This window comes from Pinus tabuliformis, chromosome 2_2, assembly GCF_031772625.1.
Source record: "Pinus tabuliformis cultivar Carrire ecotype Pingquan chromosome 2_2, CPIR1, whole genome shotgun sequence".
Classification (NCBI taxonomy): Eukaryota; Viridiplantae; Streptophyta; class Pinopsida; order Pinales; family Pinaceae; genus Pinus; species Pinus tabuliformis.
The window spans coordinates 247455115-247599293 of record NC_142300.1 but is presented as its reverse complement, the minus strand read 5'-3'; the positions used below and the strand labels follow the sequence as shown (position 1 = coordinate 247599293).

The following is a 144179-nucleotide window of genomic DNA, read 5'->3' as shown; positions in this document are numbered from 1 at the left end:
AGTACCAACTCCACCTGTTACACACAATACAGCTAAGATCTGATCTCCAAATCTATTCCACTGCTTGCCTGCCTCCACTGCTCAATACCTGCTCAAGAATGAATGAGAATGGTCTACCAAACTCATATTTTACCTCCAAAGAATCACTCACAATGTGTAAGACGTGAGCAGAAGCTACAAACTGGGCAAATACATGAGCAAACTCATTGGCATACTCAATCCCTTGATTGTGCAAGATCTGATGCACAACTATAGTCACAACTGATAGCAATCTGATTCTCTAACACCTGTCCCTGCTGAACTGAACATGCACTGACATGCAACTGAGTTAACTGATGTATTCTATAGTTGTATTATGAGTTAATAATTAGTTTAACAACTCATCATTAGTCTATTTGCAGTTAGACTAACTACAACTAGTTTAACCAAGTCAAACTGAACACAACTCCATCAACTCCACAATCAACTCCACCAAACTCAACTGATTGAGTTCTAACTGAAGTCATGCATGCAACAACTCAACTGAATCATAAGAAAAGCATACTTCCTTCTGACAGCTGCATGGGCCACATCTGTAGCTCAAACTGAAGTGCTCCAAGAGAATAAGATCAAGTTTATAGTCCAAATATTATTATGAGACAATAATATTTGACTTTTCTATTTTTGACAGCCAGTCTAAAAATAGACTTTGATCACCCACACTGTGATCACTCACACTGTGGTCACCCACACTGTGGTCACCCACACTTTGGTCACCCACACTGTGATCACGCACACTGTGATCATCCACACTGTGATCAAAAATAGAACTTGTGCCATAATTTGCCTGCGGGCCCACTTAGTGAAGGCGACTCTTTTCACTAAGCTCCATCATCTTGTTGCAATCTCAACACTTATGGAATACATGAATATATCTCTGGTATGAAAGAATGAATAAAATACAAAGTAAAGCCTTGAAGGCATTAAAAAGGGTCCATAAGGATATGAACCAAACCATGACAGTGTTCAACACAAGAATCTCTTTTATTTATGAATAATGGTTACAATGGAGACCCTTGGTTGACAAGGTCTGTATACATATGTTGGTTATAAGCCTTTTATAGTTTTCATGGCATGGTGTTAAGGTTGAGGATCATTTCCTCTCTTAACCATAATAACCCTTGATTTGGCAACAAACCCTACTCCAGCCTCCCATTTTTAGCAACCATGGAGGTCTTCGGCAAGCTCCATAGGGTAGCTGGTGAAAGAGCTGCAAGCTATAGGGTCGATGGGAACCATTGGGGGTTCCTTGATGTGTGGAAGGAGAGGTGGAAGCCCTTCAATAATTCACTGCCCCTCCATATCAAAGGGTGGCCAAATATTTTCCAACGCTGACATGCGTGGAATTCCTTGTCCAAGAACGGGGAATACCAAGGGGCCAAAGACTCGTTGAAGTGGCTCTATCGCATGCTCAGGAGGATAACAACAGTGGGTGATTAGCAGGCCATGGTGGAACATTGGCTTAGGTCCAGTTGGTTGCAAAACCATCGCATCTAAGTCATGGATGAATCCATGTTCGAAGGCTTAATATTGCTCAGAGCGCGTTGTGGCAAGATCAAACAAACCTTAGTTTATAAGTTTATTTGGATAAGTCTATAAGAAAAATCAGATTGGAAAAACTGCCTTGGCACCATAGATTAGCTTTCGAGACTCTCACCTTATCGCTATTGACCGAAGGGAAGGTGACCTAGCCAGAGTCTCTATCCCAAAGTTTTAATTTGTATAACAAAGGGGGTTGGCAGGGATAACATCAGCCATGATGCGCTGGAAACCGTGCCATCTTGATGGTTACTACATTGGATTAGAGGTGGGACACTAATAAGCTGGCCCAGTGGGCTAATTCTCAGTCATTCAAGAGGATACACGAGGAAAGGGTGTTAGGATGACAAGGCATTGGGCCAGCTAGGCCTCCAACTTGGAAGTGGAGGTACATCCCATTGGTTAGGAGTGGGGCTCTCAGAACAGTCTCCATGTATCCCGAGGGTCCCTAATTGGAGGTATAATGGAGTGCAACGAAGGAAAGTGCCAGTACCAAGGCATCAGGGTGATGTACCTTGGAGGGTCCTGTTTGGGTGGTTAAAGGGTGGAGCTTAATGAGAGCATCAAGATAAAATCAATAGGATGATGTGGCCCAGTGGTCCCCGCCTAGAGGTATGAGGAAGTGTAATGGAGGAAAGTACTAAGACCAAGGTGTCGAGGTGATGTGTCCCAAAGGCTCTCGCCCGACTGGTTAAAGGGTGGAGCTTAACAAGAGCGATGGGATAAAAGCATCGAGATGATGTGGAGACATGAGACTGGAGAGGCTTGAACAAGGGTTAGAGATCTGATGCCCCACCTCAAATGGATGGATGATATCCCATCCAATGATTGGACAATGGAGGTGGTGTTGCGACACCCTTTCCTAGTGACATCATAGTGGAGGCAAAGGGGGTGGCGCAAATAATGTCAACCATTAGATGAGTAGGGCCATCATGGACCATCCGATGGAGGCCCTGGAACCCAAGGTCTTAACCATTATTGTGCCAGGGTACCTGCCCATTAACTGTCGATTATGTTAACCCAGTGCAATCCAACCTCATCCATAGATCTCCTTGCTCAACTTATGGCTATTGGAAGGAACCTACTAGAGTATTTGTGGTGGGATATATATATATATATATATATATATATATATATATATATATATAAGAATGCTTGATAATAATAATAATAATAATAAAAGTAAAAGATCTAATCCCATTTCTCTAACAACAAAAGAGGAGTTGGATTATCAGTAGCAACCAACCACATGGGGTAAGTTGGGTGTGGTGGTTACAATGAGGATCTATGCAAAGGTTCAGGTTTGGTATGGTTTTCAAGTTAAAAATTATGACAGGGCACCAAGGTTGATGAGGAATTTCTTCTAGATTGAGTTCCCAGTGGGCTTCTTTGATGGTGCATCTCAGGCTGGCAAATGTGTATGTGGGGCAAAATTATTATTTAGTCCACATACTCGCTACATTTATACTGGTTTTGTGGGGAGGACTCAAACTCTAGAGCCAAGACTCTGGCACTACAGAGTTTGTTATACATGGCTAGTAGGGAAAAGTTGGATCGAGTTTTAGTTTATGGAGACTCAAAGTCCATCATCGATGGGCTCATAGGAAAATCAAATTTCTCGCCTCCCTCCTTGTTAAATTGGTTGGTGCATATAAAGAGGTTGGTTAAACTCTTTTCTGGCATCTTCTTCTCACATATTTACAGGGATCTCAACAGTGTAGCCAGTGGTATAACCAAGGATGGTTTGGGGGCGTCCCCTGATGTTTTTCATTTCAGACTCAGATTGGATGTTGCGGTTCTGGAAGAGGGAGAGATCGCCCTGTTTTGACTCTTGCCATGATATTTTGATCCAATAGTTTGACTCATGTTTTGTTTATTTGGTTTTTGTACTTTTGGACATTACTATTCTATGAATATGACAACCCTATTATGTTTTTGGTTGGACGTGGCTGGTTTATGGAGTACAAATATATTTTTGTTTTGAATTTTTATGAAGCCATTAGTATTATATGTATTTTTTATGGAGCTCATGGTGGACTTTTGAACGATATATGCACTGGTATTTTCAATTAATAAAATATCCAATGTTTTTTTTCCTTTGAATATATATATATATATATATATATATATATATGAGACAACCCTATTATGTTTTTGGTTGGACGTGGCTAGTTTGTGGAGTACAAATATATTTTTGTTTTGAATTTTTATGAAGCCATTAGTATTATATGTATTTTTTATGGAGCTCATGGTGGACTTTTGAACGATATATGTATTTTCAATTAATAAAATATCCAATGTTTTTTTTCCTTTGAATATATATATATATCATGGATTTAGCAAATGCCAAATGGGATCAAATCTTTGAAAGTGTAAACCTTTTTTCAAGGTTTTCACTTTAAAAGAGCTTTGCAGATCAAGAAATTTGATCCCTAAAGATAAATAAATCAGGGAGTATGATGACTACCGTCTAGCCAAAGATGAGTTTTGACTATGGGAGAATTGGCTATATGGGCCAGACCCAGGGATTTGAGATTAAGATGAATCTATATTAATAGTATGAGAATTTAATCATTTTAAAGTTTATTTTAAATTTATTTAATTATTTTGAAAAATAAATTAAATTTAAAAAATATAAACAATATGTTGTATTGACTTGGAAATCAAATTAATCATTATCCTTCTCTGTGCTTGGCAGATCTGTAACCGAAATTGGTTTAATTTTCCGTAGCTAATATGAATTTAAGTTGGTTTAATTTTCCGTAGTTAATATGAACCTAGGTTGATTTAATTATTAATTATAATTATAATTATTAGTTTTATGTAATTTTACCAACTCAAAATGCTTAACATTTTTTACCTAAATTAATTTAATTATTAATTATAATTATAATTATTAATTTTTTCTCGAAGGAAATATAAGAGATCCACCCGAAGAGATCACATCCGCCAACTTATTAGCAAAGCCTAACCCTGAAGGCATCAAAGAAAATTAACCCTATAACCTCCCACTAACTAGACGACCTCCCATTAACAAAATGCTTTAAAAACAAAAACTTAACCGCTTAAAATAACCCTCAAACCTATCAACATGTTTAACATCACAACATTATTAACTAATATAAATTCAATTTCCTTAAACTTTATTTAACAAAAATTAATAATACATTAATATATAATATTTAAAAAATTAAAAAATATCACTAATAAATATTATTTCTGCTTCAACGTGAACCCAGTTAAAAACTGAAACGCATAAATAAATATTTCCACTTCAACGTGAACCAGGTAAAACACAAGACACACATAAATATTTGCACTTTAACGTGAACAAGGTAGAAAACTGAAATAGATATATAAAAATTGAAAATCTATAATTCAAATTAATTATTAATCATTTCGTGATGAAAAAAAGATTAGAATGAAAATTTGAAAAAGCTTTGCCGCGAAGAAATTTGAATTTTTTAACAGAATTAATGGAGTTTACTTACAAACTTTGCAGCGCCGGGCATGTCCTTTCAAAAAAAAATTAAGGCATATTATCTTTACGTGGATTCGCAGTTTCTAAGAAAGGTTACAAACGTGTAAATCATTAAAAATGCATACAATAGGGTGATTGAAAATATGGGGATGTAGCTCACATGGTAGAGCGCTCGCTTTGCATGCGAGAGGTACGGGGTTCGATACCCCGCATCTCCACCCTCCTTTTCGCTTAATGTACACACAGGTTGTTAAGACATAAGAATCACGAACAACAGCAAGGAATCCGTGGCCCGGCGATTTTCCCTTATACATGATGTCATATGGCATATTTATTGCGAATTATGCCAGCGGAACATATTTAACACATTGAGTTATTATATAATCTAGTTTTTTATTTTTAAATTTATTATTATATAATCTTGTTTTTTCTTTTTAAATTGAGTTATTTATACCTAGATCTATTTTAATTTTGAATATACTTATTAAATATAAAAGGAATCAAATCTATTAAGAATTCAAAGAAATTTATTTTTTTTCGAAAAATATGTACTAGATTTTATTTTTCCTGACAATGATAGAGAAAATTGATTCCTCTAAATCTAAAATCTACACTTTGAAGTTGATATTATGTTTTATTATTATTTATTAATATAATATATCATTTTACAACAAGTGCCACGTGGTGACAATGTCATTGCTTTTGCTCTTTTGGAATTGTGGTAATGTGGTTTTTGATTATTATTTATTAATATAATATATCATTTTACAACAAGTGCCACGTGGTGACAATGTTATTGCCTTTGCTCTTTTGGAATTGTGGTAATGTGGTTTTTGTTTTCAAAAATCTATTGGGAAAAGCTAAAAGTATTTATTCAAACTTCGAACTAGAGAGACCATAAATTATCTTAAGATGTTATTAAGTTTCATCTACATTATTGCAATGTCACATGTAATTGTTAAAAGCACATTGTTATGTTTCAGTTCTTAAACCAAAATAGTTTTCAAGTGTACTTAATATTTTAATAATGTTTCATATCTTTTCATATATTTAAGCATCACTTACATATATTTTTGGTAACATAAAATTGAAGAAACAATTAATAATTATTCTATTTTATTACAAGTTAAATTAAAAAAAAAAAAAAAAACACTAAATTTTATTATTCCATTTTTAATATTTATATTTAAATTTAAAATTTATATATTATATTTTAAAATTTATTTTCTTAAGTTATAGTGATTTGAAATATTGTATATACAATTATTCATATCTCTGAGATATGGTATGTACATCTACTCCTATATTTAAGATGTAGTATATATTTAAGCTATTTAAGATGTGATGTGTGTATATATATATATATATATATATATATATATATATTTAAGATGTGGTATATATTTAAGTTATTTAAGATGTATGTGTGCCTATATATATATATATATATATATACTCATTCACATATATATACATACGTCTCAAGGTTATATATATACACATCTATCTTGATCAACTAATACCACAAGCTGAAATGACATCCTTCTCATCTATGTAATTGGTTTAGCTTTCACTACTTTTGTTTTTTAGCACATTATCACCATGTGACTTTTATTTATTATTGTTCTTGTTTATTGTGAAATAAACAAACATTCACAAGAAGCAAATATTCATGAGAAGCAATGGAATTAAATTAAATGATACACTACTTCCATGCAAATTAAATCATGATGTACTTGCCCATACAAGATGCCAATTACATAACAAGTACTAAAGAGATTGCATGATGGGTGGCTGGTGATTTTCATGGTTTAACTTAATGATCATCATGAGTTTGATTATGTTAATTTAGATAGACATATTTCATTCACAAATCTCTCCATCTCATATCTTTTTAACCTTTGAAACTTGTAAATAATAATAAAACTTAATCACATTTGAGATAATTTGTCGATGCTTTTGAACCACACTGGATGGTAACCATCCAGTGTGGTTCAATGCCAAGACAAGGTGAACCACACTGGATGGTAACCATCCAGTGTGGTTCAATGCCAAGACAAGGTGAACCACACTGGATTATTCGAAACACGTCAGGGAATTATCTCTCATGTGATTATCACCAAATTTTTTTTTTAAATACAAAATATAGATCAAAAATCAAAATTCAAATATTAAAACTTATTTTTATTAAAATCTATGTGTATTAATAATGTTGGACACCTAATCCTAAATGGGTTAGTGTGGAAGCTGAATAGACTAAGTAGTCCAAGAGACCTTGGGATGTGAAACCCAACGGTCACATAATGTACTATAAATGTATATCATTTGTCAATAAAAATTGTACTGCATGTTTTATCTTTCATATTTTCTCTTGCTGCCCATGTGTGTTTAACATGGTATCAGAGCAGGCGAATTCTGGCCCTGCTCATATTTGAGTCACTGTTTGCTTGTGGCCTTTTGTTGTGTTTCTCTCACCAAACCTATGCATTGATCATTAATGTTATGTGGTTCGTGAACTCTCGGTGATATTGTTGGTTGATTAATTCATGTGCTGGTGTTGAATTCGTTGTATATATTTGTGCTAGCATATGTATAATTTTCGATGCATTGAATGAATACCACAATGTGTGTGTTAAAAGTCCGGCGCGTTGGCTCTGCCATCCCTGACATTCCTGACCTTTGAAATCCACAGGTCTCTATTTTTGGTCTCTGGCTGACCCGTCTATCCATAAACGTTTGCTGTTCATAACCGTCTGCGAGAAGGGGAATGTTTGTTGCTCCTCTCTGCCATATGGTATTTTTAATCATTGTTTGCACTCAACACTCACTGTAGTAACTGTGCGCTCAAATCAGCTCTATCTTTCATTGTTATTATCTGCATTGGATATCTGGTTGGCCCACATTGGAATTTCTCTGCTCAGAGCTATTCGTTGCATTCCGACCTGACCCTCCACAGTCGCTGCTCACCTCTGCCATATGCTGCCATTGTCCTCATTTATTGCTGTCGCACTCCCCTCAGCGGATTTTGTTCCGCCGTTCTCGCTCACGCAACTCTGCAACTCCGGAAACCGCCGAGACTACTATCCTCTTTTCATGCTTCTATAATGTAAGTCAAAAGGGTTCCAATACTACAAGGTCATGTAAATTCCGGAGAGCTCTTTTCCCAACCTCTGCCGAATCTTACAGGGTTATTTAAGGGTTTTGTCGACACAATCTCGGGGTTTGGAACATATTTTGCCTTCGTTGATTTCTTCATCCAAACGACCGACAACTTGTTTCCACAACTAAATGGTTGTTCCATTAAGAATGTCCATCTGCTTAGAGTCTGCACACAGGTTTATGTTTTCGGTTTTGTAAATACTTCGTTGAACAGTTTGAGAATACCTCCGGAACTGGTCGCACAAATAATAGCTGCAGACCCACAGTATTCAATATGATTTAAATATGGAATAAGCACCTCTTCGCTCGTGTTTTGGTTCCTCCGCGCCCTGAATTTAACCGCATCGCATTCCAAATCAGGCTTTCGTCCTTCTCTTAATCGGATTATTCAGGATAAAGAAATCGGATTATTCTCTTAATCTCTTATTCAGGAGTTCGATCAACGACAACAATAAAATGCAAGCAAAACAGATGCCCATTTGAACAGCGCACCATATTTTCTAATTGAAATTCCCAATAACAGCATTCACACTCCATTTTTGGTGCCCTTACTCCATCAGTTTCAAATTCTTGTACGGCGTTCAGATTATTGGTGCCTGCCATATGAGCGCTTTCTGCTTTAAAAGTCTTTGGAATTACAAACCTTCCACTTTTTGTTTCATGGAAACTATTTAATGTCAGGCCGCAAATGGTTCTGCCACCGTTCTCGGCATTGTTTTCCACGGCGCCCCCTCAAACAAGTGGCTATCTTCGACCACTGCTGCTGGAGCTGGTGCGCTAGTCCCTGTTAAATACCGTGAATTGCGTTAGATACTAGTATGTGTTGAATATTCCTGACATGGTATGCATTGATTTGAGTGGTGGTATTGTGCAAATTTAAGCTCTCTGTTGAAGCTTTTATGGACAACCATTTGAAGGTTGTCTTGCCGTGAATATTTGACTGGCACGTTGAATTTTTTAGAGCTATTTTCCTTATTAAGGCCGCGTTCCATTGAAAACAATCTACAGAGTTTGTTGGAAATAGTTCGTTGGCAAGTGTGCTCTCCTTATATGTATAATTATGGTATGTAAAGTGCCATGAAGACCATAAGTATAATTGCATTAGTCATTTTGGTACGATTCAAAAAATTGTCGTCGTAAGTCCCAGGACAGAATAAACTGAGACTAAGTTCGGTTTGAAGGCTTGTGGGAGTTTGTCTTTGGGGGTTCCTTGTGGAATTCAGGAGCTCGTATTGGCATAAAATTGCAGAAGACTGAGCTTGTCATACTCAGGTGGTTGAAACCACTATTGTACAATGTCAGAGGAAAAGGTTGCTCTTGGGTACAATTTCTGGGTATTGCAAAAGTGGGAAATCTTCATCTTATACAATTGAAACTTCTACCGAGGTTCTATATTTCAGTACCGTTTTCTCTTATGTTTCCAGATATCGCTATTTTTAGTTATATCTCTGTGTGAAGCAAATAAATAAGTACTAAACATTATTGATAAGGGTGGACTGATATCTAAAGGCCGAGTGCATACTTTGGTGGCTGATAAATTACTATTGGAAGGTCGAATGCATCGAACAATGAGTTGTATTTTCCACAAGTCCATATTATCTTTGTTGTAGCAGACTCTTTTAGAGATGCCAAGTTGAATTGGTTAAATGATTTTTGGTGATTGAAGTTGAGGAGTTCTTGCCTGTTCATTTTCAGAAACTTTGTTTCAGTCCTGTGGCTTTAATTTGAGAAGACAGTTGGTTCAAGGCTTGAAGCAATCTTTCTAGAGTTGGTTCGTGACCTGCATAGGCCAACTTTGTATTTTCTACAACGACTCATCCCTGCCCGCTGAAAATATTTGTTGTTTATAAGGGGAGAGAAGTAACAACTTGCAGAGTCCACAATGAAGTTTGAATCTGCCATGGCGCATTGAATTTTTATGTGGTGCATTGGATATCAAAGTTTTTTTGATTTTTGGTAGCATTTCTCATCTTATACTGAAGGCAAGCGACCAAGAGCTTTTAATATCATTACCACAAGACGGGTTTGTTTTCTGGTATGTGCGTTGAGTAGTGAGTCAAGTGTCTTTAGTCGGTAGTTATATCAGCTGGTGGAGAAATTATACTATGAAACCCTTGAAATTGCAATGTTGACTTGGTTTATATATCTGCATTGTTCCACATAAGATTATGAGATTATGTACAATTCTTTCTCTGGGAATTTGTAATCCCACAATTGTAGTTGTTCCACATGTTATCATGAATGGTTACAGTCGCTATTGAACTTGACTATTCTTTTCCACTGGCCGAGAAAGTGAAGGAGTATTTGAAGGATTCAAGCAAGTTTGCAGTTGCTGCTGCCCCAATTGTGGCATTGTATTTAAAACCCATTATAGTTTATGTCTACATATATATGCATTGATTCCCTGATTCATTTGCTACACATTTATACAATATATTGCTGTGTACTGTAAGTGGATATTACTTTTCTGCATTAAGTAATAATTGTGATCAGTTTTTAAGGTGTAAATCTGACATTGAAGAAAAATTGCCAGAATCAGTGAAGTGTTAGAGTTCATGAAAACTCTTATAGAATCTACTGTTGATGACACATTACAAATCAGCATAGGATCTCTCTCAGAAATTCAGACATGTCTACAAAATGCACAGGAACAGATTGATTTTTTGCAGATTGAATCACAGCTACAGCAAGAAGAGCTACATCAAAATAGACATCATTCTGAACCTGTTTTTGTTCAAAACATTGAGACAACCACCCATCAGCAACAAGTCAATAATGTTACAGTTCATTCAAATAAAGCAGCAGTTGTAAATGCAGATGCAGAAACTCAGTCTGCACTTCCCAAGCCCATCATCAGACCTTGGGAACAGCTTGTCCACAACAAGCACAGAACTGGTCTTGGATATGACAAGGACTTGTCCTTTCATATTCCAGACTACTCAAAGCCCATTCAGTTTCAGAGTGTTGGATTTATTCATGACAGTTCACCTGCTCCTCATGACAGTTCACCTCCAGCTGTTCCAGATTCTACTCCTCTTCCACCGCAACAACAACAACAACAGATCGTAAAATGCCAACACTATGACCGAGTTGGCCATTTGAAAGATCACTGTTTTGATCTTCATCCATGTAAGCACTGTCATAAAACCAGTCATTCTTCACACAGATGCTTCAGAAACAAACGTCCTGCAAGAACAAAGATTCATCTTGGATGGATCGCTTCTTGGCAATGGGCATCAACAACCAAGAAGATATTCCAAACACATGTCAGAACTTGTTCCAGAATATTGAACAGTCTTGCAGTTGAGTTTTCTCCATCCTCTCACCTTGTATCTGACAGGGGGGGAAATGATGGTCATCTACAAGCTTCAAAGCCACATCAAGCGAGCCTGAGCCACAACCTGCCATACCAGATTCAGAGTTGTAGCCAGAAGAAAAGATGCCCCTGAACATGCCTTCAGTTGGCAATCTGGGACACTTCCTCTAGCAGAAGACTTCAGCTTCTTGCCAGTTTTGGAAGAATTCCAGGAACACAATTGAGAACACTTCCTCTAGCAGAAGACTCCAGCTTCTTGCCAGTTTTGGAAGAGTTCCAGGAATTGCATTAAGCATTCCAGAGTTGTTGGTCATCCTTAAACCATCACAGGTTGAGACTTCCCTTTTCAGGTTGAAGTTCTCCCTTTTATGCGGGGTGAGACCTCCCTTTCATGGTTGAAGGTTTCCCTCTTTAAAACAATAGGATCACTTCCTCTAGCAGAAGACTCCAGCTTCTTGCCAGTTTTGGAAGAGTTCCGGGAACTGCACTAAGCGTTCCAGTGTTGGTGGTCATCCTTAAACCACTGCCCTTTATACCAACATTTCATAGAGCACATTCAGCCTAGTGCTGCCATGCATTTTTTGCACATTTTGTATTACAGCTCTCTTCTTGGACTCATACATAACCCTTCGGATTAAGGGGGGGAATGTTGGACACCTAATCCTAAATGGGTTAGTGTGGAAGCTGAATAGACTAAGTAGTCCAAGAGACCTTGGGATGTGAAACCCAACGGTCACATAATGTACTATAAATGTATATCATTTGTCAATAAAAATTGTACTGCATGTTTTATCTTTCATATTTTCTCTTGTTGCCCATGTGTGTTTAACAAATAATATGATTAGCAATAACTTATATTAATTACATAGTTCCATAAATAAAATCTTTTTTTAATTTACTGTAATTTTTTATTTTTTTACCTTAAATATTTTAAATAATTAATTAAATTTAATGTAATATATGTAAAACTTTTTTATTTGAAATGCCATTTAAAATATTTTTAATTAAAATAATAAATTTCCTTGTTAAAATATTCGGGATCTTTCACCAAGCTTATGCATACATTTTGAGAAAACTTATTTTATAATTGAAAGAACTATATATTTGGTTTTTTAAACTTTTCATAAAAAAATTCGGTTCGATAACTTGATTTTTTTATAATTTTTTATTTTTTATTTTTTAAATTTATTTTTAATATGTAATGGATGCATGTGAAACAATCAGATTACATATGGACTCCATAATTGCAATTTTAAATTTGTCTTAAAATATATCTAAAAAAGGCTAGTTTTTTATAATTGTTATTTAAAAGTGTAAATTTAGATAATTAACAAGTTTACGTTAAGTATCAATTATGGAGACCTGAAGTCTCTAATTCAACCAGCATAATCATTATTCCTATACATTAAACTCTTACATATTATTTACAAACATCAGTTTTTTGGATATGACAAAATAGAAGTGTGTTCCACCTATGTAGAGTTCTTAATCGGCAGATAAGAGCGCATAATGCTCCATAATTCCACTAGAACATCAATGGTCTACATGATCAATACCACCAATGAGACATCTACATGGAAGAATCGTCACATTAATTCAAATAGAGCAAAGGTTAGTGATGAGCCCCAATTTTGGTACAATTTGGGCTCATTTTGGCCTATTCTACTTGCTCAAACCATTCATTTTTATTGCTTATGCATGCATTTCTTAGTTTATTCATGTTGTTTGTAGGAAGAAGGGTAGGCACTCTCTCTACGTGACTAATGCATTTTGATTCCAGGTTTTGGCATTAAAAGGGAGCAAAAGACAACGAAAAAGGAGTTAAGGAGACAACGAGGTGGCACTGCGGGTTTTGGGAGAGGATGTCCACGGTTCTAGGGACATCCCTCGTGATTCCCATCAAGAACTCTGAGCTCTAATCCATCTCCCCTCCGAGCTTAAAGAACGGCCAGCTGTTCTACAAGAACAACAGTTATAAACTGCTCTACAGGAACAGCAATTATGACCATCCTACAGGATCAGCAGTTAAACTCTAGTTGGATAGCCGAGCTCCTAAAATGTAGGACACTTGTTGGATCATCGTTTTTGTATAAGTATGAAGGCCTTAGCCTTAGATAGGTTGTTGAAACTCTCGTATTGCTATTGTAATTTTGGAGCACAGTTCAGTTTTCGTTCCTTTTTGTAAGCCAATTTGGCATGATATCAGTTATGAATAAAGAAGGCAGTTTGTGATCTAGTTCTGAGTTTTTCTTAAGGAGACTATAGCTCTCAGGTTAGGGCCCAACCTGAGAGCCATAGGTCCCCTCTGCTGTAGTGTTGTTTCCATTTCATTTCAGCACTTTGAGCTTTTCATTTACACATGCAATTCGAATTACAGGTTGTTAAGTTGGTCTTTTTCATGAGTTAGATAGGAGTTGCTTATGTTGAATTTGTTTCCACTTGCTTAGTGTAGCAGAGGATAGATATAATCGATTGGAGCTCCAACAAAAAGGTTGTTAAGGCTCACTGCCGTCTCATCTGGGATTGGAGTGAAGTCCATGACTAACCACCAAAAACACGCATTTCTTTACTTGATGATTGCTGCAATATAGTCACAGTCATGTTAGATGCTTCCTTGCCATTCACACCTGCACCACACACCTTCATCACAACTTCATGCACATTCTCCTTCGCGTTTAGATTGTTGTTCATTGAATTCACAAGCATAGGTAGTTTAGGTTGATGCATTTTTGGTTGAGTGACAGTCATAAGCATTTGTTTCACTTACGCTGCTCTCCCTCGTTCCATCACTTCGTCCTCCATCTTGATCACGCATGCAACCATATCTTTGACCCCTGCTCCGCTCTGTTATCTCCCAAAGTCTTTCACTCCTCACGTACTCCCATTCTCTAGCCCTTTCATTGACCTAGCCCTCTATCTTCCAACCTACTCCCTACATTCACTCCCTATCCTATTCCTCCACTTCTACAGCCATCACCAGCCTCATTCCTACCTTACACATCTCCCCCTACCATTCCATCACTCCTCCATCACTCCAAACACTCACGTTAGGTCATCCTGTAGCCATTTGTAGACATCCTGTAGAAAACAGAGTATCCTGTAGGATCCTCCACAGCCATCCTGTAGAAGGCCACTCTCTCGGTTGCTGAGCATCTGAATGCGAGGAACCTCTGTGGATGGATGCTAAGGATCCCTAGGGACCTCTCCTAGCCTTCCCAACCTGTCCCACGCTTTCCTTCCTTCTTCATCCCATCTGCACAACCAAACCCTAGTTAGCACAAGATCACCATCATTCCACACACTTAAAGGAAAAATACAAAAACATATCTTTCATGATGCAAGTAGTTTAGATCCATGCATTTGCACCTATTAGAGGTAACAGCAGCATTGGTAGAAGTTTCATTCACATTTCTTGCATTGTAGAGGTTAGACTAGTTAAAATTAGGGTTTCCTAGGTTTACACGCTTTGATTTGCTTTCAGTTCATTTTTGTCAAGTAGAGTAGCTTTCCTTTGAGATTAGCTTTCGTCCATCAATTAGCAAGCTTCTTCTGAGAGCCTATAGAAGTTGGCTTGAGCCCTAGCGGACTTGTGCCAGCTGACCAAGTGACAGCTGCGACAAGAGCTAGTACTTGTGCATATAGCACCGTCGCTTCCAAGTTTGTACGAACTACCGAGTTGATAAAATGAGAGACAGGAAGCCCCAGGAGTTGTAGCATTATTGCTACAATACTGGAGCTCACCATCTTTTTGGCGCCGTTGCCGGGGAAGCGTCAAAGTATTAGTAATTGTTGCTTTTCTTCTACTTCCATACTCTTACTTCTGCTCAGTAGTTTACTTCATTTCCCTTTTTGCAAAAGTAGCTTAGCATTTCTTGCTTTCCTAGATTAGCATTTCCTGCTTTCCTAGATTAATATTTCTTGCTTTCCTAGATTAGCTTTCCAATTTTGCAATTTCATTTGAGCAATATAGTTAGTTGTAGATCACTTTGTTTCAGTTTTGCAGGTACCAAAGAAAAAACAAAAGCACTCAAAACAAAAGAAAGAAAAGTCCTTTCCATTTCATGCCTCGTAGGAACCGTGATAGATCAGGAAAATTCCTACCAAACACCCCCACCACATCACTGAGTCACCCTTCACTCTTCTTTGGTGACCGTGACCCAGAGGAACCTATAGGTGAACATCCGAAGATATACCAAGACCCAATAGAAGAAGAAGAGTTAGAGACCACTCCATCTGTAGCCATGGCTGATAATAGGAGAGAAGATGAGAGAATAGAAGGAGCTTTCCCCATCCGAGAGACCAATGGAGAGATGAAAATGAAAAACATTAGCCCCTCTGCTTTGCCTCACTTCCATGGACTGACCACTGAGGATCCTGATACCTTCTTGTTTGGGTTTGCTGTCCTTTGTAGAACCTATGACTATACTGAAGATGAGCAAAAGCTGAAGCTTTTCCCTTCCACCCTTAAGGATGCAGCCCTACGCTGGTTCATGGGATTACCTGGGAATAGCATAGCTACTTGGGCTCAGATGCAGCAAGCCTTCATTACCAAGTATAGGGATTATTGTAGGTCCAAGGAAACTAAGGGAGAGATCTTTCGAATGACCATGGGGAATGATGAGTCTTTAGAGGATTATGAGGAGAGGTTCCAACTTAGCTATAAACGGGCCAGGTGCACACTTGACCCTGAATCCCTCAAGTTGGTTCTACTCCGAGGAGTCCCTGAAGATCTCTTAGACACCTTTCACATGTTAGCTGGGGGGGACATTTACCAACTGCCTTATGAGGACATCAAGGCTGTGTTCCGAAATCATTCTAGGGCAGCTAGGAAAAGAGATAGAGGAAATCTCCTCTCCACTGGTGTCCCTTTCTCCAAACATGAGTTTACAAACCAATTAGAAGATCTTAAGAGTGAGGTGAGACAGACCATTGCCATGCAGCTGGACACATTCAGGATCCAGCAGAAGAAAGAAGAAGCTGAGAGAGCCTTGGCTATCTTCTGTCCTAGGTGCACCAGAAGACACCCTAAGAACGAATGTCCATTGCATTCGGTTGAAGTGTGTTTCGTTTGTGAGGAGGACCACCCAACAAATCAGTGTCCAACCTTACCTGGATTTAAAGCCATGTACCAAGGGACTGAAGCCCCCACTGAACCTCTCTACTTCATCAACCAACGGAGGCCTCAAGGATCTAGACCTTATCAGCAGGGGATGCAAGGGGCATCTCAAGCTTATTACAACCCCAACCAATCGACTCCTATGCCTTCCTGGGGTCCCCCTGCTCATCCTTCTTGGTCCATGCCTCCTCCATGGTCTTATCCACCTCAGTATCCTACTCAAACTCCCTCTCATCCATATCACTCACATACCCAGTCGCAGCCTCAATGGAGTGCTCCTCAGTCGGGGTGGAGGCCCCAATACAACACTCCTCCTGCCATTTTGCCTCCACCACCAGTTCAACCTCAGCCTTTACCTCCTGCTCCTCCTAGGCAACCTCAGATGCCTGCTCAACCGAACCCGAACCCCAACAATAGACAGGCTCAACAGGTATATACTGGGGAGACCTCATGCCCTACCTATGTTGTGGAGATCCAGGAGATCAATCTTAGATCTGGAAAGACTCTTCCAGATCGCCAACCTCCTCCCCCAGAGGATGAGGAAAACCATCAGGAGAGTGAACCAAAGCCTATTCCACCCTTTCCTGAGAGACTAACAGCCTCCACACAACCTAACCCCGAAGAAGATGAGCTTGTGGGTGAGCTCAAGCAATTGTGTGTAAAAATCCCACTTCTCCAAGCCATCAAGGATGTGCCTATATATAACAAGCTGGTTAAGGAGAAGTGTTTCAAACACCCAGGCAGACGGAAGAAAGATGCCTCAACTATCAATGTCATAGGACAACTGTCTGACCTTATGCTAGGACAAGTCATCTGCCCAAAGTACCTAGATCCTGGAAGCCCTGTAGTAGATGTTCACATCAATGGCACCATTATCCCCCACACCTTGATTGATCTGGGGGCAGCCATCAATGTGATGACCAGAGATACCATGCTTAAACTCAATCTTCAGGGTTCCTTGAGGAAGACCTCGACAGTACTGCAATTAGCAGATCGCTCCACCGTGACTCCCGAAGGGATTGTGGAGGATGTCTTGGTCTCTATTGATTCTTGGGAATACCCTACAGACTTCCTGGTTCTGCAACCAAAGGCCAAGCTTACTGGATATCCTCTCATCTTGGAAAGGCCTTGGTTAGCTACTGCAGATGCTTACATAAGTTGTCGGGCAGGAAACATGACCATCAAGAATGGTCCCATGTCCAAGCAGCTAGTCCTATACCCTCCTGCCCAACCTTCTTTAGAGCATGATTTACCACTCTGGTTGGAGGAAGGAGAGGAAGACGAGGTGTACTCTGCACCTCTGTGCACCCTAGATACCAATAGAAGAGACCCTCCTACCGAGGATGATCTGATTGAGACCCTGATCCAGAATCCACCTTCCAGTGCACTATATTTAGAGAAGTTGGTGGAGGATGCCCAAGCTAGCACCTCAGTGGACCTTTGTACAACCGGCCCTGTCACTCCCAGAGTCAAAAGTGTGGAGTTTGGCCCTGAGAGAGCATTAAAGATCAGCTCCTCCCTATCTCCTTCCCAGGAGAAGGAGTTGTGTAGCCTATTGGCCAGCCACTTAGATGCCTTTGATTGGAGCTATAAGGAGATGAAAGGAGTCCATCCCTCGGTCTGTACCCATCATATATACATCAAAGAGGATTGTAAACCAGTTAGGCAACCCCAGAGGAGAATGAATCCAGCCCTTAAAGACATTGTCAAGGAAGAATTGCAAAAACTGTTGGATGCTGGATTCATCTACCCCATCTCAGATAGTGAATGGGTGTCCCCTCTAGTGTTGGTTCCCAAGAAGAATGGGAAGTGGAGGATCTGTGTAGATTATCGTGAGCTGAACAAAGCTACCAAGAAAGACCATTTCCCCCTACCTTTCATAGATCAAGTGTTGGATGGACTGGCAGGAAAGAAGTTCTTCTCTTTCCTGGATGGGTTTAGCGGGTACAATCAAATCCAAATCAGCCTGGAAGACCAAGATAAGACCACCTTCACCTGTCCTTGGGGTACCTTTGCCTACAGAGTCCTTCCCTTTGGGCTATGCAATGCTCTTGCTACTTTTCAGAGAGCTGTCTTGAGCATCTTCTCGGAGTTGGTCCATGATGCAGTGGAAATATACATGGATGACTTTACCCCTTATGGGGCCAACTTCCAGGAAGCATTGTCCAACTTGGGAAAGGTCCTAACCAAGTGCACTGAGATGAACTTGTCCCTTAGTCCTGAAAAATGTGAATTCCTAATGACTGAGGGGACCGTGCTAGGCCATACTATTTCTTCCCAAGGATTGCAGGTGGATCCCAACAAAATTGCTCTCATCAAGAGGGTTCCACCTCCTCAAAAAGTAAGGGATGTCCGAAGTTTCTTGGGATTAGCAGGATACTACCGGAGATTCATTAAGGACTTCAGCAAGTTAGCCTCACCATTGTTTGGTCTGTTGGCAAAAGATGTGGAGTTTAAGTGGACTGACGATTGTCAGAGGAGTTTGAATGAGATAAAGGACAAGTTGGTGTCAGCACCAATCTTGAGAGGTCCAAACTGGGCCCTACCTTTCCACATCCACACTGATGCCTCAAACAAAGCCATAGGTGCAGCCTTAGGACAAGTTGAGGAAAAAATTCCATATGCCATTTACTTCGTTAGCAAAAACTTGTCCAAAGCCGAGCTGAACTACACTGTAACCGAGAAGGAATTCTTAGCTGTGGTCCACGCACTGAACAAGTTCCGACATTATATTACCGGTTACCAGACTTTTGTACATACTGACCATGCTGCTATTAGATATTTGATGAATAAACCAGATGTGAACGCTCGTATTATTAGATGGTTACTTTTATTGCAGCAGTTTGATCTAACCATTGTTGATAAACCAGGGAGAGAAAATGTTGTTGCTGACTTCTTGTCTAGATTGGATTTGCCTGCAGGTGAAGATGGGACGGTGGATGACCAGATGCCTGATGAGCATCTGTTTGCTATCTCAGTACTCTCTCCATGGTTTGCTGATATAGCAAACTACCTTGTCTCAGCTCAGTTTCCTCCGCACCTCTCTTCAAAAGAGAAGAGCAAAATCATCAGAAAGAGTGCCTCATTTACTTGGATCGGGGGTAACCTGTTCAAGCTTGGCCCCGATCAGATCTTAAGGCGTTGTGTAAGGGAAGAGGAAGTCTTTGACATCCTCCTCACCTGTCACAATGGGCCTTGTGGAGGACATTTTGCAGCAAAGAGAACTGCCTTCAAGATTCTGCAGGCAGGCTACTATTGGCCCACACTGCATCAAGATGTCAGAAGATATGTCAGCCAGTGCGACCAATGCCAAAGAATGGGGAAACCGACCCAAAGGGATGAGATGCCTCTCCAACCTCAAGTGACTCTTGAGCCATTTGAGAAGTGGGGCATGGACTTTGTGGGTCCAATCAATCCCTCTTCGAGGCAAAGATCCTACATCATTGTGTGCACTGACTACCTGACGAAGTGGGCAGAGACCAAAGCCATCAAAGCAGCAACAGAAGAAAAAGTGGCCGAGTTCTTGAGAGAGAACATCTTCTATAAGTTTGGCTATCCAAGAGAGTTGGTCACCGATCAAGGGAGCCAGTTCACCTCCCACTTGGTTGAAGACCTCCTAGCTCATCACAAGACCAAGCATAGAACCTCCACTCCCTATCATCCTCAAGCAAATGGGCAGGTGGAGGTCACCAATAGAGCATTAGAGGGGATCTTGACCAAAGTGGTGAGCAGCAGCAGAAAGGACTGGGCAGATTGCCTGGTTGAGGCCACATGGGCTTACAACACCACTTGGAAGACCACCACCGGCTTCACACCTTATGAGCTGGTCTATGGGAAGAAAGCTTTGCTGTCCATTGAGTTTGAGTATAACACTTTGAGGATGGCAGCTCAGCTGGACCTAGATCTCAGCCATGCACAGCAGGAAAGGTTGTTGCAGCTGAATGGGCTGGATGAGCACCGCATGCAGGCCCTCCTTCACTCAGAAGTGGTTCAACTTCAGAGGAAGGTGTGGCATGACCAACATCTCCATGACAAGCAATTTCAGCCAGGAGATTGGGCTTTGTTGTATGACTCCAGATTCAAAGATTTCAAGGGGAAGTTGAGAACCAGATGGCTAGGACCATATGTAGTGGAGCAGTGCCATGACAATGGATCTGTCCTCATTCGAACCATTGATGAGGAAGCCATTCCCATGCTTGTCAATGGGCACCGATTGAAGATCTACAGGAAGCCTCCCTCAAGACAAGAGTTTATCAGCACTATGGAGAAATCTTTTTTGGTCATAGAGAAGGGTTCTGCCTCCACTTTGGGCATACCCTGAAGAGAAAAAAAAAAAAAAAAGAGAAAAAAGAGAGAAAAATAAAGATCCTTGGGTGAAAACCTCTTTGAGGCGCCCAAGGCAGGCAGTAGGGGTGAAAACCTCATTGAGGCGCTCCTATTGTCTTTCAAAAAAGAAAAAAAAAAAAAGTTTAAAAAAGATCCTTGAGTGAAAACCTCTTTGAGGCGCTCAGGGCAGGTAGCAAGGGTGAAAACCTCTTTGGGGCACCCCTGCTATCTTTTCAAAAAAAAGAAAAAAAGAAAAAACAATAAGCACAATAAAAGTTTTGCATGCAGATGTTCTATGGAGGAGAAGAAGCCTCTCCACTCCAAGCCAGGGGCCTTCATCATGCTATCAAAGGATGTCATCAACACCTCCTCCAAGAATAACAATGTTTTTCAGATGTGCAATTTTTATCATGATTTGGATCTTCTACAAGAAGATACAGTTTTCTACAGGAACAGACAGTCTTCCTACAGGAAGACGCGGATCTTCTACAGGAAAGTGCAAAATTTCTACAGGAAGCTCTGTGTTCTACAGGAAACTTCCTGTAGAAGGTTGCGACGGCCGAAATGTGTTTCAAATGAAGATCTAGCGACTGAGGAGTGGATTGAATGCATGCATGCCACTGATGGCACCCCTGAACATTGCTATTATCTTGCTCCACCATCCTCGTCGCCATGCAACCAAGATCCCTGCAGCAGCATAACAAAGCAATGAGTTCTCGTGAAAAAACATCTGTCAAAGAAAAACCAAGCACCGAGAACCATACCACATCCACGTTATGCATCAGAAGCGCTGGGATCGTGATCGAGAAGCCAGAACCTCCAGCATGCAGCATGCACCCAAGGAGGTGAGACTGTTGCAAGGCTCCCGCGGGAATCCTGTAGCAGTCAAACCTGCAGGAGTGGATGCCATTCATCGGCCAGCCATCTGCAAGCAAAACGCGGGCGCAGGCAACCAGAACATCCACCACAGCGCCAGCATCCCGTAACCACGAGCCTCCGGACTGTGTAAGCCACATGCAGCAGGTAGATCCGTCGTCCAAAAACCTGAAAATCATATGCAGACGCGCGTAGGTAAGTGTTCTAATCCTTCTCTCCATCAAATCGCATGGATATTACTTTGATTTGTTTTGCATGGCATAAAGGTGAATGGTTGAGCAGCCGTAAGGCCAGTTGACTGGCCACATCGGCTAGTGAAGGGATAGTAGGATGATGAGGTGGCAGCCACAACAAAGGACACACGCAGCACGCACGTGAAGATCAGTCCCGTCAACCGTGAAATGAGTTTAACCGAAAAGGGCGGCGGCAGATCTGTGGGAATGAATGCGGCAGCAAGCGAATGTGCAGGCGGATGATGGGTGACGTCACCCAACGGTCCGGCGGGGACAACTCACCCCCCGCGCCACGAGCTGCGCCGATTCAAAATCTAATCGGCTCGATTAAGCGTGTATATCCATCAACCTCACTTCAAGACTCGAGTAGCTCCTTTGATTACCTCTGCATGTTGATACGCCAAGCTCTTGGCTACCTGAACGCTGGTAAGGCACCTCTCGACCGCTGTCCAACTATAGCTCCCCCCGAAGTCTGCGCACTGCTCCTACAGGAACAGTTTCTACAGGATCGCAGTCCTACAGGAAAGCAGTATCTACAGGAAGGTGAAGTCTTCACGTAAAAAAGGTGGCGGAAAAGAGGTAACCCTGAAACTCCTTCCGCAATTGGTTTTCAAAGGTGGCAAGGTCATTATTCACAGTCTGGTCATAAAAGATATTGGATTGCCGTGCCTATACTATCGCTTCTACAGGATAGCAGTATAATTAGACTGTGGTCTGTGAATTCATTGCATGCTCTGTCTCTAAGACCGAATTTCCTTTGTATCTACCGCCTTTGGTCAAAACCACTGTGTTCGTCATGCCTGGTGGTTTTATCAGGCGAGATCCCACTGATTCAAATACATTAAGGAGAAACCCGGCAGTGGTTGAGCTCTTCACTAGAGCACAATGGATGCCTTTTTGTGATAAGCTACAGGGCTACGATGATGAAGTAGCCGAGGAATTCTTACAGGCCTTGAAGCCTAAATCCCTGACACTGGCCACGGTAAGCTTCAGAGGTCTCAGCCTCCAACTCACCCCAGAGCATATAAGTCGAATCACAGAACTGCCCATGGGTCTGCCGTGGGATAAAGAAGAGCGGAAGCAGAGCCAGCAAGCAAAGAAGGAATTCTTCCCGCCTGAAGAATCATTCACAGAGGACAAAAATGGGGTGAAAAGGACAAGTCTGTTGCCACCGTGGAACGAAGTCAGTGTGCAGATTATGAAATATATCACCTGTGAGGGTCGTTACAGCATCATATATGCGTATCACTTCAGGCTGCTCAATGAACTAAGACACCAGATTGACCTCCCTGCAGCACAGAGGCTGAGCATTCCTTACTTTTTACTGCAGTCCTTGATGGAGTGCTCTACAAAGCTCAAGGACGGAATCCCTGATCAGATAGCCCATCATGGGTTGATAAAATTGCTTGTGGAGGATGCTCGCCACTCATATAAAGTCCCCCTCGCATGGGAATCATTTAGGAACTTAACAAGAGAAGGGGACATAAAGATGTTGCTTGAAGAAACGGGGTCCTCTAGCGGTGAAGAAGAAGAGCCCGTAGCCAAGAGTAAGAAAGGGAAAATAAAAAAGGTCCCGACTCCAACACAGAAGAAAGAACGAAAGGAGAAGGAGGAGGGAAATGATGACAGAGCAAAAGAGGACACCCCCATCCTGTCAGCAAGGGAACAGAGGTTGAAAAGCAGGGCAGTCAAGACTGAGGTGGTCCCTGCCAGCCCAAGCACCTCGTCAGCTCCTGCAGTCAAAGCCAAAAGCAAAATCCATGCAGCCAAGCAAGAAAAGGTGGCGAGAGTTGCATCTGCAGGAACGCAAGCACAGGCTTCTACAGGAAGCCCGAAAACACAAAAACAGGCTTCTACAGGAAGCCCGGAAACAAAGACAAAGGCTTCTACAGGAAGCCCGAATATCAGTAAGGAGCAGGCTTCTACAGGAAGCCCAAGAGCAACAACCAAGGCTTCTATAGGAAGCCCGAAAATCATTGGAGGACAAGCTTCTACAGGAGGCCCAAAAACGGAGAAAGAGGCTTCTACAGGAAGCCCGAAAGTGCAACCACAGGCTTCTACAGGAAGCCCGAAGACAGAGACAGGGGCTTCTACAAGAAGCCCGAGATTGGAAAGAGGGGCTTCTACAAGAGGCACGAAGGTCATTGAGAAACAGCCTCCTATAGAGAGTCCGAAGACAAAGAAAGAATCTTCTACAGGAAGCCCGAAATCTAAAAAGGAGAGGCCCTCTACAAGGAGCTCCGAGAGAGCAAAACGCAAGAAAGAGAAGGCTGGCATTCTTGAGAAGGAGGCAGCAGTGGCACTGGCTGCCCTCAGCACACCTCCAAAACCAAAAGAGAAAAGGGAGAGGGAGACCCCTCTACCACCTGAAGCCAGGAGAAGCAAGAGGATGACCACGGGCAAGCCACAGCCTCCACCCAGCAGCCAAACCACTTCAGGGGATGTCCCTACCTCACCCAGTACAAGGACCCCCTCTAAAACATCAGCCACCCCCGAAAAGGGGAGCCCAAAAATAACTTCCTGGACACGAAAGATAGGCCAGTCGCCTTCCGAAGCCCGACTCAAGGAAATAGAAAAGGGGAAGGAAACATCACCCTCATCACCACCAGGGGCAGAGAAGGCAGGGCCATCAAAAGTAGAAAAGAAAGAGCCTGTTCCGGTCCCGAGTCCTCGGCCAAGGACAAGGAGCAGGAGCAAGGTTGCTCAAGGATGAGCAAATGGTTCAGCTGGGGGGTGATGATGAGCCCCAATTTTGGTACAATTTGGGCTCATTTTGGCCTATTCTACTTGCTCAAACCATTCATTTTTATTGCTTATGCATGCATTTCTTAGTTTATTCATGTTGTTTGTAGGAAGAAGGGTAGGCACTCTCTCTACGTGACTAATGCATTTTGATTCCAGGTTTTGGCATTAAAAGGGAGCAAAAGACAACGAAAAAGGAGTTAAGGAGACAACGAGGTGGCACTGCGGGTTTTGGGAGAGGATGTCCACGGTTCTAGGGACATCCCTCGTGATTCCCATCAAGAACTCTGAGCTCTAATCCATCTCCCCTCCGAGCTTAAAGAACGGCCAGCTGTTCTACAGGAACAGCAGTTATAAACTGCTCTACAGGAACAGCAATTATGACCATCCTACAGGATCAGCAGTTAAACTCTAGTTGGACAGCCGAGCTCCTAAAATGTAGGACACTTGTTGGATCATCGTTTTTGTATAAGTATGAAGGCCTTAGCTTTAGATAGGTTGTTGAAACTCTCGTATTGCTATTGTAATTTTGGAGCACAGTTCAGTTTTCGTTCCTTTTTGTAAGCCAATTTGGCATGATATCAGTTATGAATAAAGAAGGCAGTTTGTGATCTAGTTCTGAGTTTTTCTTAAGGAGACTATAGCTCTCAGGTTAGGGCCCAACCTGAGAGCCATAGGTCCCCTCTGCTGTAGTGTTGTTTCCGTTTCATTTCAGCACTTTGAGCTTTTCATTTACACATGCAATTCAAATTACAGGTTGTTAAGTTGGTCTTTTTCATGAGTTAGATAGGAGTTGCTTATGTTGAATTTGTTTCCACTTGCTTAGTGTAGCAGAGGATAGATATAATCGATTGGAGCTCCAACAAAAAGGTTGTTAAGGCTCACTGCCGTCTCATCTGGGATTGGAGTGAAGTCCATGACTAACCACCAAAAACACGCATTTCTTTACTTGATGATTGCTGCAATATAGTCACAGTCACGTTAGATGCTTCCTTGCCATTCACACCTACACCACACACCTTCATCACAACTTCATGCACATTCTCCTTCGCGTTTAGATTGCTGTTCATTGAATTCACAAGCATATGTAGTTTAGGTTGATGCATTTTTGGTTGAGTGACAGTCATAAGCATTTGTTTCACTTACACTGCTCTCCCTCGTTCCATCACTTCATCCTCCATCTTGATCACGCATGCAACCATATCTTTGACCCCTGCTCCGCTCTGTTATCTCCCAAAGTCTTTCACTCCTCACGTACTCCCATTCTCTAGCCCTTTCATTGACCTAGCCCTCTATCTTCCAACCTACTCCCTACATTCACTCCCTATCCTATTCCTCCACTTCTACAGCCATCACCAGCCTCATTCCTACCTTACACATCTCCCCCTACCATTCCATCACTCCAAACACTCACGGTAGGTCATCCTGTAGCCATTTGTAGACATCCTGTAGAAAACAGAGTATCCTGTAGGATTCTCCACAGCCATCCTGTAGAAGGCCACTCTCTCGGTTGCTGAGCATCTGAATGCGAGGAACCTCTGTGGATGGATGCTAAGGATCCCTAGGGACCTCTCCTAGCCTTCCCAACCTGTCCCACGCTTTCCTTCCTTCTTCATCCCATCTGCACAACCAAACCCTAGTTAGCACAAGATCACCATCATTCCACACACTTAAAGGAAAAATACAAAAACATATCTTTCATGATGCAAGTAGTTTAGATCCATGCATTTGCACCTATTAGAGGTAACAGCAGCATTGGTAGAAGTTTCATTCACATTTCTTGCATTGTAGAGGTTAGACTAGTTAAAATTAGGGTTTCCTAGGTTTACACGCTTTGATTTGCTTTCAGTTCATTTTTGTCAAGTAGAGTAGCTTTCCTTTGAGATTAGCTTTCGTCCATCAATTAGCAAGCTTCTTCTGAGAGCCTATAGAAGTTGGCTTGAGCCCTAGCGGACTTGTGCCAGCTGACCAAGTGACAGTTGCGACAAGAGCTAGTACTTGTGCATATAGCACCGTCGCTTCCAAGTTTGTACGAACTACCGGGTTGATAAAATGAGAGACAGGAAGCCCCAGGAGTTGTAGCATTATTGCTACAATACTGGAGCTCACCAGTTAGGAAGATGATCTTCACCTTCTAGTATTTGGAAAACATGGCGCATGCCCAACCTGCTCTCTAGATTTGTATGGGAACAAAACAACCCTAATTTCAACACTCTCTCCATCTCCTCCACATCATAAGCCTTCCCCAACTTTGGATCTGCCACATTAAGCAGCCTTTCCTTGCTGTAAAGCTCCCACACCCACTCAAACAACAAATCTGTGAAGCTAAACGCGTCCAACTTGGGCATCGCTTTCCCCATGTGTACCAAATATTTCCCTTTGTTAGTGGTGTTAAACAAGCCTAGATATTCGACCAACATAGTGACCCTGGGAGATGTGTAGGGTGTGATGATCAAAGCCATTTAGTACCCACCATTGTCAGAGAAGCTTGGCACAATGCTGAAGGTGAAGGTTGTGTTGAAGGAGAAAAGCATCTCGTTGCATTCCATCTGTATGGGATTTGAACATAGCCCACGACCGAGTATGGAATGAGAGAGATTTGTCACTTGAAGCACGAAATTATAGCGGATGACTAAAGCACCCACCTCCAAAATCAGGTTGGTTCCATTGAATCCATGGAATGAGAAACTAGTATGTCCATGATTATGTGCAGGAAAAAGTGGTGTGACTAAGAAGCCAAGGCTATAAGAATGAGAATACACCATAGAAACATTTGGATAGATTCTTCGGCATGAGCTATCCACGAATGCATTTTTTTGGTATGACTTGAATATCAAGAATGTAATCCAGAATTGATAAGCTATATAAAGGTAAAATTACATGGTACAATGACCCACTAACTCCATCTTTCTCAAAGTAAAGTTTAGCCTCGTCAATTTGTTGATTAAAATCCTACAAAATCATTCATGTGACACTTTAACTCTCACCAACCTTAAAGAAGAACATAAACAATGAGATATGACTTTTATTCAATGATCTTTATTTTCATTATTACTTTCAATACTTTAATAACTTTCAATATTTAATAGAAGCCTTGGTATAGGGACACTGTAGTAGCTTGCAAGGAAACACATGACTGAAGAAACTTGAAGAAAATCTGTCACCATGGATAATTTTGAGGCCTGTAGTTATTGATTTCTGACGGGCTGACGCATTGCCTAGGGATTTTAATCTATGGTGGTGGCGGCAACCATACATCAACAACACATTTTGGTATGAATCGAAAAGAACCTAAGGTTAATATTGCAAAGGGAAAAAAAAGTCTAGACATAAAGTCTGCAACTATATTTTCTTTTCCTGGCTTGTCAATGATAGTTAAATCAAGCTGTTATAACAATAGCAACCATCTAATGATTCTAAAATTCACACCAGGCTTATTCATTAAGTATTTGATAGTTCCATGGTTACTATGCACAAAAATTTGGTATCCAGTGATGTAGTGTCTGAAATTGTTCAAGGAGTGTACAACAACTAGGAGTTCTTTCTCAGTTACAATGTAGTTTAATTCAGTCTTAGAAAGATTTTTACTAATGAATTAAATGGCATAAGGTAACTTACCATCTATTTTTCCTAAGGCTTCCCCCACAACTTTTTCGGATGCATCAACATGGATATGGAAAGGAAAAGCCCAATTTGGGCCCCTAAGTATAGGTGCAATGGTTACTTTCTCTTTCGGGATCTCAAGGGCCTCTTGACAACTCTCTGTCCGACCGAATTCTAAGTCCTTGGCCAACAATCCAAACAATGATGAGGCCACTTTTCTAAAGTCCTTGATAAACCTCCTATAGTATCCAGCTAAGCCCAAGAAACTCCTAACATCCCTCTGCTTTTGAGGAGTAGGGACCCTTTTTATGATGGAAATTTTGTTTGGGTCCTCTTTGAATGGCCAAGGAAAGTCCCTTCATTCATTAAGAATTCACAACTTATCAGGACTAAGCAAGAGGTTCATTTCATTGCACTTCTTCAGGACTTTCCCCAGGTTAGAGAGAGCCTCCAAGAAGTCACACCCATAGGGAGTGAAATCATCCATATAGATCTCTACGGAGTCATGGATCGACTCAATAAAGATGCTCAGAACTGCCCTTTTAAAAGTGTCAGGGACATCACATATACCAAAAGGAAGGACCCTATAAGAAAAGATACCCCAAGGACATGTGAATGTAGTTCTCTCTTGATCCTCAAGGCTGATCTGGATCTGATTGTAGCCACTGAATCCATCTAGGAAAGAGAATAAATTCTTCCCTGCAAGACCATCTAAAACTTGATCAATGTAAGGTAAAGGGAAATGGTCTTTCTTAGTGGATTTTTCAGTTCTCTATAACCCACACAGATCCTCCACTTCCCATTCTTATTTGGGACCAAAACTAGAGGGGACACCCACTCACTATATGAGATGGGGTATATGAACCATGTATCCAACAACTTTTTCAACTCTTCCTTTACTATGCCCTTGGGGGTTGGGTTCATTCTCCTTTGAGGTTGGCGCACAGGGTTGAATCCCTCCTTGATGTAGATGTGATGAGTACAAACTGAAGCATGCACCTCCTTCATTTCTTTATAGCTCCAAGCAAAAGCATCTAAGTTCTCTCTCAGCATTTTTCACAACTTCTCTTCTTGGTTGGTTGAGAGAGGGGTTAATCTTCAAGGTTATAAATGGACCAAATTCTACAAATTTTACATGTGCAGGACTTGGGTAAAGTAGGCATAACTCGGTCCAAGGATTACCCTCAGATTCCTTCACAATATCAATAAGAGGCATGGTATTGGGGCGTTGGTTCTATAGGATTTGGTCAATGAGGTCATCTTCATCAGGTTTCCCCCCTCTTATAACAACATCTAGGGTACAAATTGGATGGGATTTTGTATGATACACTTCATCTTCCTCCTACTCTTCTAACCATATGGGTAATTCATGCTCAATGGATGGCTGAGTAGGAGGGTACAATACCAATTGTTTGGAAAAATGCCCATTCTTAATGGTCATGTTCTCGGCCCTACAACTTATGTAAGCATCAATAGTGGCTAACCATGGCCTTCCCAGGATGAGAGGATAACCATTGAATTTGGTTTTGGGTTGGAGAACCAAGAAGTCAGTAGGATACTCCCAGGAGTCAATAGAGACTATTACATCCTCAAAAACTCCCTCAGGAGCCATTGTGGATCTATTTGCAAATTGCAACAATGTAGTGGTATTTCTCAAGGATCCTTGGAGGTTTAGTTTTAACATGGTTTCTTTAGTCATCACATTGATACCAGTCCCAAGATCAATTAGGGTGTGAGGGACAATGATGCCAACCCCAAGATCAATCAGGGTGTGAGGGAAAACGATGCCATCAATGTGCACATCTACCATTGGACTTCCAAGGTCTAGATATTTTGGACAAATCACTCTCCCCAACATCAAATCAGATAATTAACCAATAACATTGATGGTGGGGTGTCTCTTTTTCTCCTCCCAAGGTGTTTGAAACATTTCTCTCTGATCAACTTATTGTAGATGGGAACATCCTTAATAGCTTGGAGGAGTATTTTAACACATAGATTCTTCAATTCTCCCAAAAGTTTAGTCTCTTCTGGGGTGTGCTGGTTAGAATGGATCAATCTCTTAGGAAAAGGAGGTGGATGTACTTGAGGGATACTCTCTTCATTTTCCTCTTCAAGCTCCTCAGATGGAGATGGAGGTTGGTTATCTGGGAGCACTCTTCCATACCTGAGGTTGATTTCTTGAATCTCCACAGCATAGGCAGGGTAAGATGTCTCTCCACTGTAGATCTGTTGTGCTTTCTTGTTATTCAGGTTTTCATTGGGTTGAGCAGGATGAGTGAGTTGTAGTTGACATGGAGGTGGAGGCAGTAAAGCAGGAGGTTGGTTGAGTTGAGGCCTCCACCCTTGTGATGGGTTATTCAACTGAGGATGTGGAGAAGCATATGGCTGAAATTCTTGATAGATAGGTTGGGAAGGATATTGAGGTGCATAAGGCCAAGAAGGAGGTGTGGATCATGATGTATGAGTGGAAGAGTGCCAAGGTGGAAAGGGTTCATTCTAGTTTGGATAGTAATAAGAGTAGGATGCACCTTGCATGCCTTGATGGTATGGCCGAGGTCCTTAAGGCCTCCTTTGATTGATAAAATAGAGTTGCTCAACCCCACCTTCTGCCCCTTGGTATACAAATTTCAATCCAGGCAAATAAGGGAATTTATTTGTGGCATGGTTTTCCTCATAGAATGAGCACACCTCTATGACATTTAATGGACATTCATTTTTGGGGTGCCTTCTAGTGCATTTAGGGAAAAAATAGCTAAGGCCCTCTCTGCTTCCTCTTGTTGCCTCTTGATATGCATGGTATCCATTTGCAAATAAAAGGTATGCAACATTTCACTTTTAAAGTCCTCCAACATGTTTCCAATTTCATTCTTGATTGATGTTGTGGAGGGAGAGGAACTGACCAAAGCTTGAGCAGCCCTACCCTTCTTCCTAGCAGCCCCGGAGTGGTTCTTGAACATTGTTTTGATGTCTCATAAGATAGCTGATAGATGTCTCCCCCATACAACATGTTCATGGTTTCCATCATGTCCTCCCTGATCCCTCAGAGAAGAACTAACTTGAATGATTCAAGATCAAGGGTGCATATGACCCTCCTATAATTGAGTTGGAATATTTCCTCATAGTCCTCTAGAGATTCATCAGGTCCAAGAGTCATTCTAAAGATTTATTCTTTGGTTTATTTTGACCTATAGTATTCCCTATACTTGTTGTTAAAGACTTGTTGCGTTTCATCCCAAGTAGTGATGTTATCCCTAGGCAGACCCATAAACTAGCACAAGGTTGCATCCTTAAGGGTAGATGGGAATAACTTCAACTTCTGGTCATCAGAGGTATAGTCATAGGTCCTATAGACAACAACAAACTCAAACATAAAAGTATCAGGGTCCTCAGAGGTTAATCCATGGAAGTGAGGAAGGGAAATAGGGCTTATATTCTTCATTATAGCCTCTCCATTAGTCTCTCTGATAGGGAAAACCTCCTCATTCCTATTTTTAGCCATGGTTTGGGTAGGTGAAATGGGTTCTTCTTCTTCCCCAATAGGTTCTTCAAAAATCTTAGCTTGTTCATCCAAGGGGTCTTCTAACTCCCTTGTAGTTAGAGGGAAGTTGACAGTCATCGAAGAAGAGTGAAGGTTGATTGTTTGAGGGTGTGAGGATGTTTGGTAAGAATTTTCCTTGAGTATCTCTATTCCTACGAGGCATGATTTTTTTTTCTTCTTTTATGTGATTTTTTCAAAACTAAAGGCAAAATAGAAAGAAATGCTTAAGCAGAAATAACATCTACCTAGACACCTCCCTAACAATGATGCCAAAATGTGGTGACGCCTAGTATTGCACCAAGAGTGCTGCAACTCCCAGGGGCTCCTTGACCCTATTTATCAACCCTGGGTTCATACAAGCTTCAAGGTGACAATGCTATATACACAGTAGATGAAATTCTACTCGTGCCACCCTCAATTAGGTCATTTGATCATTAGGGCTCCAAAACCATTCTTCTACTGGATTAGGGGGAAATTAACTACTAAAAGTGCAATTCAAAAGCTAGCTCTAATGTAGAAAAAGTAAATTCTTTTCGAATATAACTTGTAGATGCTACAAACTTGGAAATTCTATTGAATCAATTCATGAAAGAACACCAAAGCTATGTTACCTGTAGAAAGGAAAATACACTAATTTCAATCAACCATCTAGCTATCAAATTCAATTGTAAACAGGAAATTATTCTACTAAATCATAACTTAAGATTTCATGCATCATCTATCTAATTCACAGTTGCATATACAGTAATGTCCTACTTTGAGAAATCTGTGATAAAGAGACTAATGCTATTCCTCTCTTGCAGTGAAAGAAAAAGGATCATTGTAATGGCCTAGGTGCTACCTTTGATCATGGAGTCCAAGCTGGGGGGTCAACCTACTTCTAAACTAAGTCAAACTTGCATTACAATTCAAAACTAGGGCAAAATAGGCTGCAACTTGAACATGCTATAGGAAGCTGCTACAAGATCCCTGTATTGCTATAGGAAGACCTGTAATGCTATAGGAAGGCTGTTGAGAGGGTTTGGAAGGTAAGAAAAATGAGATCAAGGGATGGCAAGATGGATGAAGGTTGTGGTGGATGGATGGAAGGTGACCAACACCCCTAGCCAAGCTCAACACTTCAGGAAGGCCAGTTTTGGACTAAGAGGGCTACTCACGGTGACCTAAAAGGTAGAGCTCAAGAACAATGGTTGAGATTCATCAAAAGAGAGTGGAGAAGTCCTAGATGGAGATGGTGAAAAGGTCCCTTTCCTGTAGGTCCAATAGTCCTGCAACATCACATGCACATGCTCTTCTTATCATTCACAAAATATCATAACCAATGGTGGAAAAGATGAGTTGAATTTAGAAACTATCTAACTTATGCCAAAAACTCTAATCTATGCAATGAATCAACTTCTAAGCTACAACAATTATATGCAAAACAAGATAACTAATGTAGATTTTTTTTCAAGAAATCATAAACAAGAAATCATCAACATAGTGTTTTTGGGTTGTGATTTTAGATTCCTCTAATCAAGCTCCCATGAGAGAGATGAGATAGAGGCAACAATCACAGGATTTTTGAGGAATTATATTCTACTAAAATGCAGCAACTAACAAACATTCTAAGATAAAAAGGAATATCAATACATAAGAGGGACCTAAGCTACTAGGGTTGGGCCCAAACCCAAGAGCCTCAGCCCTCTGAACTAACTCAGTGATGGATCAATAAGAAACTTCTCATTATCATTACATAAATGTCAAATACATCACATAATAAATCAAAAATAACAGTCACAAGTGCTTGAGCTCAATATATTCTTAGCTGAAAACAAAGTTTGAATCCTAATGAGTTCTTTAGCATGTTTATTTATACAAAAGGGTAGCTACCAACAACTCCCTAGAAAATAAAGATGTTTATCTCCCAAGACTCGAGAAAGGTGGATCTAGATCTTCCTTGAACTGCACTGGCTTGGTTGCCAATGACCTCATCCTTCTTGGCTGCCAATGACTTCGAGTTGATGAGAGATAAAGTGGTGATCTTGGCTGATTGAAGGAGTTAAGAAGGTGGAAAACCTCCTATAATCTCTCCATGTTGTCTACTCCGAGCTCCCACATTGAAATTATCTCAAATTTGCTCCAATTCCTGCATTTAAATGATTTTAGGCCACATGACATAGAAACACATCTTTCACCCCTCTCACTAAGCATAATATATAAAAAATGTAAATAAATGTGAGAAAGAGATAATTTTAAAGCTGGAGGATGGCATTATGACCCTTATGATATACCTATTGATGAGCCTCATCAATCACCTCACTAATGCTGGCCTAATCAAGTTCAAAAGCATAATTTTTGTTCTGAATAATGATGAATTGAGAGGTTCATAATGAAAGAGTTTCATGTCAAGCATTGTCCAGGCCATCAAGGGTATTAGAAGACCCTTACAACCATTAAAAAGTTCTATTTTTGGCCAAACTTGAAGAAACAAGTGGCTTATTTTGTGGCTAAATGTATAGAATTCCAACAAGTGAAGGTTGAATGCAAGCATCCAACAGGACTATTGCAGCCTATTCCCATTCTGGAATGGAAGTGGGAGGTATTTTATATGGACTTTATTACAGGTTTTCCTAGAATCTCTAGGAATCATGATGCAATCATGATACTTATTGGCAAATTGAGAAAGGCAACTCATTTTTTGGTTGTCAAATCCACTAATTTAGCCAGTGAGGTGGCTCAAATATTCATAAAATAAATCGTGAGGCTACATGGTATCCCCAAGAAATTTATTTCAAACTGAGATGCTAAGTTCACTTAAAGGTTTTGGAAGGAACTGTTTGCAAGTTTGGGGATATAATTGGAATTTAGTACAACATATCATCCACAGAAAAATGGGAAGACAAAGAGGATGAATAGGATCCTTGAAGAAATGTTGAGGATGTATGTAATACATCAACCCAAGAAGTGGGAGGAGTACCTTCCACTTGTATATTTTGCATGCAAGAATGGATAGAATGAGTTTGTTAGAATGCGTCCATTTGAGGCACTGTATGGGAGGAGTTGCAATACTCCTATCAACTAGAGTGATCTAGTGAATAGGGTCCTTTTTGGGTTTGATATGCTCAAGGAAATGGAGCAACAAATTCAACTGATCAAACAAAATTTGAAAGTGGCATAGGATAGGCAAAAAAGCTATGCAGATCCGCATAGGGTGCACAAAGAGTTCCGAGTTGGAGAAATTTTTTATCTAAGAATCAAAACCAAGAAGAACTCCTTAAATATTGGGTCATGTGCAAAGTTGGCACCATGGTATTGTGAGCCTTTTGAGATCTTTGAGAGGATCGAACTAGTGGCTTAGTGGCTAAATTTACCTCCTTAAGTTAAAGTTCATGATGTTTTCCATGTTTCTTTGCTTAATAGATATGTGAAAGATTCAAATCATGTGATTGATTGGTCTATACTACATGTGGAACCAGAGGGAGAGATTTATCCAAATCCATTGTGCATTCTAGACCGGGGGATTCTGCTCTGGAACGAGCCATAGAGCAAGTCAAATTGCAGTGGAAGCACTTTGGGCCAAAGCAAGCCACATGGGAAAAGGCTAATGCCTTGAAAGCTAATTATCCTTTTATTTTGTTGGTTAAAGGAAATGTGTGTATGATTGTAAATATTGTATAGAGATGTGTATATAAAGCTCCATAAAACAATATGTATTTGTATTTTTGTTCTTGGGTTGCATACGAGCAGAATGAACACCGAGGAAAATGTTCCCTCAAGGGGGAGTAGTCTGTGATAGGCCCAACCATGGTGCTCTCATGAAAATGCATTGTAAATATTTTTAATGAAAAATAAAAATTAAAAAGGGGACTAAGTCAAGGGACACATATTCCAAAGTTGAGGAGGAGGTTGCTTGCTTGGGATCAATGAGGTTTCTTGTGCAGAAATTTGAACTAGCTTTGGACAACCATTAAAGGCTAGTTGGTGATATTTAATGAGTTGACCAGGAATCAAATTGGGCTACAAAAGAAGCACGTATGCCCATGTTTCCTTGGAGAATACTCACAAGGAAGACATGGAATAATTTGTGAAGGATGAAAATGCTGACAATAAGGACATGAAGTCAATTCTTGTGCAGAAAAGTAAACAACGGAAGAAAAGAGGGCATAGGAACTCATCTAAGGGCGAGTACAGAGAGCAGGGAGCTACACTTTATGGAAGAATTCCCATAGACAAATAACTACACAAGAAGATGAGGCACAAAAAGGAAAGTTGCAGAGGAGAAGAGAAGACAATGAACAAAATTCAATTGGCAAGATTGGTATACAAATGGTTTCTCCTTGGTGAGGAGAAATGCTTCTAGAGTCCCTGTAAAGTTAGAGGGTGGAGATGGGATTTCTTTGGATTCCCTTAGTGGTGTGGGTAGAGGATTTTGTCCTTGGATTCCTATTGGGAGAACCTATGAAACCTTCTTTTTGTTGGATTTACAGTGGGTTTTGGATTCCCCTAAGTGGGTGGAACCACTATGTTTTATTTAAAGGGTGGAGATTTACGCTCTGGATTCCCTTGCCATTTTTGGATTGGAGGCAGTTGGCCTCTAGATTCCTTGTGTTTTGTTTGACTGCTAAGTGGTTGGAGGGTAGAGGAAGGAGATCCTATGGAATCCGTTTTTCAGTTGGAAGTTGATGATTGATCCCTGAAGCAAGCCTCTCAATCTCAGGAATTTGGATCGGGGGTGACAACTACAAGTGCTATTGGCTGCAGTTGTCTATAGTTAGGTGGAGAGTCCTTGTTCCAAACTCAATTTCCCAAATATTACAAGATAAGTATCCTTGTATATTTTCAATGCCAATGAATATGTGTTGCATTTCTAGGATTGAATCCATGTTTATATGTGCAATGAACATGTATGTTGCATTTCTACAATGAATTGGTGTTGTAAAGAAAGGTTTATTTCCATATTTTGTCCTTATGATTATGAATGTGTATCATGTCCAAAGTCTTTACATAATAATCAAGATCATGTTGCATTTCTAGGTGAAATAATGTGCTTATGGAATACATGAATATATCTCTGGTATGACAAAATGAATAATATACACAGTATAACCTTGAAGGCATTGAAAAGGGTTCATAAGGATCTGAACCAAACCATGACAGTGTTCAACACAAGAATCTCTTTTATTTATGAATAATGGTTACAATGGAGATGCCTGGTTGACAGGGTCTATATACATATGTTGGATATAATCCTTTTACAGTTTATAGGGCATTGTGTTAATGTTGAGGATCATTTCCTCCCTTAACCATAATAACCCTTGATTTGGAAACAAAGCCTACTCCAACCTTCCATTTTTAGTAATCATGGAGGTCTTCGACAAGCTCCATAGGGTAGCTGGCGAAAGCGTTGCAAGCTATAGGGTCGACGAGAACCATTGGGGGTTCCTTGACGTGTGACAAGAGAGGTGGAAGCCCCTTAGTAATTCACTGCATGTCCATATCAAAGGGCGACCAAATGTTTTCCAACGCTAACATGTGTGGAATTCCCTATCCAATAACAGGGAATACCAAGGGGCCAAAAACTCGTTGGAGTGGCTTTGTCGCAATCTCGGGAGGATAGAAACAGTGGGTTCTTAGCAGGACATGGTGGAAGCATAGGTGCAATTGATTTCAAAACCATCGCATCTAAGTCATGGATGAATCCATGTTCGAAGGGTTAAGCTATGCTCAGAGTGTGTAGTGGCGAGATCAAACATGCCTTAGTTTCAGATAAGTCTATAAGACAAGTCAGAATGAAAAAACTAGATGTGGAAACCATAGATTAGCTGTTGAGATTCTCGCCTTATCGTTATTGGTCGAAAGGAAGGTGACCTGATCGAAGTATCTATCCTAGAGGTTTAATTTGTATAGCAAAGGGGGTTGGTATGGATAACATCAGTTGGGATGCGCTGGAAACCATGCCAGCTAACAGTTACACCATTGGATTAGAGGTGGGCCACTTAATAAGTTGGCCCAGCAGGCTAATTCCTAGTCATTTAGGAGGATGCATGAGGAAAGGGCGTTAGGATGACAGGGAACCAGGCCATCTAAGCTTCCAACTCAGAAGCGAAGGGACGTCCCATTTGATAAGAGTGGGGCTCACAAAACAATCTCCACATGTCCCTATGATCCCTACTTGGAGGTAATATGGAGTGCAATGAGGAAAGTGTCGGGACCAAAGCATCAAGGTGATGTGTCCCAAAGGGTCCTGCTTGGTTGGTTAAAGAGTGGAGCTTAACGAGAGCATTGAGATAAAGTCATTAGGATGATGTGTCCTAGTGGTCCCCACTTGGAGGTACGAGGAAGTGCAACAAAGGAAAGTGCCAAGACCAAGGCGTTAAGGTGATGTGTCTCGAAGGATCCCGCTTGACTGGTTAAAGAGTGAAACATAGTGAGAGCGCTGAGATAAAAGCATCGAGATGATGTGGAGGCCCGAGACTGGAGAGGTTTGAACAAGGGTTAGATGTCCGGGGCCCCACCTCAAATGGATGGCTAAGATCCCATCCAATGATTGCACGGTGGAGGTGGTGTCGCAACACCCTTCCCTAGTGACATCAGAGTGGAGGTAAAGGGGGTGGCGCAAATAATTCCAACCATCAGATGAGCGCAGCCATCATGGACTGTCCTATGGAGGCCTTGGAACCCAAGGACATAACCATGATTGCGTCGGGGTACCTGCCTAGTAACCGTCGGTTATGTTATGAAACCAACTCACAAAAAGATAGAAAAGATAGATGAATGCCTTAGAAATAAGCCTCTTCGAGGGGGAAACCTCCTTTACATTACACAAATGAACAATTCTTTGTTGATACAAATGACTCCTTTCTATATATAGGAGTCTAAGGAGTCATAATATAATCAGAGCCGACATAACAATAATAATGTAAGGGCACAATAATAACAATAGTGGGCTTCTATGGGGCACAATAGTAACAATATGGGGACTACATGGGTACAAAAATATAATAAGGGGGTTGTACTAATAACAATAAGGGGTTACACTAGTAGTATAGGGGCCTAACATGCCCCTCTCCTTCAAAAAGTGTTGTCCTCAATGCTTGAGTAGTTCTTGATGCTTCTGTAGAATATTCTTATCCTCCCATGTGAAATCTTCAGCGGGTAAGTTCTTCCACTTGATGAGATACTCTAAAATTGATTGATTTTGTAGCTGTCGGGTTCTTGTTTCTATGACTGCTCCAGGTTCCAATATGATTTTTCCTTCCTCTTCAAGTTCTGGCAATATTGTTTGAATTGGGATCTTCTGCAACTTTTGAATGAGTGGTCACACTTCTTCGTCCTTCTTCCATTCATCCCTTACTTCGTTTATCCAATCTGGTTGGATAATAGAAATAGCACAAAACAATGCTTCCACATCCTCATCCTTTCTTGAGAGTGCCTTTGTAAAAAAATTTTGCTTCCCTTTTCTATAGATGATGTCAAACTCATAACCCAATATATTTGTGACCCATTTTTTCTATTCTTCTATAGATAATATTTGTTCTAAAAAGTATTTAAGACTATCATGATCCATTTTTACCTTGAAGTGTCTTCCCATTGGGTAAGGTCTCCATTTCTTAAGTGCATGTAGTATTGCCAACATTTCCTTCTCATAAATAGCTTGCTTGAGATGTAGCCGTAAAAATACCCAATCACCTACATCAAAACATTTTTCATTGCGATGTTGATCTACCAGTTGTTTCATTCGATTCTGCACCAAAGTGGCATTATCCTTTAAAAGTTGGAGAACTTGTTGTTGATGCTCAATGTGATCTTTCACTGCTTGAACTTTTTTCTTCTTGATATGTCCTTCTAGCTTTAGGGTTTGAGGAGTGGTAATTTCTTCCAATGCTTTACAAGATATGGTCAGATTCATTTCTTGATGCTCGATGTGATATTTCACTTCTTGAACATTTTTCTTCTTGATATGTCCTTCTATCTTGATAATTTTAGGAGTGGTAATTCCGGCCAATGCATTACAAGATATGGTTGGATTCATTTCTTCTTTCTCGATGTGATCTTTCACTTCTTGAACCTTTTTCTTCTTGATATGTCCTTCTATCTTGAGAGTTTGAGGAGTGGTAATTCTTGCTAATGCTTTACAAGATATGGTCAGATTCATTTCTTCTTTCTCTAGGGTTGGTTCCTAGTGTATATACTCTTCTTTTGATGTTTCTTGATCCTTTTCTTCCTCCTTTTCATAATCTATGTTAAATAATTTCTTCTCAACACACTTATGACCTTTAGTGCATTTGCTATCACAATTGTAACAAAGCCCTTTTTCTATTTTTTCTTCCAATTGTTTTGGTGTCACCCTTGTAGGTTGTGGAAGGCTAGGAGAAGAAAAACTTCCATAATTATAGTCGTGAGTGGTTGGATTCCTTCTTTCCATAATTTCGCTTTCAACTTTTCTTGCCCACTTGAATGCTTTCTCCAATGAATCAGGTTCCCAAAGACGAAGCTCATGTTGAATGTTATCCTTTAAAGTACCTATGAAGACATCAATCCTTTGCTTCTTTGGAATATCATTTACCCTTATATTCAATTTTTTAAAGTCTTCAATGTGTTCTTCCATTGAACACTTTTGTTTGAGATTTATCAATTGGCTAAACAAGGTGTTTCTCTTTGTATCCTCATAATGTGCTATCATTTCCTCCGTGAAAATTGACCACGTAACAAGCAGTTTATGAGAACAAAGCCCTTTATACCATAAACATTGATCCGGTTCTAAATATAAAGATGCAATACATACCTTTTGTAACAATGGTACACCATGTAGATCAAAATATTTCTCCATCTGTAGTATCCAATTTACCGGATCCTTGCCATCAAACTTTCTCATCTCGCTTTTTCTTAATTTTAGGAGCTCGATCTTGAAATGAATGTAACTCTGTAATTTCGGATCTTCCAGTTCTAAAATCGCGACCTGCAGTATAATCTGTGTTCTCTTTCCAATGCCACCAATCTGATCCAAATTGGATTCTCCAAGGAAGAGTTATGCCAAATCTCCCACGGTGACCTGATTATAGACTAGTTCAGTAGAGTGAAATTGTGCGACATGCCACGTGTCACTGTTTCAACCTTTGGATCTGAAAAATATACACAAGAAACTACAATCTATCCTCTTTCTGTAACTTCTTACGAAATTTCAATCCGATGCTCAGAGAGAAAGTTATGACGATTTTCCCCAGGTCACTTGTTTGGAATGTAATTCAGGAGTCTGCAAAAGACCAACTTCCTCAGATCATATCTCCGCAAATATAGCGTGAAAAGCTATGAAATTCGGACCCAAGGTTCAGTGCGATTTCTTCTCAAATGGGGTTTTTTTTTTCGCTTCTGAAACATCGCAGAAAAAAAGTTATAGCGAAAATGCCACGATGACCTATTTGGAGCAGCGAAACCCTAGAATCCAAAGCTCTGATACCAAATGTTATGGAACCAACTCACAAAAATATAGAAAATATAGATGAACACCTTAGAAATAAGCCTCTTCGAGGGAGAAACCTCCTTTACATTACACAAATGAACAATTCTTTGATGATACAAATGACTCCTTTCTATATATAGGAGTCTAAGGAGTCATAATATAATCAGAGCCGACATAACAATAATAATGTAAGGGCACAATAATAATAATAGTGGGCTTCTCTGGGGGAACAATAGTAACAATATGGGGACTACATGGGTACAAAAATATAATAAGGGGGTTGTACTAATAACAATAAGAGGTTACACTAGTAGTATAGGGGCCTAACAAGTTATGTTGAATCAATGCAATCCAACCTCATCCATAGATCTCCCCACTCAATTTGTGGCCATTAGATGTGCACAGAGGAACCTGCTAGAGTATTTGCGGTGGGATATATATATATATATATATATATATATATATATATATATATATATATATGAATGATGGATGATGATAATAATAATAATAATAAAGAGCTAATCCCATTTCTATAACAACATAATAGGAGTTGGATTATCAGTAGAAAGCAATCCCATGGGGTAAGTTGGGTGTGGTGGTTGCAATGAGGATCTGTGCAAAGGTTCAAGTTTGGATGGAGTCTATTTTTCGGGTTAAACATTATGACAGGGCACCACGGTTAATGAGGAATTTCTTCCAATTTGAGTTCCTAGCGGGCTTCTTTGATGGTGTGTCTTAGGCTGACAAGTGTGTATGTGGGGCTAAATTTTTATTTACTCCATAAACTCATCTACATTTATACTGGTTTGGTGGGGAGGGCTCAAACTGTAGAGCCAAAACTCTGGCACTATGGGGTTTGTTATACATGCTTAGTAAGGAAAAGCTAGATCAAGTTTTTGTTTATGGAGACTCAAATTCCATCATTGATGGGGTCATAGGAAAATAAAATTTCTCGCCTCCCTCATTGTTAAATTGGTTGGTGCATATAAAGAGGTTGATTAAACTCTTTTATAGCATCTTCTTCTCGCATATTTACAAGGATCTCAACAGTGTAGTAGATGGTTTATCCAAGGATGGTTTGGGGGCATCCCCTGGTGTTTTTCATTTTAGACTCAAATCATATGTTGTGGTTCTGGAAGAGGGCGAGATTGCCTTTGTTTTACTCTTGCTGTGATGTTTTGATCCAATTGTTTGACTCATGTTTTGTTTATTTGCGTTTTCTACTTTTGGACATTACTATTCTATGAATATGGCGGCCCTATTATGTTTTTGGTTTTACGTGGCTAGTTTATGGAGTACAAATATATTTTTGTTTTGAATTTTTATGAAGCCTTTAGTATTATATGTATTTTTTATGGAGCTCATGGTGGAGTTTTGAACGGTATATGTACTAGTATTGTCAATTAATAAAATATCCAATGTTTTTTTCCTTTGAATATATATCTTAACCATGGATTTAGCAAATGCCAAAAGGGATCAAATCTTTTGAAGTGTAAACCTTTTTTCAAGTTTTCCACTTTAAAAGAGCTTTGCAGATCAAGAAATTTCTGAGTTGGAAAGATAAATAAATTAGGAAGTATGATGACTACCATTTAGCCAAAGATGGGTTTTGACTATGGGGGAATTTGCTGTATGGGCCAGACCCAAGGATTTGAGAAGGCTAGTGTTTCATGAAGCTTAGGATATCGTCTATTCTATATTCGTCATTAAGATGAATCTATATTAATAGTATAAGAGTTCGATAATTTTAAAGTTTATTTAATTATTTTGAAAAATAAATTAAGATATAAAAAATATAAACAAAATGTTGTATTGATTTGTAAATCAAACTAATCATTATTATAAAGTTTTTAGTAACAACTGTATACTTATAATTTCATTCTTACCCTTAATCCAACCTAGATCCAACTTAACTTTGGATCTACCAAGCATTTAAGGGATCGAATCTTTTTCCACTTTGAAAGAGGTTTGCACTTCAAGATATTTGATCCCTCAAATCTTTTTTCACTTTGAAAGAGGCTTGCACTTCAAGAGATTTAATCCCTCTCGGTGCTTGGTAGATCAGTGGTTAAATGAACCTAAGTTGGTTTAATTATCCGTAGTTAATATTAACTTAAGTTGGTTTAATTATTAATTATAATTATTAATTTTATTTTTAATTTTATGTAATTTGACCAAGTCAAAACGCTTAACATTTTTTCGCAAGGAAATATCTGGGTAGAGCCACCTGAAGGGATGACATCCCGCAAATTTATTAGCAAGCCACCCGAAAGAATGACATCCCACAAACTTATTAGCAAAGATCCACCTAAAGGGATGACATCCCGCAAACTTATTAGCAAACCACCCGAAAGAATGACATCCCACAAACTTATTAGCGAAATCTAACCCTAAAGGTGTAAAAGAGAATTGACCAAATGACCTCCCATTAACAAAGTGTTTTAGCACAAGAACTTCACCAATTGAAATAACCCTCAAAACTATCAACATATTTAACAACACAAAACATTACAACATCTAACTAATATAAATTCAATTTCCATAAACATTTCAGCTTAATATATTAATAATACATTAATATATAATATTTAGAAAAATAGAAAATATCAATAGTAAATAAATATTTCAGGTTAAACGTGAACCAAGTTAAACACTGGAATGCATAAATAAATATTTCCTCTTCAACGTGAACAAGGTAAAACACTGAAAACATAAATACATATTTCTACTTAAATGTGAACAAGGTAGAAAACTGAAATAAATATGTAAAAATTGAAAATCTATAATTCAAATTAATTATTAATCATTTTGTGATGAAAAAGAGATTGGAATGAAAATTTGAAAAAGCTTTGCCGTGAAGAAATTTGATTTTTTAACAGAATTTATGGAGTTATAAACTTTGCAGCGCAGGGCATGTCCTTTCAATTTTTTTTTCTTTTAAGGTATATTATCTCTGTGTGGATTCGGGGCTTTTAAGAAAGGTTACGAACATATAAACCATTAAATGGCATATAATATCGCTGCCAGGAACATGGGGATGTAGCTCACATGGTAGAGCGCTCGCTTTGCATGCGAGAGGTACGGGGTTCGATACCCCGCATCTCCACTCTAATGTTTAAACTTTGTTTGTGTGACAGTGCTAACAACCAATTGAGACATAAGACACTGCACAGTAATTGCAAGGGATCCGTGGCGCAATGGTAGCGCGTCTGATCTGGTTGCAAGGGATCCGTGGCGCAATGGTAGCGCGTCTGACTCCAGATCAGAAGGTTGCGTGTTCGATTCACGTCGGGTTCATCTTTGCGAACTAATATTGCATATTTGTTGCGACTTATGCCAGCGGCACTAATATTGCATATTTGTTGCGACCTTTGCCAGCGAAACGGTTGCGTGTCCGATTCACGTCGGGATATTGCATATTTGTTGCGACTTATGCCAGCGAAACACATTGACACAAAGATGTTAGTATGGCATTATATATTTTAACTTTTTTTCTCTTTAAAAAAACCCTTAAATTTCCTCAAGGAGTAATATATATTCATTGCGAATTATGCCAGCGGAACACATTGACACAAAAATGTTATTATGGCATTTTATATATATATATATATTTTTTCCCTTTAAAAAATCCTTAAATTTCCTCAAGGAGTAATATATATTCATTGCGAATTATGCCAGCGGAGCACATTGACACGAAAATGTTATCATGGCATTTTATATATATATATATTTTTTTTTTCCTTTTTAAAAAATCCTTAAATTTCCTCAAGGATTAATATATATTTATTGCCAATTATGCCAGCGGAACACACTTATTATGGCATTATATATTTTATTTTTTTCCTCGATAAAAAATCCTTAGGAAATACTGACACAAGATGGTTACTATGGCATTATATATATATTTTTTTTCTCTTTAAAAAATCCTTAAATTTCCTAACGATTAATAAAATTTATCATAAATTCAGTATTTATTTATTTATTATTATATATTTAATTTTTCTTTTAAACCAAATTAATTATCAATATAGATTTATTTTAAATAATTAATTTAATTTAATATAATATATATAAAACCCTTTTGTTTTGAAATATTATTTTAATTTTTTAATTAAAATAATAAATTTCCTTATTAAATATTCAGAATCTTTCACCATTTAAGCTTATGCATATATTTTGAAAAACATATTTTATAATAGAAAGACTTGTATATTTAGTTTTTTTAACTTTTCCTAAAAAATAATCGGTAAGATAACCTGATTTTTTCTTTCACCATTTAATCTTATGCATATATTTTGAAAAACATATTTTATAATAAAAAGACACATATGGTTTTTTAAATTTTCATAAAAAAATCGATTAGATAACTTGATTTTTTATTTTTTAAATTTATTTTTAATATGTAATGGATGTATACCAAATAATAAGATTATGTATGGATTCGATAATTGTAATTTTAAATTTGTTTTAAAATTTATTTAAAAAAAAATCTATGTTTTGAAAAAAGGTCGAACAATCTCAATAGAGAGGATCGCTGAAAGATCAGTGGTTATTGGGTCTCAATTTTCTTCTCTTATTCGTTTTCTCCCTTAAGTAATTATTATTATTATTATTATAATATTTTTTTTTCTAAGTATGGTAATTTTTTCTAATACTTGAATTCTCTAATATTTATATATTTAAACTTTTTGACTATTAAAATAAAATTAATATTTTTTATTTTTTATTATTATTTTTTTCAAATATTGTAATTTTTTATAATACTTGAATTCTCTAATATTTATATATTTAAACTCTTTGACTATTTAATTTAATTTAATATATATATATATATATATATATATATATATATATATATATTTAAACTATTTTTACCTTTAATAAACTATTAATTAATATTGTAATTTCTCTAATATTTTTATATAGGGATACTCTTTGACTTTGAATATGAAACTAATCTATTTATTTTAATATATATTCATAAATATATGTCTTTTTGGCTTATATTTTAAAATAAAATTAACTTTTTATAGATTATTCTATTTTTAACTTATACCACTAACTAATATTTATAAACATCTTTGATAACTAATTAATTAATTTATTCATTTATTTACTTAATTTAAATTAAGATTTAAATGTCCCTTTAACTTATATTTTATTTAAAATATAATTAACTTATATTTAATTAAAATATAATTAACTATTCTCTATTACTTGAATTATTTTATGATTATAATATATTTACTCGCTTATTCTAACATATATTTATAATTATATAATTGTCCATTTATGTTTATTTTAATAAGGAAATTAATAACTGAATTTACTTATTTAAATAAATTATGCCCTTCATAGTCAAACTAGCCGTTTCCTGGTCAAATCTAACTGTTATCTTTTTAGCCATTCCCTGATCTAGAAATTTGGTCATTGGATATTCTGCCCGATCTATTTATAATGCTTAACAAGATCTCCTCATTCAACTTGTCATGAACCACACTGGTTGGTTGGAAACGCGTCAACAAAAATATCTCTATGTGATTTTCGTCGAAAATTCTTCTCATAACCTACGTTTTTACAATTTCTATTTAAAAATTTAAATTCAAATAATTAACAAATTTAAACTAGGTACTAATAATAATGGAGACTTAAAGTCTCGATCATTATTCCCATACATTAAATGGCTGCATATTATTTACAAAATAATATGACAAAATAGAAGTGTGCTCCACCTATGCAGAGTTCCTAATCGGCATATAAGAGCACATAATGCTCCACAATTCCACGAGAACGTCAATGGTCTACATGATCAATACCACCAATGAGAGACCTACACGGTAGACTCGTCACATTAATTCAAACATTTGGCATGAGCTATCCATTTGGTACGACTTGAATATCGAGAATTGAATCTAGAATTGATAAACTATATAAAGGTAAAATTACATGGACCCACTAGCTTCATCGTGGTCAAACTAAAGTTTAGCCTCATCAATTTGTTCATTCAAATTCTACAAAATCATTCGTTCAGGTGACACATTAACTCTTTCCAAATTTAAAGAAGAAAATAAACAATGAGATATGAATTTTATTCCATATCTTTATTTTTATTAATATATTCAATATTTTAATAATTTTCAATATTTAATAGAAGTTTTGTAATCCTAATTTAAATATGAACACGATAAATTACATATAACTATAAATACAAAGATGTAGTAGAAATAATACTTCATTTCATTAATATCAAATATTGAAATATGCTTACAAACAAAATGGAAATAAAATTAGCTCGCATGATGGTAACTTATCTCTAAGAAGAGATGTGGTGGTTACATGCATATGAACTGTATTAGAATGAGGCTCACATGCCTATTTATATTGAGAAACAATGGAAAACCATAAACATCCCAAATCCTAACCCTGTGAGATGAAGCACCAAAACTATGGGTCCTGTTTCGGTAAATTGGTACATCAACTTCTCAAGGTCGTAACTTTGGCATACGATCTTTGTTTGATGTGCACAATACTTCGTTAAAAAGATCTATCCGAGGACTACAACTTTCGAATGGAAACATCAATTAAATTTATAAGTTTGCTTGGTTTTCCAAGAAAACGTCGTTTAGGGCCTCAAAACAGCTCCGAGAGTTCAAGACTCGAAAAACTGCCAAAAATAGTAAATTATGCTACAATTAAGGAAATTGAAAAACTAAAAAAGATAGTGTTGGGGATCCAAGTGGAATAGGTGGGTAGCTACCAACATCCACCTGGATCACCTCGATATAGGGAGATTGTAGTAGCTTGCAAGGAAACAGATGGCTGAAGAAACTTGAAGAAAATATGCCACTGTGGGTAATTTTGAGGCTACAATTATTGATTTCTAACGGGTTGATGCATTGCCTAGGTATTTGAAGCCCTGGTGGTGGTGGTGACCACACATCAACAACATATTTTGGTATGAATCGAAAATAACCTAAGGTTAACATTGCAAAGGGAAAAAAGAATCGATGTACTATGAAACTAATATTGTGGCAACAATACTAAATGTCATTGCACACAGTGACAATGACATAATAACTACAACATCTCCTTCATAATAAATTGTAAAACACCTCCCAACACAACTATGTTATATATATTAAAAAATCAATACTATATCAATCTTCATAATTTTAAATTTTAAATTAATATTATGATAATCTCCATAATGATATTCTTTTTTTGTAGTCAAGTAAGGATATTTAAATTAGCAAAAATACAATAGAAAGGTTACATACAAAGAAAGATTGTGAGCCTTGGCACCAAGGCCCCACTAATAAGAGTTTAGTGGGGATTAAAAGTATGATACAAAGACATTTTCGATGCAAAAATAAATAAAAATGGAGATATTACAAAAACTCTCCTACCAAAATGTTTGAAGGTGTGGCTAACAATGCATTTGCCATTAGGAGAGTGAAAGATAGATTGAAGAAAAGAGAACAAAATAGAGAATCCTGCTCATGTCATGTGCTTTCCTTTAGGGTTTGAAAGAGTTTGTGTCGCTTAACTGGGGCCTGCTTCATCTTTTATCATATTTCCAAAAGGTTCTGTATTTGGAGTTTCCTCCACCATAATGCATTTGTAAAAGATGGGGCTTTGAGGAGAGGGCATCGTGCTGATACACTAGGCAATGATGATGGTAAGTGGCCTCAAGAAACTCTCCTTAAGCACAAATCATTGATTTGGAGGCAGATTTAGCAAACCTCTACCTCGCCCATCACCAACCAGGATAATGGAGGGAGAAGGGGAGCGATGATGATGGGTAGAATGTTGATCTGTAGAACTTTATAGAGAGCTTGCAGATGTGGAGGATGTAGGCACATGAGGAAAATCTATGCCAATGGTTCTAGAGAGTTTGCTGAGTGAAGTTTTGATGCAACTCACATATGCATTTGATTCAACTACCCTTCTTTCGGCTCAAGCCCTGACAAGCTCCAGGTTCTAGAGATGACACACAAATAAGTTTTGAACAACCCAATGCCCATCGTCGAGTCTTTTGTGTGCCTCCACCTCCAAGGTGGCTACTCTGTGTTAGATGTGATTAGGGATGTTGGGATCAAATAACACCATGTGGTCACCAAGCCAAGGAGCATTGGGCGGACGCCCATGCCCCTCTTCCTCCAAGGCGAGTGCAACCTCATCCTCTAACCATGACTTCAATCAGAAGAGATGAGAACACTGCATAATTAGCTTGGGAAACAATGGCTGGAGGAATTATGAGATACCGATGTCTATTCTCTTCAAGTCGTTGCAGAGAAGAATGAAGAGAATGATCACATAATTGGTATGGAGGCATGGGCACTGGCATTAATTAAGACATTAAGGCAAATGAGAAGGATCACCATGTGGATACAAAGAAGCTGGAAGGGATAGTTTTAGTTAACATGAGAAATAAAAGTACGAAAAAAATGTGACGCTAAGCTGCCAAATGATGATTTTCATCATATTAGCATTAAATTGTGTCTGACCCAAGTTAATAGGGCGCAATTAGTGAAGAGGCATCTAGATTCGAGTGTCCATAATGATCTTTTGTAAATAAATTTGAAATATGCTTTTATATTTATTTAATTTTTTATTGAATATTTATTTAATAATCTTTAATATATATCCATATATATAAAAGTGAATATTTTTCAATATATATATATTTTAAATATATTAGGTTAATCTTTCTTACCCCGGTAAGGAACATTGAAGTTTCGTGTTGTTTTTTTTTTTTTTATTAAAGGAAAAGGATTTAAAAATGAATTCTTTTATATTTAGTTTAATTTTTTTAATTAGTATTTATATTTGTTTTAATAATTCTTAATTGGATTTAAAATGGAATGTTTTTATATTTAGTTTAATTTTTATATCGCCCTGTAACAATGATATATAGAATTGACGTTTTCAGTCGTACATGATTTTATTTTTCATTCATATTTGAAATTTAGGTTATTTTTAATATCGAGTTTGGTTTTGGTTCCTCTAGACCCCGGCACATTAGAGCTACATGACCCGAATTTGGAGCCGTCATTACATCATATTTATTATGTCACTTATGTCATACCACACATCGCACAGTCAGTTCTCAACTCATCCTGGTCTAGTAACCGTGGTTGGAAATAAAATCGAGTCAGTTTTGGAGTTGTTGCTTGCTGGTATTACATATTCATTCAGTTGACGGCGCGAGGTGGTGGTTTGTTCTTGTGAATCAATTGTAATATCCAAGAGGGGAATCAACAACATCATGAGTTATTTAGGAGGTGGCGATGGTGCTTTTAGAAGGTTGGTCTGCAATTTTCGGTTGGAAGGATTGACTTTGCATCAAGGAATGACCAGAAGAACATGGTTGTACCTCGACGCATCCAGCTCACTGCCAGAAACAACGACGAGCTCAACAAATTAATAGATGTTATAACAATTGAATATGACTTTGTGTTCATGCTGTAACAAACAAAATCTTATAGTGCTTTAATTGTTTAGGACTTACATTTATTGTTTTTTTGGGTCAAAACCCTTGTGAAAGGTTTTGTTGAGAGATGTACTACTCATTGCCAACCTAAAATCTGGATTACAATTTTATATGATTGTTCTGTTTGTTTTCTTGGCAGTTTATTTGCAGTGTGCATCCTTAATGTTTTATAAGATAGAAAAATATTGAAACTATTCTAGTTTTGAGCTAGTTTTTGTGAATATTTTTGTCATTGTGAAATTAAGAGTAAATTTATCTAAGGTTTATATGGAAAAAAATTTGAATATTTTGTATGTGCAAGCTTTACATAGAAATTTGTGTCATTACAAAATAAAGAGTGAACCTATCTTCAAGTTTTATATGTAAATCTAAGTATTTCCATTATTATCCAAGTCAGTTGTCATGTTGTGAGTGGAAAGTTCTTTGATTCTCATAACAACATACTATCTCTCGCATAACCTATACTAATTTATCCAAGTCAGTTGTCATGTTGTGGGTGGAAAGTTCTTTGATTCTCATAACAACATACTATCTCTCGCATAACCTATACTAATTTATGGATTATCATGTACATATTTGAGGGGAAAATGGAAAAAATGTTTTTGCTTACTTAATAATGTTACTCTCTGATGTTATGTTTTGTGCATGAGACTAGAAAACACCTTCGAGCATTGCTCTGTTATTTAAAATGGCAATAATGACACCATCTATTGCACAAGAGGGATCCCTCGTGTTTACTTGAAGCAATGACTTGTGGACTTGATTTTTTTTGCTTCCTTTGTCTATCTAAACTTATACTGAGCTTTAAATATAAGCTTCTCCATCTAAATTTTACATAAAGCTCCACTACACTTATCAATTTTATTTTCATACAATTAATGTTTCAAGAGAATTAAACTTCTTTCATAGATTTCTCATTTCTCATGTTGTGTTGTTTCATTCAAAAACAATAAATCCTCTATTTGAACAATCTTTTAATGATATTTAAACCACCTACAACCTTTTTTTGTTAATTATTTGAGAGTGTTTCAATATGAACCATTCATCTTTTTCCCATGTCAAAGCTCTCAATTAGTATGGAATTTTGTAAAATAATTTTATCGTAAATATGATCTTCATATATAAAATTACGACTTGACGTTGATGTTTCTTTGCTGGGTTTGTTTTGGTTCAATTTTTTTGGATAGTGATAGTGGAACACTGGTTTCTGGGTTTGAAATTTAATTTGTGGGTGAATTTTTTTATATTTATAAATGTTATATGTTTTTTGCCTTACTGTTTTGGTTTTGTTTGTATTAGTTAATTATGATTTAATTTTATTTTACAATTAGAGTCAATGTTTAGATAAAAGAAGTTGTTTAATCATGTCAATCGTTTATATTTTATATATGTGATTAAGATAAATCTATATTAATAGTATAAAACTTCGATCATTTTAAAATTTATTTAATTATTTTGAAACATAAATTAAGATTTAAAAAATATAAACAAAATGTTCTTCAGACTTGTAAATCAAATTAATCATTATGGTAAAGTTTTAGTAGCAACTATATAGTTATACTTTCATTCTTACTCTTAATTCAGTGTAGATTCAACTTAACTTTGGATTTACCAAGCATTGAAGGGATCAAATCTGTTTTCAGTTTGAAAGAGGTTTGCACTTCAAGATATTTGATCTGTCAAATCTTTTTTTTGTTTTTTTTTTTTCACTTTGAAAGAGGCTTGCACTTCAAGAGATTTGATCCCTCTTGATGCTTGGTAGATCCGTAGTTGAGATGAATCTAAATTGGTTTAATTATCCGTAGTTAATATTAACCCAAGTTGATTTAATTATTAATTTTATGTAATTTGACCAAGTCAAAATGCTTAACATTTTTTTCCCCTGAAAATATCTGGGCAGATCCATCCACCCAAAAGGCCGCAAAATTATTAGCAAAACCTAACCCTGAGGGTGTAAAGAAGAATTGACCCCACCCCAAAGGCCACAAACTTATTAGCAACGCATAACCTTGAAGGTAAGAAGAATTGACCCCGTAACTCCGTAACTTCCTGGTAACGAGATGCACAACAAAAATTTCACAAATTCAAATTTAACCAATTAAAATAACCCTCAAAACTATCAACATGTTTAATAACACAAAATATTACAATATCCAACTAATATAAATTTTATTTCCATAAACATTATTTAACAAAATTTAATAATACATTAATATATAATATTTAAAAAAATAAAAAATAAATATTTCTACTTCAACGTGAACCAAGTTAAAAACTGAAATGCATAAAAATAAATATTTCCACTTCAACGTGAACCAGGTAAAACACTGAAAGACAAATACATATTTCTATTTAAACGTGAATAAGGTAGAAAACTGAAATGCGTAAATCAATATTTCCACTTCAACGTGAACTAGGTAAAACTCTGAAAGACATAAATACATATTTCTAATTTAAAGTGAACAAAGTAGAAAACTGAAATAAATATATAAAAAGTGAAAATCTATAATTCAAATTAATTAGCGGCGATGAAATTTGAAAAATTTAACAGAATTTAAGGAGTTTACTTATCAACTTTGCAGCGCAGGGAATGTCCTTTCAGATTTTTGAAGGTATATTAGCTTTGTAGTTTCTAAAAAATATTCCAAAAATATAAATTATTGAACACTCACTATGCTCATCGAGAACATGGGGATGTAGCTCACATGGTAGAGCGCTCGCTTTGCATGCGAGAGGTACGGGGTTCGATACCCCGCATCTCCACTCCTATTTTAGAACGTTACTCACTGAGTGATAGTAGTAACAGCCAATTGACACATAAAAAGCAGCAGTGCCAGATCAAAAGGTTGTGTGTCTGTTTCACGGCGGGATCACATTTCTGTCTGTTTCACGTCGGGATTAATATATATTCATTTTTATTGGGATCAAATTTCTTAAATTTCCTCAAGGATTAATATATATTTCTTAAATTTCCTCAAGGATTAATATATATTGGGTATTCAAATGACATGTAAATTCTGTTTTTATATTTCTTAAATTTCCTTATATATTTATTCTTATTGGGTATTGAAATGACATGTAAATTCTGTTTTTATATTTCTTAAATTTCCTTAAAGATTAATATATATTCATTAATATATATTTAAAGATTAATATATATTCATTTTCATTGGGTATTGAAATGAATAAAAGGATTAATATATATTCATTTTAGTGGATTCAGTTATTCATCAATATAGATTTAATTTAATTTTGAATATAGTTATTGAATATAGAGAGGAATCAAATTTATTAAGATATCTTTTTTTTTTTTTTTAAATTTAAGAAAAAGTTTTATCTCAAGAGATTTTATTCCTCTTGACACTTGTAGAGAAAATTGATTCCTCACGACATTTGATAGATCCAAAACCTATACTTTTGGAGTTGACATTGTGTTTTATTATATAATGCATCATTTTACAACAAGAGCCACTTGGTGACAATGCCATTGCCTTTGCTTTTTTGGAATTGTCACAATGTGATTTTTGTTTTAAAAAATATATTGAGAAAAGCTAAAAGTGTTTATTCAAACTTCCAACTAGGCAGCCTGCAAAGTTGAGGGTTTTGTGCATCCAATGATGACACCTTTTCTTTAGATTGGCTATAATTCTTTCCCAATGAATTTTTTGCCAGGGTTTGTCCGTAAGCGGAATGCCTAGATATCTCGAAGGGAGGTTATATCTCTTGAATCCGAGGATAGTAGAAAGATTCTTCTGGACTGCTAGGTGCGTATTGAAAAAGAAAATGGAAGATTTAGCTAGATTAAGTTCCATACCTGAGGCCAGACTGAAGCGATTGAGAATATTTTGAAACCAAGAGCTTCTTTGACAGAGGGCGAGCCATGCAGCATTGTGTCATTGACAAACTGCTGATGTGTTGTTGCAGGGCTTGAGGGCAAGGGTTGGAGTCCCTAAATAATTCCATCCTCTTTTGCTCTTCTGATAAGCCGGCTAAGACCTTCCATTAGAATAACAAATAGAAAGGGGGATAGGGGATCCCCTTGTCGTAGACCACGAGAGGGTGTAAACTGGGTTGTGGGAGCTCCGTTAACCAGGATAGAAAATCTAGTAGACTTAACCAAGGCTAGGATCCATATTATCCACTGTTTCACAAAGCCAAAGGCATCTAAAATAGCCTCCAAATAGTTCCAGTTGACTTTATCATAAGCCTTTGATAGGTCCAACTGCATTAGCATGCCCGCTTTTTTCTGAGTTCGGAGAGTGTGAATCATCTCTTGAGCTAGCAAGATGTTGTCCATAATCTGTCTCCCTTCTACATAGCCAGATTGTTCTTCCGAAATGATACCTGGAAGAATTGGTTTTAGTCTGTTGGCTATGACTTTAGAAATAATCTTGTACAAAACATTGCACAATGCAATTGGCCGAAACTTTGACGGAGTGTTTGCTTCCTCCTCCTTTGGAATAAGGGTGATGAAAGTGGAGTTGAGGGATTTTAGGATGGAGGAGGAGCACCGAAAATCCTCCACCACTTCCCATACCTCTGTTTTGATTATTTCCCAGTAGGCTTTGTAAAAGTCGATGGTGAAGCTATCCGGCCCTGGCCCCTTACCATTTGGCATATCTTTCACTGCTTCTTCCACTTCTTCGAAGGTGATGGCTCAATTTAAAGCCTTGTTTTGATCCTCTGTGATGAGCTTGGGAATAGAAGTCATGAGGTCCTGAATATCTTCCTCTCTATCAATATCAGGTTCCCGTGCAATTTGGCTGAAATGATTTATGAGAAGGCTCGAGATTTCATGATGAGTTTGCACCAAGGTTCCCTGATCATCCTTTATTCTTAATATTTTATTAGCACCTCTGCGATCAATGGCCGATCTGTGAAAAAATTTAGTGTTCTTTTCACCTTCCTTAAGCCATTGAATTCTAGATTTTTGCTTCCATAGAGTTTCCTCCTGTTGGCATCTGATCTGCCAGTCCTGCATGAGTTTTTGTTCTGTATTCATAGTTTCTTGGTTAATATTTCCTTGGATCCATTCCTTATGAATTTGTTCCATTTTCTCCTCCAACTTCTTTTTTTCTTTAAATATGTTGCCAAAGACTTCTTGATTCCAGGTTTTGAGTCTGGTTTTGATGTGTTTAAGTTTAGCTTGGAGAATGAACATTTTAGTTCCTCTTATGCCTAACGGTTCACTCCACCATTGCTCTATTTTCGAAATAAACTTTGGATGACTAAGCCAAAACTTTTCAAATCTGAAAGGCTTGTGCCTTAGTGTATCCTGGATAGCCGCTTCCATAATTATGGGCCAGTGATCCGAACCTCCACTAGGTAGTATGTTTGAATCTACAGTGATCCCTTCTAGAAGAATGGTTTCTGTCACTAAGAACCTGTCCAGTCTAGAGGCGATTTGTCTATCACCCCCTCTCTTATTGTTCCAAGTGTAAGCGCCACTCTTGGGGAAGATGTCTACCAATTTGGCTGATTGAATAAAGTCTTTGAAAGCTTCAGTATCCCTATTGAGCATTCTGATGCCTCCTTTTTTTTCCATGAGCAAGGTGATCATATTAAAATCACCTCCGAAAATAGCTTTTGCTTGAGGATATCTCTACTGCAAGTTGGATAGAGCTCTAAGCCATAACAATTTGGCCTCTAGCTTCTGAGGGCCATAGACATTTGTGCATAGATATGTGACTGGATTTCCTACTATTTGGACTTCTATAGATATATGAGATCTGGCAGCTTCAGAGGATATAAGCTGGATAACCTGAGGGTTCCAAAGAATGGCCATGCCCCCTTTCCAACCATTGCTTGCTGTTTCTAGGTAGTCCATCTGTTTACCCAATTTTTTGCTGATGTTAACCATTGTTTTGCTGGAGCATTTAGTTTCTTGCAGAAAAATTATATCTGGTTGTTCCTTTTGGACTTTTTTCTTTAATAATTACTATTTTTTAGGCTATTTAGCCCTTTAGCATTCCATGAAAGTACTTTCATAATCAACAAAATTTAGGAGGATAGTGTGAACGCCTCAAGGGCTTTCATCTTACCTAAATTTAGAAGCATCTGACCCAGTTCTTGTAATGCCTCATTGTTAGTCCTTCTTCCTCCTTTTTTTTGGTACTTTGAGTTGGTGGTGGTTTGATGCAGTACTTGAGTTCTTACCCCTAGTCCTTTTGCTGTTCCCAAGCTTTTTCTCTGCAAATCCAGTTCTGCTTGTTGTCTTGCTATGAATAAGTTGTTGATTCTATTCACCTCCTCTTCCGATATATGTTCCATGCCTTTCTTTTTCCAATTTTCTACCATGTTTGGTAGATCCATACCTTCCTATTCAAGAATGTCGCTTAGTTCCATGTCCTCTAGCCCTATTTCTCTAGTTATCATCTCTACATCTTCTTTTAATCCTTTTGTTGGTCCTTGAGCTTGTGGGATGTCGTTTGAAGGCTGAGAAATAGTTTCTTTCATTCCTGGTATGGTTTTAGGCTTGCTTTCTCGCACTGTCTCGCTCTCTGGATTGTTGTCCTCTGAATCTGTGTCTGATTCTAACACCTCAAAGGCATTGCTTGTGTTTCTGAAGGATGTGCTTGCTTTGTTTTGTCGTCTTTTGTTTGCTCTCTATCTAGCATTAGGTCGAACAAAGGCCTCCTTATTCTTATCTCCTCTGTTCTCCTTGGGTTTCTCCGTCATTCTATTCATTGGGCATTCTCTGATCAAATGTCCATGTTCATGACATTTCCTGCAGCAGAATGGGATCTGCTCATAGTCTATAGCTTGAAAATACACTTCATCTTTGTATTCCAACCATAGGCCCTCATGAAGTGCTCCTGAAACATCCATTTCGACACAGATTCTAGCACAGGAGGTATATCTTTTCTGTAATGTTGCTTCTGAGGCTTTGATGAATGTGCCTAACTTGTTGTCTATCTATTCAAGTGCTGCATGTCCCCAGTAGTCAATTGGTAGAGAGAACAAGCGAATCCAGATCGGTACATGTTTGAAGGTTTCTTGTTCTGGTGCGAAGTTGGGTTTCCATGGTCTGATGTATAGACCTGCTGAGGCAAAGAAGTACGAGCCTCCATCAAATATTCGATCCTTGTCTTCCAAATTGGGAAAAACCACTGTAAAGAAACCTTTGGCTCCTAAGTGGAGTCTTACATCTCCTTTGGGTTTCCATTGCTGCTTTATCCACATCCACAGAGCTCGTTCTGTTGGCCAGAATCCCATAAATCTGCAGATCACTGCATGTTCTACCATTTATTCATGGTACGCCTGTAGTTCAGGGTCATAAATTATTACTCGTAGGGTTTCAATTGCTTTGGGGACAAACATATTTCATTCACAAGCCTTTCCATCTCATATTTTTTAACTTGCAAACTTGTAAATAATAATAAGACTTATTTTTATATACTAATTTTTTTCCAATAATAATCACATCAGAGATAGATGCGTTTCGAACCATCTAATATGATTATGACCAAAATAATTTTAGCATACAAAATATGAATAAAATAAGTTAAATTTCAAATATTAAAACTTATTTTTATTAGAATCTATCTGTATCAATAATATAATTGGCAATAACTTATATTAATTACATAGTTCAATAGATAAACTCTCTTTTTAATTTACTTTAATTTTTCATTTCTTTACCTTAAATATTTTAAATAATTAATTTAATATAATATAAGTAAAACCTGAAATGCTATTTTACATTTTTTAAAATTAAAATAATAACTTTCCTTGTTAAAATATTCAGGATCTTTCCCATTTAAGGTTATGCATATATTTTGAAAAACATATATCATAGTGGAAACACCTATATATTTGCTTTAACTTTATTTTGAATATGTAACAGATGTATGCGAAACAATCCGATTACGTATGGACTCCATAATTGCAATTTTAAATTTGTCTTAAAATCTATCTAAAAAAACCTACATTTTTTACAATTGCTATTTAAACGTGTAAAATTAGATAATTAACCAGTGTAAGTTAGGTACAATTATGGAAACCTAAAACTTTTGATTCAACCAGAGCACAATCATTATTCTTATACATTAAATGCCTACATATTATTTACAAACATTACTTCTTTGAATGTGACAAAATAGAAGTGTGCTCCACTTACACAGAGCTCTTAATCGACAGATAAGAGTGCATAATGCTCCATAATTCCACCATAACATCAATGGTCTACATGATTAATACGGCAAGAGCTAACCAACCATACATTGGGTATTAAATGCCCCTATGTAGGCTGGCCAGCTATGTATGTCATGGGGCACATCATAAACTCCGGCGGGCACCTTTATCACCTTTCCGGCAGCCGATGCGGGACCCACCAATTATAGAGCCCGGGCCCAAAACGCAGCTTATTCCAAAACTTTATTTCGCGCGCCAAAACGCATTCGTGACCCAGCCGAAACTCTGCAACCCGCCTTCACTGTGCTCTGCAACCCGCCTATCTGAAGCTCTGTTCAACCGAGGACATACATCTTCCCCTCGCAGGCTGGTTCATTCACATAAATTTTAAAGGTATGCAGTATACGGATATGGATTTACAGTTTCTTGCAGAGTATGCATTACCAGTAGTGTAAATTAAAACCGATAATTTGGTGATTATAACAAAACTCGTTTAACACTTTTCAATACGCTTCATCCTCTTTGTTTGATTTACAGTTTCTTGCAGAGTATGCATTACCAGCCATAATTTATACGCATTCTCAAAGAGCCTCATTATCTGTACTGACCTCCTCTGGCCAAAATTTATGCATTACCAGTAGTGTAAATTAAAACCGATAATTTGGTCATTATAACAAAACTCGTTTAACACCCTTCAATACGCTTCATACACTATACATGTGAGTTTATATTGAGAACTATTCAACCCAGTACACAGCCCACTGAAGTCTGAAAGTTAATAATTTCCAAGTCTGAAAGAATGAAACAGCTTAATACCAATCAAGAATATATCTCTCTTCAACAGCCAAAGAACCCTGAAACAGCTAAATACCAATGAAGAATATATCACTTTTCCTGCACTTTGACCAACAAATGCAGAATTTGTGCATTGACCGGTATTCTTGTACAAAGAAGGTCACGTATTCTTGAATTTGTGTTTGGGTCTTTCCTTGCCTTATACAAAGCTCAGTTAGGTAAGACCATTCAAGAGTCAAGACTTCACCAGAAAGCAGAGCAATATTATATGCCTTGAAGAGGACTTATTGTGCATAGACTCCCACCGGTGCCCAATATGAGTCATTGCTCTCTTAAGGAACCTGATCCTCCACAGATGCCCAATATGACCCACTGCCCTCTTGCAGAAAACTAACCCTCCACGAGTGCCCAAATTTCTTCATTGAAAAGGTCATTTTTCATATGATCTAGTTCTGCATCGTTCAACTCGTGGTTAGTACACCCTTCTCCATAGGAACTGAAAAGCCTTCTCCGTGGCCTGACACTGTGCTGTAGCTCCCCCACTCTATCGGGTTGAGGACTAGGAGGGCTAAAGAATTAAACTGCGCTACCAAAGTTGACTGATTCAGTATTAGTGGAGTTGGACTCTACCATTTTCTCAACACTTGTTGAGCGCTCTTCTCATTGAATCTGTAATCAAAGAAGCTGAATCTGTAATGGTATCCTACATGCATAAGAATATGGAATTCTTCCAAATATACATAAACTGACCAAGGAAATGCACAGGAATTAAAATGAGTGAACCTAAATATGAAAATCAATCCCATGTAGTAAATGATATCCTACAACCATAGTAATATGAAATCATAACCTTCCAAATATACAGTAATAATATTGATAGTAAAAGTGAGATCACTTTCTGTATTATCAGCAGTGCTCACATAACACATTAATAAAAATAGTCGAAATGCCATCTTCAAAATCTCATCTTAAACAAAATAATTTTCATTTTTTTTTTTTAATTTTAATTTTTTAGAGTTAATATTTATTGGGATGTGAATTAATAATCTCTCACAAGCCATCAATCCAAAATTCTATAAACATCTACCTTGGCTTATAACATTCTGTGGCCAAATCTGGCATATAACAAGTTCAGATTACATTCCTTAGGTCACGTACTGATATATCTGGTTATTTTGATATATGCAGGCTTTGGTCATTAAGAAACCTTCCTTGCTTTTACATTATGTGAAGAATACTGGCATTTCTACATTTAACATGCATTCATCCCAACATACAAAGTGACAAGTTCCTGCCCCATAGGATTTCTCCATCCATATATAAAATTAAACACATTCGAGTTAAAGTTTGTTCTATATGCCCAAAGTCTTATCACTGATATTTGATTTTCTGTTATTTTTCAAGGATGTGCATTCAGACTTGAGGTAGCATAAAAATAATCAATTTCAATCAGGATATTTTGTCATGTTAAAGTATTCTAACATGAATCTATTTTGTTGTTGTCACTATGCAGTGCTTCTAAGCCCACGGAATGGTGGAAAAGTGGACACTGTGCATTGAAGTATCATGCCGCCCCAATCCGGGTCCAGCATCTTTAAAAATTGTCCTTCACAATGGGGCAAAAAATCATGTGATTTATAGAATATGGGAAGTGCAGGGAAAGACAACCAATAACGAAGCATACTACATTACACTTGTTGCAGGTTTAAAAGAGGCAAAACACAATGGGGTGAATAACATAACAGTGCTGACAAACTCAGATTTAATCTGTAATCACATGGAAGGCATCTACAATGTTCGCGCAGACAATTTGAAGCCCCTCTACAGAGAGGCAAAAATCTGGAGTGCTCGATTTAATTCTTTTTCGATAAAGCACGTTGCGGAGATCCATAAAATCTCTACTGATCTAATGGTTGGAGCAATCTCAAGTGTAGATGCAGGTGCCAGAGATGATTCAGGATCATCGTTCATTCCACTGGCAAACATTGATCAGCATCAATATAGGTCTCGACTATGTGTATACACCATGGTTGTCATTTTTCTTGGGATTCTCATACCGTGGTTCTTTCAGTAAAGTACTCGTTAATGTACTTTTTTTTGGTTTTGTAATATCATTCACCTTAGATGTCCAATCATGTTATAACTGAATTCATGTGTCCAATTATGTACATTATATTTGAGGTGAACTAATTATTCTTAACCTACTGGTGATTCTGAAGGCCATCCACAAGTTGGCAAATGTGTGGATCATTGCTTTCAGTGCATATGAATATGTGAATGTTTGATTGGTTTTAATTATGTCCATTTAATATTTTTCAAACTTGACTAGACTACTATTGGACATGGAATTATAACTCCTCAGCTTAATAATATGTATGCAAAAATGATTGGTCATCACAACACTTTCTGTGAAATAAGATAGGAAATTTTTTGAGTTATAAAGATGAGCAGTCTTCAAGGCAAGCGCAGAGCATTACGTATGGATGTGCTTTATGAATAGAAACCCTGAAAACATAAGCAGAATCATAATATGTATTGAATCTGTTAGATGCGAATGAGTTGTAGCAAAAGAAGCTTCATTTAATTGGAGCAGTGGTAACCATAATTCAATGCTTGTGTAAAATATTTGTATGGTTATTGTATTTTAGGTATATCGTTTTGTACATATTTCTAATGTCTCTCTTCAAAGATGTACTATTTTATCACTGATGTAACATATAAACTCGTTAATATGCTGCTATGGTATGTTGGATGCTATTTTTCTTGAAGTTTTTGGCAGAGGATGTTGTTTTTAATATATTGTCCTGTGCACACCACTTGTGTCTCTATTAAACTATATGCTTATTTCCATTGTATATCACATTTATCTATGCCATCATTCCACACAGAATTCTGAAAGATAAATCTGTACCATGTTGGAGGCCTCTATCATTCCACAACGTATAAACTTCTTACTACGGTATGTTGGGTGCTGTTTTTCTCTTGATGTTGTTTCTGGCGCACGAAATAAAAAGTAGTGTAATGCTAAATCAAAAACCATAATAAGATGGCATTTTAATAAAAAAGTAGTGTAATGCAACCCATTCACTTGTGAGGTTATTATGGATTACATTATGATTCATAAAACCAGCACATTGGATGCTACGTTTCTTGATGTCATTTTTGGTGTTTTGGTGCGCACAATATAAATTGTGCAATGTTAAATCAAAAACCATAATAAAATGACGTTATATCAATAGTAACCACAGATTTTCTAGTTTAATTACTTGATGCTTCTTTGTTACAATAGTCCAGCAGCAATCCATTTTCCCTGGTCCGTGTGAGGTCATTCATGGATTACATAAAATATGAATCGTCAAAATATAATAAAATCCATTCTTAATAGTTATTTTAATGACAAAGCACCCCATGGATCCAATCAAATTAATGTGAAACCAACTGTGTAACGTAATACACTATTCAACCATTTTGACTTTTTTACTTCAGAAGTAGCAGTTGATCATAAATATTCTTGCTTCAACTGAAAGCGGGTTTATGATTGATATGGTATATCATTCTTCCTTTTATAATCTTAAACATGCAGAAACATAGAAAAAAATGCACCATACACAGTAATTTCAATTACATACTGACAATACGATCAAAGAGATCAGCTATAAAATCTATAAAATGAAGGTTAAAATAATTTGCAATGGAGCATCCATTGCAGTGATTATCATAATCGATTGTTTAACCACTGTTTAATTGAAATTATATGTTCACCGAATCAGGTAATTCCTTTCCCACCAACCAATGTAACTTTGCTCCATTGCAGTGATTATCATAATCGATTGTTTAACCACTGTTTAATTGAAATTATGTGTTCACCGAATCAGGTAATTCCTTTCCCACCAACCAATGTAACTTCAAAAACTTGATAGTGCTCTTTAATTTCCTTAATTACTTTGCCTCGTATAGAGTAAACCCCTTGAATATCCATCCACATTCATCAGATACTCCCAGTTGCATTCAATTTCAGATCTTGAGTACAAAACTTTCATAACTAGGTGAACGCAACTTCAAAAACTTGATAGTGCTCTTTAATTTCCTTAATTACTTTGCCTCGTATAGAGTAAACCCCTTGAATATCCGTCCACATTCATCAGATACTCCCAATTGCATTCAATTTCAGATCTCGAGTACAAAACTTTCACAACTAGGTGAACGCATCAATCCACACTTCTTAAAGGCAAATGGTGCAAGTGCAGACAGCAAGTTAGCATAAAGCATTGCCAACAAATTTCACCAACCACTAAGAAGTTCAAGTTATTCAAAACTGTCCCAAGAGATTCACACATAATTTCTCACTGAATCAGGTTCTAAAAGGAATTATGTTCCCTGTCAACCTTTTAAATTCGCAAGATTTTCGAAACTGCTCTGTAATTTTCTGAATTGCTTTGCTTTGTATACCGCTTGAATATCCATCCACGTTCATCAGATACTCACCATTGCATTTAATTCCACATATAGTGTTTACAAATCTTTCATAACCAATTGAACGCATCAATCCACCCCTTCCTAGAGGCAAAAAGTGCATGTACATATACCAAGAAGTTCGACTTATTGAAGACTGTCCCAAGCGAATTCCAAGAAAAAGAACCCACCATTCCACAAGTTTGGGCCTTCTATCCAACTCACATTTTGGAAACATTTTTTCCTAAGAAAGAAACTATTCAAAACTACCTCTCATCTTAGTTTTTGCCACACAAACTATGTCCACATTATGGGAAGAAAAGCAATTCTCACAGATTTGCCCACTCCAGCAGAAAAATGGGAGAAAGAAAAGCGAATAAAAACGCATCATGCCATCTTCCATGGGATGCAATTACTTACAAATTATCTGAGAAAGAACAAGAATTTAAGCCATGAAACTAGTGAAAAACAACATTTTTGTATCAGAAGAATATTTGCTGAGATTATGAAATTTGTAAATATAATGTTAACACTGAACAGTAGACCTAGCTTATGTGAACTAGAAATTGGTACATGTACAACTCTTTTACAACATAATGGGTCCTTTCTTAGGAAACCCCATCTCTGTAGTCTGTATAAACCTTGGAAATGTACAGAGATTGAAAATGGAGATACATGCTTATAACCAGAAAATCAATGAATCTGGTGATAAATGCTCAATAAATCAAAGCTGGAGGGCCAAATCAGGTTGTGAATCAACCAGCATTCCAGAAGACTGCCTAACTGGAGACCTTGGAGACTGAAACCCTACATTCAAATCTGGTGGAATCGAATTTGAAAATTCAGATGTCTGTTGAGAAGGTTGTTTTGAAGGTAAAGACTTCCATAGTTGTTTTTGAGATTGGGATGTATCAGCTCCCATTGGTATCTGCCTGCAATTAAAAGGACTCTGTGTGGTTGAATTTGGCAATTCTACCATCGAGTTTACACCTCCCTGAGAAGTGGCATGAGATGACAGATTCTGAGGATGCATCCAGCTCAGCTGTGAACGCATATACAGAGGCATGTCCATGGGTGCCTGCTGTTGAATAAATTGAGGAACACTACTAGAAATGCCTGATAGTTTTGTATCACCATATGGTTCCCTGGCCACACAATTGGAATTACCATCCAACCTTCTATCAAAACCAGTGCTGCCAGAAGTTGTCGTCTGGACACTTGAAACAGGTTGCACATGTTCAGCTGGTTTGGCAGATGCCCATTGCATAAGTCGGTTACTTCTGGAGACAATCTCAAGCAATTTTGACTGGGATACATCTGAGGTAAATTTTGCACCTGCCAGATTGACTTCACTGGATTTAGCAATTGATGAAGCTGATTTCAACTCACTCTGTTTGACTCCTTGCAAAGGCGTTTGAAAATTTATATTGTTGGCTGACTGTGAACTCATAGATAGAGGAACAGGTAACCCAGTAGATTGAGACAGAGATACTAGTCCTGTAGATTGAGCAACTGTTGCCACACTCGACAGTGCAGAGGCTTGATCATTTGTTGCTTGATTAGCTGCACAAAGATTTAATTTAGCCTTGGTTGCAGTAAAGTCACTTGAAACTGTACTTGTCTGAGCCAAGGTCTGTTGATCCTTGATCTCCTCACGCAATAACAAAGCACCAGGAGGAGCTTCAGCTGTAACAAAAAAGAAAAAAACACGTTGTTATGCAATCGCATTGAAGGCAATGAAGATAATAATATTTTGAATTTCACATTAAATGGTACATCAATTAATATTTCCATACCAGTATTTTGCAAAATAGAACCTTGTACCCTTCTAGATGTGTGGTCCAGATTGATTTCTTTTGTAGAAGAAATCTCCAATTGTTCATTCATGCTTCTTTTCCTTCCACGACACCGTCCAACCTTTAGAAACTGTGGTCCATATTTTCTTGATTTCAACGCAGGAACACTTTGCCCCCCTTTTTTTGTTGGGCTCAAGAAACTATGTCGCCTCTTGGTAGTGACCTTGGATGGAGTTAGAACATCAAATTTCTTATTATTGTACTCTTGGCTGACATTTTTTACCAATTGATTTAGTGCATATGCCTGCTCCAAAGATTTGGGTGTTATTTGTAATAAACCCCTCAATATCTTATGAGTTGATGACATCACAAGTTTAATTTCCTCATCGATTGTTAGGGCGCTATCTTGCCTTACAATGGTTGAATCAGTGGAAGGAGAAGCTGGAAGGTTCATTTCAATTTCTGGGCTCATTGCAAATGATTCATTTAAATCAAGTAAATATCCAGGTCTTTCTGTAATAGACCTATAGACATTAGGAAATTCATTGCCACTTGAAACCTTGCTAGTCACTACCATCTCAACTTTTAGAATATGCTTGCAAATATTGCCATTTAGGGCCCATTTGCAATTACAAAAGTGTAGGTTCTGCCCTTTATAGATGACATGATACCATGTATCACGAGTTGCCGTAGTTTGGCTACGAACCAAATACTCACTTTCCTTGTTTCCATCAGCCATACAATCTTCATCTGGGATATTCTTTGCTTTGCACTTACTTAAATTTATTTGTTGCTCAATTTTTGAAGCTCGGACAAAACCAACATTTTTTAGACGTTGCATGTGAATGTAATACAACTCAACCTTTTTTAATAAAAGGTGCAACAGCCAATCCACCCTTCTATGGGACGCATTATTCTTCTCACAGAGGTACCTTTGCTTTAGATACCGGTGATAAGATTCGATAGCATTATTAGTATCCTGGTTGGAATGTGGGAAGTCCCTATATGCTTTTGCCCACATATCTGGAAAAAAAACATATATTAGATGCGAAAAAACAATAGAAAATGGTGAATTACAAAATAAATTGATAAAATGCAACCTTAGGAAACTTACATAGCTTGTTGTTGTTTAACCAGTTGGTTGCAAAATAATCCAAAAACACAGTTTCTTCTTTGAATTCATCAAAGAAACTTTGAATTTCATGTTGCACAGATGCATCATCTTCACACGAATGCATGATTAATCCCAGAGCACGGAAGATACAGACTTTATTTTCCTTTCCTCCGACTTTCGTTCCAACATTTTTCAACCGGGCTCTACGCACATGCCATACACACAACAATAGTGTACAGTTTGTGCAAGTCCTGAAATAATATAACATTATAAGAGAATATTCTTGAACATTATTGCTTTTTAGCTCTTCTAAAAAGAAAAAACGGGTTCACCTTAATGCCTCGATTTCCGCTGCTGCATCATCTGTGATGACAGCTCGGACATGCCAATCTGGGTTTTCCTTTTTTCCATTTGCAAATAATTGCGACATCCATTTACAAATATCAGGAGTACCATTCCGTGATGATATTACCCATGCCACTGGAATCCCATTGTGATGATCATCAAAAGCCATTATGGTGTACAGTTGATACTGCATTACAATAAGAAAACAAGATTATAAGCATATAAGAGGACGACATTGAAATAAAGTAGAATAAATGAAGTTTTGGTAAATATGTTTACCCCATATTTGTTAGTGCTAAAAGTGGAGTCCATTGATAACATGTTGTTGTGTGAGTATCTCACCATCATTGAAAGCATCCACTTAGTTTGTATGCCTATAATGAAAGGAATGTTTTTAACAACATCTTGTTGTTGGTAGAAGAAAAAGCTCTCTGGGCACTCACTAACCCAACAATCCACACTCATTGGATCATTTTCATGCTTCACATACTCTAGCCTCTTGATATTATTGTACATGTTTGACACATCCTTTCTTGTCATGAAAGAATCTCGAGGTGCCCCTGTGAAAAGCTCACCAGATCCATACCTTAAATCAAAGATAAATTTTTCCTAGATCATCGTAGCACTAAAACCATCACGAACCAAATCTTCAACGATAGTTCGTATATGCTCTGTTAAATGCGGCGCAAAATTGAATTTCTTGGGCATGTCATTTGCCTCATTTCCACGACAAACCACATTTTTGTCATCAATATGTCTGCATGTTGTATATATTAGAACGACATCATTTGGTCTAAGAGCAAGTCGTCGCATAATAAAGTGACACTGACAACCAACTTTGATGCTGTGACGTGGAAGACGTTTCTTAGTTGTGGATCCAGGTTCAGCCACATTGCTGGATTGTACACGATTTGGACCATAGGCACACCTATATCTGTGATCAAGAATTCACCAAAAATTAAATAAAATATTTATGCATGTTTGACATAGTGAACTTAAAATCAAAATTTTATATATATATATATATATAGATAGAGAGAGAGAAAGAGAGAGCCTCACACAACATATTCTAGATATGTTGAAGAATTTGTCCTCTTGATATCCTTCACATCTTTAATTTTTCGAATTTTAGCAACAAATTGAGTAGGTGCGGGTTCCCTCATTTGCTCTCCCCTTATAAAATCCTCAAGTCGACAATATGGAATAATTGCGACTTGGTCTCCTGCTACTTCTGTCCATGTCAAATCTTCCGCTGAAAACTCTATCATCCCTTCTGGGTCCTCAACCTCCAACTCATTGATCAATTCCCACTTCCTCATTCTTCAAATCCCTATACAAATGAGGGAACACGAATATTGACTAAACATATGAGCAACAGTTCATACTATGAATATTGAACACCACTTGAAATGCAATTTTTTGTAGTGTGTAGAATTTACACTGAAGACCCCACCAGATATAAACACATTTACAGCATAATTCCCTATCTCCCCTTCAATATTTCCTACCCATGCACAAAACAGTATTATAGACTTTCAAATGCTTCATCTTGGTATAATCAATACATTGCTGAAAGAAACATAATAACATGCAAAATCTGTTGCAAAGAAAAAACTGTTATACAACTTTAATCAGTTTGTTCCACTTTGTTATGCTCAGATGAAGTCCAAAACAATTACAATTACATAAGCAGCTGACATTTTTCACTGTTTTTGATCAAGTATCACTTTCAGTTCTCCAGTGTAGGAGTCTAAGGAGTCACAATATGATATAGGGCACTGTGATGCGTGACCAATGACAACTCTATAATAGCAAGTCTATTAACAAATCTGTTGGAATGAAAAACTAATGATTGCAATCCAAAATTGTCCGGTTTAAAACTAGAAACTGGAGTGATTCATTCCCAGTCCTTCAACCTGAGATTCTACAAAAAATCTGTGTTTTGTGGAATTTAAACTGCGGCATCACTAATCTATAGGAATAAAAGAAACCACGAAGACAACATAACAATAAAGCTGCAACACTAGATAGGAAAAAGGGAACAGCCAAATACATTTACAGACTTATTGCTACTCTTTGGATTTAACAGCTAAGTGGATTTTGTGTGAGCAAGGGTGATCTGCTACAGATTTTGCTACTTGCAAGGCACACTAAGAATAAAGCCTTTTGTGTAGAAGGCTCTGCATCTAACTACACCTCTAATCTGCTGTTATAGTAATTGTGCACTGTATTTCAGCAAAAGGAAATTGGAATAACCTTCTATGTAAATTTTAAACCATACTTATTGTTATCGTTTGACTTGAGCATATTCCCAGTCATAATGACAACTCATTGTGTCATCAATAGAACTGCAGATACATTATTAACTGCAACAACCAAAAAAATCCACACCATAAATTTAACAAAGGAGATCTCAACTGGAGAAAATCCTCTTGGAGCAGACAAAATTCCAGAAATATATTAGATTGATACAGAAGAAGTTTTGCCCACAGATGTTACTTTGTACTTCCTGACGATCTCAGAAAATACAGTCTTTGGCTGTCTGTGTGGCTGCTACTCTGTCTCCATCTTCCTCCAATCCCTTCCTGTGCTTTAAAGATGGTGGCCATTAGGGCTAGGTGGTCAGGTGTCAACATGCCTTTTTAATATTTTCTTTTCCATTTTCTGACCCTTTTGTATTAGAGATCAGATAGTAGGTACCTTGTCAAAGAACCCCATTTCTTTTTTCGTTAAGGATCCAGAGCCATGAGTAATACATTTTGAGTTGTGTCAATTTTTAAATGATCTCACTATTCTTTTTTCCCTTGGGAAAAATCGTCATTTCCAGTCAAGTAGGAAAGAAATCACACTCAGAATGTACTACTGCACTTACAAGGCAAAAAGGTATTGGGGCATTTAGATCTGCATATCTCCCTTATAAACTTCAGAACCAGGAAAAGCTAAACTCTTGAAAGCTCCAGAAAGGGTGTCTTTTCAGACTCTCTACAGTTCAGAATAGTGTGGTACCCATATTGAAGAATTTGGATCTAATAACATACTAATATAATGTTGATTGGCCGCAGATGAATATTTGTTTGCTTTTTGTTCCTTGTTTGGAAGACTTGTTGAGGTACTTGTCCTTTCTAGTTTGCAGGACTTGTTAAGTGGGTTAGTGCCTGAAACACAGTGAATGACAAACTGTGTCACAATGGGAGTTGCCATGTACATTTTCATAATTTATAACATGGCAAACCCCATGATATATAGCCATTCAACTCTCTAATATTCTACTGTTCATCTTTTGTGAAACATATTCTTAAGTTCTGCGATTTTCGCGAGTTGGGTTATTGGAAATTATAGTGGTATGCAGAAAATTCAGGGTGGGTTTATTTCATATTATAGAAAGAATGCTCCATCAATTTACAGACTCTTACATGCTTCTTTGATTACAGATTCAATGAGAAGAGCGCTCAACAAGTGTTGAGAAAATGGTAGAGTCCAACTCCACTAATACTGAATCAGTCAACTTTGGTAGCGCAGTTTAATTCTTTAGCCCTCCTAGTCCTCAACCCGATAGAGTGGGGGAGCTACAGCACAGTGTCAGGCCACGAAGAAGGCTTTTCAGTTCCTATGGAGAAGGGTGTACTAACCACGAGCTGAACGATGCAGAACTAGATCATATGAAAAATGACCTTTTCAATGAAGAAATTTGGGCACTCGTGGAGGGTTAGTTTTCTGCAAGAGGGCAGTGGGTCATATTGGGCATCTGTGGAGGATCAGGTTCCTTAAGAGAGCAATGACTCATATTGGGCACCGGTGGGAGTCTATGCACAATAAGTCCTCTTCAAGGCATATAATATTGCTCTGCTTTCTGGTGAAGTCTTGACTCTTGAATGGTCTTACCTAACTGAGCTTTGTATAAGGTAAGGAAAGACCCAAACACAAATTCAAGAATACGTGACCTTCTTTGTACAAGAATACCGGTCAATGCACAAATTCTGCATTTGTTGGTCAAAGTGCAGGAAAAGTGATATATTCTTCATTGGTATTTAGCTGTTTCAGGGTTCTTTGGCTGTTGAAGAGAGATATATTCTTGATTGGTATTAAGCTGTTTCATTCTTTCAGACTTGGAAATTATTAACTTTCAGACTTCAGTGGGCTGTGTACTGGGTTGAATAGTTCTCAATATAAACTCACATGTATAGTGTATGAAGCGTATTGAAAAGTGTTAAACGAGTTTTGTTATAATGACCAAATTATCGGTTTTAATTTACACTACTGGTAATGCATAAATTTTGGCCAGAGGAGGTCAGTACAGATAATGAGGCTCTTTGAGAATGCGTATAAATTTTGGCTGGTAATGCATACTCTGCAAGAAACTGTAAATCAGACAAAGAGGATGAAGCGTATTGAAAAGTGTTAAACGAGTTTTGTTATAATGACCAAATTATCGGTTTTAATTTACACTACTGGTAATGCATACTCTGCAAGAAACTGTAAATCCGTATCCGTATACTGCATACCTTTAAAATTTATGTGAATGAACCAGCCTGCGAGGGGAAGATGTATGTCCTCGGTTGAACAGAGCTTCAGATAGGCGGGTTGCAGCGCTTCGATGGAGGCGGGTTGCAGAGCACAGTGAAGGCGGGTTGCAGAGTTTCGGCTGGGTCACGAATGCGTTTTGGCGCGCGAAATAAAGTTTTGGAATAAGCTGCGTTTTGGGCCCGGGCTCTATAATTGGTGGGTCCCGCACCGGCTGCCGGAAAGGTGATAAAGGTGCCCGCCGGAGTTTATGATGTGCCCCCATGACATACATAGCTGGCCAGCCTACATAGGGGCATTTAATACCCAATGTATGGCTGGTTAGCTCTACATGGAAGACTCGCCACATTAATTAAAACAGAGAAAAGGTTAGGAAGAGGATCTTCGCCTTCTCGTATTTGGAAATCATGGTGCATGCCGAACCTGCTCTTTGGATCTGTATGGGAACACAACAACCCTAATTTCAACACTCTCTCCATTTCCTCCACATCATGAGCCTTCCCCAACTTTGGAGCTGTCGCATTAAGCAACCTTTCCTTGTTGTATAGCTCTCACACCCACTCAAACAACAAATCCGTGAAGCTAAACACGTCCAAATTGGGTGTTACTTTCCCCATGTGTATCAAATCTTTCCCTTTGCTAGTGGTGTTAAACAAGCCCAAAAGTTCAACCAACATAGTGATCATGGGAGATGTGCAGGGTGTGATGATGAAAGCCATTTAGTACCCACCTTTGTCAGAGGAGCTTGGCACAATGCTGAAAGTGAAGGTTGTGCTAAAGGAGAAAAGCATCTCGTTGTGTTCCATATGCGTGGGATTTAAACATAGCCCATGACCGAGTATGGAATGAGAGAGATTTGTCACTTGAAGCACGAAATCAGAGGGGATGACTGAAGCACCCAACTCCAAAATTAGGTTGCTTCCATTGAATCCATGGAACAAGAAACTAGTATGTCCATGATTATGTGCAGGAAAAAGCGGTGTGACTAAGAAGTCGAGGCCTATAAGAACGAGAATACGCCATGCAAACATTTGGACAAATTCTTCGGCATGAGGTATCCACAGATGGATCTTTTTTGGTACGACTTGAATATCGAGAACAAAATCTAGAATTGATAAGCTATATAAAGGTAACATTACATGGTACAATGACCAACTAGCTCCATATTTGTCAAACTAAAGTTTAGCCTTGTCAATTTGTTGATTAAAATCCTAAAAAATCATTCATGTGACACATTAACTCTCCCCAAACTTAAATAAGAAAATAAACAATGAGATTGACTTTTATTCAATGATCTTTATTTTCATTATTACATTCAATACTTTAATAAATTTTAATATTTAATAGAAGCCTCGTGATCTGAACTTAAACATGAACACAGTAAATTACAGATATAACCATAAATATAGAAATGTAGCAAAAATAACACTTCATTTAATTAATATCAAACACTGAAACATACTTACAAACATAATGGAAATAAAACTAGCTCGGGCGATGGTAGCTTATCTCTGAGAAGAGATGTGGCGACTACATGCATGTGAACTATGTTACAATGAGGCTTGCAGACCTATTTATTATTGAGAAATAATGGAAAACTCTAAACATCCAAAAACCTAACCCTAGGAGATGAAGCGCCAAAACTATGGGCCCCGTTTCAGTAAATTGGTACATAAACTTCTCGAGGTCATAACTTTGGCATACAATCTCCGTTTGACTTGCACAATAACTCGTTAGAAATATCTATCTGAGGATTACAAATTGCGAATGCAAACATCAATTAAAGACTCATGTTTTCTCGATTTTCCAAGAAAGTGCCGTTTAGGGCCTCAAAACGACTCCGGAAGTTTAAGACCTGAAAAACTGCCAAAAATAGTAAATTGTGCGACAATTAAGGAAACTAAAAAACTAAAAGAGACAGTGTTGTGGGTCTAAGTGGAGTAGGTGGGTGGCCACGAATATCCACCTAGATCACCTCGATATAGGGAGACTGTAGTAGCTTGCAAGGAAACACATGACCAAAGGAACTTGAAGAAAATTTGCCATCGTGGGTAATTTTGAGGCTGCAATTATTGATTTCTAACAGCCTGAAGCATTGCCTAGGGCTTTGAAGCCCTAGTGGAGGTGGTGACCATACATCAACAACAAATTTTGGTATGAATCAAAAAGAACCTAAGGTTAACATTTTAAAGGGAAAAAAAAAATTGATGTACTATGAAATTAATATTGCGGCAATGATACTAAATGTCAGTGCACACAATGGCAGTGGCATAATAACTACAACATCTCCTTCATAATAAATTGTAAAACACCTCCCAACACAACTATTTTATATATCTTAAAAATTCAATACTATACCAATCTTCATAATTTTAAATGTTAAATTAATATTATGTTAATCTCCATAATGATATTCTTTTTTTTGTAGTCAAGTAAGGAACTTTAAATTAGAAAAAATATAATACATAGGTTACATACAGAGAAACATTGTGAGTCGTGGCGGCAAGGCCCCACCGATGAGAGCTTAGTGGGGATTAAAAGTATGATACAAAGACATTTTCCATGCAAAAATCAATAAAACAGACATATTACAAAAGCTCTTTCGCCAAAATGTCTGAAGGTGTGGCTAATAATGCATTTGCCATTAGGAGAGTGAAAGACAGACTGAAGTAAATAGAACAAAATAGAGAACCTGCTCATGTCGTGTGCTTGCCTTTAGGGTTTGAAAGAGATGTCATCGCTTAACTGGGGCCTGCTTCAATGTTTCTCATATTTCCATATGGTTCCATATTTGGAGTTTCCTCCACCATAATGCATTTGTAGTAGTTGGGGCTTTGAGGAGAGGGCATCATGCTGATGCACTGGCAGTGATGATGGGAAGTGGCCTTGAGCAACTCTCCTTAACCACAAACTGTTGATTTGGAGGTTGATTCAGAAAGCGTCTGCCTCTCCCATCACCAACAAGGATCATGGATGGAGAAGGGGAGTGGGGATGATGGGTATGATTTTGATATGTAGACCTTTCTAGAGAGCTTGCAGATGTGGAGGATGTAGGCACACGAGGAAGATCTATGCCAATGGTTCTAGAGAGGTTGCAAAGCAAGGTTTTGATGCAACTTATGTATGAATTTGATTCAACCCTTCTTTTAGCTCTAGCCTTGGCAAGCTCCAGGTTCTAGAGATGATGCGCCATAAGTTTCGAACAACCCAATGCCCATCGCCAAGTCTTTTACATGCCTACACCTCCAAGGTGGCTACTCTGCGTCAGATGTGATGAGGGATGTTGGGATTGAATAACACCATGTGGTTACCAAGGCAAGAAACATTGGGCGAGCAACCATGCCCTTCTTCCTCCAAGGCGAGTGCAAACTCATTCTCTAACCATGGCTTCAATCAAAGGGACGATAAGCTTAAATAATGAGCTTGGGAAATAATGGCGGGGGGAACTGTGAGATACTGGTGTTTGTTCTCTCCAAGTCGCTGTAGAGAGGAATGGAGAGAATGACCGCATAATTGATATAGAGGCATGGGCACTTGCATTAATTAAGACATTCAGGCAGACAAGAGGAGGATCACCGAGTGGATGTAGAGGAGATGGAAGGGATAGGCCTAGTAGTTAACATGAGAATTAAACACATAGAGAAAAATTGTGATGCTAGGCTGTCGAATGGTGGTTTTCATCACATGCTCATTAAATGATGTCTGACCCAAGTTAATGAAAGACAATTGGTGAGGAGGCACCCAAATTTGAGTGTCCATAATAATCTTTTGAAAAAAAAATTGAAATAAAATGCTTTTATATTTATTTATTAAGTATTTAATTATTAACCTCTATATATATATTTAATAAAAATATTTAAAAGTGAATATTTTTTATAATTTTTTTAAAATATATTAGGTTAATCTCATAGTTATTTTTCTTACCATGGTAAGGAAAATTGAAGTTTCGCTTTTCTTTTAAGGAAAAGGATTTAAAAGTGAATGTTTTTATATTTAGTTTAATTTTTGATATCACCAAGGAACAATGATATGTAGAAGTGATGTTTGGGATTACTTTTTAATTGTACATGCTTTTTTTTTTATTCATATTTAAAATTTAGGTTATTTTTAGGTTGATAGGTCTTCTTTTGAATCAATTTAGTCAAACACTTTTGATTGATATGTGGCATACTCTGATCTGATTGACATGTGGCACACTATTTTTTTTTAATGGAAATGAGGATTTGAAAACAACTCTCGTCGTTGGTTTTTCATAACAGGAGGTCGACGGTTGTGCGGAGGGAGAACCACAACAGTAAGCTTCTCTCCCTTCTGGAAGTTGCTCTGATTGCTGCTATTGAAGTGAAACGACCCCATTCTCCGGGTGCAGTGGCAATTTCAACCGCCGGTGGTGCCATGATTGTATCGAGTGGCATGATGAATAAAAAAGGCCAAAGAATTGGGTTGTGCATTCACTTGTCAGTGGATATAATAATGACTCCACCACCATATCAACCAGTCTCAAGTTCGAGCCCATTCAACAAACCCATCAATCAACCACTCTGGCATTTAATGTAATGGACAGCAAGGAATTAACTGCAGTTATTCTTCTTCTAAATATGAAGATGCAGAGCTTGAAGAAACTGAAACGGAACTGAAGCCAAAAACACCACCATTGTGGTTCTTTGTCTCATAAGCTCTAGATTCATCTTAGTGCAAAGCTCCATTTTACGTCTGTTTGGCGAGTTCTAAATTCATCGTAGTGAAGAGCTCCATTTTACTGACTTCAATTCCGCTGTAAACCTCCGAAAATCCCACCAAAGTGCCCACCAGAGCTTGAATGGGGTTATTTTCGCTGCACTCGTCGGTCTCTGACTATTAGCGCCCCGTTGATCAAAGTCGAGCCCTTTGGACGACTTCCGTCACTTACAATTTTGCGGCTCCAATAATCCCAATCCGTTCTCATAACATACAACATTCAACACAAGATCGCAAAGCCCATCCACGCTCTCCAGCAAAACCTTTCCCTTGTCTTCTGAAGCGATAAACTCCAGATGGTTATTATTATATTGTTCCTATTATTCATAAAACTATGGTGATTTTTGTGGTTAGTGTCTAAGGTGTCCTCAAGATCCAACGAATCCATGAGCTCGAATGAGTGGTCGTTCGAGATAGAATTGCTCGTCTGTGCTCTCCAACAAACCCTTGCCCTGGTCTCCCCGAAGCAACAAGATCATTGTTATTAAGTTTATACTGCTGTAATGTTGACGCTAGGTGGGCCTCATGCAAGGTAGGCCATTGCATGAGGTCCAGATGCACGTTATTTATTTTATTCTATTTATTATTTTGCTTTTTTTTTCTAATTTTAATTGACTCCAAGGCAACGATACACTTACAATTCCAGACCCAGTTGATGGAGATCGATAGGAAGGACGTCAAGTTTCAAATTTGGGACACTGCAACCCAGGAAAGAGGTTCCAGGCAATAACATCGTTTTACTGCACGGGAACTGTCACGCCCCTACACCTACGGTAGTCTTTCAACCGCTTATAGCGAGATGCGGCACTACCAATCGTTTTCTTTTCACCAATACTTATGATTGTAGACTACGCCTAATATTCCACTTTTCCTACTTAGCTTGTGTTTCGCAACCAAGTATTATTAATGTGTTCCTTTATATCAATGAATACCCATACACATTCATTATCAATAGCATTATATAAGAGAAATGCACAACAGTATAAAGGGAGGGGAAACTCCCTGCAATATGAGTCTGCCCGATATCAATATATATAATTTTTCCACTTTTACAAAGTACAGACTAAGTCCTTGGGAAACCCCAAATTTATACTTAGCCAAATTTTCACAACTTCGGAAAAGTCGGTTGCCCAGTTCGTCGGCACCTCCGCACGGTCGCTGCACGAATCTCAAACCCTTCGTTCACCTCGTCGCACAGTCGTGTTGTTTGCCCAACTCGGATGCGCCTCCAAGTCGCCACACACGGGCACCTCTGCCCGAGACACACCTCCGTTCACAATCTCAACACTTCATCAAGTCACCGTGCACACTTGCACGACGGGAAGGCGCTCACCCGAGTCACCCAAGAACCCGTGCCAAGTCGTCGCACAAACCGGGCGCTCCTCCGTTCACCGTCGGGCACCTTCGCACAAACCGGGCGCACCTTCGTTTCACCGTCGGGCACCTTCGCGCACTACTCGTGCACGCCTCAACCGTCCGTCGGGCGCCACACACCTGTGCACGCCCTCACCCAACCGCCGGGCGCTCCTGCCCGCACCTTCACCTGCAACCGCGCCTTACCGTGCAGCCTTGCCCAAGAATGGGCGCATGTGAAATCTGCGCCTCCTCCTCTTAGACTTGCGCACTAGAAACCTGTGCCTCCTTGCCTTAGCGAAGATGTATGAGCGAGTTGGTTGATGTCAAATGAGGGCCAACGCAACACAATATATATGCGTTGAAGGGGAGGTCATGGCTTGCCCAGCCGACCTCACCCACGCCTTTGCTCCATCGCAAAAGCCCCTAAATCATCAAGTCAGCCTTCATATGTGTTGATACAAATCTCACGCCATATAAGCAAGCTCTCCTCCTCATATGTGCGCATAAGTGTCATGTGTTGATACAAATCTCACGCCATATAAGCAAGCTCTCCTCCTCATATGTGCGCATAAGTGTCATCGCACACTTGGAAGAGCTCACACTTCCACCGTCGCACTTCAAGCCGGAGCTGCAGGTCGTTACAGGAACAGTCTGGTTCTTTTCTCTCTCTCTTTTACGGGACCGAACTTCTTGCTTTTTTTTTGTTTATTTTTATGGCACTACAAATATAAGACTAATATAAATGTTACAACACTTTTATTATGTCTGCTTTTTCTATATCTAAATTTCACCCGCAGAAGGTAGGGTCAGGTCATGCTTTTTGGTGATTTGGAGAGTGCACCACGTCAGAGCAAAATTATGAGCAACTTAAACATAACTATCATAAATTCATGAATACCCAGAGTGTACCTACCAAGCCATTGTGAGAATCGTGCAGTCATAGATAACTAATAGCTAGAAATGGAGCAGTACGCTTTTCCAGCTAAGAATCAAATGTGATATCATTCATGAATACCCAGAGTGTACCTACCAAGCCATTGTGAGAATCGTGCAGTCATAGATAACTAATAGCTAGAAATGGAGCAGTACGCTTTTCCAGCTAAGAATCAAATGTGATATCGAAGGTGTTTTATTTAATTTCAACAAAATTTAGAGAATAATTTTGGACACAGGCATGTCATCATCAAATGGCAAGTTGTGTCCAGAGCTCCGTTCTGATTTTTTGGAGTGTTGTGTCTTAGAATATTCCATTTTCCCTTTAGAAAACGTCATGTGATAGGTACCCAAATCTGTCATTGAACATTAAAAAGAATAATATTTCCATGTTTTTTTCAAAGAGAAATTTTTGATGCATTTCCAAATAGACATTACAAAATATCACTCCATATTTGTCCTCCTTAGCTTCTATCCATTGTATTATGCTTTTGGGTCACTGCAATAATTGCAGGTTATAGCTACAAAGCTCTTTGGCAGCAGTTTTGGGATTTACTCGGTCTCTTACTACACAAACTGCTCCATGAACTAAAACCAAACATCTCAGCCTTTAATTTAGAAAAAAACAATCTTCACATAACTAGACTAGAATATCTAGACATCTACCATCAACATATTACCATTATAAAATAACATTTACTCAGCTCTGCAATGCCTGGGAGGCAGGTTTGAAGGGTGTGAAAACCCTTACATGCCATGAAGCTCATGCCAATGAAGACTTCACAGTGGTCATGGCCTTTCCTAATAAACATATTGCTAAGTTTGTTGTGGAATGTATAAGTTTAACATATTGCTAAATTCACTCTGGGATGTATAATTTTCTTGCTCATCCTCCTCCCCCTTCACTGAGTTGTGTGAGCGTGGTTTAAAGTCGAATATACCCATTATGTGCATCTTGGAATTGCTTTTGAATATAAAAATCTCTCTCCTCTCAGCAGGCATGGGATGGCGAATTATCCAAGTGCACAGTTTAAGCGTCACACTGGAGCATCTAACTTCACTGAGACCAACATCAATAAGATCTACATTGAAAAGCAAACAAAAAATTAGAAGCCACATACCATTAGGTAACAATAGCCTAGAAATTTGTCCTACTTTACAGGGGATGTTCAAGAAAGGCTTCTAAATCCATTGGAACCTTAGAACTATAAAACTAGGTAGAAGCGAATAACCAAATTCTCTAACTCACCAAAGCTCTACTGTGAAGTTTTCTTGCAAATACAAGGTAGATGTGTCAGAATACCGTAGATGGTGAATTAATTGTATTACTGTTCTTCCTTCCAATTTGTCAAACAAACAAAGTATTGCTGGTTAAGCCTATAGGCCTTTTTTTTTAATCTGTTAACCTGGGCATTTCGTCTACCAATTTTACTAGCTCATGACCCCTGTTTAATAGCTCTAGCTTTATTCTCGTGATATCTGTTGTTACTGATATGATTTCCACTAACTCCATTTTCGTAACCACAGTTTGTGAGCGAATTCCATGGGGCGTGTTCGCTCGGTACAGCCACAAAAAAAATTATTATTTGCTTGTTTTCAATGTTATTCAAATTTAAAACCAGAATAGCCCCAGAAATGCGATCTCCTCCCCTACTTACCTTTCATTATGCAAATAAAAAGAGGCGAAATATGTACTCTTCTTTGTCCAATCTTCTTACTCTTAGCTATACATCTGCTCTTATACAGCTTAAAAGTTAATTCGCCCAAAAGATACATCGAATGAACATACCTGTCAACCATACAGAGAGGATCCAAATTTGGTTAGTGATATCATGAAAAAAGGAAATATTTTTTATGCATTTGATTTAGATACGTCACTGATTTCTTTTTCTTTTATTCTATGATATTACCAGTGGTAAGTATTTTATTTTCTCATATTACCAGTGGTAGGTATCTTATGTCGCCAGTGTGGATGTTGAGATGGAATGGTATTAAAAATGAATTTTGGAATTTAGAAATAGTTTTTTAATGAATTATTATTGTATTTTTATATATTAATGGTAAATGATAAAATTTTAGATGATGCTGGTAATATGGTGAATTGATAAACAAAATAATTTTTTTGGTAAATTTATTTTTAATATTATTTCTTTTATAGTAAATTCGAATTTCAATTTTTTTTCAAATCTTTAATATATTTATTATTAAAAAAAATGATATGAAATCACTTTAAAATACTATAAATTATTTTCAAACTGAATTTATCTTGGAAAACATTTTCTTTATCATTGTATTAATCTAGGTGTAAATTTGTATGAAAATCTAAGAATGAGGTTTAAAGGAATAAGAGTATGAGATGAAAACCAAGGAAATAGTAGTTTCATAAAGTACGAAGAAGGAAGTGGTAAATATGGGAATATGGTGAGCTTACTTTAAAATTCAGAAAGGATTTATACAAGATTGTTGGAATTGTGAATGGAGTCACTCCAATTAAAAGAGCGGTTTAGAAATTATTTACAATATCAAATTTTGCAAAATTGTAAATTTTTGTTAACAAAATTAGATATTTTCATTGCCAGAGTCTATCAAGTTACTATTGGAAAGAGACATTTAATTGGAGAAGGACATGTTTAGCACACATAGTCTATTTAGCAAACATGAGAACAAATGAGAAGTAAAAAGGTTAAGATACGACGATTTAGTAATTAAGTTTGAAGCAAAAGATGCCTAACATGAGAATTTAGAAGTAGAGTGCCTCTCTGAAATATGTGAAAGAGAATGAGAAACCAGAGGGAAAAACAAAAATAACAACAATATCAGAGGGAGAAGCAGAGGAGTGTGGTGGTAGGAAGTCAAAGACCAAGTGGAAGAAAGTGATGATGAGGCTTCAAAGAAAATTGGAACATAGAAGTAGCACATATTAAGAGAAAATAAAAGAAAAAAAGTCTCACGAGAGGAAGAGGATGGCTTATCTCGGCAGTAAAAGAGAAATAAGACATCATAGAGGCGAAGAAACGAAAACATGATTGGAGAGGATTTAGATGCAGATACAAAATTTGATGGTTTATTTACGATCTCAACAACCACGAGGAAAAACAGAAGTATTGGGTGTTCTTGATGGAGCTCTCTTGGTAGACATTTGCCCAACATTGCCTGTTGCAACCAATGCTTGGGTATAGGAAAGCTAGAGTCAATTGAGATGGGTTTTGAAATATGCATCTCTTTGCATTATTGATGTCTCTGAAACAAATGGGGCAACTTGAGACTTCAATTATACTCTACTAGTCAGACAAAGAGAAATAGTTAAGCAACAATTAATGGACAACAACTTCATTGATTTGTCTGGTTCAAGGCTTGTGATTAAGAAGCACTATTGCTTCCTAAAGTAGTTGTTGGCAAAGTAGATGGTGGAAAATAACCGTGGCCTTTTCCCTCCCATTTCGGCTATCATAATTAGATGATCATAAATTTATTTTATATATTTTTAAATTAGCAAATATTCATTTTCCATGAAGGTAGGAAAGGTAGAAATATATTTTCTATATTATTAAATTTATATAGGTGATTTTAGCTTAAAGTTTAAGAATCTGAGAAAGATTAAAAATTATAATTAATTAGTGAACAAATTTAATATTTCCATTATTTAAATCAATTAAGATTTGAAGAAAAATTGAATTCGTATTATATTTTTGTTTTTTATATTGAAATTTGATTATGTTTTTGTCTTTTACATGGGGATTTAGTGGAAATTTTTTTATTTCTTTAGTGTATATAAGAAGCATATTGTTAGAGTATTTTTGCAAAAATAAATAAATATTATCAATTATATTATATTGTATAGTGTGTTTTTTATGTTGGTAACTTAGAAGACATTGTATTATAGAAAATGTACACAAATTACATGCATATGAGCTTTATGATGTACATAGATTACATAGAGAACGACCAAAAGAGAAAAACAAGAAAAGTAAATTTAGGTTGGAAAAACTTGTTTAGATGTCGAGAAGATTGTCAAATTCATGGATATAATATTTTATGTGTTATTTTTCATTATCAATCTCTAATCTCATGGATAGAATCTTTTATGTGTTATTCTGCATTATGATTTTGAGTAAAGTGATCTACGATGTACTATGAACACCTGCAGATATGCTTTGCTACCTTCAATGTGAAGCTCAAAGACAATTGCATCATTCAAAATTCAATATTCCAAATCAAAGTTCATTTATTACTTGATTATGGAAACCAAAATACATTTTTTTCAATTTAAGAATCTTATCGGCCTCTCTTTGCACCTTTTGGGGCAATTGTTAATTAATATCTAGTTTGGTTTTGGTTCCTCCAGGCGCCGACACACATGACCCGAATTTGGAGCCGTCATTACATCATATTTATTATGTTTAGTTATGCATACCACACCTCGCACAGTCAGTTCTCAACTCATCCTGGTCTGGTAACCGTGGTTGGAAATAAAATTGAGTCAGTTTTGGAGTTGTTGCTTGCTAGTATTACATATTCATTCATTTGACGGTGCGAGGTGGTGGTATGTTCATGTGAATCAATTGTAATATCCAAGAGGGGAATCAACACCATGAGTTATTTAGGAGGTGGCGATGGTGCTTTTCGAAGGTTGGTCTGCAATTTTCGGTTGGAAGGATTGCCTGCTTCCTTAAGTCGGACAAGTACTCAGAACACGTTGGTGTAGGGGCTCTCATTTATATGATTGCGATTTTGGAGTATTTAGCAGTAGAGGTGCTTGAGTTTGCTGGGAATGCAGCAAGGGATGACAAGAAGAACATGACTGTACCTCGACACATCCAGCTAGCTGTCAGAAACTGTTAAGTGTGAAGCCAAATTCATGGAGGATTCAAGATTAGATCTTTCTAGATCTCCAGGATTCTAGATCTTTCTACACCGCCATTAGTTTCTAGAATCACATGCAGGATTCTAGATCCTCCTACACCGCCAGTGGTTTCTAGATCAATCCAGATTTCCATCTGAATCACACACAGGATTCTAGATCCTTCTTTTGCCTCTATAAATTTGTAATTTCTCCGGCCAAGGAAAGCAAGCCAAGGCCCAAGCCTATTATGTAATGCAAAGTGATTTCTATTCTCCAGTGATTGTTTTATCCATTCCGCTATTTCTGACTGAGTAATCTTATTGTTTCTCCATTTGTTTGTCTTTGTGAATAATTCTTTGCTATTGTCGTCTAAGTCTTTGAGTATAAATCTGTTGTGTGTTATGTATGCTCTGGTCTAACAACTGGTATCAGAGCTAGGTTTGAATATCCACCATGCAAGCCACTTAGTGCCATCGCCTTGCTCTGGCAGTGTTCGTTAAAACGTTGGTTGTTACCCCTGGAGCTGTTGAAGGATCTGTCCAGGAAATAGTTAAGGAACGCTGGAACTAAAAGACAGTTGTTGCAAGAAAAGCAAGGTCGTGGATCTATGTTGAAACGTGTTGCTGGAGTTTGAAACGTGGAGATAGGTGGAGATTGGAGTTGAAACGTGGTGTTCATAAGTTTTTTTTACATCAAGCTTGCATGTATACGTCAAGTTTTTTTCTCAAACCAACATATGTATGTGTGAAATGTGAAAAGGTTAAAACATTATATATGTTTTTATATTTATTATGAAACATATATAATTATATGTTGGAATTTTGAAAAGTATATTTTAAAAAGGAGCAGGAATTTTGAAAAGGGTATTTTAAAAGGAGGAAGGTCATTATTACTAAATTTTAAAGAGTAATAATTAAAGTTTTATTTTTAAGTGGAGTTTTTGTGTTTTGGGGTGTGAATTTGATTGAAAATGGAGACAATAGTTACAGATATGGAGAAGTTGAGCGGGGCTAATTTTTCCCTATGGAAATCACAGATGGAGGATATACTGATTTTAAAGGATCAGTATTTTCTGATTGAGGGCACAACAAAGAAACCCTCATCGATGAAAAATGAAGAGTGGAATAAGCTAGATAGAAAGGCGATTGCAACAATCCACCAATATTTAGCAAAGAATGTTTATTTCAATGTGTCTAGAGAAAAGACGACAGAAGGATTATGGAAGAAGCTCCATGATCTATATGAGAAGAACACGGTATCAAACAAAGTGTTCTTGATAAAGAAGCTTTATAATCTCAAACTGAAGGAGGGTGCTTCAGTTGCTGAGCACTTGAATCCATTTAATATTATTACTAATCAATTTGCCTCTGTTAAAATCATTTTAGATGATGAAATTAGAGCTATTTTGCTAATGTGTTCTATGCCAGACAACTGGGAAAATTTAATTGTAGCTATGAGAACTTCAAAAAATACAGGGACCCTGAAGTTTGATGATGTCAGCAATAGTTTAATAAATGAGGAGCTATGATGCAAGTCAATTGTGGAAAACTAGGGAGGAGAGGCTCTAGCTCTAGTTGATCATGGTAGGAGAATGGATCGAGGCCGGCAAGGGCGATCAAGATCGAGAGGCCGATCAAAATCAATGAGTGGAAGGATCATCTGCTTTCATTGTGGCAAACCCGGGAACATGAAGAAAGAATTTCGATTCTGGAAGAAAGGACAAAAGGATCAGAGACTGTCTAGTACAAATCACAAGTCATCTATCACAAGTGAAGGTGAGACTACTACTGTAGCCATAGATGGTGATGCGTTGTTTACTGTTTTAGTAGAGGATGCGTGTGTATATACATCTTGCAGTAACTTTGATTGGATCCTTGACTCTGGGGCATCTCACCATGTAACCCCATGCAAAGATAGTTTTGTTTCATATAATCCCGGTGATTATGGTAGAGTTCTTTTGGGGAATAATAATTTTTGCAGTATTGTTGGAATGGGAGATGTCCAGATCAAGATGAAAGATGGACAAGATATATTGTTGAAATAGGTCAGGCATGTACTAGAAATGCACATGAGTTTAATCTCTATAGGATGATTGGATGATGAAGGCTATTCGACAAGCTTTGGAAAAGGAGGCTGGAAAATTAGCAAACGTGCATTGGTCGTGGCCAAAGGACCCAAGACAGGAACATTATACACATTGAAGACACTGATAGGAAAATTAGATTTGGCTACTGTCACAAAAGAAGAAAATTCAGTAGATCTATGGCATAAGCGTTTGGGTCACATGAGCGAGAAGGGCTTAAAAATCCTTATTGGTAAAAATTTATGGCCAGGTTTGAAATCCTACAATCTTGATCTTTGTGAGCATTGTATATATGGTAGACAAAGAAGGGTTACATTCCTTAGAGGTGGCCATGACAGAAAGAAAAATGTGTTAGAATTGGTACACTCAGATGTGTTTGGGCATGTTAACATCAAATCATTAGGAGGAGCATCATATTTTGTAACATTTATAGATGATGCATCCAGGAAGGTTTGGGCATATCCTATGAAAAATAAAAGTGAATTGTTTGGAATATTTCAAAAATTCCATTTTGCTATTGAAAGAGAGACTAACAAATTGCTGAAGTGTTTAAGAATAGATAATGGTGGAGAATATTGCTCAAATGCATTTAAGGAATATTGTAACAAGTTTGGCATAAAGCATGAGAAGACTGTGCCTAGTACTCCTCAACAAAATGGTGTCACAGAAAAGATGAATCGCACCATTATGGAAAAGGTGCGAAGTATGTTGTCCAATTCCGGTTTGGAGAAGAATTTTTGGGTTGAAGCAGTCAGGACCGCTTGCTACCTCATAAATAGATCTCCAACTACAACCTTAGATTGCGGTATCCCTGAAGAAGTTTGGACTGGTAAGAATTTGAATTATTCTCACTTGAAAATCTTTCGATGTGAAGCATTCGTACATATTCCCAAAGAAAATAGAACTAAGCTAGATGATAAGTCTATGAAATGCATTTTTTTGGGATATGCGGATGAAGATCTTGGTTATCGTCTCTGGGATCCAGTCAAACATAAAATTATTAGAAGCAGGGATGTTATATTTAATGAGTCAGAAATGTTCAAGAGGATTGTAGGTGAGTTGGAGGTCAAAAAGGTTATTGACAGGTTTGAAGAGCAACAGGAAAACATACCACCAATACAAGAAAATGAACAGCAAATTCAGGAGCATGAAGAACAACAAGTGGAAAATAATGAACAACAAGAAGAAGGAATCTTGCAGGAACCTTTACAGGAGATTCAACTTGACAATGCACCACCACAGTTGGTTTGCAGATATTCTAGGCCTCATAAGCCTTCACAAAAGTATCCTCCTTCAAACTATATTTTGTTCACTGAGGAAGGTGAACCTAATTGTTTTCAAGAAGCTTGTAAAGTCGAGCACAATAAAGAATGGAAGAAATCAATGGAAGAAGAAATGAACTCTTTGCAGGAAAATAAAACTTGGGAGTTTGTAAACCTCCCAAAAGGTAGAAAGGCTCTACAAAACAAATGGGTGTACAAGATTAAGCATGAAGGTGACGAAAAGAAGGAGAGGTATAAAGCAAGACTGGTGGTGAAAGGTTTTGCCCAAAAAGAAGGTGTTAACTTTACTGAAATTTTCTAACCTGTTGTTAAAATATCATCCATTAGAGTCATTCTTGGTCTAGTTGCTGCTTTATACCTAGAATGTGAACAGTTAGATATAAAAACTGCTTTCCTTCATGGTGAATTGGAGGAAGAAATTTATATGGAGCAGCCAGAAGGCTTCATAGAAAAAGGCAGAGAAGGCCTTGTTTGTAGGTTGAAGAAGAGTCTCTATGGGTTGAAACAGGAACCTCGACAATGGTACAAGAAATTTGATTCATTCATGTTGGAACATGGTTTTCAAAGGTTAGAAGCTGACCATTGTGTCTATATCAAGAGGTATGATCAAGGAAAGTATAACATATTATTGTTATATGTGGATGACATGTTGACTGTTGGGCATGATAAGAATAAGATCAATAGGTTGAAGAAAGATTTGGGTAGCAAATTTGCAATGAAGGATTTGGGACCAGCACAACAGATATTGGGCATGCAGATAATGCGTGACAGGAAAAACAAAAGGTTGTGGCTGTCACAAGAAAAATATATCAAGAAGGTGATTGACAGGTTTAATATGAAGGATGCCAAGCTAGTTGGTACACCCCTTGCAACCCACTTCAAGCTGAGTACTGAATTATGTCCTAGTAACGACAAAGAGAAAGAAGAGATGAGCAGACTTCCTTATGCTTCAGTAGTTGGCAGCTTAATGTATGCCATGGTATGCACACGACTAGACATTGCATATTCAGTGGGAGTAGTGAGTAGGTTCCTTACCAATCCAGGCAAACAACATTGGCAAGCAGTAAAATGGATTTTAAGGTATCTCAAGGGTACTATTCATTATTGTTTATGTTTCGGTCATGATGAGACTGTGCTTGAAGGATTTACAGATGTAGATATGGCTAGAGATATGGATACCAGAAAGTCCACTACAGGTTGTTTGTATACATTTGCAGGTGCAGCAGTATCTTGGGTGTCAAGGCTACAAAGAATAGTAGCCCTCTCTACAACAGAAGCAGAGTACATAGTTGCAACAGAAGCTTGTAAAGAGATGTTGTGGATGCAGCAATTCCTAGGAGAGATAGGAATAAAGCAGGACAAGTATGTGTTATATTGTGATAGTCAGAGTGCCACTCACTTGGAAAAAAACCCAGCATTTCATTCAAAAACCAGGCACATTGACTTAAGGTACCATTGGATCCGACATGTGTTGGAGGAAGAATAGTTATCCTTGGAAAAGATCCATACAGATAGGAACCCTATTGATATGCTCACTAAGATTCTACCACGAAATAAACATGAGTTATGTAGAGGCATGGTAGGACTCGGTGTGACTTGATGACTCTTATTTGGCTTCAAGTGGGAGAATGTTAAGTGTGAAGCCAAATTCATGAAGGATTCTAGATCAGATCTTTCTAGATCTCCAAGATTCTAGATCTTTCTACACCACCATTAGTTTCTAGATTCACATGCAGGATTCTAGATCCTCCTACACAACCAGTGGTTTCTAGATCAATCCAGATCTCCATCTGAATCACACACAGGATTCTAGATCCTTCTTCTGCCTCTATAAATTTGTAATTTCTCTGGCCAAGGAAAGCAAGCCAAGGCCCAAGCCTGTTATGTAATGCAAAGTGATTTCTGTTCTCCAGTGATTGTTTTATCTATTCCGCTATTTCTGATTGAGTAATCTTGTTGTTTCTCCATTTGTCTGTCTCTGTGAATTATTCTCTGCTATTGCCATCTAAGTCTCTGAGTATAAATCCGCTATGTGTTATGTATGCTCTGGTCTAACAGAAACAACGACAAGCTCAACAAATTAATAGATGTTGTAACAATTGAATTTGACTTTTTGTTTTTGTCATAATAAACAAAATCTTTTAGTGCATTAATTGTTTAAGGCTTACATTTATTGTTTTTTTGGGGGGTCAAAACCATTCTGAAAGGTTTTGTTTGGAGATGTACTACTCATTGCCAACCTAAACTTGATTGCAACTTTATAGGATTGTTCTATTTGTTTTTTTGACAACCTATTTGTAGTCTGCATCTTTAATGCCTTATAAGATAGGAGAATGTTGAAACTATTCAGTTTTGGGCGACTTCTCACAAAAACTTAAATATTTTTTGTCATTATGAAATTAAGGAAAACTTATTTACAAGTTTTATATAGAATAACTTTGTGTAAAGTTGAATATGTAAGCAAAAAACTTTACATAGAAAAAATCTGAATATTGTGTATCATTACAAAATGAGTCATTGTGAAATTAAGGGTAAACCTATTTACAAGCTTTACATGGAAAAAATTTGAATATTTCGTGTAAGATTGAATATGTAGGCAAAAAAAACTTTACATGAAAACAAATTTGAATATTTTGAATCATTACAAAATGAAACGTAAACCTATCTGCAAGCTTTATATGAAAATCTAAGTATTTCCATGTATTGCCCAAGTCAGTTGTCATGTTTGGGTGGAAATTTCTTTGATTCTCGTAGCAACATACTATCTCTCCCATAGCCTATACTAATATATATATTATCATGTACATATTTAAGGGGAAAATGAATTTTTTTTTTTCGCTATACTCAATAATATTACTCCTTGATGTTATGTTTTGTGCATCAGACTAGAAAAAACCTTCGGACATTGCTTTGTTATTTAAAATGGCAATAATGACACCATATATTGCACAAGACCCTCGAGTTTGCTGGAAGAAATGACACCATCTATTGCACAAGAGGTATACCTCGAGCTTACAGGGAAAAAAATGACTTGTGGATTTGATTTTTTTTTGTCTCCTTTGTCTATCTACGTTTATACCGAGCTTTAGATCTAAGCTTCTCCATCCACAATTTTGCATAAAGCTTCACTCATGCTTACCAACTTTATTTTCAGTTACAATTGATGTGTCTCAAGAGAATTAAACTTCTTTCATGGATTTTTTATGTTGTGTTGTTTGAATCCTCTACTTGAACCATCTTTCAATGATATTTAAACAGTTTATGTCTTTTTAAACTTTTTTCATGGATTTTTCGTGTTGTGTTTGAATCTTCTATTTAAACAATCTTTTATTTGAACAATTTTTTAATGATATTTAAATAGTAAGAATTTTTGTTTAATTATTATGAATGTTTCCATATAAACACTTCATCTTCTTCTCATGTCATTGCTCTTAATTAGTATGGAGTTTTGTAAAATAATTTTATTGTAAATATAGTTATAGTTGATGTTTCTTTGTTAGGTTTATTTTGGTTCACATTTTTTGAATATTTATAGACAAATACTGGTTTTTGGCTTTGAGGCTAATTCCCATCGATAATTTAAATTATTAGACAATCTTAGTTGTTTGTAACTTACTAATGATTCTTTCTATATCTATACATGTTATATGTTTTTGCTTCATTGTTTTGGATTTGTTTGCACATTATTAATTATTATCTAATTTTACCTTAGAATTAGAGTCAAAGCCTAGGTAAGAGAAGTTGTTTAATCATTATAATCATTTATCTGATGAGTTTTTTCGCTCCAGAGTGTTCAACGATTTTGGAGTAGAGGTGGTGTATAGTTGTTACATTTGCAAACTTACTTTTTGAATACTAATGTCTGTTACATTTTTAAATGTCGAGGGTTTGGTTTGGGTTCATTGTCATATCCCCATATCATTGTAAATATTTTTATTTACCTCAGTCAAAAGGACACAAATAAATGGATGATGATTTTTATTTGTTGCATGAATTAATTAATATTTATTTATTTTTATTTTTTATTTTTTATTTATTTTATTTTAGTTTATTTATTTATTATTATTATTATTATTATTATTATTTTTAGAAAATGGAAATGAGGAATGATTTCCTAGTAACAGGAATGTTATGTAACTTTTGAGGAGAGAAGTTAACATAATATATATATATATATATAATAAAGAAACGGTTGCAAAAAAACCCTAACCACTTTTCCCCTCCCTAACCGTGGAATGGATTCCAGGAAAAGGGAGGAAGGGGGAAAAGAGGTCACTGTGCTGTAGAGGACAGGCAGTGGGGAAAGAGGGGGACTTACCACGTCTGGTGATGACCAGATGGTAAGAGCGCAGAGCGCAGGCAACCTGTAAAGACTGTAGTCTTTGAGTCAGCTAGGGGGGAGACTGGTCTTGAAAGACAGTCTCAAGGACGGGTGGAAGACTAGCTGCAGAAGGCAGTGGTGATCATATTTATAAACAAGTAAAGGAGTGCTCTGACAGGAGGCGAATCAGGTATGCAGCCCTAACTCGAATTAAAAGATAGAGTGCTTACTTTCTGTAGTTTACAATTTTCTTATTTAGGGAAGAAAGGGACAGAGTAGGGAGGTCGGGCAGAGTTTTCTACATTAACTGTTATTTGGCTAAAGGGACTGTACGTACCTCTCTATTGAAAAGTGTCAACCGAGGAAAATTTCACCCATATTTGTCCTTGCTTAGTTAAACCTATTCTTTTCTTGGTTCTGTTTTTTTTTTTTAAGTGATTGTGCTAGACAGTATTTCATAAGAGCTGTTTCAATTAAATAACTGTGAAGGGATCGTAAAATTAAGAGCTATTTCAATTAAATAACTGTGGAGGGATTGTAAAAATTATAGAGAATTAGATACCCGAAAGAACTAAAGCCCTGGCAAACAGTGGAACGCGGACAACGTTCTGAGGGTACTCTGAGAGACCAAAACAAACAGGAAAATTGGGCAGTGTGTGTGAAGACCCAATTCGCATATAGGAGAGAGTGCAGTAAACTGACTATAAGCTAGGAGAAGCTTCTTTGTTGATGATAACTCCTCCTACCAGGCTCTTTGCTGAAATGCAGAAAATTTTGCATCTCTCAAAGGAATACAGTATTGGTGACTGGTATTTTTACCAAAATCACACTGTGATCAGGATTTATGGCTGTGAACTATCCCCCTACATGGTGCCAAAGTATGTCCCTATGAGACTATTTGCCCTGGAATACTTTAGGCAATTTATTAGTTCAGATTTGACTCATTTCTATGGAGCTAGGAAAAAGGCACGGCTCAAGATAAGAAATCAATTGGGCCCTTTTATCTTCAATAAAAGGGAAGCCTGGGAGGAAGCAGATAAAATTTTAAGGGATCAACTTATGCTGAAACAAAGTTTTCATTGGTCACCATATGACCCAGAACATTTCATAAGTTATAGAAAAGTCAAAAACAAGCTTACAGGATATGTTCACCACAAAATCCCTGAAATTCAACAATATGCTAACCAACAAGAATGGGTAGAAGGCACATTAGTTGAAGAGATCACTGAGGAAGAAAGATTGGAAAAAGAAATGAAAGAGCTTGAGAAAACACTTGACCTAGACTCTTTTGGACAGGTCCCTTTCAAATTGCCTCAACACATTGGAGCGGGCACATCATCTGCTACAACTTCACAACAGCCTACCAAAGAAAGCACTCCACCTGCAGGGACATCCAAAGGAAAAGAAGTGTTGCATTCAGAGTAGGAAACAATGGCAGATCACCCAGATGCATCAAAGGGGCAAGAGCCTTCAACACAAACAAAGGTACCTAAAATCCCAGTGTTACAAACTCCTCTCAATGACGAAAGAGCCAAGAAAAGAGACAGGCAGGAAGACACACCTATAAGTGGATCAGCAGAACAGCAAGGGGAAAGAGGCAAAGGTTAAATCCTTACTCTAAAGAGGAACTCTTGGGAGAGACAACAGGCAACTTGAGCGGTGAGGAAAGAACTGAACAACAGGCTCCTCCAATTTTGGAAACATCAACTAGCTCATATCAGCAAGAGCTAGAGAGGCAGCATGGTGTGGAGGTTACATCCACCAGGCCACATAGCAAACAACGGAGCAATCAAGGCTCGGATATCAAGAAAGCATTTACTGAAATAAAGACTAGAAATGAGCCAGTAAAGATCCAACTTTATAATCAATTGCTGAGAATGGCCCCCACAAATCAACAAAGGCTAATGGCAGCCTATGATATTCAAGAAGGAAAAATGACTCTTAGTCACTTCAGGCCCATAATGCAGCAGCCACAGTCAGCTGCTGATTATATCAGGACCAATCTGGAAGTTCTCTCTAAAGACATCCACCCAATGGACTAGATTGAATTACATAAACAAATTGGAGAAATGGTGTACTCCACCTTGGCAGACAAGGCATTATTAGGTGTATGATCCAAGGAGTATTTGCAAAGACCACTGTGCGAGGATCCATTTTCAGTGGCTAAGTGAGACCTTCCACTGATCGGAGGAGGATGGATTGAAGAATTGTTATAATGCCTCCAAATCTCGCGAGTCGATCAGTTTGGCAAGAACTTCACAGAATACTCCACAGAAGGAAGCTACTCCAAAGGAAACATGAGCTAAAGTGAGCAACCCAATGTGTGAGAAGAGAAAGAGGAAGGTTGTGCATAGTCCAGGGGGAGAGCGAAGTGAAGTCGCAAGATGAAAGCGGATCAAGCCATTATGGTAGCGGCTATGAAAGTGGAAAAGAAGAGGAAATAAAGGATGCAGGAAGCAGAATGGAAGAAGAGGGAAGAACAAGAGAAGAGGCGGAAGGAAGAAGAAAAAAGGTGAAGAGCAGAGGCAATAGAAGAAGAAGAAATGCATAGACAAGTTAAAGAGATAGAACATAACCGACAATCAAAGGAGGAGAGGAAACATATGTAGGACACACAGCTCACTCAAGAAATAGAGGAGTTGGAGCCGCAGAAACAATATGTTGACCTGATGACTAGTAGACACCAGGTCATCATTTAGTCTCCCCATACTCCAGTGGAGTAAGCTCCAAGCGAGGAAAAGGAAATTTTTCATCTCAATGATGGTCCGGTTATGGATAAGTACAATCTGACTTATGACGAGCTTAAAAAAAATATTGTACAAGTAAGGAAGAAACACTTTCCATATGACCTTGCCTCTCCTTCATCCATTAGAGAAAGGGTGATCGTGAAAAACACCAGAAGAAATCCAGGTGCCATTTTTGTAACCAAATTGACCTTTGCAAGTGCGTCAAAGTCAAATACAGACTTTTGTTGGGCGAGAACAAAAAGTTGGCAAAGAACTTGCAGGCTGCTAGGAAAGTGGTTGAACAACTACGAGTAGAGGTACAGAATGTAGCTTTCGCACAGTGCCATCTAGAAGAATTGAAGGCAATGATACTCGGTGAAGTATTGACACTCGAAGAGACCATGCAAAGTCTTTATGAGGAGCTTATTACTGTGCATAAGGTTGTTTTCCACTTGCACGAATTGCAGTAAAAGTGTAAATATTTTTTTGTAAACTCTTAAGAATATACAAGCCGCCATCATCGTTGTGCATGATGGTCAATGCAATTCAAAGGGGCATCACTTGACTTGGGCAAGAAAACAAGGCAAGAGGCAGAGTTGGAGAAGGAAAAGGTTTGAATTCTTATCCAGAACAAAAAATAGATTGCCTCAATCATTTCCAACACTTAGGCCTCATATGCACGTTTGTACAACGGACTGGACTTCTTGGTGAAATCTCACAGGATCTCATCAGTTGACTCCCTCATAGAGATCAAGCACAAGAATAAGTTCAGGTAGGAGATTGAATATTACATGGAAAATTTGAGTTAGGTAGCCATCAAGGAACATATGGAGGTGAGTCGACAGAATATGCACAAGTACATTGGCGACCCTATCCAAATTAACACAATGTTGCTCTTGCTCAAGAAGGAAACACAAATTGGTTCCAAGTCTATGTACATGGATACCATGGAGGATAGAGTCTGCTTCCATCTTAACACCATCACATAGTTTGGGGATGCCGTCGCGCAATATAAAGCTTGGCACCGCTACATCACCGAGAAAAATCAAGTGGAAGATTTCGAGCTGGATTTTCCCCAAAATCAAGCTTAATTGTTTTGTCTTAATAGGATGTCTAGTTGGCTCTACCCAATTTTATCTCATATGGGAACAAGTGTAAATTGTAATATTACTTTGTAGTTTGTAAGTGGAATTCCAAGTGTCAATATTGGAATGTGGAGAGTCACAATGTAATGTAATGAGTCATTTTGTAAAGAAGTTTAAGAGTCATGAGGGAAGTCCAAGAGTCACAAAGGGGAGTTGATGAGTCACCCCCTCTTGTTATAAATAGAGCCTCATAACTCATGTAAATAACTTTTGGGGAGCTGAGATTTTGGCTAGGCTTAGGCTTAGAATCAAGAGTTGGGGATTTTGTGAGAGCCTTGGTTGCTTCATAGCATAAAGGAAGTATATTTCTTTGGAGGAGAAGGTGGTGACTTCATGTTTCACTATTGGGGTTGGTGGTCCATCAATGGTATATGTATGAATGGAAATTTCACTTAATAAAAGCTCAGAGCCAACATGTTTTCATGCATATGTTGTAAATATAGTAGGGATATTCTTGTTATGTTTGAAATGCATGTTATTCAACTTATGCTTATGCTTATGAACCATTTCGTTTGGTACAAATCTTGTTGAATGCATGATGTTTTTTAATTCCATCATTGTTAACTTGTGAACTATTTCGCAGATTATCTTGTGATGTCTTTATGCTCGTGTGTTCCTTTCAAGATGCATAATTTTACAGGATTCCAAGGGACTCACTCATTTTCCCTTCGTGTATTAGAACCTCCATGCCACTTGACTTTCTGTAGAGTCACACACTTGTTCCCACCAAAGTCACCATACATCACTCTATGTGTTATAGAAGCCAAGGCACATCATTAAAACCCACTACATCAGCAATTGGTCCCTATTCTGGATGGGACTCCTACACCAAATGGTGTGAGGTCTAATTGGTACTTCATATTGGGGAGATCCCTTAAATGTTGGTGGGTCCAACACTGTCAAAATTTATGGCACTAGAGGGAGGGTCAAATGGCAAGCTGAGCCCATGAAGTATGCTTGAAACTACCGCATCTTTAACGAATCCTTCCCAAATCATTACCCCGACATGTTTTTATAGAACCGCAAATCTGAAAGTACCCGCAGGAATAATTCATGACTTGTCAAATATGAAATTCGATGGCGAGGGTGGAACAACCATTCTCACACACCACTCATTTTTTTCGAAATTTGCACAAGAAACAATATTCACTTTGAGGATACTACATGAAGTGTGTTCGTCCTCACATTCAAAGCACGCGTAAAGGAATGGTGTTACACATTTCCATCCACTTCCATTCATTCTTTCGAACATCTTGTCAAGGAGCTTTACCGCGCCTTTGACACATGATTACAAATCTTTTTTAAAGAAAATCATGTGATTGCGAAAATCACCTGATGAATATCTTGATGATTTTCACAATCATTTCATTCATTTTTGTTTTGAATTTTATGAAGATGATATCAATTGGAATTTAATAAAAGAGAAATTTGAATTTCTTGTTCACTTTTCAATGAATCCACACAAATATGAGTCTTTTGAAAGTCTCCTAATGTACCTCGGTTATAGAGCTCATAAATATGTGACGAATGAAGTTGTTGTTCCAAGTGACTCTTCGTCTTCCCCTCATCTAACAACTCCATTTCCGCAAGTTGAGGTGGGAGAACTTGAGAGTTCATCCATTGATTTACCACCATCTTCTCCCACCCCACATACTAAGAATTTCAGTGCAGGTTTACATTGTGAATATGATGTTTTTGATGATGTGTTGTCTCCTCCTCCATTTGTTGATTCATTTGGTCCTCCTGATTGTGAGTTGTTTGGTTCACCTGTTTCAACTGTTTCTGTTGGTGTTCATGAGGATCAATTTCAAGATGGAGTTAGTGTTGAGCAGCCAAATTGTGATATCATTTACGATGACTATGTGTGGGAGTATATCTCTGAATAAGAATTTACAATGAAGGTTTATCTTTCTCCTTCCACACCTCTCCCTCATTATCCTGACATATTCCATGATTCTATCATTCCTGTTGAATCTTTCAAAGAATCAGTTTCTGATGATGTTATTTCCAATCACACTCAGAACTCATGGGATGTCATTTTTTCAGCTGAATGCAGAGAGAGAAAATATTCTCTTCTTGATCTTCCCAATCCATCATCTGATTATTGTGAAGAATTAGAGGGTGAAATTTATTGTTTTCAATCTTCCTCTCTTTATGATTCATTAGGTCATGAGGATGCCTTTATTTTTGATTTTGAACTTTTTGATCATGGTTGTCACGATATTTTCATTGACTCATATGGTGACGACTATGATCTTTCAACAGTTGATCTTTGTAAGCCATTGGTTTTTTATGATCTATATTTTGATGTTTTGGAACTTCCAAAAAGTTGTCAACGCACTTCAGCCGGACCTAATGATTATGTCAATTTCTTGCAGTCCTGAGGCAAGTTCCAATTCTGATCAAAACAACGATGTATCTTTCAAGGCTCCTCATCAATCCTCCACACAAATTGAAAATCCATTTGTTCCACAATTTTTGCATCCTCCATTGGTTTTGCATGATCCAATCACTCAACCATTGGAGGAATCATACTTTGCGAAATCTGTGGTGAAACTCAAGTTATCTTCTTTCTTTATGTTTGCCTATTTTACAAGTTTGAAAGTTTGTTCTTGCATGTCTTTGAGTCACATTATGTTTGAACACCAAAATGCATCCCCATAATGCTTTGCATGTGCTTTTCTTTCATATTTTTTTGCATGCATTTTCAAACTTCGAATGTCATGGTATACATCACTTTATCTTTATTGTTTGTTATTGCTTTTGAATATCTTTCTTGATATGCATTCCCTTGCCTATATAGGTCAGCGAATGTGTTGGTGGTTACACTATAAATTTCATTTTACGTCGGTCTGGCCTATTCTTGGTTAGTTGTAGGAGTAGGGGTAGTTTGTTGTTTTCTTTTTTTTGCTTGTTTTGTTTGATTTAATTTCTTCCCGTTTTCTTTCGTTTCTTTCAGTTGTAGGATAGCTTCCGCATGAGATCGTGTTTGGTTTCCGAAGAAAGCATGGTTAAGTTCACAAGGAAGTTATGCTACTATCAACACTTGGTTATCTGTATATTCCCTCTCTTTGTGTGAATCTTTCTTCTTTTAGTCAATGATACTTTGGTGGAAGATATGTTATTTTCAGAGAAAACCATACTGGAATCATGATGCTTGAATCCATAACTAATACCACCTGCTCTAGTCAGTGTTAAATTTTTCAGTTCCTTGTCGACTAAGTCGAATAGAGTAAGGAGTGGAGGAAATTTTAACAAGTATGCCAAAGGTATATAAATATCCTTCTATGAAGGGACAACCTCTTCTTCTCCCAATAAGTTGTGATCCCTCTTCTACCTCATGAAATTAATAAGTGCCTATGTATAGTTCTCTGAAAAAAATGAAAAAATAAAAGAAAGGCAAAAGAAGAGGAAGGCTTCTTGCGAAGAGAGGTGAAGCAAGCAACTCCTCCAGCATATTGTCTAGGCTCGTTAGTAGCAGAGAAATGTTTGTATTCCAAAAGTAACTCCATCGGGGTATTGTCCAGTTCTGATAGCAACAAAGCAACACCAAAGATGAAAACTAAGACTCTAACAATTCTTTTCACTTGTATATATATATATATATACTCCTCATCACCAATCGAAACAACTTAGTTTGACTTGTCGTGGTTAATGTTTATTTGGGGTAGCATCGGATGTGTTCTAGCCACGAAATTTGGTGGAGAGGTTGGGGCACATGAGATCTCCAATACCCATAAAATGTTTGGGCAAATTCTAAACAGATAAGGAAATATTAAAATAATTAATATTTTTAATGGAGTCCCTAAGTCTAAACTTAGGGAAAATAAAATATTAATGTGTATTAATATGAATCTGTGTTAGAATGGTCCAAAAGACATGGATCAAGCCAGATCTAATCTTAGCCGTTGATTAGGGACTTAATCTCGGCCGTTGAGATGTCAACAGGAAAAGTATAAGAGGAGGCTTGAGGGTCACTTGGAGAGCACACTAGAGTGATCAGTCATTCTATTCTTTAGAGCGAGGTTTGCTAAGAGAGATAGAATCAGTGATCGTTAGAGCAGCTGAGGGGAATTGAGCACAAATAAACAGAGAAGGTAGACAGTGTGTCGGGAGAGCAGCACAACAACCAAGGAGAGTGACGCAAAGCCAAGAAGGGCTCATGCAAGGCCACACAGAGGGAGCAAGTGCTGCGCAAAGCACCAGAGGGGCTAGCGCAGCTGACACGGGGCCTCCTGGGGCTAACACAAGCCGAGAAAGGCTGATGTAGGGACATCGTGAGACAAAGAGGGGCTGACGCAGTCCAGTTTGGGTAGACGCTGGGGTTGTAGAGCAGTTTTGTGCTAAGGAGTTGCCAGAAGGATTTTCCGGGGTTTCAAACAGGAGATTTCTCTTAAACTGTGAGGTATAGCTGCTAAGGAAATTATCTGTTGGGTAGGCCAGTTTTGGCACCTAGATTGTACTATGATATTGCTTAATAAGAAAACCCTCAGATAGCTGCACCAATTTTCCTACATTGGGTTTTTCCAGGGGACATTGGTCCAAAAATAATGGTGTCATGTGGTGTGTTTGTTCTTGTTTCTTTTAGTTGCTGATTTGTAATATGTTGAGCATGCACTGGTGTTTATTTTCAGTATTTACTTTGTAAATAACTTGTTAAAGAAAAAGAACAAGTAGGTAGGAATAAATCAGAAAAAGTGCATGAAGGGTTTCTAAATTAAGTAAACTTAGAAACTTCAACATGGTATCAGAGTGTGATGACAGATCACAGGAGGACTAAAAGACATCAGCCGAGCGGAGCAATAGCAACAGAAAATAGCTATCCCGAGGTGACAGAAGTTGTTTCTAGCAACGCAGAAGCCAAGAAGTGTGACACAGAGCCAGCCAGAGCCATGTAGAAGAAGCTGGGAGTTGCACAAAGACTTAGAGAGGCCAGTGTTGCTAACATAGAGGGCCAGAGGGTTGACACAGGGCATCCCAGGGCTAACGCAGACCCATCTGGGGTGACACAGAGCCAACGTGAGGCAGAGAGGGGTTGACGCAATTCACAGAGAGGAAGTTTTTGGAGTCTAGAAGGCTACGAAAATATTGTAGAGTGGAGATGGTGAGGTATTATAGTCAGAACAATACCTGATAGAGCAGGGCCAGAGGAGTTGTTACCGAGGGTTTCTAGTCGAGGAACCTGGATCAGTAGTGTAGTTGCACAAGACGATCAGAGTAGGGGGCATCTCAACAAGCGGCAGAAGGATTTCCAGGAGGGAAACCAAGACTCAGAGGGAGTCCAGAAGAGAACTTCCAGACAGGAAGTAGAGACTCAGAGGAGTCGAACAGAGAACTTCCAGGAGGGAAGTAGGGGAGCGTCATGGCACTACACGGGGTACGAGACCAGGATAGACTGGACGGAGCATCGAACTTCACAATCTGGAAGGCCAGAATCTTATCAGTGCTTGACAAGAATCGTGTCAAGAACTTCGCCTTGAAGGTTATAGCTATCCCAGTCGACCCAAATGATAACGACAAGTACGAAGAGGCGATGGCGAGGACCAAGTGCATTAACCTTGACGGGGTCAAGGATCATGTGGTACCACAAATAGTCGAGAAGGAAATGACAATTGAGATGTGGGAGGCTCTCAAGAACCTATACCATCATACTTCTGTGCAGAGAAGAATGCTGCTCGAGAACCAGACGAGGTCGTATCAGATGAAGAAGGGTCAATCGATTGACACCTTCCTCAGAGGATTGAATGAGATCCGAGACCAGTTGACTACTATAGGAGCGACACTGAATCAAGAGCTTATGGTGAGGATAGCCCTAAATGTTGTCTCAAAAGATTGGGAAGTGTTTGTCGAGAGTATCCTGGGCAGAGGGACTCTCCTACCTTGGGACGAGATGTGGGAAGCTCTTCGCCAGGAAGATATCAGACGGCAGTCAAAGACAAGTAGCAGCAGAAGAGGGATCAAAGTTCAGCAGGAGGAGGAGGATGTGGCCCTAGCATCTGAGGGAAAGCAAGAGAAGTGGAAGAATAAATATCTCTCCAAGATCAAGTGCTTCCACTGTGGGGAGATGGGTCATTAATTCATGAACAATTTGCAGTTGCATTTTCATTTATATTTATATTTTTTAATTAATTGTGAGGAATTTCTAATATGGTTTTCCAATATTTATATATTATTTATATGTTTTAACATTACAATTATTAATTGATAAGTAAAATCACATATTATAAACTTAATTTAAGTTTAAATGAGATTGAATATAAAAATCAAAATAATCATTTTTTTTTTATAATTCAAGTTAAATTGTATATATAAATAATGGTTTAAACTAAATTTAAATAATAAGTTATATATAGTTTTGAAAACAAATTTTATAATATTGAAAAATAATTAATTTTATTTTTGAAAAATAAATTTTACAATACTTAAAATTAATTTGTTTTATTTATTTTTATTATTAAGTATTAATAATTATAAAAATTTTAAATAATACAAATATTTTATTTTTATTTAAGATATAGAACTATAAAAATTTAATTTTAATTAATTTTCCAATTGATAAAAAATAATAATATATAAATTAAGCATAATATTTTGTTTTATTCATAATTTATGAAATAAAATATTTTATTTTATTTTTATTTTATTTACATAAAAAAATTGGCGATTGTTTCCATGATAATCATTACATTTTTAGAATTTTTTTAAATATATTTTGAAGCATAATAATTAATGTAAATTATATTACTTATATTAAAACAATCTAGATTAGAATTGTCGTGGCAAAAAATTAGAACCCAATATTTACATTCTGATCAATGAAGGTTGTATTCTCATGTTAATAGGTAAAAGAAACTCTTGTATGTCATGCTAATCAATTTATGTAACTGTTCAGATCTAATAGTTTGCAAAATTTAAATCAAATGGATAAATTCTTACCAGGTGACTTGTATCCATAGGTTTGGCAATAATGTCATAGATTATGTGATTTTAGATATCCCCATTTATAATCAAATAATAAATTTTTACCTTTTAAATGACCATTAACCTTAATTTCGTCATAAACCTTTATTCCTAACCCTAAATTTTGTCTTGCACAAAAAATATATTGAGGAAAATTGGAGTAACCAAAGATACTTTCATTTTGATAAAAATAAAGTTAATTTTTCCTCAAGGACTTTAGCTAAATATCCTATCCTATAAGAACAATACTGGGGACCTCTATCATAATTTTATGGCAAAAATCTTCGCTTCCATTAACAAAATCTCTATCAAGTGCTATGGAAAAAGAAAAATAGGATAGCCAACCAATGGTATGACAAATGTGAAATTTCTAGAAAATCCATCAGGGATGCTTCCAATGAGTTCTTAAAACTAGATAAGATAAAAAGATACAAATCCATAATTAAAAGGAAAAGAGGCACTACATTAATAGATATCAAGAGAAGCTTATCCACCTATCAAAGATCGATCCTAAGAGATTCTAGAGGTGAGTTTTGATTTCTAAATCTAAATAAAATAATACAATCCCCCAAATGAATAGAATTCCTACTTCAAAAATCTTTATGAATCTCCTATTAATGTGGACAACATTCCAAATGTTCATATACATGATGAAGTGTTTTTTATAGAAGACTTAAAGTTTGGGGATAAGAAACTTGCAAAGAGGAAATATAAGGACATCAAAGCTACAATGGTGAAATATTGAAAATTTGAGGGCCTATCCTCATCTCTGATATACACAAGCTCTTCAATTTAGCAGTTAAGTAGGGGTTTTGTAAACCATAGACTCAAAGTATCATTATTCTTATCATTAAAAATGGGGATAGAAATGATCCCTCTAATTATAGGACTATTATGATTAGTCCTGTCTTAGCCAAGATTTAAGGGATTATTCTAGAAAAAAAGATAAGCATATGGCTTGAAAGTCATAGAAAAGAGTTAAAGGAAAATTTGGATTTAGGAATATCATTCGATTGTCGACCATCTTGTTCTATTGAGGATCATTATGGAAGAATTATTCAATAATAAAACAATCTTGTTGGTTGTTTCTTTGATTTTAGAAAATCTTTTGATACTATTACTAGGAATAATCTTTGGAATAGATTAAGAGAGTTAAAAGTTCATAGTGAGCTAAGAGTTACTACTATAGGGCTATGAAAGTGTCATTCCCAAGTTTGGGAACATTGAGGGGTTTTCAAAAGAAATTAATTGTAATATAGGTGTCAAGTAAGGATATCCCCTATCCCCTACTCTCTTTGGTATTTACACTGATAAGCTCAAATGTTGGTTAGAAGAAATTAGTTGCACAAACTTGAATATTGGTAATATAGTCATCATCCTTCTTTATATTGATGATATTGTTCTTATGGCATAGAATCCATATGACTCAATAACTATCTAAGAATCCTAATGGAATTCTTTTTTGGTGTGGGTATGACTATAAGCATAGATAAAATAAAGGTTATGATAATCAAATCCCATAAGATAACTTATGACACTTTCATATATGACAATAATAGTTTGGAGGAAGTGCCTTCATACAAAGTTCGTGGAATCAATATTCATCATAAGCTCAATTGGAACTATTGTGCGAGAAAAAAGGATAAATGGAGGGCGAAAAGCTTACCATGGGATTGCAAACAAGTGTAAATTAGTAGATGTTTGGTTATGGGATAAGGAAAAAAACTCTTATTTGATACTTTCATCACACTTGTTATCCTATATGAATGTGAAGTTAATTTAGAGACGAAGTATTTCTAAAGAGTATTTAAGAAGGATACGATCAAATCTCAAATAATTTTATATCTTATAATCTTAATATTAAAAGTGCACACCATATTCTAACCTCATAGAAGAAATCCTTGCACCCATTGAGTGCATGGTCTAATATGATTGACTTGAGTAACTGAGGTTGATGACACATTGTCTTTCTAAAGATTCAATGCTAAATTTATAACCGTGTTATCAACTTCCAATAAACCAGTCCTTTGATTTTATTGAATCAAAAAATTCATAATGTTGACACACTACCTGATATAATGGTTCTCTAATTTAATGATCTTAGAGGAGGCTCACATAAGAGTCTTCTTATTAAAATGAATTAGCTCTTTGCAACCTCTCAAAATTCTTTTGGATTCATTGATATCCCTTTTATCCATGTTGGGATGATTTTTTATCCAATAGAGATGATCTCAATCCCTAATGAGGAAAACCTTTTTGTTATGGCTTCTAAAGACAAACCCTTTTGGGATCTGTAGAGAAATAAATAACTTGAAATAGGGTTATGAACTACAAACTTATATACTTCTATGAAATTTCATTAAATTTTTTTTCCTAAAGATGAATTCCAAATAGAAATAAACTAAGGATAGATATAATTATTTGAATACAAGAAATAGTAAGGGTTACCATAAACTAGAAAAGTGCAAAAATAAACCCTTATCTTGTTCTTTACATTTGCCCACAAGCTTGTTGAAGTTACCTTCCCTAATTGTTTCCTAATGATTCTAGGATTAAGAAGATACAAAATAAAGGATGGAAAAACCAGAAGTGATAAAAATTGAAGAAATCCCAAAAATGAAAAAAGTGACTTAGAGAAAGGAAAGGAGCTAGTATAATATGCCAATAATCCTTCACCTAAACTTTATCAAACCAATCGAGTGATGTGCCTACCAAAAACTGATCAATTCTAGATTTATGAAAGGAAATGGAGATTGACGAATCATCAAATTGAGAAATACATTATATAAGTTGTTGTTGATTCCCTAAAAGCTGGAAAAATATTCTTAGACCAAATCTTTAAAAATGTAGTTGAGCCCTGAACTTGCATAGACAATGATTATTGGATGTCCAAATAGAATTAACAGGGATACCAAGGTTGTTATCCCCACCATCAAAAGGATGTGATGCTACCAAATTCTAGCACCTACACACTTCATTATCCTATTAATGAAAGACATACTATAATGGGATCCTTCACTAGCCACAACCAAAATTAATGAACACATGCTTAAGGTACTACAAAGGATCCTTCAATTGCCGAAACTAATGCAAATGGAATGATGAACTCTAACTCATGAGAGAATAAATGTGATGTGAAACCATCAATTTGGACTTAGAGCTATGGGATATAGCATGTAGTGTTACCCCCATTTTTCAATAGTATTCCAATCTCAAGGTCTGAAGCTATGTTAGCTCACTTGTCTGCCACATAGATAAGGTGTCTTTTGACATGGAAATATGAGGAATGTGAAAGGAAATTGGAATCATTTTTAAACGTAATGATAATGTTTGTCAAGTTAATTTCCTCTAGCATCATAAAATGTTCATGGCTTCGAAGACATCCATGGAATCTCTAATAATTTTAAACAAGTTGACCCTTTCCTCCTTTGCGATCAATATCTCTTACATAGCAAGTAAGTTTTTTCCAAGTTATAGTAACTTGTCATAATCCCTATGCAAAACTGGAACCATTTTTCTCATAGGATCAAGAAATTACTCCACTGACTCTTGCCACCTTTACATCTTTAAAGAAAATTTAAATTTTATATAGTTAATATTTGAAAAGTGGCATTTCATATTTTATTAGTTCATGGTAATGACATTTGAAAAATTTATAGATCTCTAAAACCTAGATAAATTGTATATAGTTAATATTTTTTAAATATGTGTTACTTTTTTTATTAGTTTTTGGTAATGAAAATTGTAAAATTTATAGCCCTTTAACATATAGAAAATCAAATATACGGTGTTAGGGATGAATGGGAGGATAGTAGATATTTGGAAAGGGAAGTAGGTGCATGTACATAGGAAAATAGAGGAGATGGTAGGAGCATATGATGCATCTTAGTTTCATCCCCACACTTCATGTCTTTCCCTCACTTGATTCCCAAGCTATTAAGTCAAGACTCACACATTAAATTAGGAAATTATGGAAGCAATAAGTTTTAATTTATGGTTTATTATATATTAAGAATGTAGAATTGAGCTTAGAGGCTATAATGCCAATGTGGTAAATATTGGATATTTAAATGGACGCTAACAGTTATGACCAACTATGAAGATATGCCAAATAGGGAAGGGATTGTAGTTTCTATTAATAATATAATGTTTCATCTAACTTTGTGATTTCTAAGTGGAAAACTTGAAGGAATTGGTTTGCAAAGGTCGATTTTAATGTTGAGTCCTAGGTTTTTTATTTAGGATTAAAAATTTCCAACGATGATTTTAAGCATACAATGACACTTTTTTTAATAAAATTTTTCAATAATAGATCACACATGGGGCTAGTCTTATGTTAACTTTCAAGGATAGTATAGATGATCCAAAAACATAATATTGATTAACGATTGAGGCATGTAGAAACCCCACCCCAACTATAGATGGCTATGAGGCTATGTTAAATGATGCACCACTTATATTACATTGCATAGATCTTGGGCTAGACCCTATGATGGGGATACTCACATACTATTCTTTCATTTAGTGTTATGGCTACAAGAAAGAAAAAAATTCATTGTTTTAAAAGTTTGGTTGCTCGATAAAATAAACTAGTGAGAAATTGTCTCAAAACTTTTGAAGCCTATAATGATTGGCATATACATTGGAATAACAATGTCTAGAATCGCTTAAAATGTTTTTGCGATAAAATAGGTTGTCTAATTAAGAAGCATATCTTTTTTTTATTTGGATTATTTATATGTTTACTCCTTTTGGGATTGTAAATGAAGATTGGTGAAAGAATGCCTTACAAGGTATCCCATGATTGAGATGTTATGGTAGTTCTTAGTTTTGAAGCATTGAAGCTTGCATAAATATTATGTAATAAATGGAAGTTAAATTTTGCATACCTTTCTTACATGTATTCTGCAAAGATGGATTTATTTCAACTACTTAAATGATTATTGGAATCTCTTGATTGGACAAGCAACTTATAGTGGATACACACAACTTGTCCCATCTATTATTTCAATTGTGGTTCATTATATAAAATTATTTTCTATTTTAACTAATCTATACCTACACCATTTTTTCATATTTTATTGCATTAAATCATTTTTGTGCATTAATGGCCCAAAATTTTCTTTCAATAAGTGAAACCTAGATTGGATATTCATGATTGAAATTTTTCGAAAAGAAGATACATTTGAATGGTGAGTACTTTTTTTAGATTGAAATCTTGTAGCTAAAACATTACCTACCATGGTCCAATAATTAAAGTTGCAAAAATACTACTCATAGATAATAAAAGTAAAATAAAGTAAATATTTATTTAGGTAAATATGAGTTTGGTCTTTTACAAGTTACTAATAAATCATAAATACATGCTAAACAAATTTATGCATATAAGAACATACATGGCACATATATAACTAGATGTGGTTATTTCTCCTATATCATTTATTTTAGGAAAAAATTGTATTTGAAAATTTGACACCATCATGTCTCTTATTTACATCTTAAATTTTGCAATTAAAATAATTAACCATAAAATCAAATCTTATTTATGGATCTTATCAACATGAAAATGTTATTTTACCCGATGAATAATGGCATAAAGTGCAGGCATTTCAAATTTATACATACACCATTCTACCCAATGAACACAAGTGATAATCCCTATACACTAAAAAAAAGTGAAATATTTGCATCTACTATTTTTTCCAACTTCTTTGCCATGAAATATAAAGGACATTTAATTGAAATATTGTATTAGGGTTGGCCCCTACCTAGGCTTAGCCTAACTTGAAAAGAAAAAAATTGAAATATTATAAATTTAAAATTGGTTTACCTCAAAAATGTATTTTATGATACTTATTTGTTTAATAATGTGTAAATGTATTATTATATTTAACATTTTTAATGTTATCTTAAATAATTTCTCAAATATATCTCATATCTCATTCTATTTTTCTCACTCTTTTATTATTTTATATTAAAAAGTTGGGATAATGACTTTATTGCACTAATGTATCTATTGTATTTAATTTATTTAATTTATTCTAAGTAGATAAAAATCAATTAAAACAAAAATATTTAATTTTAAAAAACTTTTAAATTTTAACTATTTTTTAGATATTTAAAATTCAAAGTTGTTGATATATGGTTGTTGTATAACTCTCGTTTTTGAAATAGTAAAACAAAATTATTTTGAAAAAAAAAAAAAAAAAACTAATTTCTCAAATTCAAGACTCTAGAAACAACAATTTTATTGTTAGTTAAAATGTGAAACAAAAATCAAGATTGAAATTTATAATATTACAAAAATGCATGTGTTTTTGCAATAAAACAATATCAATAAATATCATTCTTAAATATGTTTAAGGTTCCAGAGTAAACACAGAAATAATTGATCCTTTGACACTATTAAACTCCATGTGAAGAAAGGCCATAACATTAAATAATTTGCAACTATAAAAAAAGTTGAGACTAATCACAATTATAAACATGTTAAGACTAATCATAATAGTAGTAATAGATTAATAACCTAGCAATAACTTTCATTACATTTTAGCTATGAAAATAGTGACTAAGGTAGCTTTGTTTTGTTGGTTATACTTTTGTCAAATTACATAGAGATTACATAATTATGAATGGTTTCCTTTGCCTTTAGCAAAACTGTAAATGTTAAAAATAAACACCTTCCAAATTTCCATTAAAAAACAACACAAAATATAGTTTATATGCATTGGCAACACTTTATATTTATTTAAATATGCTTAACATAGACTAATCATAATCATACTAATAGATTAATACATTTGGAAAAACTTTCATTGCATTTTCAGTTGTTAAATTTGTGACTAAAATAGATTTGTTTTGTTTATTAAATCTTTTGTCAAACTACACAATACTCATAAGTATGAATGGATTCCTTTGCCTCCCTACAACTTGTAAACATTAAAAATGAACACCTCCAAAATTTCGATAGAAAACACTACAGGTATCCTTTAAATGAATCAATTGATAACACTTTTGAAAATATATAATAAGAATCATGTGTATACGAATTTTTAATAGGAGGTGAAGTCAACATTCATTCACAGATAGAAGCCAGAAGGCGTTTGGAGAATTCAAAGCCATCTGCTCGCGCTCATGCTCATTCACAAATGGAAGCCACTTGCTCATTGCTCTGTGCAAACTGGGTGGAGACGAAGGTAGGATTCAAAGCCACCTGTCGGTTGCTCTATGCAAACTGGTCTAGGTCAGACGAGGGATTCCAAACCACCTTCTCGTGTCATTGTGCGAACTGGGCATTCTTTATGGGAGCTAAGCAAGTTGTAGGGGAATGGAGGAGCTAGTGAAAAAGCCAAACAGAGGGAGATCGAAGGAAAAGGTAACAGGGTCTTTCAAATAAGTCTCTAGCTCCTCCCAGATACGAATAGAGTTGTATGAAATACAGTGAAAAGACAAACGGCTGTAGTAGATGATTGCAAATTTCTTGTGAGTTTTCCTACTGCAACAGGGGATGGGCATGTCAACTAAGATGACAGGTGTCCAGCTGGCCACATTGACTAGGCCAAAGAATGTGCAATCGAGATAATCTCGACAGGTCCAAATATATTAAGCAATTTGAGACACCAAGGTCAGAAACCTTGAATGCATTATATGTAAATAGGTCCAATAGCCAGATCTATAGTGACAACTAATTAATTTTTATAAAAACTTAGGCGAGATCCTAGAAAACCTCTAATCCTCTCGGGGTCGAAAACAAAACAGAAAAGAAGGGAAATCGGAGTCAGATTGTGGTTGTGCCTAATATTTCTTTGGAATTTGATTTGTTGAAGCTAATTTATTATCTGTCATGAGTTCTTTTTCCTCCCACAGGCATTGTAGGTGTTGAGCACTTCTCTTCATCAGTCACTATTATCATGGAACCCAAGAGAACTATTTCAAAGGATACCACAGAGAGCATCACCGGTGAGGCAGTTGATAGTACGCCAGTTTACTTCTTAGTATACTCAAACATTAAATTGTTCGTAGAAGAGGAATTAGATATCACATGGAAGAAGGCGACTGAAATTTTCTCAGCAAGAACCTTCAAAGGAGATCTGGAAGACTGGAAGGTGTATGTCAATGTCTAGAAGTCGAGGTTACACAGGGTTGCATGGAGGTACCCAGCATTTCCATGTGCAAATGTTATTCTCTGGATATTGTCTCACAAGGATCCAAAGACTATGAATCTTGGAAGTATTAGTGGATGAAGGCTTGCTTCTTTTTTGGCAGCAGAATATCATCTCATGTACCATTTTCCTGAGCCAAAATCACTCATGGATACATATTTTTATGTGAAAACAAGCTAGTTGAGTACCAAGGAGATTGTTAAAAGTTGGGAAAAAGAGCCAACGAAGTTCCGTCGGACACCCACCAACACATACAAGAAAAAATCTCTCAAGAGGGCCTATCATCTGTTGATCATCCTATGTTGTAGAATCTATGGTCAGCAGAGCACCAAGACCTTTCCTAAAGGGTGGGATTTCTTATTGGACCAGGTTGTGAATGAAGGTAAACCATTCAACTGGTCATATTTTTTGGCTCAGTAGTTGCAGATCCATGTATCTAACGCCCTTAGTCCTCCCAAGGGTAGACAAGCTATATTTTACATGTATGCATATCTACTAGATGCAATCTAAGCAAACAATGTATTCCCTGACATGAATTGGACTTGGACACCACAGGAACCTGCCGTGTATGTTTATTGCAAGTTATTTTCGGAGTGCAGCCACAAAGGAGTAATGGAGAAGTTAACTGAAAACTTCCTCATTCCACTATACAAGATGATCTTTGAGGAAGAGCCACCTTGCATGTCACATGGGGCAATGGAAGTAGTATCACAGATAGCATATTGGTTTGCCTCACCAGATGGAACTTTCCTCAGGGTGTTCGACAGACAGAAGTCTCTGCATATTTTACTGAGGTATGCCACTGATATGTTAGTCATGAAATAAGTTTCATATCATCTCTCCACAGGGTTGTCAACATCTCTGCATAGGAAGAAGAAATCACCTTGGCCTATCCTTCCTTTGCATATATGATTGTACAATATAAAGAAATTGAAAGTTGTGGATACTGAAGGGAATGTGATAGAGGAATTTGCATTCGAAATTCAGGACTTCAATCTGTATGATCCAAGGAGTATTTGCAAAGACCACTCTGCGAGGATCCATTTTCAGTGGCTAAGTGAGACCTTCCACTGATCGGAGGAGGATGGATGGAAGAATTGTTATAATGCCTCCAAATCTCGCGAGTCGATCAGTTTGGCAAGAACTTCACAGAATACTCTAGAGAACGAAGCTAATCCAAAGGAAACATGAGCTAAAGTGAGCAACCCAATGTGTGAGAAGAGAAAGAGGAAGGTTGTGCATAGTCTAGGGGGAGAGCGAAGTGAAGTCGCAAGATGAAAGCGGATCAAGCCATTATGATAGCGGCTATGAAAGTGGAAAAGAAGAGGAAATAAAGGATGCAGGAAGTAGAATGGAAGAAGAGGGAAGAACAAGAGAAGAGGCGGAAGGAAGAAGAAAAAAGGTGAAGAGCAGAGGCAATAGAAGAAGAAGAAATGCAGAGACAAGTTAAAGAGATAGAACATAACCGACAATCAAAGGAGGAGAGGAAACATATGTAGGACAAAGAGCTCACTCAAGAAATAGAGGAGTTGGAGCCGCAGAAACAATATGTTGACCTAATGACTAGTAGACACCAGGTCATCATTTAGTCTCCCCATACTCCAGTGGAGTAAGCACCAAGCGAGGAAAAGGAAATTTTTCCTCTCAATGATGGTCGGTTATGGATACGTACAATCTGACTTATGACGAGCTTAAAAAAAATATTGTACAAGTAAGGAAGAAACACTTTCCATATGACCTTGCCACTCCTTCATCCATTAGAGAAAAGGTGATCGTGAAAAACACCAGAAGAAATCCAGGTGCCATTTTTGCAACCAAATTGACCTTTGCAAGTGCGTCAAAGTCAAATACAGAATTTTGTTGGGCAAGAACAAAAAGTTGGCAAAGAACTTGTAGGCTGCTAGGAAAGTGGTTGAACAACTACGAGTAGAGGTACAGAATGTAGCTTTCGCGTAGTGCCATCTAAAAGAATTGAAGGCAATGATACTCGGTGAAGTATTGACACTCGAAGAGACCATGCAAAGTCTTTATGAGGAGCTTATTACTGTGCATAAGGTTTTTTTCCACTTGCACGACTTGCAGTAAAAGTGTAAATATTTTTTTGTAAACTCTTAAGAATATACAAGCCGCCATCATCGTTGTGCATGATGGTCAATGCAATACAAAGGGGCATCACTTGACTTGGGCAAGAAAACAAGGCAAGAGGCAGAGTTGGAGAAGGCAAAGGTTTGAATTCTTATCCAGAGCAAAAAATAGATTTCCTCAATCATTTCCAACACTTAGGCCTCATATGCACGTTTGTACAACAGACTGGACTTCTTGGTGAAATCTCACAGGATCTCATCAGTTGACTCCCTCATAGAGATCAAGCACAAGAATAAGGTCAGGTAGGAGATTGAATATTACATAGAACATTTGAGTTAGGTAGCCATCAAGGAACATATGGAGGTGAGTCGACAGAATATGCACAAGTACATTGGCGACCCTATCCAAATTAACACAATGTTGCTCTTGCTCAAGAAGGAAACACAAATTGGTTCCAAGTCTATGTACATGGATGCCATGGAGGATAGAGTCTGCTTCCATCTTAACACCATCACATAGTTTGGGGATGCCGTCTCGCAATATAAAGCTTGGCACCGCTACATCACCGAGAAAAATCAAGTGGAAGATTTCGAGCTGGATTTTCCCCAAAATCAAGCTTAATTGTTTTGTCTTAATAGGATGTCTAGTTGGCTCTACCCAATTTTCTCTCATATGGGAACAAGTGTAAATTGTAATATTACTTTGTAGTTTGTAAGTGGAATTCCAAGTGTCAATATTGGAATGTGGAGAGTCACAATGTAATGTAATGAGTCATTTTGTAAAGAAGTTGAAGAGTCATGAGGGAAGTCCAAGAGTCACAAAGGGGAGTTGATGAGTCACCCCCTCTTGTTATAAATAGAGCCTCATAACTCATGTAAATAACTTTTGGGGAGCTGAGATTTTGGCTAGGCTTAGGCTTAGAATCAAGAGTTGGGGATTTTGTGAGAGCCTTGGTTGCTTCATAGCATAAAGGAAGTATATTTCTTTGGAGGAGAAGGTGTTGACTTCATGTTTCACTATTGGGGTTGGTGGTCCATCAATGGTATATGTATGAATGGAAATTTCACTTAATAAAAGCTCAGAGCCAACAGGTTTTCATGCATATGTTGTAAATATAGTAGGGATATTCTTGTTATGTTTGAAGTGTATGTTATTCAACTTATGCTTATGCTTATGATCCATTTCGTTTGGTACAAATCTTGTTGAATGCATGATGTATTTTAATTCCATCATTGTTAACTTGTGAACTATTTTGCAGATTATCTTGTGATGTCTTTATGCTCGTGTGTTCCTTTCAAGATGCATAATTTTACAGGATTCTAAGGGACTCACTCATTTTCCCTTCGTGTATTAGAACCTCCATGCCACTTGACTTTCTATAGAGTCACACACTTGTTCCCACCAAAGTCACCATACATCACTCTATGTGTTATAGAAGCCAAGGCACATCATTAAAACCCACTACATCAGCAATTGGTCCCTATTCTGGATGGGACTCCTACACCAAATGGTGTGAGGTCTAATTGGTACTTCATATTGGGGAGATCCCTTAAATGTTGGTGGGTCCAACGCTGTCAACATTTATGGCACTAGAGGGAGGGCCAGATGGCAAGTTGAGTCCATGAAGTATGCTTGAAACTACCACATCTTTAACGGATCCTTCCCAAATCATTACCCCGACATGTTTTTATAGAACCAAAAATCTGAAAGTACCCGTAGGAATAATTCATGACTTGTCAAATATGAAATTCGATGGCCAGGTGGAACAACTATTCTCGCACACCGCTCATTTTTTTCAAAATTTGCACAAGAAACAATATTCACTGTGAGGATACTACATGAAGTGTGTTCGTCCTCACATTCAAAGAACGCGTAAAGGAATGGTGTTACACATTTCCATCCACTTCCATTCATTCTTTCGAACATCTTGTCAAGGAGCTTTACCGCGCCTTTGACACATGATTACAAATCTTTTTTAAAGAAAATCATGTGATTGTGAAAATCACCTGATGAATATCTTGATGATTTTCACAATCATTTCATTCATTTTTGTTTTGAATTTTATGAAGATGATATCAATTGGAATTTAATAAAAGAGAAATTTGAATTTCTTGTTCACTTTTCAATGAATCCACACAAATATGAGTCTTTTGAAAGTCTCCTAATGTACCTCGGTTATAGAGCTCATAAATATGTGATGAATGAAGTTGTTGTTCCAAGTGACTCTTCGTCTTCCCCTCATCTAACAACTCCATTTCCGCAAGTTGAGGTGGGAGAACTTGAGAGTTCATCCATTGATTTACCACCATCTTCTCCCACCCCACATACTGAGAATTTCAGTGTAGGTTTACATTGTGAATCTGATGTTTTTGATGATGTGTTGTCTCCTCCTCCATTTGTTGATTCATTTGGTCCTCCTGATTGTGAGTCATTTGGTTCACCTGTTTCAACTGTTTCTGTTGGTGTTCATGAGGATCAATTTCAAGATGGAGTTAGTTTTGAGCAGCCAAATTGTGATATCATTTACGATGACTATGTGTGGGAGTATATCTCTGAATAAGAATTTACAATGAAGGTTTATCTTTCTCCTTCCACACCTCTCCTTCATTATCCTGACATATTCCATGATTCTATCATTCATGTTGAATCTTTCAAACAATCAGTTTCTGACAATGTTATTTCCAATCACACTCAGAACTCATGGGATGTCATTTTTTCAGCTGAATGCAGAGAGAGAAAATATTCTCTTCTTGATCTTCCCAATCCATCATCTGATTATTGTGAAGAATTAGAGGGTGAAATTTATTGTTTTCAATCTTCCTCTCTTTATGATTCATTAGGTCATGAGGATGCCTTTATTTTTGATTTTGAACTTTTTGATCATGGTTGTCACGATATTTTCATTGACTCATATGGTCACGACTATGATCTTTCAACAGTTGATCTTTGTAAGCCATTGGTTTTTTATGATCTATATTTTGATGTTTTGGAACTTCCAAAAAGTTGTCGACGCACTTCAGCCGGACCTAATGGTTATGTCAGGTTCTTGCAGTCCTGAGGCAAGTTCCAATTCTGATCAAAACAACGATGCATCTTTCAAGGCTCCTCATCAATCCTCCACACAAATTGAAAATCCATTTGTTCCACAATTTTTGCATCCTCCATTGGTTTTGCATGATCCAATCACTCAACCATTGGAGGAATCATACTTTGCGAAATCTGTGGTGAAACTCAAGTTATCTTCTTTCTTTATGTTTTCCTATTTTACAAGTTTGAAAGTTTGTTCTTGCATGTCTTTGAGTCACATTATGTTTGAACACCAAAATGCATCCCCATAATGCTTTGCATGTGCTTTTCTTTCATATTTTTTTGCATGCATTTTCAAACTTTGAATGTCATGGTATACATCACTTTATCTTTATTGTTTGTTATTTCTTTTGAATATCTTTCTTGATATGCATTCCCTTGCCTATATAGGTCAGCGAATGTGTCGGTGGTTATACTATAAATTTCATTTTACGTCGGTCTGGCCTATTCTTGGTTAGTTGTAGGAGTAGGGGTAGTTTGTTGTTTTCTTTTTTTTGCTTGTTTTGTTTGATTTAATTTCTTCCCGTTTTCTTTCGTTTCTTTCAGTTGTAGGATAGCTTCTGCATGAGATCGTGTTTGGTTTCCGAAGAAAGCATGGTTAAGTTCACAAGGAAGTTATGCTACTATCAACACTTGGTTATCTGTATATTCCCTCTCTTTGTGTGAATCTTTCTTCTTTTAGTCAATGATACTTTGATGGAAAATATGTTATTTTCAGAGAAAACCATACTGGAATCATGATGCTTGAATCCATAACTAGTACCACCGCTCTAGTCAGTGTTAAATTTTTCAGTTCCGTGTCGACTAAGTCGAATAGAGTAAGGAGTGGAGGAAATTTTAACAAGTATGTCAAAGGTATATAAATATCCTTCTATGAAGGGACAACCTCTTCTTCTCCCAATAAGTTGGGATCCCTCTTCTACCTCATGAAATTAATAAGTGCCTATGTATAGTTCTCTAAAAAAAATGAAAAAATAAAATAAAGGAAAAAGAAGAGGAAGGCTTCTTGTGAAGAGAGGTGAAGCAAGCAACTCCTCCAGCATATTGTCTAGGCTCGCTAGTAGCAGAGAAATGTTTGTATTCCAAAAGTAACTCCATCGGGGTATTGTCCAGTTCTGATAGCAACAGAGCAACACCAAAGATGAAAACTAAGACTCTAACAATTCTTTTCACTTGTATATATATATATATATATATATATATATATATATATATATATATATATATATATATATATATATACTCCTCATCACCAATCGAAACAACTTAGTTTGACTTGTCGTGGTTAATGTTTATTTGGGGTAGCATCAGATGTGTTCTAGCCACAAAATTTGGTGGAGAGGTTGGGGCACATGAGATCTCCAATACCCATAAAAGGTTTGGGCAGATTCTAAACAGATAAGGAAATATTAAAATAATTAATATTTTTAATGGAGTCCCTAAGTCTAAACTTAGGGAAAATAAAATATTAATGTGTATTAATATGAATCTGTGTTAGAATGGTCCAAAAGACATGGATCAAGCCAGATCTAATCTTAGCCATTGATTAGGGACTTAATCTTGGCCGTTGAGATGTCAACAGGAAAAGTATAAGAGGAGGCTTGAGGGTCACTTGGAGAGCACACTAGAGTGATCAGTCATTCTATTCTTTAGAGTGAGGTTTTCTAAGAGAGATAGAATCAGTGATTAGGAGAGTAGTTGAGGGGAATTGAGCACAAATAAACACAGAAGGTAGACAGTGTGTCGGGAGAGCAGCACAACAGCCAAGGAGAGTGACGCAAAGCCAAGAAGGGCTCATGCAAGGCCACACAGAGGGAGCCAAGTGTTGCGCAAAGCACCAGAGGGGCTAGCGCAGCTGACACGGGGCCTCCTGGGGCTAACACAAGCCGAGAAAGGCTGATGCAGGGACATCATGAGACAAAGAGGGGCTGACGCAGTCCAGTTTAGGCAGATGCTAGGGTTGCAGAGCAGTTTTGTGCTAAGGAGTTGCCAGAAGGATTTTCCGGGGTTTCAACCAGGAGATTTCTCTTAAACTGTGAGGTATAGCTGCTAAGGAAATTATCTATTGGGTAGGCCAGTTTTGGCACCCAGATTGTACTATCATATTGCTTAATAAGAAAACCCTCAGATAGCTGCACCAGTTTTCCTGCATTGGGTTTTTCCAGGGGACATTGGTCCAAAAATAATGGTGTCATGTGGTGTGTTTGTTCTTGTTTCTTTTAGTTGCTGATTTTTAATATGTTGAGCATGCACTGGTGTTTATTTTCAGTATTTACTTTGTAAATAACTTGTTAAAGAAAAAGAACAAGTAGGTAGGAATAAATCAGAAAAAGTGCATGAAGGGTTTCTAAATTAAGTAAACTTAGAAACTTCAACATGGTATCAGAGTGTGATTACAGATCACAGGAGGACTAAAAGACATCAGCCGAGCGGAGCAATAGCAACAGTAAACAGCTATCCCGAGGTGACAGAAACTGTTTCTAGCAGCGCAGAAGCCAAGAAGTGTGACACAAATCCAACCAGAGCCACGCAGAAGAAGCTGGGAGTTGCACAAAGACTTAGAGAGGCCAATGTTGCTAACATAGAGGGCCAGAGGGCTGACACAGGGCATCCCAGGGCTAACGCAGACCCATCTGGGGTGACACAGAGCCAACGTGAGGCAGAGAGGGGTTGACGCAATTCACAGAGAGGAAGTTGTTGGAGTCTAGAAGGCTACAGAAATATTATAGAGTGGAGATGGTGAGGTATTATAGTCAGAACAGTACCTGACAGAGCAGGGCCAGAGGAGTTGTTACCGAGGGTTTCTAGCCGAGGAACATGGATCAGTAGTGTAGTTGCACAAGACGATCAGAGTAGGGGGCATCTCAACAAGCGGCAAAAGGATTTCCAGGAGGGAAATCAAGACTCAGAGGGAGTCCAGAAGAGAACTTCCAGACGGGAAGTAGAGACTTAGAGGAGTCGAACAGGAACTTCCAGGAGGGAAGTAGAGGAGCGTCATGGCACTACACGGGGTACGAGACCAGGATAGACTGGACGGAGCATCGAACTTCACAGTCTGGAAGGCCAGAATCTTATCAGTGCTTGACAGGAATCGTGTCAAGAACTTTGTATTGAAGGTTATAGCTATCCCAGTCGACCCAAATGATAACGACAATTACGAAGAGGCGATGGTGAGGGCCAAGTGCATTACCCTTGACGGGGTCAAGGATCATGTGGTACCACAAATAGTCGAGAAGGAAATGACAGTTGAGATGTGGGAGGCTCTCAAGAACCTATACCATCATACTTCTGTGCAGAGAAGAATGCTGCTCGAGAACCAAACGAGGTCGTATCAGATGAAGAAGGGTCAATCAATTGACACCTTCCTCGGAGGATTGAATGAGATCTGAGACCAGTTGACTACTATAGGAGCGACACTGAATCAAGAGCTTATGGTGAGGATAGCCCTAAATGTTGTCTCAAAAGAGTGGGAAGTGTTTGTTGATAGTATCCTGGGCAGAGGGACTCTCCTACCTTGGGACGAGATGTGGGAAGCTCTTCGCCAGGAAGAGATCAGACGGCAGTCAAAGACAAGTAGCAGCAGAAGAGGGATCAAAGTTCAACAGGAGGAGGAGGATGTGGCCCTAGCATCTAAGGGAAAGCAAGAGAAGTAGAAGAATAAATATCTCTCCAAGATCAAGTGCTTCCACTGTGGGGAGATGGGTCATTATGCGACCTAATGCCCAAGGAATAAGAGTAAGGGAGAGTCTTTCGAGACTAAGGCAGCGCCAGCACGAGCAGAGAAGGAAGTTTTAACAGACGCTGACTGTGCCATGAGTGCACACGCACTACTTGAGCGGAAGTGGGGAGACATCGAGCTGTAGTCAAGTGAACTACAGGCGATGAGGGGCAGGATCCTTGAGGTACCCAGCCTCTTGGATTAGACCTTTCTACGAAAGCCCCGATGAGGAGTAGTGAGATTGGCTGAGTAGGTAGAGACGGATGTGGATGGAGCAGTAGAGAGAGCTACAGTACAGGAGTCCCAAGACAGTGCAGGTCTATCAGGTTGTAGCAGCACGAGAGGCACAGGAGTGTTGAACTAGTGCAAGAAGGCACAGAGAGGTGTGCAATGGTGCGAGATACAGGGATTTGTTGCAGCAGCGTAGAGGTCAGAGAGGGAGCACTTGTCAGCGGCAGAGGGAGCTTCAACATCAAAGGTTGTTTCTAGCCCAACAGGGAGGTCAGTTGGGAGATCAGTTACTTACTTCTCAGTAACTGAGTTGCAGTGCAGCAGTGGGTAGCACGATGCAACATGATGAGAGAAGTTGCAGTGCATATGCAGTACTGCGAGGAAGGACTAGCAACAGCACAGATGTAGAGGGAGCTGTCATACAGATGTAGCAGTGGCAGTGGAAGAACCATGGGCAGCAATACAGGAGGTAGCAGTGCAGAGAATGGTGGGGAGGAAGGCCTAGCACCAACACAGGGACCGAATGATCAGAGTAATACTTAGTGAGGGGTATTGCTAGAGCACAATCCTCGCTAAGAGGGAGTGTTGATTTGGGGTAGCATCGAATGTGCTCTAGCCACGAAATTTTTTGGAGAGGTTGGGGCACATGAGATCTATAATACCCAGAAAGGGTTTGGGAAAATTCTAAATAGATCAGGAAATATTAAAATAATTAATATTTGTAATGGAGTCCCTAAGTCTAAACTTAGGGAAAATAAAATATTAATGTGTGTTAGAATGGTCCAAAAGACATGCATCAAGCCAGATCTAATCTTAGTCGTTGATTAGGGACTTAATCTCATTCGTTGAGATGTCAACAAGAAAAGTATAAGAGGAGGATTGAGGTTCACTTGGAGAGCACACTAGAGTGATCAGACATTCTATTCTCTAGAGCGGGGTTTGCTAAGAGAGATAGAATCAGTGATTGGGAGAGCAACTGAGGGGCATTGAGTACAGAGAAATAGAGAAGGCAGAGAGTGTGCTAGGAGAGCAACGCAGTAGCCAAGGCGAGTGATGCAAAGCTAAGAAGGGCTCACACAGGGCCACGCAGAGGTAGCCAAGTGTTGCGAAGAGCACCAGAGGGGCCAGCGTAGCTGACACAGGGCCTCCTAGGGTTGAATCAGGCCAAGAAAGGTTGACACGGGGCCAGCGTGAGATAGAGAGGGGTTGTCGCAGTCCAGTTTGGGCAGACGCTGGGGTTGCAGAACAGTTTTGTGCTGAGGAGCTGCCGGAAGGATTTTTCGGGGTTTTAGCCAGGAGATTTCTCTCAAACTGTGAGGTATAGTTGCTAAGGAAATTTTCTATTGGGTAGGCCAGTTTCGACACCCAGATTGTACTATGATATTGCTTAATAAGAAAACCCTCAGATAGCTTCATTGGTTTTCCCGCATTGGATTTTTTCGGGGACAGTGGTCCAAAAATGATGGTGTCATGTGGGGTGTTTGTTCTTGTTTCTTTTAGTTGCTAATCTGTAATATGTTGAGCATGAGCTAGTGTTTATTTTCAGTATTTAATTTATAAATAACTTGTTAAATAAAAATAACAAGTAGGTAGGAATAAATCAGAAAAAGTGCATGAAGGGTTTCGAAACTAAGTAAACTTAGCAACTTCAACAATTAAGTGTGCTACCGATGAAGAGAATGGTAGGGACTATATCTTTAACATAAGCTAAGTGAAGAAACTATGGTGATCAATAAACTGAACAATACTTCCTAAAGAGTTAGACTTGTTTTGCATGAGAAACGACTCATACAAAGAGTTGGAGCTCTACCAGTGTGTCATCAAGTGTTGTAGCTACTACAACCACCCTTCAAAATTTTTCCTCCCTTTTGTCTACAAGAGCTTATCTTCTACTGTCATTAAGTATTCACGGTATGTTAAATACTTATCTTTTTATGTTCTCCTTGTGACTCTTTGTTTTGAGCTTGATCTAAACTTTTGCAACCACAAGAAACATTCTAAATTGACCTTGCAGCATTGTTGGGCTTGCCTCCAGAAATTGCACAATATTTCTTGGCAGGCCATCCTTGTGGCAGCCCATTCTTGATGATGGAAACTGCGCAAATCATCCCTTAAGCTGAGAAACTACACAATGCATTGAGTCAAGAAGTTTCCTAGTCCTCAAGAATTATGCAATCCTTCTTGGAAATGTACATGCAAGTTTCCCAAAAAAAAAAACAAAAAGAAAAAAGAATCCCTAGAAAATAGGGATTCATTAATTAGTTTCCTGAAGGTGGCACACTTACTATTTTTGGAACTTTCTACCAAGTGTCATTTTTTCCTTGATTTTAGCCATGCCCGTCATAAACCTCAATTAGTCTAGATCTAATTAATTGATGCCCCTCGAGCTCATTTGTACATTCAATCTTGGAGATCTAGAATTCCCGAGGAGATCAAGGAGCCTTCGGTGGAGTTTGCGTGCTTTTCCGGGTGAGTTTTACTTTTGTCGTCTTTTATCGTTTTTTCTGTCGCTTTTTGTCATTTGAATTTTTTGAGTGTTGTTTTTCTTGTTTCTCTTAATTTTTTCTTGTACAAGTGTTGTTTCGGTCCGTCAGTTGCCTTTCACAAGTGTCGCATTCGTTTTATTGTTTTTGCCCGTTAGTGGTCGTCGTTTCATGGACTCTTCTTGCATGTTTGTTTTTCCTTTTGCATGTTGATCTTCTACACATGTTTTGCATTGATCTATCCATACTTAGTCATATCTACACTTTAACATGCTCTTTCAGAGTTAGATCAGATCCTGTCAGAGTTTGGTTTTCAGCAACAACATCCGACTACACTTTGGTGTGATAATCAAAGTTCCCTTCAACTATGCAAAGATCCAGTCCAACATCAGTGCAACAAACACATTGAACTACACATGCACTTCATCAGAAAGATCATTCATGACCATGTTCTTGAAGTGAAATATTGTTCAACCGATGATCAAGTTGTAGACATATTTACAAAGTCTCTCACAGAGGCGAAGCTTACTAAACTTCGATTTATGGTTGGATTTCAGGAAGTTGTCATTATGGGAGGATAGGCTTTAATGCCACCTTCCTTCTCCTATTATGTCATCTTTGTACATCCTTCAATCCTATCCCAAGTTGTTCTTAAGGGGGGGATGTTAGGATATTCTGACACATAGGAATTAGTTAAGTCTAACTTGGTCTAGTGTATAGTTAGGTAAAGTGTGTTTCTTTAGTATGTAATTTTTGTAACTTACAATTCGACGGTCACGATATTTTCTAGACATGAATTGATCTTATGATTCATTCTCTCCTTGGTTTTACTGACACATGATTTGTGGCTTAACACCCAATTCATCCATGATCTCTATTTAAAGAGCATGGAGGGTCATTTGTCGGAGACCGTTCATGAGAGAAGCTTATGTAAATTTTCTTTCTTTTACATTAATAATATTACCTGAAGTAGCCACATTGGCTCAGGACATTCACTGTTTCCCTCTTTGAGGGTTTTAACCACGTCAAGAATATTGGTGTACTGATCTATTATCTATTTGTGAGCGGTGTCCTTTGATTTTCAATCCAAGGAACTTACCCTGTAAATTCCTACATATGTATAAATGGAACTTTCACTTAATAAAAGCTCAGAGTCTGCATGTTTTCATGCATATGTTGTAAATATAGTAGGAATGTTCTTGTTATGTTTTCAATGTATGTTCTTCAACTTATGCTTATGCTTATGTACCATTATTTTTGCATTGATACGAATCTTGTTGAATGTGTGTTGTTGTTTAATTCCATCATTGTTAACTTCTGAACTATTTCATAGATTAGCTTGTGATGTCTTTATGCTCATGTGTTCCTTTCAAGTTGCATACTATTACAGGCTTCTAAGAAACTCACTCATTTCCCTTCGTGTGTTAGAACCTCTATGCATTGCACTTGAATTTCCGTAAAGTCATGCCTTGTTCCCACCAAAGTCACCATACATCACTCTATGCATTATTCCAGCCAAGGCACATCATTAAAACCCACTGCATCGACAACCAGACCGTATTCTAGATGGGAGTCCTACACCAAACGTTGTAAGGTCTAATTGGGACTTCATATCGGGGGGATCCCCTAAATGTTGGTGGGTCCAGCATCGTCAATAGATTGCGTAATTGGTATGGAATCGTTAGAGAAACACAATGAAATTCTATATTGTTATAATAAATCATTCACTTTCCTTGATGAAGAAGGATATAAAAGGCAAGTGTAGGGAATTCCAAGGCTATTTTTTGTCAAGTAAATATCAACCATGCAATTGAAGAAAAATTTTAGAAACTGATTCAAATTTGCGTAGCATGCATGAAAGAAGAAACCAAGGATAAAATATTAAGCATTGAAGATCATCAAACACTTATGGAATTTGAAAATGTATTTTCTAAGATCCAAGGTATACTACCTAAAAGGAATATTGGTGTTTCTATATATTTGGTACCTAGAGCTCCCCCAACATCCAAGGCACCATATAGGATGATCACACCATAACTTGAGGAATTACAAACATATTTAAAATAACTCTTGAAGAAAGGGTACATATGCCCAACTGTGTCACCTTTGGTTTCTCCAACGCTCATTGTTAAAATTAAATATGGTACATTACTGAACAAGGTAATTGTGAAGATAAGTGACCTTTTCCAAGAATAGATAACTTATTTAATCAGCTAAGGGGAGCTAAAATGTTCTCCAAGATTGATCTGAGATCATGGTACAATCAAGTAAGAATTAAGGAGGAAAACATCAACAAGACAACATTTCAAACTTGATATGGACACTAATAACTTGTGGTGGTACCATTTAAGTTATCTAATGCACCGGTGCCGTAATATAACAAAATACCCCATGAACCAATCATGAATATATCCCATGGATGAATCTGCAATAAATAGGGGGGAGAAGGGTTTTTTTTTCCACCCAATCAATGCAATCATCTTCATGGGTATCCCCCCCAAGTAGGTATCAAGAACAATCAGGTAATGGAATCATAATTCACAACAACTCCAATGAATACAACTCAAAGGTGATGAACAAAAAACAAATCAAGTTTACAATAATTCAACCTAGGTGTGATGGAGAGATTCTTGGACTTGCATCACCTCCAACCTGCATCACTTCCATAAAATTATCATTGCATATAAACTCCATATATCATTGTGATCGGCTATGGTAAAAGGAAAAAGTGTTAACCTAAATATCTCCTCTAACAATTCTCATTGTAATGGGTCTAGTAGTGAGCTCTAAACCAGATGGGTTTGAATTCTTGTGGGCATATCCAAAATGTAGTTGAAGATTTCAGAAGGTTGGATGGTTGTCTTTCTTTCAAAAGTTCACTGATGGGAATGTGGAGGTTACATTGGAGTTTGTTGAAAACTCCAACAGAATCAAAGCACATGTTGGAGACTTATGGTTATAAGTATTGGATAGAACAATATCCAGAGATACCAAATTTGAATTAATAGGTGAAAAATGGTTCAAGAATCACAAATTGAAGGAGGATAGCTAGAAATAGTTGTTGAAGAAGCCAGAGGAAGTCGTATATTGCAGAAAGGTGATTCCATGAAAGATGTTAAAGAAAAAGTGGTTAGATGTTTTGTTTATCATACAAAAATACATAACCTACAAGGGAAGGTACAATCTTGTCTCTATCTATCATCTGACTACTAATGCATTTCCAAGTTGGTAAAAATATCAATTTGCCTTTTATTTACTAAATAATCTCAAGAAAATGGTAAAGGGGATTGAGAGAAACCCTTGAAACTCTGAAAGAAGCATCTATCATTTTGGTTTAGTGAAAAACGTTTTGGAATATTAGTTGTAATTGAAGAATGATACATGGGATGCATTTACAATTAGGAATTAATTTGTAGAAACCCTAATGGATGCAAGAAAACAAAACAAAACCCCTAGCTTTAATAGAATTGAGGGTTTGTGTCTAAAGAGGAAAGTAAATAAGGGTCAAAAGAGAAAAAATGTAGTAATTGAACCAAAAGTTCAAAAAGAGATTCAGAACTATATAGAGCCAACACACATTTTAAATCCACCAAGGACAAAATGCTCGCAAATAAAATATGTTAAATCGAAGGCAAAGGAATCAAAAGAGAATCTTAAATGCTAGTTTGCAAAGAAAGGAGTACCCGAAACAATGGAGACTCCTCTAAAGAGAAAAATAAAAGATCCCTTTTATGTGAGCCCTCCTCTAGAGAGAAGAGCCACACTAAGTATGGAAAAGAGTAAAGGAAACCAAAAAAATGATGAAGATGCCCATGGAAAGTAAATAATTGAAATTGAATATTCCCTTAAGGAATTGAGTATAGAGGACGATGATATATTTCTAAAGAGTTTAGTGAAACAATTCCAAATGAAGTCTTCTTCAAATACTTCACTAAAATTTGATACATGCATGAAAGTAGATAGTGAGGAGTACATACCTACAAAACATAAATATTCTATATAAATGGACACTTCAGAGAATTTCACAGTTGAAGAGCTTATTGGAAATCTTATTATAGGTTTTTCAATTAAGAAGATTCTTTTAAGGAATATAACGTTGTACCATCCACATCAAAGGTAGACAAATTAATCAAAGTTAAACTATTTAAGGAAGAGATCTAGGAGCTTGAGTTGTTAGAGAGGTACAACAAAAGTGAAAATGAAAATCTCTAAACTACTATTGAAAAATTGCAAAAAGAAAAAGAATAGTTGAAAGCAGAAAGAAAATTAATAGCTAATCAAGCTAGAAAGTGGTATAAAAAAATCCAAGAGACAAAAATGAGATATAGAAAGCTTAAAATCAAGCTTAAAATACAAAAACAAAAGAAGAATGTGGAGACTAATGGCCTTGGCATTTTATTTGATGCTTCAGAGCATGTTTAAAGTATGGTGCAACACAATTTTGAAATTTTTGCTAAGGAAGAAGAAAGAGCATTTTGTAGGAAATATAAGGAATTTTGGTGCATGAGGACATGCAACACCTTCCACGTACAGTAGTGTTGAGTTCTCACTTTAAACACTTTTATGACTTTTTTCCATGATTTTTCCTTCTAAAACTTATATTCTATTATCTTTTTAATCTTATCTTCACCCATTATACCAAAAAAGCCTACCATCTCTAGGATATTACATCAAAGAAGAACTTTTAAGGTAATTTTTTACTTTTAATTTTTTTTTTAACCTTTGAATAAGTAATTTTGATTCTGAATTATTTTTAATAAGTTGTTACTAGAATATTTTTTAGTGACTATATACATTTTGTAGTTGGATCGTGGTAGCATCATCATTCTACATGGTTGCGGTGACTTAGAGAAAGAACCACAAATTGGATCAAGTCACAAATGAGCTAAAGAAGGACATATATTCAACCACCAAGTCAAGGAAGCAAGCAAACAAGGAGTAGAGGTTGGTCAATAGTTAGGTCAACACCCAAGATCACGACAGTGGAATCATAGTTCATGGAAATGTATCAGCTAAGAATCCAATCAGATTAGATAAAGGGTTATGATAGAAGATCAATCCATGGATTTATTAAACTAATTCTCAAGACGTCAATAGAGGAATGATTCCTCGAAATCATATTACTCTAGGATACTTTGTTTAACAGTTTGAATTTGATTTATAATTTGTAGGTTTAGTGATCTAATTAATCACTTGAATCTTATATAAGGAAGCTTGTGAACATTGCAAAGGATTGATATATTATCAAAGAAATTATTCTAAGATTGTGTACTATGTTTCCCAGAGTTAATACAATACTGCACTTTACAATTTGTACATGTTTTCATTCTGATAATTGTGTATGCAAAGTTAGACTGCTCCTCTAGCTTTTCTGCAACAAAGACCTGGACCAGGAGGGCCCACTATGAAAGGGTATTCATTGATGTTTATATATTGATTTATCTTTCATTTCAATTTCAATTTTATTGTTTATTCCATTGAATATTGTAGTTATGTTTTATGAATATTTACAAAGAGTGATGTCATATTGTAATAGAGTTACACAAATACAAAAGGTCTAATTTATAACTTGAGAAATTACTTCATTGTTTTTGTAGAGATAATTATTCACAAAAAGTCATTAAAAGAAGTAATTGAAATTATAAATCCAATTGATTATGGTAATATTTAATGTATTGTTTGCTTAATTCTAAAGGTGATTTATTAAAGTTAATAGTTAAGAATGACTAAGTTTTACACATATAATATTTATGTTTCACAAAATTATAAAACTAATTAACAAATGTGATATACAGCGTTGTTGCTTAGTACCTACTTATTATACAAAAAGTAATCAATAATTTTAATATATATATATATATATATATATATATATATATAAGTATAGCCTAACTTAATTCGAGTGCCCCAGAGGTTTTTCAGAGTGTTGAATCTTTTATGGATTCAAAAATTGTATTTTAAACAACAACAAAACTTGAAATGAAATTGTTGGATTTGTTGTTGTTGTTTAAAATACAATTTTTGAATCCATAAAATGGATTCAACACAACATAGTTTAATACAATTTTAAACTAATATAAAAATTTAATATAATAATAGGTTAATAAACTTCATATTACACTTGTTTACATCTTGTTCCTATCCATTTTTTATGCAACTACTTACTTAAATTATGGTGGACAACTATCCACATGGCACAACTACTTGTTTAAATTATGGTGGGCAGCTATCCACATGGCATTGTGTTGTGCAAAGGCTAAAATAACAATCATTATTATGACACTTGCGATTTTTTTTAGATTTTTTAGTTTTTAATATATTTTTATATTTCACAAATCAATTTAAAACTACATAAAACTAGTCATCAAAATATTTTTTTTTTTCCAAAACTTTAACAACTTGATAGAATCTGTTTAAAATTCTTAGTTTTGCATCCAATGGAGTATATATCATTGTATATACTCATTAAATATTTTGTTGCGGACACATATTATGCACCATTATCTCGTGGAAAATCTACTCTTCACAGAGCTTTATTGAATTTGTTTATTATTACATTTTTTAATGCACCAATACACAAGTGCTACTTAGTTTAAATATAGTTAAATTAAAGTAAAAACAGTGAATTCAAGTTAGTTAGCTTTATTGAATTTGTTTATTATTATGTTTTTAATGCACCTATACACAAGTGCTACTTAGTTTAAATATAGTTAAATTAAAGTAAAAATAGTGAATTCAAGTTAGTTAGCTTTATTGAATTTGTTTATTATTATGTTTTTTAATGCACCAATACACAAGTGCTACTTAGTTTAAATATAGTTAAATTAAAGTAAAATAGTGAATTCAAGTTAGTTTTAAGACGTTTAAATATAGTTAAATTAAAGTAAAAATAGTGAATTTGAGTGAGTTTTAAGATGTTTAAATATAGCTAAATTAAAGTAAAAATAGTGAATTCAAGTTAGTTTTAAGACTTAGTTTTAAGATTTAGAAATAGTGAATTCAAATTACTTTTAAGATTTAGAATCCGTCAAATTTATGGTTTGAATCAATTTTCAGTTTATTATTAATTAGTTTATCCCATTGTATTTGGTTATGAATAATTTTATATATTTTGACTAATAAAATTTTAAATTTATTAACGACCAATATTTATTTGAATTGGTTAACTAATAATATTTATCATAAAAGTAATTTAAATATTATAAAATAGTCATTATAATTTAATTAATTAATGGTTAATAAGAATTCATTTTGTTATTATTAGTCGTTGGCAAGGCATGACTCTAATAATCACTTTGCTTGTTGACTGAATAAGACCTTAACTAATCATATTGCATGACTCTACTACAGTTTGCTTGTTGACGGACTTGAACTAATCCTATTACAGATAAATAATTTTAAATATTAATAAAAATTAGTAAAATTCAATCTATAACTTTAAATCATGGAAAAACTGCAAAAAAACTTAGTAAAAAATAAAGTTATACCCAGTCAAAGAAAAATTGAATGTGTAATACCATATCTGTTGTAAATATAAAAATATTAATTTAGATCTAGCTCAAAGATTTATTAGTTTTTAAATATGGATCTATTCAAAAGAGATAATTGATGAATTTATTTGTATACTATACAATGTTAATATGAATTTGTTATTAGCAATTTAGATTTATTGTATTTATCAAAACAAAATTGTTAGCATTATCAAATTTCAACTATTTACTCACTGTGTAATAGTATAATTACTAATATTGTGTTTTATGTTAATGGGTTAAAGTTATTTATGTCAACCAAAACTCTTTCTTAATGAAAGTTGTGAAAGTCCAAAAATACTCTTAAACTTATAAAAAAGACCATTTCTAAAATTTGAATATTAATTATAATAAAAATATATTATTCAACATATTGCCAGATTGGATAATTCTTAATACTCGATATTAAAAGAATGGAAAAAAAAGAAAACTAGCTTTTTTATTGAATAAAAACACAAAAAGAACTATGTAATAAAATAAAATAAGAGAAACATAAAAAAATACAAGGGGTTGAGAAAACAAATTACACCAAAAAAAAATTATAATTATAAACAATTTACAGTTTAATTTAGCATAAGATATATATGGTTCTTCTATACATTGTTATGCCGTAGCAATATCTACAATCAATGAGAAATTATTGTTAATTGAAAGCTGTCAATACAACCGGCAACAACAGTAAAAAGAAGTTATTGAATTACCAATGTGAGAGTGTTCAATGATGATGGAAACCTATTATAATTTAAATGGTAATTGCTGGAAAATACAAATGGTGCTGGAAAATACAAATGGAGATTAATTTTTTTGATAAATGAGAGCTTTCTTAAAAGGCAAAATGATAAAAATACTATGGAATAGTGATGTATTGGAAATACAAATCCTTTAGAATTTAAGTATTAATTGATGATGTGACGCATTATCCTTGAAAGACGTGGTGAATTAGTTAGTAGCAAAAAAATAGTGAAATATATTCTTCATTGAATGAAAGTTGATACACGGTTAGCAAATATCTGAAAAGACTGGAACTTATTAACTTAGGTTATAAATCTAGGATTTAAATGTTTAATATGAGACAAAGTTAGACATTATTTGTAGGATTCATAAGTTATTGAAATGTATGTTTTACTAATTGTTATGGAAATGAAATGATATTTTAAGGTCTACTAGATTAAAAATAGTCTATGAGACTTAGGTTATAAATTTAGGACTTACATGTTTAATATGAGACAAAGTTAGACATTATCTGTAGGATTCATAAGTTATTGAAATGTATGCTTTACTAATTGTTATAGAAATGAAATGATATTTTAAGGTCTACGAGATTAAAAATAGTTTATGAGACCATTAGTTTTTTGTTTTTAGTTTTTTGTAATTCAATCTTTTTTTTATTCAAATTGATGATGAGCTGGCCCAACCTTCCAACAATCCCCTCTCTAAAAAGACAATGCCAAAAAACCGATGTTAACATGTTCTCATAACTTTCTCAGATATCTTTGAATGCATCAGATTCCAAAATGAAATGTTTTTCTGATTCCACAGCACCAGACTTGCAAAATGTACACACCCATTCTTCCCAAGCTTCTTTAGGCCTTTTCCACCGTCTTGTTTCACACTGAAGTTGATGTGAGTTGGTCCTTAATTGAGCAATAAGAACCTTTGCCCTCTAGGGAATGCTAGCTCTAATGAACTCTTTTTGTTGTAGATCAACACATAGGGTTGAATTCTTCAATGTAATATTTTTTCTTTCTACCCAACCCTTTTCCCCATACCTTTTTATGAAACTTCTCCATAACAAAATCCTTTAGCTCTTTGCTATTTGTGAGACAAGCATTGAGGTAGATATTCCACTTTTGCATCCATGTGTAGTTTTGTTTCATCCATGTTTTGTTTCTTTCACTCATGCTTTCATTAAAGATAACATTAAGCCATTTACTTACTCTCATTTGCTCAATTTTTTTTTAAATATCTTATGAGCCGCACCATAACAATTACTTTAATAGGAGATGTTAACAATGATTAAAAATAAGATATTAACAATACAAAACAATAAAAATTCAAAAAAATATATTTAAATATTATTAAATAAAAAAAGTAATATATAAAATTCAACTATCATCTAATTTGAAAATTTGAAATTTTTTAAAGCCAAAGCAAATTAATATAGAGTCAACTAAAAACCTAATGTGTTATACCCGCCCGACAGGTATAATAATAATAAGTACTTTCATCTAGGAAAAGAAAAAATAGTGAAATATATCCCTCATTTAATAAAAGTTGGGACACGCTGAGAAAATATGTGAAAACACTGGAACTTATTAACTTAGGTTATAAATCTAGGACTTAAATGTTTGATACGAGGCAGAGTCACACATTACCAACGGGATTCATGGGCCACCAAAGCTATTGAACTGTGCGCTTTACCAGCTGTTATAGTAGTACAAGTACGAAGTATGATTAAGAAATAAGATGTTAACGATGCAAATCAATAATATTTCAGAAAAATATATTTAAATATTATTAAATAAATAAATAAATATATATATTTTATATCAAAAGATATAAAGTGAATTAAAAATCTAATGTGTTATATTTGCAATAGGTATAATAATAATAACGCTATGCATAATAATAACAAGGGTGTATAGCTAGCGTTAATTATTGAATTTTGACCATATTTGAATAAGGGTTACATCGTAGATATTATTGTTTAGTGTAAGTATAGTTAAATTAGAGTAAAAACCAATGAAGACATACATGAATGGATAAACAAAGTTGTTTTTCAGTAGCTATACCTTGTACTTATAGTAGAACTTTGACCACATTTGAACAAGGGCTACATTGTAAATATTATTGCTTAGTGTAAGTATAGTTAAATTAGAGTAAAAACCAATGAAGACATACATGAATGGATAAACAAAGTGTTTTTCAATAGCCATATAGTTGTGCTAATGACCTCTTCTTTGGAAAAAAAATATATATGTTGTACACTATAATTCTTTGTGTAATAAAGGCGCAATTATATTATTAATATTAGGTGATATAATTTTTAATAAAATTATGATTTTTTTTTATTTGAAGATATCAATTTTTATTTGATTTTAGGCAAAATTGAATAGTACAATTTCACCATCACTTACATAACTAGATTCCAATGTATTGTAAAAAGAGATACAAAAAATTTACATTTCCATTAATTACCTTATGACCTTTCAAAATGAATTGAGTATTTGACACCACTGATATTAAAAATATCATTTAAACAATATAAAATAATAATTTAACTAACCATTATCTCACTAACTTTGAAAAAAATATTGTTAAAATCTAGATTAAAAATTATGTAATCTAAGCAATGTAAAATAATAATTTCGCTAACTATTACATTATTTAATTATTTCCATATTTTTCAAAGTGGAACATTTCATTCACCAAGACAATTTAGTGAAACTATTTAAAATATAATTTAAATCATACTTCCATATATTTCAAAATGAAACATTGTATTTAATAAGGATATTTGGGAATTTAAAAAAAAAATGTAATTTAAATCATTTATAATAGTAATTTTGTGCACCATTACATCATAGTATTGCATGACAATTAGGTATATTTAAAAGATTTGTTTTCCATATATATCTTTCGTTTTCCACAAGTATGTTTGATTAAAATTGTCATTGTTTTAATTAGAGATAGCATTGAGGTTGGTCTATGATCTCAAGCATTCAATAATAAAAATTCTTTCATGAAAAAGATAAATGAGTATAATTGAAAGTGACATTTTGCAATCAAAATTAAAATGTGATTAATAATAAATTAGTATAGATATATTAGGAAATGTGGTTAGTAAATGTAATTAATATATATTAATTGGTATTATTTTTTATATGATGTAATTTATTATTTTATATGATGTAATATGCTATTTGATAGTTTATAAGGTAATTTTATAATTGTATTCCTTTAAAATTTGAGATTGAATATAAGTTTAAAAATGCAAAATAGTTAAATAAAAATTCAGAGATACAGAATAATTAAATATAACAAAATATAAAACGTTTTAAATTTTTGAATTAAAAAAATAATTTCCAAAACCTTCATCATAAATTTGGCCCGAGAGCACCTTTTTATTTTTACTTGTAGTTGAAAACATGTGGTTAACCATGGAAATAATTTACCATTTAAAGAGACCTGTATTGCTTGCTTGAAAAACTTTTGAAACTATTTGTGGCATGGCTAGTGCACACTTTTACTGATTTTAATGTGTTTTGGGTTTAGATTTAATTGGCCGAAGGTACAACTAATTAGCTAAGATACAACTACTACTACTAGGACGTGTTACAAAACATTTTAACGTTATTTCTCAGTCTACTCAGGTTAGTGATATTTATTAAAACGCTGGATCATAGTGGCATAGTAAGCACTACAATTAAATTTTACTTCCCTACTTTCAATTAAAAAACCTATTAAATAAACATGGTATTAAATAATGGTACTATGGTTCATAGAGTCAGAGTACAATACCTACAATCATGATTTAATAAAAAAAGCGGAGATAACCAATCACAAATTAAAAAAAATAAATTTAAAATAATTTAATAAATACATTATTTTTTAATTATAAAATTAACATTACATATCGCTTTAATTTTTTAGTCAAATTAAAAAATTGTGCAGTCAACGCATTTCCAAATGCCATGACAAGAATAATAACATATATCTGTAAAAATTCTCATCATCATAATTAGTAATATTTATGAATATATTAAGTGAATGGCCCAGCACGTTGTATGGTATTTAACTTTCACATAAAAACAACATCCCGTTATTGTCGGATGAAGCCCAATGCAATCCATCACTGCAATTTACTGGAATTGCAACTTTTTGTTTGTATAGTTGCATTTAATCAATTTCGTCATAATATTAAATATAACCAAAGTTTCAGAAAACGCTTTTAATTTTTCTTCCTATTAAATTTTTTATTATCATATTTCAATTGAGGTGAAAGGCCATTTAGTATTCTTTTTAATAGAAAATAGATGTCAATCATTTTACATAATGATAAAAGTAATATGATAAAGAGAAGGACTACACCTCCTTACGAGGCAAAGTCAGGCATTACCAGCGGGATTCATGGGCCACCAAAGCTAACTGTACGCTTTACAAGTTGTTATAGTAGTACAAGTACGAACCAATAATATTTCAGAGAAATATATTTAAATATTATTAAATAAATAAATATATATATATAAATATATATATATATATATAATTCAACTATTATGTAATTTGAAATTTTTTAGTCAAAAGCAAATTAATATAGAGTCAACTAAAAACCTAGTGTGTTATACCGGCAATTCCTATTTCCACCTCCATAGCAAAGTTAATGCTATGGAGGGTACTTCTGTCAGAGTCTCACAGAGCACGGCGACGGCATAGACCATACCTCATCCGATTATACATCATTCCTCTCCGGCATCCCTCTCCGGCTGCCCAGCAAAAAGCCCCCGGCGACCCTGCCCGCAGCCAACCTTGCAGTTCCCCTCACATCGTATTGATGACGTATTGATCCGCCGAATCAATAGCGCATTGTATTGATGACGTATTGATCCGCCGAATCAATAGCGCGTGGCCTCCACTCAGATAAGGATTAATGCCGGACGGGAGAGCTCACCAACCTCCTCCGGCCTTCAAAGTCCCGGCAGAACATTATCTGCAAAACCATTCGGCGAACAGAACAGAGCAGACGTTCAATACCTGGAGGACCTGGCCACTGGTTATCGAGATTTGCGGTTGGCAAGGTTAGTGCCCCTGTCACCATTGAAACTTAGTCTTCTATATGACACACCTTTGAACTGCATACATATGACACACCTTTGAACAAACAGAGATTTTGATCTTTTTCTAAATGGAGTTGGCTGCGGAGTTCTAGATTCAGTGTTTCAGATTTCGTGTGCTGCTTGTGCTTCCTGTAACATCTTTGTGATTGCCTTCCACATACTCGTCCAAATATCTTCTGTAGTTGTTGCTGGGGGCTGGTTGGTTTACTCTGATACCTGGAGCTTGTTTAGAAGCTAGTACTAAAGACTGTAAAACTCTGGTAACCTCATGCATGGTGGGACGGTCAGAAGGCTGTCTCTTTGTGCATAGCAGTGCCAGCTGGAAGATCTTTCTTACAACCCCAAGATCTGTGCAGGTTGCTGCTACTTCTTGGTCTACAGTTTCCATTACTGTATTGTTGTCTGCTTTTGATAGAATCTGCATTCAAATGCCCATGTCAAAAAAACCAAGGTTATTTCTTTATTTTCTTGGTCCATGCAATATCTCAAGACAAAAAATCTTCACAATGTACAAAACGACAATCCCAACTGGAGCAAATTCAAGACGAACAACCTTCACAATTGACAAAAAGGCGATCTCAACTTGAGCAAATTCAGAGTCATTATCATCTTACCAGCTGAAGCAAATTAGAGTCGTTATCCACAGCTTTCCTCCCTGTGAGGAGCTCTAAAAGAACAATGCCGTAGCTGTACACATCAGACTTCTCGTTAAGCCTAGACGTCCTTGCATATTCAGGGTCAATATAACCAATAGTACCCATAACATAGGTAGAGGTGTGGGTTTTAGCAGAAGGGATACACTTGGCAATGCCAAAGTCTGACAAATGTGCTTCAAAATTGTCATCTAAGAGAATGTTGGAAGTTTTAACATCTCTGTGAATAATACGTGGGTTGCAGTCATGATGGAGATATGCTAGACCTTGTGCAGCTCCTAAAGCAATCCTCAGACGCGTGTTCCAGTCTATCTTAATCTTCTTCGAAGATCCTACATACAAGATGCACTGCTTAGATTCTCTAAGTTGGCCATTAGCAAACATTCACTATATATGAAAGGCTGGTTACAATCTTTTCTGTTAAAACCTATATATGACCATTATACATGTAAATTTTTTGATAGTTTTTGCCATCCATTTCACTCACCATGTAAGATGTCAAACAGACTTCCATTCACCATGTAGTCGTAGAACAACAAATTGCCATGTGGAGAAAGGGAATAACCATGCAAACTCACAAGATTCCGATGCTTAATGCTTCCAACAGTCTCTAACTCAGTTTCGAATTCCCGCAAACTTTGTGGATGGTGTGTGTATAGTCTTTTAATAGCAATTGTCTTACAATTCTTGAGAATACATTTATAAACTGTGCTCGTAGCCCCATAACCAATTATATATTTCTCATTCAAATTTTCTGTCAATCGCATTATGGCATCATACATGAGAAGGGCCATGTCCATGTGCAATATTACTAACCTTGGAGAACCTGGTCAGGACATCAAAGCATTTTTTAAACAAAGGACACATATTGATGTTGATATAATTCTTAAATCCATGATATGATCCAGAGAAATAATACCTTGACCCATTTTGTTCGCATCCCCTTTAGTAAATGGCTTAGGCTGATTTGAACGGTAGAGAGCTATAATGATCATACATACTAATAAAACTGAACCCAACGAGATGCAAACAATAGCTAGTGTTGAGACGGAAGATGTCCATTTTCAAAATCAACTCAATACTCTTAAAAATATAATTTCACAGGAAATTTAATCACAAAACAGAACTAATCCATGGAATCTAAAATTTATTTCTGTTTTCACCTTTCGATTGTCTGGAGTATATCCCACAAAGTGATCCAATCCAATTGCCACAAAGATCTAAACATGTTATTATTATAGTGAATTTTGGATTTGGGTAAAAATCTCAAAAATTTTATTTTTGTAAATACAGTGTTTGAATTATATTTTTATAATAGAAATAAATTTAACACTGTCAAAAATTTGCAGTATACATAATTTTTATTTAGATTTACTAAAATCCCTGCAATTTTTTTCTTTCAAGAAATTCCAAAGAAAAAAACATAATCGTTAAACTAAAATCAGACTAAAATCAGTTGATGAAAGCACTTACAGACTTTGTCCTTGCCGGATGTGCAACAGTGACCACAAAAAAATAGATATGAATATTGATTTTTATTTTAATGTGTTTTTATGATGTTTTTAACAACATTGTTGTTTACATATTCATTTATAAGGAAGTAAGAAAATGGAGGAAATTAGACATGAATGGGAGGTAACTATCAAAGGCACCAAGCAAGTGTTCACTTGTCTTGTTGGTGGCTGTGCGGGGAATTTGAGTCAATCTAAGCTATCTGGCCTTAATCATCATCGCGCTACCACCCACAATCTCCCACCAATTCCTCCACGTCAAAGAGGTCGAGCAAGAGATGCAAATGCTACATGGGCGGTCAAATCAACAAGTGCAGTTAAAAGGCAAAATGCCAAAATACAATATGACTTAGATGCAAGGCTATGTCGTGCACGACAACAAGCATATAAAAGATTTGTCAATGAAGAAATTCTTTCAGCTGTAAGTATTTATTAGTATTTATTTGTATATGATTTTTTATTAATATTGTCAATGAAGAAATTCTTTCAGCTGTAAGTATTTATTAGTATTTATCTGTATATGTTTTCTATTAATATTAATTTATTGTTGTGGACTAAATTCATTGAAACTTGTTTTCACAGTCAGTTGCTACATTTGATCAGCTTAATGACACTTCAAAGCAAAGGATTTGTGAAAAAATTCAACGTTGGGATCAGAGTCTACCTCGTAGACGCATGCAGACAATGAAGCGCATAGATATTGCTATAAAAGAGAAAGCAAGCACTGAGGTTCCCGATGATGTGGGGGAAGAAGGATCAGATGGGCACAGCCATATATTAAACTTTGATGAAACCAATCAGGACAATGACAACACAGTTGAGTCCATTTTTTTGCATATATTAATTTTTTAGACATTTTAACATTAAATAATATTTATATTTATTATAATTGTATACTAATTTCTCATTGTTATTGATATGCATAGCCTAATCAACAAAATTCCCCAAATTCAAGCCACCAACCATTGCGACGCTCACCTAGATTTCAAGGTTTTCAAGGGGTTACTGGGCCAGTAAGTTTTTAATCCATATAACCTATTCCACCGAAAATATTAATATATAAATTGTTATGTTTTACCATAATGATGGGATGAGAAATGGATGTTCTATATTATATATCCTTATCTTTGATTTTTTTTTATTATGTGCGTGTGTGTTATTTCTTATTTATGGTGCAGGTGTTCCCTTTGGAACCATCACAATCAATGAAAACCCCTTGTAGAAGCCTTAAGAAGAATGGAAATGAAATGGTTCAAATGCTACAACCATCTTCATGTCCAATGTCACAATGCAAGGTAAGACTATATTTATTTATACTCTTATAATTTTATCATATTTTTACATTTAATTCTTTTTGATTCACATACTTATATCTATGTATAATCTAATGTTCAGAGTAATGAATATACATCTCCTAAAACACCTTTGCACATGTATGATGGTGGACATGATACTCAGCAAAAATCACATTCTCCTCAACCATTGCGGCATTCACCTAGACTTCAAGATAAATTAGGAGAGGTAAGTTATATACTACATATCTTAGCTCATAATAACATTGACGTATTTTTTTATGACTAGTTAATGCATTTTCTTTTCATATTCCTTACATGTTCACCATATTCTCATTATATCTATATAGATTTTGATATTTATTGATAGCTAGTCAATGAAATGTCTTTTCATATTCGTTACATGGTCAGCACATTTTCATTATATTTATGTGGATTTTGATATTTATTGATAATGTTTTAATTTCCACAGAAAACAAAAAAGATAAATGTTGATGCTATGGTTAAAAGGACCAAAATCACGCCAAAGGACTTGAAAGCACGTGGGTTCAAGTCACGCAAACAATACATAGAGCATATATGCTCAACTAGCATTGCTCTCACTAAACCCACTAGGTTTGCTACTTTGAAGGCTAAACATTCCAGCAAGTTTAAATGACTTAGGCTACAATAATATAACTTTAGCCATTGTTTTATCTATAAAGGGGCTACAAGGACAGTTTCAATATATGTAATCTCTATATTTTTTAGACTTTTTAATACATCATTTTTTTTTCCAAAAATTGTTTCCAGGTGCTAAGTATGTCTTTAAAATGCCAACATCTAATTTTAGTTACAACTTTAATGTACTAAAAAAAACCATTAATAAAATAATGAAAATTATCTCTGCGTTATTGTTATTTTCTCCTTGCATTTAATAGAACTACTTCAACCAAAAGAAAAAACAAAAAACAAAACCTAAAGTTTAGAGGATCATTAGTTGTGGGTTTGTTATCGAGGTAGGATTCTCCTTAAAACAAATAGTATCAATATCCCAAGGTTATAATGCGAGTTTTGTTCCAAAAATATCTCTTATCTTGGCCATAAAAACAAACAATATCAATGTCCAAGGTTATAACGGAAGTTTTGTTCCAAATAATCTTAATCTTAGCATCATTACATCATCGTTACAAATAAATTCAATTATTTAGAATTCATAATATTTGATAACACTGAAACTATGCCCTAACTCACTTATAAATAATGATTAATTACGTTAAATATTAATTCTTTCCAAAAACTAAAATATAAGAATTACAATTAAAAGATGTTGTTATTAGTTGAGATATAGTTCCTACTTTAAATTTATTTTTAAATAATAAAGTGAAGGTATAAAAGTTATAATTTTTTTATAAAAAGTTTATTTAGAAATTTTGTAAATTATTTATTTTTAATTAATAAAATATTTTTATAGAAAGTTTATTTAATTTTTTGTAAATTATATTTAAGCCATGGGTTGGAAAAAATATAATAATTACTTTTTAATTAATATAAAAATTAATATTTAAAATATTAATATTTAATAAATCTTATTTTATTATAAAACTAAACAAGTTTTTTTTGTTATTAAAATTATGGATATGATTATGTATATTATATATATGGATAAGTATTATGAAAGTAAGAGGTTTCTTAAAATTATTTTTCACTTTATTCAAAGTCACTTTTTGCTCAAGCTAAAATGACATAATATTTAATGAAAAGTTTTGTCGTGATAAAGAAATATGAGGAAGAATAAAACTAAGATATTATAATGATGAGATGAACTCGAATTTCTAAAATCAAAAGTCATTCCTTGTCTTAATTAGTGTGAAGAACTCGAATTTTACAAGAAAATTCTTCCAAGAGAATAAATGATGATTTAATCACAAAAGTTAATTCCACTTTAGAATAGAATACCAAAATCAAGGAAAGAGGGAAGAACCCTACAAGTGTATAACCCTTATAAGCCCCACAGACTCGTCGGAGTCCCTCCCTAGGCCCTAAGAAAAAGAGATAATTATAACCTGTGGAGAGAGTAATGAATGATGCTCTAATGGAGATGATGGTGAAGAACCACCCCATCATGGTAGTTTGGATAAATCCCATACCATGGTTACCTCACCAAGAAGTAATATAAGTTCTAGTAAGAAATAGTCAAAACAAGCAGAAGGGCTCACCGACATGAAAGTAAATACTATTGTAGTCCTCGATTGGGTAGCACTATGTCTAGTAGAAATTCAAAGAATAGTAGAATAATTAACTATATAGGAGCCAACCATTTTTGAAGAACAATTATTACTATGCATAATACTCATTATGATAAGGCTAGTATGAAGTTACAAATTGAGAAGGTGCATATTAGGAACAAGAAGGTGACAAAGAAATGAAAGTCGAAAGTAGATGTCGTAGGAGTTGGACCTACTAGACTTCTTAAATTACATATGGCTAAAAGGGACACGCTTACACATTTTGACATAGAGCAAGAAATTGAGAACATGTGATTAAAGAGGAAGATCAATGAACTTGAAGAAGCTCTCAGCCATAGACCTTCATTTATGCACCCTTTAGCTATCCCAAACCTAGAACTTGTACCAACAGTCACGCTTAATACACTAAATAGAATTATGAATGCAATAAAACCATTGAATGGAATTAGGACTTAAGTCGTAGACAATATCAATATGTGACTAATAGTTACTGAACACGCATGGGAGCTATTTCTAAATTTAAGAAAGCTCTCTCAAAGATTTCTTCTTTTACAAATTATTTGCTAAAGGACTTGGAACATGATTAACACTTTGCTCATAGTGATTTAATGATATTTATTACTAGAATTTCTACCCTTAATGACTTTCAAAAAACCCAACAAGGGATTTCAAATGGGGAGCAAATAAAATAGATAAAGGCAAGATTATATGCTAGAATCAAAATGTTAAAGGATGCTATTTTTGAGTGTACAAAGATTAATGACTAACGAAGCAATAGTTTCTTTAAATGTATTAAAGTTGTTGAAGATATTCAAGGGTCAAGAATGATTACAGACTCCATGTTAGTTCCAAAAGATGTGCTACAAGAATTGGAAGTTATTAAGACATTATGGGGTAATGAGTTCGACAACTTAACAAATTCTTTGAAGGAAGAAATAAAAAAATGGTTAGTTACATATAATAATGAGAATGAAGACCAACTATCAGTCATCAATCAATTATGTTCAAATACAAAAGAAACATATGAGCATACTTTTGCATTAGATGTAAGACACGACATAATCGTCCTTCCCATCGATTATATTAAAGAATGGCTTAGAAAATATTTAAATGAAATTGTTAATCCTGAATAACTTCCCCATTGGTTAGATTAACAAATATGCAAAGACTAATGTATACTCCAACATTTGATGCTATAAGGGATAGATAATTCATTAAGTCGGTCATCCTTCTGCAATTTTGTGAGTGTTCTATATTTTATTTGAAGCAATTCCCATTTATTTCTCCCTAGTCTTAAATCATCCAACTTTGTAAAGTTTGTTATACATTTGTAATTCTGTCTGCATTCCTTTTGCTTTCTTCTAGCTTAATATATACCATTTATTGTTCCTCAAGAGTCCCATTCGAGTTCCATTCTAGTCCCTTAAGGATGAATGCATTCAATTTACATTTAAGTATTAGGAATTTTGTAGAGTACTTTACACACTTGCTCTATTTGAACTTAAAGTTTGTAATATCTTTTTGACTCTTATAGAGAGCTATTTCCAAGAGCGCATGGAATTTGTGGTTTCGTATACTTTTAATTAAGCATTGAAATCTCATGAATGTTCTCCTATGATTGTTTATGATATTGAATGAAATCATTTTAGAGCTCTTTAAAATATTTGGACCATTTCTTTATTTTTTGTCTATGTATTTGTTTCAAATGTGTCTCCCTCATGATATGTGAATGGATATGTGCCATGGAATGACTTAATTAGATAGTATTTACTTCTTTTTGTTTTTATTTATTTTCTTTAAAATCACATGGTCCACTCAAAGGTGAATATGTTGAATGTTTAATTCCACATTTTTGAGTTAATCAGAAAATGTGAGTGTGTGAAAGAGGAGTATCACCTCTATAAAAACACCATAGAATATATAAAAGTCCCTAGGATGTTGACTTTTATCGTTGACGGGAAACGAGATCAACAACATTGTGTCTTTTGATATGAGGCTTATAGGTATTCTTCAAACAAGTTTTCATAATTTTGTGAAAGAGCCAAATCCTAGTGAGTTGCCCAATAAGTCTATGATCAACAAGGGCCAAGATTTTGTATCTTCACATGGTAGGATATAGCATGGCTTCTAGAATTTTCTCAATTCTCTTCACAAATATGTTTAGTTGATATTTGGAAATCTTAGTGTAGGTAGTAACCATGGTTTCAAAAGCTAGACCTTTAGCATCGAGAATGGATTGCAACCCTACTTTGAAGGGGGTATCCATTACACTTAGAAGAAAGTTTTTCAATTGGCATTAAGGTTTCTCAAAGCACCCATAAATAATTACTAATTATTACTATGTATTAACTTTTCTTAATGTGCAATTTCTTTATTTTTTGTCTATGTATTTGTTTCAAATGTGTCTCCCTCATGATATGTGAATGGATATGTGCCATGGAATGACTTAATTAGATAGTATTTACTTCTTTTTGTTTTTATTTATTTTCTTTAAAATCACATGGTCCACTCAAAGGTGAATATATTGAATGTTTAATTCCACATTTTTGAGTTAATCAGAAAATGTGAGTGTGTGAAAGAGGAGTATCACCTGTATAAAAACACCATAGAATATATAAAAGTCCCTAGGATGTTGACTTTTATCGTTGACGGGAAACAAGATCAACAACATTGTGTCTTTTGATATGAGGCTTATAGGTATTCTTCAAACAAGTTTTCATAATTTTGTGAAAGAGCCAAATCCTAGTGAGTTGCCCAATAAGTCTATGATCAACAAGGGCCAAGATTTTGTATCTTCACATGGTAGGATATAGCATGGCTTCTAGAATTTTCTCAATTCTCTTCACAAACTGGGCATATATGAAAGATGTGCGCATATACGGAAACTGGGCATATACGGAAGATGTGCGCA

General features: G+C 36.4%; 2 protein-coding genes, 4 non-coding genes and 1 pseudogene across 6 annotated transcripts; 5 read left to right on the top strand and 2 right to left on the bottom strand.

Annotated features, from left to right (window-relative positions):
• Positions 1-5204: 5204 nt before the first annotated feature.
• TRNAA-UGC (transfer RNA alanine (anticodon UGC)) lies at positions 5205-5277 on the top strand. Its single transcript has one exon. It is a non-coding gene; the product is annotated as a tRNA-Ala (tRNA).
• Positions 5278-44449: 39172 nt separating this feature from the next.
• On the top strand, positions 44450-44522 carry TRNAA-UGC (transfer RNA alanine (anticodon UGC)). Its single transcript has one exon. It is a non-coding gene; the product is annotated as a tRNA-Ala (tRNA).
• A 119-nt stretch (positions 44523-44641) lies between these two features.
• Positions 44642-44713, top strand: TRNAW-CCA (transfer RNA tryptophan (anticodon CCA)). Its single transcript has one exon. It is a non-coding gene; the product is annotated as a tRNA-Trp (tRNA).
• Positions 44714-53599: 8886 nt separating this feature from the next.
• On the top strand, positions 53600-53672 carry TRNAA-UGC (transfer RNA alanine (anticodon UGC)). The gene has a single exon. It is a non-coding gene; the product is annotated as a tRNA-Ala (tRNA).
• A 22974-nt stretch (positions 53673-76646) lies between these two features.
• Positions 76647-135565, bottom strand: LOC149192214 (uncharacterized; annotated as a pseudogene).
• A 113-nt stretch (positions 135566-135678) lies between these two features.
• On the bottom strand, positions 135679-137294 carry LOC149192213 (LRR receptor-like serine/threonine-protein kinase SIK1). The gene is made up of 4 exons (XM_089406870.1): positions 137157-137294; positions 136725-137063; positions 136199-136569; positions 135679-136002 (listed from the first exon to the last, which is right to left on the bottom strand). The coding sequence occupies exons 1-4, from the start codon at positions 137230-137232 to the stop codon at positions 135679-135681; spliced, it is 1110 nt and encodes a 369-aa protein (XP_089262996.1). The 5' UTR covers positions 137233-137294.
• A 730-nt stretch (positions 137295-138024) lies between these two features.
• Positions 138025-139698, top strand: LOC149192212 (uncharacterized). The gene is made up of 6 exons (XM_089406869.1): positions 138025-138169; positions 138331-138564; positions 138675-138761; positions 138927-139043; positions 139144-139269; positions 139513-139698. The coding sequence occupies exons 2-6, from the start codon at positions 138424-138426 to the stop codon at positions 139696-139698; spliced, it is 657 nt and encodes a 218-aa protein (XP_089262995.1). The 5' UTR covers positions 138025-138169; positions 138331-138423.
• Positions 139699-144179: the final 4481 nt, after the last annotated feature.

Excerpts from the sequence above, each read along its gene's own strand:
- LOC149192213 (XM_089406870.1), bottom strand. The coding sequence starts at position 137,232 with ATGATCATTATAGCTCTCTACCGTTCAAATCAGCCTAAGCCATTTACT. Across the intron at positions 137,064-137,156 it reads TGCGAACAAAATGGGTCAAG|GTTCTCCAAGGTTAGTAATA; the intron begins GTATTATTTCTC and ends TGTCCTGACCAG. Across the intron at positions 136,003-136,198 it reads ACTCTAATTTGCTTCAGCTG|ATTCTATCAAAAGCAGACAA; the intron begins GTAAGATGATAA and ends ATTTGAATGCAG.
- LOC149192212 (XM_089406869.1), top strand. The coding sequence starts at position 138,424 with ATGCAGACAATGAAGCGCATAGATATTGCTATAAAAGAGAAAGCAAGC. Across the intron at positions 138,762-138,926 it reads TTCAAGGGGTTACTGGGCCA|GTGTTCCCTTTGGAACCATC; the intron begins GTAAGTTTTTAA and ends TTTATGGTGCAG. Across the intron at positions 139,044-139,143 it reads GTCCAATGTCACAATGCAAG|AGTAATGAATATACATCTCC; the intron begins GTAAGACTATAT and ends TCTAATGTTCAG.